The sequence below is a fragment of the Sturnira hondurensis genome, unplaced genomic scaffold (assembly GCF_014824575.4).
Source record: "Sturnira hondurensis isolate 20B ecotype Veracruz unplaced genomic scaffold, ASM1482457v3 Scaffold0015596, whole genome shotgun sequence".
In the NCBI taxonomy this organism is placed as follows: Eukaryota; Metazoa; Chordata; class Mammalia; order Chiroptera; family Phyllostomidae; genus Sturnira; species Sturnira hondurensis.
The window spans coordinates 17,497,928-17,642,106 of record NW_028088227.1 but is presented as its reverse complement, the minus strand read 5'-3'; the positions used below and the strand labels follow the sequence as shown (position 1 = coordinate 17,642,106).

Genomic DNA, 144,179 nt, shown 5'->3' with positions numbered 1-144,179 from the left:
GCAATACTGCAATAATGTTCAAAGACACTGAACATATAAATGGATTCAGGAAAGAGTTTAATCTTAGATTGTCTCCTTTTCTGGTACGTCCTCAACAGTCTGACCTCTGAAGACTGTTGCTCCCAAGGCTTAGTCCAAGGCTGAGCCCTTGGTCCTTTGCTCTTTTCTTCTGCACATACTTCTTTGATGACCTCATGGTTTTAAATATAATTTGTATGTTGACGACTGCCATGATTGTATTTCCACCCCGTATCTCTTTCCTGAACTCCACTTGGATACTCAATGAGAATCTTAAACCTAATATGTTCAAAACATCCTCTTGGTCCCTTTCCATTTTTCTTCCCCCAAAATCCTTCTGTTTATTGTTCTGTTTTCTCCCAACCAGCCTATCACTCCTTCAACTGAAGTAGATCCCAGGGACATTGCAGGGGTTTTTAATCCCTCACTACCGCTATTATCATCTGTTTATCATTGCCATCTGCATATTTCTATAGTTCTGTAACTGGGACTCCTCTTTCATACTATTTTTAGTTGCTTTTCTTTATATTTTACACTTTACATATGTTACCACATTTTTCTTGGCATAAAAACACCATGGCATGGACATGATGATACCAATTTTATAGATAAAGAACCTGAGGATCAGACAGGTTAATCTACTCTATAAGGTGTAGAATCAGACTTTATAATCCCCACATTTATACTCTTTTTATTAAACTGCAATATATGTTATATTCAGGATATTAAACATGTGTTAATTGAAGAAAAACATTAATCAGGCCAGTTGTTTTTCTGTCACCAAAGAGACTGTTGGGATGAATTCTTTATCTGGGGGCATTGATTTTGTTAAAAATGAACATGCATCTAGACTTGAATAAGCCTCTTGTTCCATGTGGGTTGGAAGCCAAGCAAGTCACTGTCCTTTGTGAGAAGAGCAACAGGGACATGGGCGAGGAGGCCAAGGAAAAGCACAGGGAAAGAGCGTGACTTGGCTCTACCTGTCTAAACCTGATCTGTGCCACGAACACTCATTCACATGAATTAACGGGTTTTTCAAAAGATAACATCGGTGCCAAAAACCAAAGCCAAAGAGTCATGCTATGTTGACTAACGTGATGGACACTACAGAACTAACGGTCAGTCAAGCCTGATACTTTTATCTCAGCGCACATAATACTTATTAATAGATTAGCATTTATTTAGGCAAGATATTTATGTTTTATTTCAGCCGGGAAAAGTAGTAGGACTGACAAGTCCTCTAATCTGTCGTTTTTAATTTAGGCCTATATTGGAATGTGTCTAAATAGATAAGTATCTTCTGTGTGCTTAAAGGTTTTTAGATCAGAATTACCTCCCAAGGCCATATCCCATCAAGATGGTGAAGATCTTTACACTGATCATGTACTGATTTTTCTACATAAATGTAATGGTATCCACCCACTAAAGTTGAAATTAGAAAGCACTCACTAAGCACTTATTACATGCGGAGTAAGTACTATGTTTCCCAGTTTGCAAATGAGAAAATTGAGACTCAAATGGGTTAAATAACTAGCTAAACTCATGCCATTACTAGTTAGTTGCAAACATTCACTCTGGGATCTACATCTGCTGCCCAGTGTTCTTTTCCCTTGTGATAATTAAAATAAAAATCTAGTGCAACAACAACAAAAAAGTCACCACCACCTTGTAGTTTGATGACAATTATTTTCATGGAAATATAATAACTGTACTTTTGTTAAATTCATTAATATTCAACTGACATCATATTATTATATAATACCATTTCTATGGGATCATGACTGTGACTTTATTCATAGAGAAAATATTATTCATATTAAGTAATAATTGAAGGTAATATGCTTAATTTATTCATCATCTATATTTCCCCACTTGGAACTTTTTAAGCCCTAAAAATGACTTTATTATTAATAAAAGTAGAGTATCATACCTACCATGCTTAAAGTTCAGTTTAAGACTTTGAGCCACCAAATAGTTTAATAATAAAGATTTGGAAGAATGGTATAAGACCAGCCAAGTCTCTCAAGAATATGTTAATAGCATAAGATATTTTCTCAAAACTAGTAGACACAAACATAATTGTTTATCTAATTTGTTTATTACACTTATGTAATAAGTGTGTAAATAAGTAATACATCATGACTTCACTGTATTATGTACTCAGATTCAAGATTTACTATGCTAAGATTGCAGTGATATTTCCTAGATATTTATAACCAATGAGAGAAACGCCTGTAATGTTTATCCCAGAAATTTACACACAGAATACAGTAACCTGCTGCTCATTACAGGTTAAGAGGCACGTACACGTGGAATCCAATGCCTTGGTGACAGTCAAGGCCATAATTTGACTGACACGACTGTGCTTCTGCCAGAGGCACAGGTGTCTATTTCAAAGCAGGCAAAATAAGAAGGTGAAAGCAAAACCCAGGAAAGAAGCCAAATGAAAAATTATTGATAATGCTTAGTGGGTAGCAAAAGCAATCACATACAAGTTCTACAGATATTTCAAATTATGATTGAAGTCAATAGGTATCTGACTAAATTGAATATAATTGTCTATATTATTCATCTTGGCTTTAATTTCTTAAAGTCTAGAACTTTAATTCCTAAACACAACAACACACACACACACATAATAATTAAATGAAAGTCTAGATTTAAGTCTAGAATCCGTACTCCCTATTTACACTCCAGTCCTTACAAATGAGCTTGTCTTCTACCTCAGGAGCTGAAACTGTTCGTGTCAAGGTCACCAGCGTTCTCCATGTTGCCAAATCCAGTGACCACTCCCTGTCCTCATCTTACATGTTTTATTAACAGCATTCAATACAGTTGACCCTACTCACTTTTCTCAAACACTTTTCTTCCCTTAACTTCCATGAAAACACGTGCTTCTGATTCTAGACCTGTTGCACGACAAAGCAATTTAAGAGTTTGGCACCAGATCACCTGGGTTCGACTTTCAGCTTGTACACTCACTGACTGTGATAATAAGCAAATTAGTTTTCATCCATCTATAACTCACATTCTTCACATGCAAAATGGTATGATAATGGTATCTATTTGATATGATTGTTATAGGATTAAATGATTTAATATTTATAAGACATTCAGAAAAGTGCCTAGAGTACAGTAAATGTTATTAAAATATTAGCTATTATCGTTAGCTCTTCCTTATTGTTCCTTCTTAGTTTCTTTGTTGACTCATGCAGCCTGTAAATATTAGCATTCCCTTGAGGCTGGGTCTCTAGAGACCTGTTTCTTCTAGGCCTATGGCTTCAATTTTCATGTGTTTGTTGATCACTCTCAAATATATCTCTCCTCTTGACTCCAACTCCTATATGCAATTGCTTAACTCAAAATAGTCTAATCTATAGACAAGTATAATAGCTTATATAGCAAGCAGTTCTAAGGTAAAGTGGTTGTAACAAGTTGAGTGATTTAGCACCTCAAAGATATTATTATATCCTTACAGTTCTTTCATTTTTTTACTTTTTCATCTTTAGTGCATCAGCTCATACTCCTGGTTATAAAATGGCCATCACATGTAGAACTAACAACATCCAATGAAGAGATTCTTAATCTTGGTTATAATGACATTTGGGCCTAGATAATTCTTTTCTGTGGGGACTATGCCATGCATTGCAGGATGTTTAGGAGTATCTCTGGCCTATATTCATTAAATACCATTAGTACCCAGACATTGCCAAATGTCTCCTGGAGTACAAAATTGCTTCTAGTTGCAAATTACTAGTCTAATCAAAAAAGACCTATCTCCTCTTGCAGGCCTCTTTTTATAAATAAGTAACTCCTTCTCAGAAAACTATCCCTCAGGTCTTTGTTTATCCCTCAGGATATTGTTTATATCTCTGTCTTGTGCCTTTTCTTAAATCAACCACTAGCCAGATAAATAGGTTTGCTATGATTAGTAAGTAGCATCTACTACATAGGAATAGACACTTGAACAGAATTGAATAGGCCTGCAAAGAAAAAGAGGGTATTCACATGAACAAGCAGTGTCTGGGTCTCACCCTGTTTGTTTCTGCAGTGAGACTAAAAATAATTGAACAACAGAAATATTTTTTAAAAAGTTAGACCATGCCCTTTTATCTCAACTTTCTGCATTACTTTATATTCTAGCCACATTGGTCTTCTTTCTATTTTCAAATACACATTCCCATTCCCATTTTAAGTCCTTCATATTTGTTAATTACTGTCTTGAAAATATCCTTTCTCAGAACTTTTCATCACTGATCTATCTTGTCATTTCAGTCCTAGATCAAGTGTCACCTCCTCAGTGACTCATACCTAAATTAGCATTCTTCTGTCCAGTCACTTTCTATTATAGTATTTAACTTATTTTCTACCTAGTACCAGCTTCTTTTTGAAATATACTTGTTTGTCAGTGACTTCCTTCCAGCAAAATGTAAACATCTAAAAGCAGGAACATTGTTCTTTCTTGTCTTTCATTGTATTCCCACCACCTACAACAGAACATTGGAATATTATAAGCATTGGCTAAATATCTATTGTATGAACGAGTGAGTCAATGAATGAATAACCTGAGAAATATGTTCTGGAACATATGAGTAGAATCACCTGAGAAGCCTGTCATGGCCCAGTAGTTTCCCACAGTTGAAGAGATTGAATTGGGAGTTCAAAGATACCAAATGGTTAGAGTTTGCAGGACAAAATATTGGAGAAGAGAGAGCTACATGGAGAGAGCCCTTGGGAGATCTGCAGAGAGTTTGCCTTTCTCCCAGCCCGTCTACACCACTTGAGCATGTGCACGTAAGGAAACTACCTGAGGCTTGGGGAGACACAGAATAAAGAAGCAGGTAGAGCAATCCTAGGAACATATACTACTCAGTCAGAGTAGTATATATTCAAAGAAAGTATAAAGCTTTATAATATATGTGACATTGGGTAGACTAATCTGAAAGGTATGGCCTCAGTAGTGCTTGATTGTAGAGGCAGCTCTAATCTGCCGAACAAAGTTTAAAGCCAAGCCTTGAAAAGACCAAATGATTTCTAAGTAACTTAACTGAATATCAGAATGGAGACTGTGAATAGTTACTGAAATACAAAAATACTCAACACTCAACAAAGTGAAATTCACTTCTGGCATCTACTCAAAATACTAAATATGCAAAAAAGCAGAAAAATGACCCATAAGATAAGAAGAACCAACAAATGCAAGCAGATTCAGAAATGTCACAGGTTGTAGAATCAGTAAATGAGGACACCAAAATTGATATTATTGCTATAATCCATATACCGAAGAAGGAAGAGGAAAACATGAGCATGTTAAGAAAGACATGGAAGATATTTTTTAAATTGAACTTTTAAAATGAATACTATAATATCTGAGGTGAAAAATACACTGAATGGGAATACAAGTAAATTAGAAAATGCATAAAGTTAATAATTTGAAGCGATACAAAAAAAGCCTGAAAATACTCTACAGCTTACTGAGCTCTGGAGCAACTTCCAACAGCCTCACATACATGTAAATTAGAGTGCCCAGCATGGGAGGGGGATGCAGAGAAAAAATGGTGAATAAACAATGCATGAGAGTTTTAAAATTTGATGATAAAAGCAATAAACTCACAGACACATGAATTGCAATGAAACCTAACTACGAGAAGCATGAAAAAAAACTATAGCAAAATATATCACAATCAGAATGCTTAATACTAGTGAAAAGGAAACATTGTATTTATAAAACAAAGATAAGACCGGCTCTGGCTGGGTAGCTCTGTCGGGTAGAGTGTCAGCCAAATATACCAAGGTTGTGGGTTTGATCTCCCATCAGGACACACGTACAAGAATCAACCAATGTATAGGTGAAGTTTACCAAGCTAGACCATATTCTAGGCCATAAAAAAAAATCTTAATTAATTTAAAAGATGTCAAATTTTACAAAGTATGCTCTCTAAACACCATGGGTGGGTGGCCAGGGGGCAGGGGAGAGCAGTGGGGAAAAACTGAGACAAATGTAATCGAACAATTACATAACTATATAAATAAATAATGAAAAAAGAAAATAATCTGTACATTTGAAACCTGTATAATCTTATTAATCATTGTGACTCCAATAAATTTAATTTAAAAAGAAAAAAAATTAGTAACAGAATGATATATGGAAAATCAGTAACATATATTATATTTACTAAGTAACACACCTCTAAATGAGAATGCTAAATACAAATAGCAAACAACATTCTTCTAAATAGCCCAAATATTTTCTGAAGAAGGAATAAAAAGTATTTTGAATTAAATGGAAATAACAAAATAGTGTATCACTTTGTGGGATGCAGCTGAAAATAATAATTAGAAGAACACCTTTAACTGGAACATAATCAACAAAAGAAAAAACAAACAAAATATAACCAGAGACATTGAAATTAAGAACAATCTGATAATAGCCGGGGGTGGGGGGGCAGTGGGGAAAAGAGTTTTCAGGAACTACTATAAAGGACACATGGACAAAACCAAGGGGTGGGGGTGGAAGCAAGGGAGGGAGGTAGTTTGGCTGGGATGGGGGGAGTAGTGGGGGGACATGCAGACAACTGTAATTGAACAACAATAAAATAATTTAAAAAATAATAATAACACTTAGAGCACCGAAAACCTCTGTTAGCAAATAAGGAATGTCTCATAGACATGACTTCAGCTTGTATCTTAAGAAACACAGCAAAGAAGAGCAAATGAAACTCTAAGTAAGCAAATTAGTTTTGCTCCCTTCCTTCTTTATGAAACTCTCTATTATCACATTATTATTACCAAGTTAATTTTACATAACTTTGAAAAATCTCTTTAATTTCAGAACCCAAACATCTTAATTTTTATAGTGAAAAAATGATATAGTATTCACCAATTTTAATTTCTACTATTTCTACTTGCTAAAGACCATGTTATAATTCCATTTTATAACAATATCACTTCAGTCTCATATAATTTTAGATTACTTATTTTTGTGAAATATTTTTAAAAGTTTGTATTTATTCATTTTTAGAGAGAGGGAAAGGGAGGGAAAGAAAGGGAGAGAAACATTAGTGTGTGGCTGCTTTTCACGTGCCCTCAACTAGGGACCTGGCTGGCAACCCAGGCATGCACCCTGCCTGGGAATTGAACCAGCCTTTGGTTCACAGGCTGGCACTCAATGCACTGAACCACACCTGCCAGGGCTTCTTGAAATATTTTTAACATGGTTTTTTAGGTTCCATTTTGAAATTCAGGAAAAAATGTAATTTAGAATTCTCTCTTTAAGCAGGTTATTTTCTGGGGAGATTTCAATAGAAGGCTAGTGTTACTCATTTCTGGTTGATTCTTAATAGTATATATTTGATTTTATTTAATTATTCTTCAAGAGCTTTGTTGAGTTTTAACTGACATATGGAAAAGCTGGACACATTTAAAGTATACAGTTTGGTACTGTATACCCATGAAACCATCATAAAAATCAGGATAATAAACATATCTATCATCTCCAACAGTTTCTTTGTACATTGTTATTCCTTCCCACTGTTCCTCCCTATCTTCTCAACCTCACACAACTGATCTGCTTTACATCACAATAAATTAGTTTGCATTTTATAGAATTTTAAATGAATGAAAGAACATAATAGATGCTCTTTATTGTCTGGCTTCTTTCACTCAGTATAATTATTATGAGACTTATCCATGTTGTATGTTTCAAAACTTTATGTTTTATTGTAGATAAGTATTCTATTGCATGGATATATCATAATTTAATTATCCATTTACATGTTGATGGATATTTGGGTAGTTTACAATTTGGGGGAAATATAATAAAACTGCTACAGAGATTTGTGTCTTACAAATTTTAAATGGCCATAAGCTTTCATTTTTCTTGGATAGATACCTAAGAGTGGGATGGTTGGGTTCTATGGAAGATGATTATTCAACTTTTAAAGAAACCGATAAACTTTCTAGCCAACTGTATCATTTTCCGTTTCTACTAGTAGTATATGAGGGTTTTAGTTGTTCTGCATACTCACCAAAACTTCCTATGATAACAGATAAGAAAACATGACCCACACATATGTTGCCTACAATAGATCCAACTCAGAACAAAATACCTACATAGACTGAAAGTGAAGAGTTGGAAAAAATATTCCAAGTGAACGGACAGAAAAAATCCAGGGTAGCAGAACTTATATGAGACAAGATAGACTTTAAAACAAAGGCCATTAAAAAGAAACACAGAAGGACACTTCATAACACTCAAGAGAAGAAGGAGACATAAAGATTATAAAGAGATATGCAAGCAACATAAGAGCCCCCAAAATATATTAGGAAACTCTTGGGAGACTTCAAGAAAGATATGGACAGCAACATACTTACACTAAGGGATTTTAACACCCCACTGTCAACAATGGATAGATCTTCCAAACAAAATATCATCAAGGATATTGCAGCATTATACAATGCCCTAGATCATATGGACTTAACTGATATATATAGGACCTTTCATCCCAAAGAAGCAAAGCATACATTCTTTTCAAATGTACGTGGAACAGTTTCAAAAATAGATCACATGATAGGACATAAAACACACCTCAACAAATTCAAGAAAATGGAAATCATAGCAAGCCTTTTCTTGGATCATAAGGGCCTGAGACTAGAAACCAACCGCAAGGAAAAAATTCAAAAACATTAAAATTCATGAAGATTGGATAGCATGCTATTAAACAATGAATGGGTTAATAATGAGATTTAAAAAAGAAATCAAAAAAGTTTCTGGCAACAAATTAAACACACAGCAAACCAAAGCCTCTGGGACACAGTGAAGGCAGTCCTGAGAGAGAAGTTCATAGTGATATAGGCCTACCTAAAAAAGATAGAAACATTTCAAATAAACAACCTTATCCTAGATCTACAAGAACTGGAGGAATAACAACAAACAAAGTACAGAATGAGTAGAAGGAAGGAAATAACCAAGGTCAGAATTAAATTACATGGAGAATAAAAGAACAATTCAGAGGATCAATAAATCCCAGAGCTGGTTCTTTGAAAATATAAACAAAATTGACAAGCCTTTAACCAGAGTCATCAAGAAAAGAAGAGAGAGGGCCCAAATAAGTAAAAGCAGAAATGAAAGAGAAAAGATTACAACTGATACCAACGAAATACAAAGGATTGTAAGAAATTACTACAAACAACTATATGACAAGAAATTTGAAAACCTAGGTGACATGGACAAATTTCTAAAAAATACAATCTCCCGAAAATGAATGAAGAAGAAACAGAAAGCCTGAACAGACTGATAACAGCTGGTGAAATTGAAGCAGTAATCAAAAAACTCTCAGCACACAAAATCCCTGGACAGGATGGCTCTGTGCACAGGAGAATTTTACAAAACATTTAAAGAGCTAACCCCTGTCCTTCTCAGACTATTCAAAAAAATCCAAGAAGGGGGAAGACTCCCAAACTCTTTCTATGGGCCAGCATCATCCTAATTCCAAAACCAGATAAAGACACAACAAAGAAAGAAATCTACAGCCCAATATCACTGGATGAACATAGATGCTAAAATCCTCAACAAAATATTGGCAAACCACATCCAGCAATACATTAAAAATATCATACACCATGATCAAGTGGGATTCATTCCAAGTATTCAAGGATGGTACAATATTCACAAATCAGTAACTATAATATATCACATGAACAAAAGGAAAGATAAAAATCACATGATCATATCAATAAATGGGGGAAAAGCATTTGATGAAGTACAAACCTATTTATGATAAAAACACTCAGCAAAGTGAGAGTGGAGGGAGCATACCTCAATATAATAAAGACCATATACATGAAACCTACAGCCAACATCATACTTAATGGGCAAAAACTAAAAGCTTTGCCAATAAGATCAGGGATAAGACAAGGATGTCCACTTTCACCACTTCTATTCAATACAGTATTGGAAGTTCCAGCTACAATGACCAGACAAGAAAAAGAAATAAAGCCCTGGCTGGTGTAGCTCAGTGGATTGAGCACGGGCCTGCGAACCAGAGGATCGTGGTTCGATTCCCAGTCAGGGCACATGCCTGGGTTGTAGTCCAGTTCCCTGCAGGCCAACTCCCAGAAGGGGATGCACAAAAGGCAACCATACATTGATGTTTCTCTCCCTCTCTCCTTCCCCTCTAAAGATAAATAAATAAATAAATGAATAAAATTTTAAGAAAAAGAAATAAAAGACACACAAATTGGAAAGGAGGAAGTAAAATTGTCATTGTTTCCAGATGACATGATTGTGTATGTAGAAAACCCTATAGATGCCACCAAAAAATGACTTGACCTAATAAGTGAATTTGACAAAACAGAGGGATATAAAGTCAATATTCAAAAATTGAAGGCATTTTTGTATACCAACAATGAAATATCAGAACAGAAATTAGGAAAAAATCTTGTTTGCTATAGCAACAACAAAAAAATAAAGTACCTAGAAATAAACCTAACCGAGGAGGTAAAATAACTGCACTCAGAAAACTATACAACACGGAAGAAACAAATTAAGGAAGACACAAATGAATGGAAGCATATATCATGTTCATGGATTGGAATAATTAACATCATCAAAATGTCTATATTATTCAAAACATTTATAGATTCAATGCAATCCCTGTTAAAATACCAATGACATATTTCACAGATATAGAACAAACATTTCAAAAATATACACAGAACCCCAAATAGCCACAGCAATTCTGAGAAAGAGGAACAAAGTAGAAGGGATCACAATACCTGATGTCAAACTATATTACAAGGCTACTGTAATCAAAACAGTCTGGTACTGGCATGAGACCAGATCGATGGAGTGGAACAGAGAACCCACAAATAAACCCATGTCTCTATGATCTATTAATATTTGACAAAGGGGGCAGGAGTATAAAATGGAATAAATATAGGCTCTTTGGCAAATGGTGCTGGGAGATCAGGACAACTACATGCAAAAAAATGAAATGACAGCTACATGCAAAAAAATGAAACTTGACCACCAACTTACGCCATATACAAAAATAAACTCTAGATGAATAAAAGATTTAAATCTAAGTCATGACACCATAAAAGTCCTAGAAGACAACATAGGCAGGAAAGTCTCAGATTATTTCTGAGAAAGTCTCAGCAATATTTTCACTAATATGAGCCCTAAAGCAAGGGACATAAAGGAAAGAATAAACAAATGGGACTTCATCAAAATAAGAAGTTTCTTCACAGATAAAGAAAACAGCAGGAAAATGAAAAGGAAACCAAATGTATGGGAAAATATATTTGCCAATGGTACCTCAGACAAGGGTTTGATCTTCAAAGTATATAGAACTCACACAACTCCACTCCAGGCAGACAAACAATTCAATTAAAAAATGGGCAAAGGACCTAGACAGTTCTCCAAGGAGGACATACACAGGGCCCAGAGGCATATGAAAGGACACTCAACATCACTAGCCATTGGAGAGATGCAAATTAAAACCACAATTAGATACCACTTCACACCGGTCAGAATGGCCATCATAAACAAAGCAACAAACAAGTGTGGGAGAGGTTGTAGAGAAAAGGGGACTCTGCGCACTGTTGGTGGGATTGCAGACTGGTGCAGCCACTATGGAAAACGTGATGGAATTTCCTAAAAAAACTAAAAATGGAACTGCCTTTTGAACCAGCAATTTCTCTGCTAGGATTATACCTTAAGAACCCTGAAACACCAATCCAAAAGATCGTATGCACCCCAATGTTCATAGCGGCACAATTTACAATAGCCAAGTGCTGGAAGCAACCTAAGTGCCCATCGGTAAATGAGTGTATCAAGAAACTATGGTATATTTACACAATGGAATACCACGCAGCAGAAAGAAAAAAGGAGTTTCTGCCCTTTGCAACAGCGTGGATGGAATTAGAAAGCATTATGCTTAATGAAATAAGCCAGGTAGTAAAAGACAAATACCATATGATCTCACCTATAAATGGAACCTAATCAACAAAACAAACAAGCAAGGAAAATATAACCAGAGATATTGAAATTAAGAATAGCCCTGGCTGGTGTAGCTCAGTGGACTGAGCGCGGGTCACCAGTTCAAACCAAAGGGTCACCAGTTCGATTCCCAGTCAGGGCGCATACCTGGGTTGTGGGCCAGGTTCCCAGTGGGGGCCATGGGAGAGGCAACCATACATTGAAATTAAGAATAAACTGACAGTGACCAGAGAGGAGGGGGGAGGGAGATAATGGGGGAAAGAAGGGAAAGGTCAAGTCAAGGAACATGTATAAAGGACACATCTGCAAAGCCAAAGGGGTATGGGATTGAGTGTGAGAGGTGGGGTGGGTGGGGCAGGGGAGAGTAGTGGGGGGGTGGGGAATAGGGACAACTGTAGTTAAACAACAATAAAAAACTTTCTATGAGCTATCTTTTTTACATTTGATAGGTAGGTAGGGGTATTTCCTTTCAATTTCAAGTGGCATTTTCTTTAAATTAATAGATCTTTATTTCATATATTGCAGCTCTAAATAAAATATTTCAGGAGGCAATTTAAAGCTACATTATAAAAGAAAAATGCAGAACTCCATTAGTTCAATTAAAGACTGGAAAATTATACCCATTTCTCATAGATGAGAAATGGGTATAATTGATCCATGAAAAATTAGTCATCCTGCCCGGTTATCTAATTCTCCAGATATTAGGGATTGTCTTGGAACTCTCTTGTTTCTCACATATTCTGACATGGAAATCAGGATAAAGGAAAATTACCCTTCTCAGACTCTGTTAACTACAGCTTTAGTGTATTGAAAAGATATGTGACGGGAAGCTTTTGAAAGCTGTCTGTGTGTGTGAGGTTCTCTACAGCCTTTCTACAGTTTGTGTATCAACATTTGTTCTTGATGTAGTTAAGATACTGTCTAGGAGTAAAAAAGACCAGAAAGGTGAGCGTAAGCTTCGTGAATTTTCCTTGAGCTTTATCGCATGAACCTAAATGATATCTTACCAGTGGGAATAAGGCCTTGGTATCCCAAAAAGGTAATACTCTTAAATCAAATCTTTCATTAACCTTTCAGCACTTCCAGTCTCTTCAAATTTTCCCCTATGAGAAATACTTTTATACAGTGGTAAGATATTAAATGTATGTTCAGATATTTACTTTGTATTGTTATTTATGACCAGTGAGATTGTAAATATCTAATAAGCCAACTCTATCATGAGTAATTTTTTATTTCTTATAGACATCAACCACTTTCATTTTTACTTACACTAATAATATATTATATAGTCAAATATATAATTTTTGCAGTTGGTCTATGCCAGACACTATGCTGAGCCCTTTCAATGCACTTTTCCCTTTTTAGAAATTTCACTTATTAGGGTGCCATTGTGCAATGAGATTGCACAGGTTTTGAGTGTATAATTCTATGATGCATCATCTGTATATGGCATTATGTGCCAATGGCTAGGATTGGTGCTTCTGATGCATTTTTAAATCTTTTCAAAAATTCTCTGAATAGATAATATCATTATTATTATCTGTATTTGTATTACTATCACCGAATTTACTACTACTCATATTAAAATGTTGAAAAAACATTTACCCTAAGTCACATTTATTAGTATACATTAACTAATTTGTGTATTTGATAATGCTTTTCAGTATTTTTTTATCTTAGCTTCCACAAATTTATTTTTACCTTCTATCTTGATAATCTCACCTTTAGGATAATATCCTCCTATTGTCCACTGAAAATAGAAGTTTTTCAGCTTCAGATATGTGTCTATTTCTCTATTGTTCATTTTTATTATTGTCTCTATATTCCATAATTCAAGTGTTTAAACCTCTTAATGTATTTGTTTCCCTGTATATAAAATAGACAACATTATATGGTCTGAGCCTCAATTTCCATGCTAAAATCTACGCCCAAATATACCAATCAGGTACCTTGAACTTTTTCCATTGTAATATGTAGGAACATTTTTCTTTTTCTTTCAAACTCTTGTTACTTGATACAGCACATCAGTTTTAAGTAGGTTTTCTGGGTCTTGAAGTATGTAGGCACAGTTTTGGGGGAGGGACTCTTTGAGTGACAGAATGCAAACTATGAATACAGACTAGTCAAATATTCAGTTTGGAAAGAGCAATTATAACAAATTATGAATTGTTAAAAGTTTACAAATATCACAAACACTACAAAAATCAAGAAAAACAACATTCCCAATGTACCGCTATAATACTTCTTGTCCTAGTTGTTTGGTCTGCCTACCATTTGAACATCTAATTATATGATAGATAATTTTAAAATATTTCCTGTAGAGAGAATAAAAGTGTAATTCAGACTTTCTCCTGGCATGGATAATAGAAATGTGTGGTTTTTTCATTATTGATAGTTGAGATACTAAAAGAAGTGAATTCATACACAAACGTGTTATTTGTGGTTTTGACAAAAGTTTATGCCACATTAATATAATTGTGATAAAATCTATTTTGCGAGATTTCATTGAAAAAAATGTGAATTTACAATACTCTGAACTGCATTACTGAATTCATGTTCACAGGGAATAACTTCTGTTTTGATTAAGTATTCATGAAAATTGAAAACTCAGCTTACAATTTTGCATATTAGATAGGAGGAAGCTTTGTATGAACAACTTCTACCAATTCAAACCTTGCTTCTCCCCTACTGCGCGATCTCCGGTCCTGGCGATGGGACACAGAGAATTGTCTCGGACATCAGGCTGTTTCCTTTGATATTTCCTCTGCCCCTGGCCTTTCTGTCACAGCACAGAGCGAGTTGTTACACAGGTAAAAGGAGTATTCCTTGGACTTATTGATACTAAAAAATGCCTGCAAACACATAACTGTACCTCACTAAACCAAAATTAACAGTATGTTCAATTTCACTTCCTGTCAGCCAGCTCCCAAAAAGGCTCCGGGCTCCTCTGCAGCACTGCCCTGCAGAGAGGTAAAGTGACTGAGGGAACTCCAGAGTGGAAAAGGGTAGTAGTCTTATCTACTGCGATAATGCTGTAAAACCGGGCGACACATATACACATGGCTAAGGTCACCCCCAGGGTCTTGGAAGGGGGCTGTGCAAGGGAAGGACCTGAAATTTACACTGACGTGGTTTGCTGTAAATCCACCCCGGTCCAAACTCGAGAAGCTTTGTAATAACAGTGGTCATTCACACATAAAACGATCCCATTCCCGAGTGTTAGTGCTCTTCTCTTCAGATTGTCACATACAACTTTTCTCTTATGCTCTCATTTGGTCAACTATATTGACTGAGCACCTACTGTACACTAGGTTCTGTGTTCAACCTCATAAATATGATGATGTACATGATATACGTGATGTTTCTTGTCACAGAGCTCAAAGTCAGAGGCAACACCCACCTTCAGCTACAACACCTCAGGTTTGCAATCAGCTGCCAGTCTTCCTAGGCCCTGTCCCACTGTGACCAATTCTTCAGGCCACATTCACCATGAGCCTGGGCTGGGATCACCACATCACAGCCCAGGTCACAGAACCTGTGTGGCTTCCCATCACACTGGACTTCAGCGTCAGATTCCTCATCCTCAGTTACAAGGGCCCTATTACACGCCCCCCTGAATGATTTGGTGAACTCATTTCACTGTGTTCCGTATCACATTACCCCTATTCAGCTTAAGAGAACTTCCTTCTGTTGTTTGCCCTTTCCGTCCAGTTAGCCCTCTCCTAGATCTTCATTACCCCTCCTGCACAGCTAGCTCACTCTCTGCAGAATCCTCGTACACAGAGTAACCACGTCACCTGAAGCTGCCCATCAGCTGCCCCAAGTCCTCCCTGGGTCAAGTGAGATCATTTTCTTCATCACTTACCACATCCTTTGGTGAAAAGAATTATAAATTCTGTAATAGAATTACTAATAATAAATTATAAATTCATAAAATAGAATTACTAACATTCATTTAGTCCTGAGCAGGGCATGATACTATAAATTTGATAATTATTTTTAAGGAAAAAAACACATGAGTTTGGATCTTTTAATGTTAGCTTGCAGTTAAATGATTCTTACTTTTCTAACCGGAACTTTGGAAGAAAAAGACAGAAAGGATGAAGTCTGATGATATTCATACACAACAACATATCTATTGTATGATTCAACACTAGAGCTCATTCAGGTGGAGTTCAGCTGGCCTTGTTAGGCTTGCTTCCCGAATTAATATTACCTTCCAATCCATGTAGATACGTGAGATGATCATCGGCCAGATGCAGAAGGATCCACAGACTGACTGCAAACAGGATGACTTATCTAGTGGCAAGATGAAACCTGACAACAGACCTGGAGACAGGCTCAAACTCCACCCAGGGTGAGAACCTGGTAAGAAGCACATTTCAACCATTAGGGGAAACGATGAACTTTAAAATGTATCAGCTGAGTTCAAAAGGCTCAGCCCGACCTTCATTGGAAGGGCAATTTCCGTCTTCAAGGATTTCTTAGGGTAGATATATTATCACCATTGCAGCCTTATTCATGACAGCAGGGACTCACGTGGTCTCGGCCATAACCAGTTATTCACAAATCAAATATTCCAAGTGTAAAAACAATCTCTGCGAATTGATGAAACATGTGGCCCTGACAATGTGAGGATAACAGGTATGCTTTCTCAGAGCTGGTCACATGAAAGGAGAAAGCAATGATGTGTGCAACTGTGTTTGCGTTCTGCATTTAATCACAGAAAAGGCAGCATTCAATGTTATTGTCCATCCATTGAAAGTAAGTCTGGAATAGCGCTTTTGAGAATCTCACACGCTCTCTGCACAGAGAACTCAGACCTTAACCATTCACCTCTGCCGAGTTTTAAAATGCAATTTCAGTTGGTAACGGTATTGAGTACTTTGAAATTTGTGAAGTTGAAATAGTTGAGACACATGTTTTGTGAGAGTCCCTTAGAAATAGTGGCAGCATGCCACCTCAGCAGGCACAATGCCTCTCTTAACAGATGGCTGGGAGAGAGGGCAGCCAAGACCATGGCTGAACAACAAATGTGCTGGCTGAGGGCAAAAGTCCAAGCGGCGAAAGTCGAAACTGTTTTCCACCCTAAGCTTGTAGGCTTGTGGCAAAGGGAGTGGGGAGTCAGTTGACTCTTAGACACTAAAGCAAAATGACCGCAGAGCTTCCATGACTGTAGGAAAAGAGACCAGCAGACCTGATATTCATTGACTCGGTGTCCTGAACGTGGCATTATGGGTGCTTATTGTCTTTGTGTCCTTACATGGAATTTCCTTTTGCCATCGGTTAGCCCTGTGCTTCGTCTTGTTTTCATTCATACAAACTAAAACGTGAGTGCCACATGCACCCAGGCAGGCTATTTGCCATCTCTGGCGGGATCGGGTAAAAAGTTATGCTGCTCAGGAAGAGGGTGATTATGGATAAGAGGAAGCTGTCTTTAATGTTCATCACCTTTCTTACTGTACGTGAAACCACATTGAGTACATGTGGGTATGAATAGTTCATAATCTTCTATCTGTATGTATTCAAGAGCAGCAAGGATGTAGCAAACACCGTAAGTATTTCTTGCATTTCTCAGGACCTCTGGAGTAAAAACCTTCAATTTATGTGAATTTGGAGGCTATGTTGTTGAATGATCATTTTTACATCAATGAGGGTTTTGTTGTCATCCCTTTCCCTCCACCGGACTCGGCAGTCCATGTGAATTTGTCTCGTATCTCATCCACAATGTGGCAGATCCCACGAGCTGGGGTCCACATCAGTAAGGCTTGTGGATGGAACTAAAATGTTAATAGAAGCACTATTTTATTGAAGTCCAGTGTAAATGGGTAAGGGGTGTGTGGGGTGTGTATGTGTATGTATGAGGATCGTTTCTACATACAAATGACTACAGACATGCATATATCAATATGAGAAAGTTAATTTTGTGGGACTTGGCTACATTAATTCCACAGAAAACTAGATTCACTCAGTACCCACCTGAGATAGTACCTAATTTTGACTAAGTACAAAGTAGTGGGGTAAATAACAGGCCCTTTATTTTTAGATTTCTGTTGAGGAACTTATAAATTTTTAGATGTGATTTTATTTTTTAAAACTATGGTATATTTGCGAGGAGTGAAGGGAAGAGGAAAGAAAATGTGCTTGGTGCCACAAAACCTGGGTATGTAAGCGGAACACTACCTTCTCCCACAGTAACCACCAAGTTAACACCCTCAGCTTCCTTTCCAAGATTTAGAGAACAATCGCTTTCAACCTAATCTTTATCAGACTGACTCCACTCTACACTGTGTAATTATTGGACCCCACTCATGTTAAAGTCAATATGGAAATAAAGGCATTTTTAAAATAGCATGCATTGTATTTTCATGAGTTTTAAATAAATGAAAATCTTTGAATAAAATAGGACTGGTTTACTGGCTCAAGAATTCTCCCATCTGCTGGATCTGAATGATACCAAAAATACTTATTAATTATTCTCAGACACTAATGCAGTTTTTTGAGATACATTCATGAGAATTCCTTCCAAATCTTCTTGCCAGATTGAATACTTTGAGCCTCCAGGACTGAAAACCAAGCATGCTAACAACTCATTTTATTTTTAAAATGTTATATAATTTACCAAATCCAGAAATGTTTGTTCTAACTTTCATTTAAAAATTAATGCCACTTACTATCATAACATTTTTGAGTTGTTCATCTGTAATTTAAAATAATGTAGTTTCAAATGACCTCTTGGTATTGTTGAAGATGTGGGATTATATTTAGAGTCTATATTAGCAGTATAAATTTTTAATTAATTTAATTTTCTTAGAAATTTAAAATAGAATTAAAGCTTACATAGCTCTGTAATCAAAACCCCAGTTTAATGAACGTAGAATATTCCATCTAAAATGCTAAAAATTGTCCATCAACCTAGCGCAGTGAAACGGAAACGACAGGTTTGAATTACATAATTATTGGGGCCGTGCTGCCCCCTACTGCTAGTACTAGAGAACTTGCTTTACAAGATCATTACTCTTATTACCTAGCCCAAAGCCTGTTAATGTAGGCTGACGTCCTCAGCCCTGGTTGCGCATTAGAATAACCTGGAAGCTTTTAAAACAATCCTCATTCCCAGCCCCTCATAAAGATTCTGGTTTATTCACATTTGGCCCAGCATTAGTCATTTTTATAACCTTTCTCAGACAGTCAAATATGTATCGTGTTCAGAAATGCAGTAAGGTACAGAAGTGAAGTATTCACAGTGAGTAAAAGTTGTACCTCTGTCCTCATAGCGTTTAGCATGCCAGTTTCGTGAGTCTCTGTCATTTGTTCTGCACTGCCATTTCCAGAGACACAGTTTATGGTCCCAAAATTTCCCTGGTTAGCCACTAGCCAGATCACCACAAAGGCACAGCAATTGTATGTACATACGACATGCAGTCAGAAGCACATATACAAATACAGTCGCAAATGCCGGCTGTTCCTCCTGCGTCCTCTGTGCCTCAGCTTCCTGCCAACTTCCAACCCTAACACGGCTTCATCGCTATGACTGAGAAGGCTCCTAACCTGATGGGAAGAAAGAGGAATGAAAGTGGGAGGGTGATACAAAAACTGAAAACAGGAGCGGGAGGATTTTCGTAAAAATTTGTGTAGGTTTGAAATTGTCCATAATAAATGTTTTTTAAAATTATCAAGGGCGGCAGGGTGCGTGTGTCTGGGTGTTTCCTATCTTTTTCATTGGCATGTAATTCCAAGATGAAAGGGACTTTTATCTGTTTGGGGACAATGCTTGGCACACAGTTGGTGCTCAATAGATGATTAATAGATGAACAAATAAATGAATGAATGAGTGATGAGTAGGCTTACATGTGAGACTAGGTGAGAGAATCTGATCATACACAAATGTTCAAGTAAGAACAGGTAAACCCACACTGAATAAAAGACAAGACCTATCCAACTGAAAGACCAAAACTATGTATCATGGTTAAAACATGATAAAATGAGAATAATGAAAAGGACAAATGCATAATTAATTTTGGAAAACATGTAAATTTTATCAAAACCCAACTACTCCAAGACTGGCCTTAGAAGCTATTCAAGAACACATCAATAGAAATAAAACTGTTTTTCTCTAAATAAGTGGTCACCTTTGGAGGGTTCTAGAGAACCAACTCATTTTGATAACTGGCAAAGAAAGAGAAATATTCAACCATTTATCTTGCCTTTCTTATCCAAGCTACATCATGGGGTAACAAAAATACTATTTTTATACTTTTATAGAACTAGTCTAGTTAATAAATAAATTTCTAGTTAGAAATTATAGAATTAGAATATCATAATTTTTCAACACACAGTGAATTAGCAGTTAGACATTTTGCATCAACAGCTGCTAACAGCACAAGAGGTGTGATAATCAGACATTCGATGCTCCTGGATGGAAGAACACATCACCATCCATAAGGCAGCCTTGCTAAAAATAATGATAAACCGAACCCTGGCAGGCTTCTAAGCCAGAATCCCAATATACAGGAATACAGAGAACAAAAGACATTCCCAAACTTCTCAAACTACACCATCAGCAAAATCCAGAAGGAAGGAAGTTTTATAAGACAACCTGGTTTCATCAAAAATAAAGTACAAGAGCCCTGGCCAATGTGGCTCAGTAGGTTGGAGCATCTTCTAGTAACTGAAGGGTTATGGCTGGATTCCAGGGCAGGACACATACCTAGGTTGTGGGTTCCATTCCCAGTCCAGGTGTGTAGGAATCCAGGTCCAGGCCCATAGAGGAGGCAGGTGATCAATTTTTCTCACATTGATGTTTCTCTCTCATGCTTTCCCTCTCCCTTCCTCTCTCCCTAGAAAAGCAAGGAAAAATGTTCCCCATGAAGGATAAAAATAAATTAAAAAGTAACTAACTAACTAACTAAATAAATAAATAAAAAGCAAGAAGGAAGTGAGTTGGAAGAGAAATCTATAGATTAAAATCTTATGAAGCAAGCACCATGCATGCACCCTATTTGAACTCACTTGAACCTGGAATGTGAACATTTGCTGGATATTAAGGATTTATCGCTCCTCTTTAGATATGATAGTAATATTATAGCTGTATTCAAAATAGCCCTAGTCTTTTAGAACAAATACTGACTGGAATATTTATGAATGAAATAATGTAAGTGAAAGTTACTTGAAAAGGATACAACAGATGCAAGTAAAGTGAGGCACCTTGGGTGATTCTCTGCTGATCATTGCTGAGGCTGCACGGTGATGATAGAGTGGGGAGTGCTATATCGTAAAAATTTGTATAGGTTTGAAATTGTCCATAATAAATGTTTTTAAAAATTATCTCAGGGGAAAAATAAGTGCTTCCTTGCTAAGATGGAAAAGATTGGGAGGGACATTCATTGCAAGCAAATTTAAAAATAGAGAATAAAGAAAGAACATAGAAAGAGAGGACTTTTTAAAATAGATGATGGTGTATCCATTGTAAGCTGTTTGTTCTTACTGTTTTTCTCTGCAAGTCCTTCTAAATAAGGCAATCTTGCCATTGAAGTGAGCGTGCCAGGACCACTTCCATTTGCAATGAGGGGGAAGGAAGCAGGTATTGTTCTTCATGTAGGAATTGGGGGGGGGACAGAGGGGAGGAAGCTGCATACATGTTGTTTCTATAGCACATGGAGGATATTTATTCATTCTTTCTAGAAACACATATATCATTGCTATTTAGAAGGTGGATTCTTTCCTTATATTTGTATTTTCTTGTGAAAACTAAATTAGGCTGTTTTGTTTTTTATCCAGTATCATAAACAGTCAGGAAAATGTAAGTTGACTTTGTTCTTCCCACCCTATCAAAATTATTTCCTTCTTCTGAACAGGTGCTTGGTTCATTGAGGATGGATTCAATGACTTGCAGCTTTTCAATCTGGTAATAGACTCTCAAAGATCCAGCAGGGGGAGCAGTGAGCATGGATTTGCAGACCTCAAAGCAGGTGAGGCTCCTTCAGTCAGGTGGATTGTATTTGGACACACTGTTCCTTTAACAGCCTGTTTCCTGCTTCCTCTCTCTTTTACAGACCCTGCAGCTTCCAATTAATAAATGATTATCCATAAGCAAATCCTGTTTTGTCCTTACCCCTCAGTCCTACAAAGATTCCTGTGGTAATGTGGAACCAGGCGACATGAACCCAAGGTTCTTTTTTTGTGACTTTAGTTCTCCTTCAGAACTAGAAACTCCTGTGAATTCTCTTCTCTTATTTAATTCTCCTGTACCCCTTCCATTTCCCTGTGTCCATTTTCTCAAAGTCTGGCCAATGGGGAGGTAGGAGCCACTGTACCCACTTTAGGTTGAGGACAGAGGCTGGGACAGGAAAACAGCCTTTGCTCTTTCCAACCGGGTTCCCTTAAGTCATCCCCCCACCCCTCCACCCCCCATCCCCCCCAGCACCCCCGCAGTGAAGATTGGAGGTATAGACTTCCCAGATGAGTGGGCCACTAGCTCCTTCACTTACATTCAGTCGGTAGGTGCAAAGCTATAGTGGGGTTTTCTGTGCTAAGCTGAGGGGCAGAGAGCTCCAGTGGACAGGCTGTGGCACTAGGTGGACAGGCTGTGGCACTAGGTGCCTTTTCCACTCGCTGACTTTGAAAAGGAACCGAGCCACAGAAAGAAAGGTTTAAAGGGACCATAGGAATAGCAGATCCATTCAGCCCCACTGGTAGCACTCTAAGAACAAATCAGCCCAGCGCTATCGAATCCTCATTCTCTAGAAAGCAAGGGAGACTGGCACCAGCCTGGCTTCCCTGGGTGAGAATGGGTTACCCCCTCCTGGACCTCAACTGCCTCCTCCATCAACCTTTCTTCCCACAGAACCCAGAGAGAATACTTGAGACAATATGTCCCATTAAGATTATTTGTTGTTTTTACTAAGAGCAATGTAAACTAGCCCTCACAGTCTTTCTCATATAAAGAACCTTCGATTGCATCAGAAAAATCCATGTCTAGTTCAGGGCTTCCTGGACCTGAGCGTATGCAGGAACCCCTTGGAGAGCTCATTGTTCTGCAGGACTAGAGGAGGCCCAGAAAAAAATAATAAATGAAGCAAGCACAAATCTCCTCTTCACGTCCCAACGACATTGTTTATTTAGACTCAGGGGAGAGGTGATGGGGTGAGACAAGGGACTAGAATGAGAGGAAAATAGAGGAAAGGCAGAGATTCTGAAAGGGTCCAACGTGTCTCCTCGAAATGTGGCCAGGGGACCAGCCCCATGGGCATCATCTGGGAGCCTGGGAGAAATGCAGAAGCGAAGTAGCGCGACTGGTTCTTTTCTCCCTCGGTGTGTACCAAGGTTCCTGATGCTGAGATGGCGATAAAGGTGATGATGGTAATGGTTATTATTAGTGGAACTTTAAAATGCACTCATTGCATGCCAGCAACTACACACATATTACCTGTAATGAGAACAGCATTGTTCTCATTTTACAGATAAACTGAAGCAGAAAGAAGGTAAGTAAATTGCCCGGAGGCAGATAGCTGCTAAGTGCCTCCAGAGAGGTCTACCAACTTCAAGCCTGGTGCCTCTTTGTCACTTCAAACTACAATAAGTGGCATCCTTTACCCTCTACTGACCCCCTACAAGGCTCTCTGGCTGCTTTTCTGCCCCACTCATTGCTTGCTCTTCGCACAGATTTTTTAAATTACATCTGCTTTGTCTGTAACATCTGGACATGACCTTGTGTAACACAGCTGGCTAAGACCATTCATTCATTCTTGGGGGCAGTTTCTCTGTACTTGGCTCAGCTGGGAGTGATCACTGTGTCTCCCTAAAAATTCACCAACTAGCTAATCTGTATTTTTTTTAGTTTAACAAGTTATTTTTCTCTTGATGCTTTTTAAAAAGATTTTATTTATTTATCTTTAGAGGGGAAGGGAAGGAGAGAAGGAGAGAAATATCAATGTATGGTTGCCTCTCATGAGTCCCCTGCTGGGAACTGGCCTGCAACCCAGGCATGTGCCCTGACTGGGAATTGAACAGCAATCGTGTGGTTCACAGGCCCGTGCTCAATCCACTGAGCTACACCAGCCAGGGCTTAATCTGTATTTTAGAGGAAACAAGTTTCTTCTCTAATATTTTATCTACTAAAGCATTTAATTTATCATTTTCATACTCTGATCAATTTCTTTTATTTGTATTTTTCTTAAAAAGAGAAATTCTCGTTTTGCAATATCAAATTTAAGACAGTTTTTCTGTAATTTATTTGCTGAGGAGGCATTTTGATTTTCTTATAAAAACACACAGATGAATTGCTTTACCAAAAACTTACCGATTCCTATGTGTTAGCTACAGTACTTTCCCTAGTCTTTCCCCCGGTGCCTATATACTTGTATCCAATGAATATTTTTCTAGTATATATTAAATACCAGATGTTACGCTGGGTCTAGCAATGTAGTTTTAGTAAATTATATGTGGTCCTTGCCTCTATGGAGGTTTCTTCAATTAGGTATCTTAGTTAACTGACTTCTATTCTTCTGGGCCTTTCTATATGGCAGTAGATTTCCAATCTAAGTGCAAAGCCTGAGGAATAAAAAACAGATGTAAGGTTTTGCATATATTATAGTATAGTAAAAAAAGTAGATTGGGAGTTTGGAGGCATGAACCACCTCTCACTTTTTCCTTTCTCCCTTTCTCCCACTCTCTCTCTCCTTCCCTCACTCTTGTTCTTCCTTCCTTCCTTCTTTATTTTCTTCCATCTCAATCCTCTGCCTTCCCCTTGCCTCTCCTCTCTTTCTCATTAAATATATGCCCAAAATTGTGGATACAGCATGAATCAGTCATAAGAGATCCTGTCTTTGTAGAGCTCTGAGTCCAGTGAGGCAAGCAGATTTCGGTCATTTTAGTTGTTTGGAGTTGGATGAAGGCCATATATGCATGTCATAAGCAGGCCTGACTAGGAAAAGTTATAATGTTTTTCACTGATATATTAAAAAGGCAGTTAACATATGACATGGTAAAGAGAATACAAAGGGAGGCCCCCAAATGGAATTTATTTATAAAACATTGAGTATTTATTCTTAACATGTTTACACTTCAGTCACCTTCAAATTACTCTCCATTTGATGCAATACACTAATTGAGACTTTTTCTTTACTGCTCAAAACAATTTTTGGACTTGTAGATTTTGATGCCTTTTAGTGCCTCTGCCGTTTTTTGTTTCACCTCTTCCATATCCACAAGATTTTTCTTTTTGAGAACTTTTTTCATCTTTAGAAACAAAGAAAAATATCGCTTGGGTGAGATAGGGTGACTAGGGAGGGGGGCATAGGGGTCATGCCATTTTTGGTCAAAAACTGCTAAACACTCAGTGTGGTGGGAGCATGTGTGCTCGTAAACTACCCATCATAAAATGGGCAAACACATTGAAAAAAGTCTTCCAAAAAAATTCACTGAAGCTGAACACAGCCTCTCACAGCAACACCGGCTGGTGCACTGACACAGAGGGGTTCCTAGGACACTCACCTGATGGGGGAAGCCTGTACTACAAGGGGCTGCCCTCCAGAAAATAATTCCTTTTTGGGGGAGTCCCCCTCTGTTTGTAATATAGAACTCCTCAGAATAGAGAAGACTCTCTGAAACTAGATAATATCTCCAAATTCAGAAATGTTTTAATCCTCCAATTCTCTAAGTAACCCCACTTTTCCCCTACCTTCCCTTCAAATAACTGACTTATAACCATCTATCCTAAAGAGTAGCAATCAAATAATTAAAACACTAGAGTGCTAAATCAACTTTATACATAAGAATGTTACTTACATATGTAGAGCCACAAGGCCAGATATAAACTTTATTAAACAAGATGAAATTTAAAATTATATGTGAACAAAACTAAAAGACAAACACTATTCATATTAACACTTAATTTAATGTAACAGATGGTTTTGTTTTGCTGAAACCAATGTCTACTTGAAACCTGAAATGCTGCTGACTGCTGGGGTGTGAGTTCTTGCAGAGGTGTGCCCTCCCCGCTCAGCACAATCTAAAGACTCAATTTTCCATCATTTTTGTCATTTGATCAACTGTGATACTGTCACTCATACAGCATGTGCGACCTCATCTGGCCTTCACCTGGCCTTCACCTGCTTTTTGGTCTCATTAAGACATAAGCCATGGAATCATATAATACATAAAGTCAGCCATGAGCACCAGAATTCAATGACAATTGGATTAGATAATGTTGGTTAAGAAGAGAACATCCAGCCCTGGCTGGCGTAGCTCAGTGGATTGAGCGTGGGCCTGCAAACCAGATGATCGCGGTTCGATTCCCAGTCAGGGCACATGCCTGGGTTGCAAGCCGGTTCCTTGCAGGCTAACTACCAGCAGGGGATGCACAAAAGGCAACCATACATTGATGTTTCTCTCCCTCTCTCCTTCCCCTCTAAAAATAAATAAATAAATAAAATCTTTAAAAAAAAAAAAAAGAAGAGAACATCCAGGCAATGGTCAAAATTATTCTTTATGATATTTTAAATATTGATAAAATTATGATATAAATGTTAATTATCTGTGATATGTAATTATCATACATATATGTAAAATGTTATGTGTATATAATTATATGTATGTATATATAACCATATGTGTAGCATACATATAATTAAATGTATGGTTTATCATTCATGTGCATAATTATAATTATGTATATGTAATTATATGTATGATTTTGCACGCATACATATAGATATTCATAATATTTCCATGATAATAGATGTTTATAAATATGCATAATACACTTATAGAATTATAACAGATTACATAATAATTGCATATTATTATATATGACATAATTATATATGTAAATTATATATTTGTAATTTATGCACATATATTTATATAAATGTACAATTTATATATGATTTACTATACATAAATAAAATTTTATAGGTAAGTGCACATTTATACGTATTTATATATAATTATGTGTATGTGGTATATACATATTTATATATAATTTTATATTTATGAATATATAAAATAGCTTACTGTTCTTGAAACAGTGTCTGAAATGCTTCACACCATGTCTAAAATAGCCAATTTGAAAAAAACAGCAGCAGAAACCACTGGAAGATTTTCGTCAGCCAGTGATTCAGAAAGCCAGTCCAAAGAGTGAGCGTAAACTTGTAAATTTTATATCTTTGAAGAAATTAGGGAAACAGGACTATAAAGATATATTTCAGTTTAAATGATTCATTGTTTGCTTTGGGGGAAAGGCCCTTTATTCTGAAATCACTTGCTCCCTACCTCCGTTGGTGCTGGCACACGCTTGTTGCTTTTGGATGGGAGTGCAGTTGTGTTAACAAGCATCATCACTGCTTTCAGGGGCTGAAGCCCACCCTCAGTGGTTCAGATACTTTTTACAATAGTCTCACCTTGTTGAGGCTAAATAACTTGGAAATCACCCAGGATGTGGCCCCAGGTGTAGCTTTGAATCCTGGCGCTGCACTGCCAAACCGAAATTACTTCTCCCTGGGTCTAAGTTTCCTACCCATATCGTGCAGACACCATTGCCTATCTCATCAGATGGCTGTCAGAGTCCATATGAGCACATCTATTAATGTCTCAGCCCAGAAGAGCAAGTAAAAGACAGGGGGCAGCCTCCTCCTCACTGCAGGTCAGCCTCTGCAGGAGAAACGTTCCTAGACAGAGTTTCAGTCTAGAATTCTTTTGCTTCAAACTTGAGACCAGGTTAACCAACTGGTGACAGAATAAACAAAAGCGTATTTTCACTTTCTTTCAGTTTTTCCCTCACAGGATCTCGGAGTGTTTGTGGGTCTCCTTTCTCGAGATGGCGCAGTTGTCATAATAAGACTGTGGGTTATTATTGCTCTGGGACCAAGGGTGAGCCGAGAAGCAGTGAGCACACCACTGTCTCTTCCCCTGAGAACACTACTCAGATAAAGAAGCCCTGTGGTCAGGACATCCATTGAACATCATCTCTGCTCTTAGATTCAAAGGAGGGGAAGCCAGTAGTTAAAACCAGAGCTCCAGATTTTGCAGATTAACTATGCGAAATCTCACACTTATCTCCCAATGACTAGCTGATCCTTCATCTGACCTAAGTATCCTTTGTTGTGTCTCACCCAGGCCTGTGCCCTCCACCTGATAATTTTTTCCACTTGTGCACCATAATTTTCTCCTCAACCCCTTTGCAATGAAACTACCATTCTCATGAATGCTGCCATAATTCTTCAATACATGGGGACATTATTCCTAACTAGGCTGAGCATCTGCTTGTCTTTTTCAGGGTTTCTGAGAGGAGATAAGCCCACTGATCTATTCTGATACACCCTTCCACTTTTTGGTTGTTCAGTTACTTTCATCAGCACCATCTCTGGTTTATGCTTCAAGGACAGTTCTGATTTCCTGCTCCCAGCTGAGCTCAGTGTGTGGTTTTGAATTCAGTCCTCTGAGCTGAAACCAGGTTTTCCTGTTGATACCATGGCTCTAGTTCTGTTGAATAGGTAGGTAGTGCGGGGCAGTGAACAGAACACCCAGTGGGCAGCCCTCAGCCCGAGGTTGTGGCACCAGTTCTGCCACTCCCCAACCCAGTGATCCAGACAAGGGGACTGCTCTGGGCCTCATGTCTTATCTCTCAAATGAGGAGAACCAGAACAGGCTAGACCAGAGGTTCATTTACTCTAGCATGCATAAAAATCACTCTAAAGATTGATAAAAATTACAAATTCTTCAGATGTTTTTTAATTAAACACACAGAAAAAAATGGGTAAAAATTGGTCATTACCTTGACAAATCCTAGATCTGTAAGTTGACTTATGTGACTGTACTGGGACCTCATCTTCTGACCCAAGTTCAAACCCTCTCATGCTCCGTATCTGAACACCTCATGGATCTCCCAACTTCCTTCCATCTAAGGACAATCTTCCCAGCTACCTTCTGATATGTGCTGTGCCCTTGCAATTCTGCTGATTTTCTTGCATAGTTGATGTAAGTCAAGGATTATACTAAGAAGGTCATGTGGTAATACCAATTCACAGGAGTGAATGGACACTCCACACTGCCTAACTTAGTGCTTGACAGAGTAAATTTTTAACGTATTTTTGTTAATCTCCAATTTAAAGAATTGAACTATGATAGAAGGGAGAGCATGTTTACAAAAGAAGGATACATTTTAATCAATGTTGATCTCTATTTGGGGTAATTTTATGTTTTTTAAATTGTATTTTATTGATTAGGCTATTACAGTTGTCCTGATTTTTCTCCCTTTGCCCCTCTCCATCCAGTACCCCCAACTCCCTTAGGCAGTCCCCCCAATCTTTCATGTCTGCAGGTCATGTGTATAAGTTCTTTGGCTACTCCATTTCCTATATTTACATCCCCAGGGCTATCCTATAATTACCTATTTGTACTTCTTAATCCCCTCAACTCTTCACCCATTCTCCCCCTCTCCCCTCCCATCTGTCAACCATCTGGTAATTAACTTCTTTCTCTTGTTGCTTTTAAGAGCCTCTTTATCTTTAACCTTTGGCATTTTAGTTATGAAGTGTCTTGGAGTGGACCTCTTTTCATCCATTATAATTGGGACTCTCTGAGCTTCCTGGACTTGTATGTCTATTTCCTACACCAAATTAAGGAAGGTTTCTTTCGTTATTTTTTTGAATAGATTTTCTATTTCTTTCTCTTCTCCTTCTGGTACTCCTATGATGCAAATGCTGGATTGCTTGAAGTTGTCCCAGAGGGGGTTTATACTATCATCATTTTTTTGTATTATTTTTTCTTTTTTTTTTTTTTTTTTTGTTTTTTTTTTTTGTTTTTTTATATATTTTATTGATTATACCATTACAGTTGTTCTATTCTCCCCTTCATTCCCCTCCACCCGCACACTCCCTCCCCCTCCATTCTCCCCCCTTAGTTTATAACCACGTGTCTCAAGTTCTTTAGATTCTATATTCCCCTACTATTCTTGCCCTCCNCATTTTAGTTATGAAGTGTCTTGGAGTGGACCTCTTTTCATCCATTATAATTGGGACTCTCTGAGCTTCCTGGACTTGTATGTCTATTTCCTACACCAAATTAAGGAAGGTTTCTTTCGTTATTTTTTTGAATAGATTTTCTATTTCTTTCTCTTCTCCTTCTGGTACTCCTATGATGCAAATGCTGGATTGCTTGAAGTTGTCCCAGAGGGGGTTTATACTATCATCATTTTTTTGTATTATTTTTTCTTTTTGTTGTTCTATATGGTTGTTTTGTGCTTCCTTATGTTCCATAACATTGATATTATTCTTGGCTTCATCCACTCTACTGTTACTTCACTGTGAGTTCTTTGTGTCAATTAGTGTATCCTTTGTTTCTGACTGGGTATTTTTTTATGGTGCTGAGGTCCTTACTAAATTCCTTGAGCATACTTATAACCAATGTTTTGAATTTTCCATCTGATAGATTGCTTATCTTCATTTTGCTTAGCTCTTTTTTCTGACCTGTTCTTTCATTTGGGCCATGTTTCTTTGTCTCCTTGTTTTGTAAGCCTCCCTGTGTTTGTTTCTATGTAGTAGGTAGAGCTGTTTTGACTCTGTGTTTTGGTAGTGTGGCCTAATGTAGTAGAACCTGTTGGGTCCAGTGGCACAGAATTCCCTATCACCTAAGCTAGGCACCAGAGGTGTGCCCTTCATATGGGCTGAGTACACCCTCCTCCTGTAGTGGAGCTTTGGTTGCTGCTGGAAGATCATTGTGAGGGACTTACCCAGGCCAGTCAGCTGCAAAGACTGGCTAAAACCACTGACCACCAACCTCCACCATCCATGGATGATTAGCTGTCCCGGCTCAGGGTGGTGGTGTTCAAGCGAGGTCTGTAGCTGTCCACTGGGTGTTCTGGCCCTGGGGTTTCATGGATGGTGCAGGCCAAGGTCAGCACCCACCTGTGTTTTGTCTGGGGTACCCTATCTGAGCTGTATATCAGTCTGAGATGGCTTCTACTTTCGCTGGGCTTGGAGAGTCCCAGGTGAAGCCAAGCTGTGAATGTAATATGGCTGCCACTGGGGTTCACTAAAGCCAGCTAGTAATTGTTTGATAGGATTTAGGAGCCAAGACCAGCCATTGTTATGGAAAGCAGCTTGGTGTGGGCCCAAAAGTTGGGTGGGACAGAGTCTCTGGAAATCTCCAATGCAACACAGGTCAAATGGTGTTTGCCAGGTGGACGGAGACTCAGATACGGCACCAGCTTGCTGGCTCTGTTTGGGAAGGGTTTCACAAAGAGACAATGGCCTCTGCATGCCTCAATGTCAGATACTTCCATTCCTCCCTGCATACCACTGGTGTCTTTCAAGCTGCTACCCTGGTGCTAGAGTTTAGAGGGAGTGAATATGTGTCTATGAGTCCTCTTTAAGAAGAACTGCTTGAGGCTCCAGTAGTTTCTTCAACTGACTCAATCCCTGCTGGTTTTTACAGCCAGAAGTTGTGGGAATGTATCTTCCTGGAATCCTGGGTTTCAGGGCCTAGTGTGGGGCTGGGAGTACTTGCTCCTGAAATATCCTTCCTGAATTTTTATTCATGTGGGTGTGGTCCCAGCCTGTTCCACACCTGTACCCCTCCCACCAGTCTGGATGGATGTGGTTTCTTTAATTTAATAATTGTCAGACTTCCAGTCAACTTGATTTTGTGGTTGCCAGACTTCCATTCAGCTCTATTTCTGTCATTCCTGAGTGATGGTTGTTCTACATTTTAGTTGTAATTTTGATGTGGTTGTGTGAAGAGGCAAGCCATGTCTGACTATGCTGCCATCTTGACTGAAAGTCCTGGGGTAATTTTGGATACTAAAACTAAATGACGAACTCCAGACACAAGTGAGTGGTATAATTTAGGACTGAGGATCCTTTCATGATCCTTACCAGGAATTAAAAAATCATAACACTTGAGTCTTCCCAGGCTACCTGGAGCATTTCATGCAGTTTTCAGTACAAATAGGCACTTCTTCTCCCTCACTTGTTAGTCACAGAAATGTTCACACAGTTTTATACACAAGTTTCCCTACTCTTGCAGCAAATCCAGACTTGTCTGGAATGCTATTCTACAAAATTCTCATCATAAACTTCCAGCTCAGAAGCCCATGGTGGCTCAATTGTCTTGTGATGAAGTCCAAACTTCACCATGTTGTACACAAGGCCTTTAACATCTAGCTGCTGCCTGTGTCTCTAGCCTTATGTCTTGCTCTGCACCCTCCCACACTTATTAACACCCCAGTGTTCCAGCCATAGGGAATGACTGGCACCGGTTTTATGATTCTCTGTTTTTTTCACTGCCTGGAATGTTCTTCTTACTTGTCTTGCCTAGAGATCTCCCAGTTAATCTAAAAGACTTCAATTAGATGTCTACTCTTTGGTAGGCAGAATAATGCCCATGCCCTGATCCCTGGAATCTGTAAATATGTTATTTGCTCAAAGTGCTATGTTCCTTAGTATAACAGGGAAATTATCCTGGTTTATCCAGGGGATCCCACTGTCATCACAAGGGCTCTTAAAAGAGAGAATTTTCTCTCTGATTGAAGGCAGAAGACAAACACAGTGAAAGAAAAAGTTGCAGTACATGCAAGTGTGAGCAAGACTAGGCCCACCATTATTGGAGTCAGGCTACATGGAAAGCTTCAGAAAAAAATGTGTGTAGTCTCCAGAAGCAAAGACCAGCCCCTAGTTGACAGCCAGCCAGAAAATGTGGACCTCAGTCCTACAGCTGTAAAAAATGAATTTGGCTAATAATCTGAATAAGCTTAAATGCAATATATTCCTAGATCCTCTAGAAAGGAACGCTGCCCTGCTGACACCTTGATTTTGGCCTGTTAGACTCTAAGCTTTGAACAGCGGAGCCCAGTAGGACTTTGGATCTACAGAACTGTGAGATAAGAAGCGATATTGTTTTAAGATACCAAATTTGCTGTATCTTTGTTATGGCAACAATAGAAAACTAATACACCCTCCTCCAGAAAGTCTTTTCCCAAACCTCCTATAGCCCAAGTTATGTCACAGGTCTTACCTAGATGTTGCTGCGGCTCCCACATGTCCCTCCTCAAAGACTTAGCCCACTATGCTGGGTTTTTCTGTTTACTTGGTTATCTCCTCTACTACTCCTGAACACAGGAGTCATATTTTATCACATTTATACCACCGCACACATGTAGGACTTGTACATATATGGTGCTCAGTAATTGTTTGTTAAATGTATAGAGTAAAGGTTCCATTCATTCAACAAATATTCATTGAGCATTTACTATGATCATTATTCTAAATGCTAGAGTTACAAATAAGAGTAAGCCCCTAATTCAGAGAGGGGTTGGAGGAAGTGAACAATAAATGCAAAAAACAATGAATGAATAATTCCTGTAATGATCATCTCTAATAAAAATGTAAAATGAAATAATGGGATAGAAGGGGAGAGGTTAGAGGATAGGAGGCAAGCTACCACCGCTAAAGTGGTCAGGGAAGGCCTTTCTGTGGGGGGCACTGAGCCGAGGCCTATATGATGAGGAGGCACCATGTGATGCTCTGAAGAAGGAGCATCCCAGGCAAATATGGTGACTTCGCAGAGTATGAGGGAAAAGTTTAGAGTATCTTCTTATCGAACGGGAAGTCTGTGCATTGCTGTTGTTTTTCAAATTTACAAAGTGGAGGTAATGTAAGTAAGGCATAAAAGCCTTCTAAACCAGAGGAGTGACATTGGGAATGGGAGGGAGGGGAAAGGTAAGAGATGATGCTATTAGTAGCTTTAAAACTGTGTCCTGCTTTGAGATCCAGTTTTTAAAAGTTTATACCTATCATTCATGACATAAATAACTCAGACATTACTTTCCTAATTTTCCAGAGATGGAAACTGAAGCACAAATTATCTAATGAAAACACTTTGAAAATGAATGTATTTACTGGATTGAGTTCATCAAATGGATGAGCGCCAGAGACTTAAACATCACCATGACACACACCATCAGTTTGCAGTAAGAATGGAAAGTAGATGTTTTTGAATCATTAAAACTAGTAATCCTTTCTGACTACATCAAACTTCTGTCCAAGACACACCTTTGAGACATAATATTGGGGCAGATGTCCAGCCATAGAGTTCTTTAGTATCTAATGTGTGACACAGAGGACCTACATAGGAAAAAGGTAGAGGACGTTTTTTTCTGGAGCTGAGAAAAACAATTTCAAGGAACATTACATACCTGTGGTAGGTAAAATCACAAAAGGATTTGTACAGAACAGTTTAGCATGGGTGAAAGTGACCCATGGAGGTCTCTTTTAAAACTCAAATGCATCACTGAGTTCATTCATTCCATAAACATTAAGGGACTGAGGCCTCAAATTTCAAGTGGCCAAGGTAAAAGCAGGGATCCTTCATAGAGGAGCTGAAAAATAAAATTCTGGTCCTTTAGGTCCTCTGAAGCACCTCTGCAAACATGGCAAATCTTAGGAAAGTTTTGTGGTACATGAAGAAAATGGCAAACTAGGAGGAGCTGAGACTCCAAAGACAGAAAGCCAAGTTCCGCTGCCGAGTGAGAAAGAAGGTTTTTGTAGCTTGTTGACCACACAGCCCCAGGAAGGCCACAACCGCCGCTCTCCCAAACTACCCTGCCTGTTTCCCTCTCTCCGTCACAGTGCATTTTCTACCCTGTGGCTCACCCCCTGTTCCCTGTGTCTAGCAACCTGGACACTGGATGGTCACATACACAAACCTGGGGTGGGTTGTCCGAAAACAGGAAAGTCAATTGTCCTTTCACTACAGAACTGTGTTTGCCCTTATTTGGACTCTGTAATTCTGATGAGACCTCAGAGTAAGCATTTCTTCACATGCTTTTGAGAGTAAAGAATAGCCAGTTTTAGGCTTAACATTCAGGGAAAATGGAGATTTTCGTTTTTGAGATCCTATTTTATTTAGCTCCCTGTCCGTGACAAATCTGATGTTGTACTTCAAAATAACCTATAGAAGTCACAGAGGAAGAAGTTAGTATTCTCTCACCTGAATAACATGATTATACACCCTGCAGCTGCCCCCACCTCCATTTGCTGTTTTAAGGACTTCCGATCGTACAGATGATAACACAGCCAGTTTGAGATGCTAAGTGGTGTTTAACCTGTGGCATTTTCTTATTGGCATTTGATTTCTGCCGTAAGTAGGTCTTTTCTCTCTTAATGAGAACTGATTGATGCTTACGTTCCACCTAATGCAGTAGTAAAAGATTTAATAGCAGCGGAACGCGATTGCTGCAGTATATTTTCAGGTACTAAAATTTGAGCAAAATGGAATAAGGGGCAGGTGGCGGTATCTACAAAGTGTGCTAATAGCTCCATCAACAGATGTTTAATGTACTTTGAGTTATTCTTCGCATCCTACTGTTGCTAATACATTTCCTCCCATACCTCCTCTCAACACAAAAATTTTGAGAGGAAAGGAAACATTAATAACACCAAAGTGTTTGATTTTAAAGGATATCTAAATCTTAATAGTGGTCATAGATGACCTACTTGATCACTGGATGGCTCATTGCAGGCTCCAATAATTTCGTTGCTATGATTAGTAAAAGTTGTTAGCCAAGAAAAGCCTTAAAAATACATAGGTTTTCTACTTTATTTATCCTCAGGTTAAACACTGCTTTACAGTTATTTTTCAATGGATCCAAGGTATAGAATTGCTATACAGTGATCTATGGCTTCGGGCGTGGGCGAGGCTGGCCCGCTGCCTCACTGTGTGTGAGGAGAATGTTGGTCAGCCAGGAAAACCCCTGCTTTCACTCTGGTTTTCAATTGTAGTTTGTCCAGCAAGTCAGACAACCAAGGTGAGTTAGAAAATTCTAGAGAGTCACAAGTCCACCTCAGGGCATGTCTTTTACTACACGGGCCAAGAAGGATGCAGTGGGGACTTTCACCCAGTTCGGCACCTTCGGCTGGGAGATCTGTCTGTGCAGCTGTGGAGCCTCAGGCTGCTGGGTGCAGACAACGGGGCCGAGGGGCGAGCTGCAGGGCAGAAGAGGCACTGTGGCAGAGGAGAGGAAGCAGCCAGGATGTTCGGGGAGCACGCTGATTGAGGCCTTCTAGGGCCTCCCTAGGGTGACAAGTGGATTCAGCAAGAGAGGGGCTGAGTACGTGTGGGCCGGCCGGTGAGAGGAGCCTCCCACCCTGCCAGCCACTGGAAAAGATCATTCTTGTCACAGCCCTTGTCCTGGTTTCCCCATTTCATCTCCTCCATCAAGAGCTGCCCCCTGGAGAAGAGGGAAGTCCTGACCCCTAGTTAGCCTTCCTCGTGAAGAAAGCTGCAGAAGAGAAAAAACTAAATAGAGAGGAAAGACAAAAACATTGAAACAAGGTAGTATTTGGGGAGATGACAATGATTTACATAAGCTGCAAATAATGATTATGAAGAAAATGATGTGAAAACAGCTACTCACAATATAAGAAGTAAAAATATTTTTAACACGTCATAAAAAGACTGTACTCAGAGGTTCCGTATTTTTTTAATATATTTTATTGATTATACCATTACAGTTGTTCTATTCCCCCCTTCATTCCCTTCCCCCCGCACACTCCCTCCCCCACCATTCTCCCCCCTTAGTTTATAACCACGTGTCTCAAGTTCTTTAGATTCTATATTTCCCCCACTATTCTTGCTCTCCCCCTATCTATTTTCTACCTACTCTCTATGCTATTTTCTGTACCTTCTCCCCCCTTCTCCTCCTCCCACTCCCCTGTTGCTAACCCTCCATGTGTTCTTCATTTCTATGGTTCCACTCCTGATCTAGCTGTCCTCTTGGTTTGCTTTTGTTTTAGGTGTGGTTGTTAATAACTGTGAGTTTGCTGTCCTTTCACTGTTCATATTTTTCATCTTCTTTTTCTTATATAAGTCCCTTTAGCATTTCATATAATAAGGGCTTGGTGATGATGAACTCCTTGAACTTGACCTTATCTGAGAAGCACTTTATCTGTCCTTCCATTCTAAATGAAAGTTTTGCTGGATAAAGCAATCTTGGCTGTAGGTCTTTGGATTTCATGACTTGGAATACTTCTTTCCAGCCCCTTCTTGCCTGTAAGGTCTCTTTTGAGAAATCCGCTGACAGTCTGATGGGTACTCCTTTGTAGGTGACTGTCCCCTTATCCCTTGCTGCTTCTAGGATTCTCTCCTTCATTTTAGTCTTGGCTAATGTAATTATGATGTGCCTTGGTGTGTTCCTTCTTGGGTCCAACTTCTTTGGCACTCTCTGAGCTTCCTGGATTTCCTGGAAGTCTATTTCCTTTGCCAGACTGGGGAAGTTCTCCTTTATTATTTGTTCAAATACATTTTCCACTCGTGGCTGTTTCTTTCCCCCTTCTGGTACCCCTATAATCCGGATGTTGGAACGTTTAAAGATGTCTTGGAGGTTCCTAAGCCTCTCTTCATTTGTTTGAATTCTCATTTCTTCATTCCTTTCTGGTGGGATGTTTCGTTCTTCCTTCTGGTTCATTCCATTGATTTGAGTCCCAGTTCCCTTTCCATCGCTATTGGTTTCCTGGACATCTCCCTTCATTTCAATTAGTTTAGCCTTCATATGTTCCTCTAATTTGTGACTATGTTCTTCTAATTTGTGACTATAATCTACCAGTTCTGTGAGCATCCTGATAAATAGTGTCCTGAATTGTGCTTCTGAGAGGCTGGCAATTTCTTGGTCACTTAGAGTTATTGGCTCTGGGACTTTGAGTTCTTCTTGCACCATCTTTTGGGCTGTTCGTGCCTATTCCGTAGCAGGATCGGAGCCCTAAGGTGTTCACTGGCGCAGGGCAATTAAGTCGCTGGGTTGTGATGCTGTATGTGGGGGCGGGGTCAAAGAGGGACTATGGCGTCCTGTCCGCCGCCTGCCGCCTCGGCCCTCACCAGTGCCGCAGCTGCTGCCATCACCGGGCCCACGTGTTTCGTCCCACTGCACACGAGTGTGCCACCGCCGTCAGCCCTCGCCCCCTGGGGCCTGCGTGGTCCGTCTCACTGTGCGCGAATGTGTGACCGCGGTCAGTCTGCCCCGCACCCCAACTGGGTCCGGGCTGCATGCGCACCTGGGTCGGGGGACTTGTCCTGCCCGACCCTGCTCGCTGCTGGCTCCGCCCCTCTTACAGTCCCATTGAACGGTTAGATGTAGTCGGATTTCCGTGTAATTCAATTTTCTGTCCTTTGGTTGTGTCTTTGTTTCTCCAAACCTTTGTTGTATTCAAACTTGTTTGTGGGAGAAGGCACAGTGTTTCCACCTATGCCTCCATCTTGGCGGAAGTCCCGTATTTTTTTCTTTTACTTACCTTTTCCTGGTTGTAATGTCCTTGGAAAATATAGAAAACTACAAAGAAACAAAAAGCACTCTAAATCTCTTACCATAGGAAAGATTACATCTGGTATACTTCCTTTCAGATACGTACATTTAAAAATAAAATTTAGATCATACTTTATAAAGTTTTATATCTTTCTTCTCCCCAAATATTAATTTTTGTGAATGTATCCCACAGAATCAAATAAACTTTAAAACCATTTTAAGTGGGCCTGTTGTATTTGATTGTCTGGATAAAATTCCCCCCTGTGGTTATAAACACTGCACTGTGCATCGTGCAGTACCGTGCAGTTAGAAGTAACAGACTCAGTGTTCACGTGGCAGTATGCATGGGCTTTAAGTCCATAATCCTGAGTGGGGGGAGAAGTAGAAAGTGTACAACATAAAGCCCTTTATAATGAACAAAAGCATGTGTGCAGCAAAGCAATTTATACCATACAAGAACATAGAAGTAAAAGGCTCAGTATAAACACTCACCTTAGGACATAGCTTTGACCATATTGACTAAAAGTGAACATACTTCATGCACTGTGACATACAGTTCCACACCAAGGTATAGGCCTGACAGAAATATAGAGATATGTTCATCAAAAAATAAACCAGAAGGTTGTTAGCAACCCTATTAGCAAGAACAAAACTAGGACCTACCCGAATGCGCAACAACAATAGAAGGAAAGTGAACAGGGGTAGTGTCACAGCAGTAAGAATGAACAGTCTTCAGCTGTGCACAAAAACATAGACAAATCTCAAAAATGCAATGTGGAACTACAGAAGCCAGACACATACAACATACAACTGCACATACAACTGCAAATGGTACGGTTCTGTTTCTTTAATGTACAAACTCAGCAAAAATCATCTCCTCTGCTGAAAACCAGGATAGTGGCTCCCCTGGGCTGCCAGTGGCTAGAATGAGACCCAAGAAGCCTGCCTGAGGGCTGGCAATGTCTGCCTCTTGATCCTGGGGCAATTGCAGACAAGTGAAATTGTCTGTATTTCTGATACTGCAATCAATGCAAAGGATTTTCTTAAAGCTGTGTATTAAATCCATTAGAATGGTTGCCCGTCGAAGAGGAAATAAAAGAGAGCAAATGAATGAATTTCAAATGTATAATTTTCAAGAACTTATCACTAACAAATAACAAAGGATGTCTTAATTTTATTATGAGTTTTAGAAGAGTAAAGTATTTCCTTTTGCTTCGGAGCACTTTACAAAACTTGTGGCAGAGAATAGCATTAGGTTAGTGACTAGATAATGTCCTGTTATCGTGAATTTGGGTAAATTTTAATACCTCTTCAAAGGTGAAATTAACGTGTAGTAATTATGATTCAGAGGTTACTTACTTTGCCTTAAAATGTAATGTTTTGATAATTGCACCTTTGTTCCATTTTTATTTTTAGAACATAGTATTCATTTCCCTTTTTCTTTTTCTGCATTTTAACCTCAACATCAACCTTTCCGAATGTTGTTGGAGGCAAGCAATCCCAGGCACATCCCGCTGGAATGAGGCATTTTTTCTTCCAGAGAAACCTGAACAGATTAGAAATGCTTCTGATTTTTAATTCCCTACCAAGTGTTACTAGAAGAGTTGTTTTAGGTTATCCCGGTGACATTTATTAAGATCAGAAGGTGCGGAGATAAGACCATCAGAAATGTTTATTTTACCTAACTATTTAAACCCTCCCACACCTGCTTAGCTCAGTGACCCTATCTTATAATTGCCTATATCAAATGGTTAGGGGATATGAAGGCAAAAATAGACCAGCAGAAGGAAAAAGCACTTGGTTTTCTTTCATGTCAGTTTTCATGGTTTTAATTGTATTTAATGGATAAAATGAAAAGAATTTCACTGAGTTATCTGTTGATGAGTGTATCGCTAGACATATAGGGAAGTTCTCACCAGGCACTCTAATTTTATTTTTTAGTATTATAACTTTAATTAAAATCAGGGTTTAATCCATGAATGATTTTTCGTATCCTCCCATTTCTGTTTTGGAAAAAAAGATGATGAGTTTTACAGAGAAAGTCAACTTGCCTTCTTATGTGACTAAAAAATAATTTTACAAATACATAGCAGTTGAATCATTTCTTAGTATATTGTTGCTTTTCCTTTCAGTTTTAAGCCAAAACTGACCATTAATGTTTGGAAACAAGATTTACAAACTGAAGTACAATTTTAGAATGCTGTTTGTTTTAAATGAACTACAAACTCATTCCTGTGGCAAACTCCTGCTTTGTGTGTCCTTAACTTCCCCTAACTGCTCATTTTTGCCAAAATTGAATACTAGCTCAAAACATCAGGTTCCAGTAGACCTCATCAGGCTTCTTTGTGCGTATGTATAAACATTGCGTGGTGAAATGAATACACACGTATATAACTCATCGTCCTCTGAGAACACTCAATGAATAGGAACCTAGAGTCAGGTGCCCTGTCGTTTACTAAAGCCCCATGGAAAACCCTACTGCAGTAGCTATGCAAAGTTCTGGTTAAACATTGTCCTAGCGTTTGCACTACTCCGTCTGTTGTTTTTACGCTCAAGACTCAGCCCAGGCTGGAGGCAGTATTGACTCTGTAATTAAACCATTTTACCCTCAGAATTTTGTAATCACTGCATTTAAAACCATCTGTCGTGCTGAGAGGGTAAACTCTTTTTCCTTTCAAGGTAAAGAAAAAATCTACAATGGCTTTTTTTTTTTCTTTTTTTACTTTCACAGTCCTGATTTTAGGGCCTTGATTTGTTAACAAATCAGTAGGAAAAAAGTAGTACATTCTCTGAGTGATGGAAAAGTAAGCCTGTCACAGAATTCAAAATAAATGCAAAAGAAAGTACTGCTCTTTTTCAAAGGTATATTGTTTCCTCTCGTACATGCAGAGCTATTACGAATTTATTAGAGGATGAATAGTGTGGTATTAAAGACAGGCTTTGGTTGTTTCAGAGCACAAGGAACTTTCCTTGTTAGCTGGCTACGATATTTTTTGAGTGTGTGTACTTGTAATGGGTGGTTTGGTGCTTATTACAGTCAAGAGGGCCCATGAACACAGCCGAATGTTCAGGCAAGGGGAAAGAGTTTTGAAATAAGTAGCTTATGAAATGTGCTAGCTGAGTGGTGATGTAGGATCTGCAGGCCTGCCTTGATGTTCCAGAAGGAAGAAGCAGAAAAGTGGCCTTTACCCATGGTGGACATGAGTGATGTCTGAACTGCCATAAATGACGCCTTTTGCATTTGGGAGATGTAGCGAAAAGAATGTGAAAGTAGGAAGTCATGGCCCTGTCACTTTTAAGCTTGTGGACTTGAAGTTGCTTGACCTCCCTAAATGGAGGTCCCCTCACCTATAATATAGTGAAGATAAAAGTACTTCTGTTGCAGGATCACTGTGGGGTTTTATGATATAATGTGTAAAGTACCTGCTACAGTGCCCAATATGTAGGAAGCATAAAAAAATTACATGTCTTCCCTGGCTGGTGTAGCTCAGTGGATTGAGCACGGGCTTGAGAACCAGATGATCGTGGTTCGATTCCCAGTCAGGGCACATGCCTGGGTTGCAGGCCAGTTCCCAGCAGGGGACTCACGAGAAGCAACCATACATTGATATTTCTCTCCTTCTCTCCTCCTTTTCTCTCCTTTCTCTCCTTTCCCCTCTAAAGATAAATAAATAAAATCTTTTAAAAAATTACATGTCTGTCTCAATTCATTGATCTACTTGAAACCAAATCCTTGAGGCATTTTGTTTTAAAGTTTTAGTGTAATTGACCAATAAAAATAACTGGATCTAAAGTTTAATAGTGCATTTCTAAAGCAATTTCATAGTTCTCTTTGGCTGACATCTCTTCCATATGTTCATTTTGGGAAAGAAACAAAACAGGAAAAGTAATTAACAACTATTGTAAAATGTATTTTTTAAAGATTTTATTTATTTATTTATAGGCAGAGGGGAAGGGAGGGAGAAAGAGAAACATCAATATTTCTCTTACATTCCCCCTACTGGGGACCCAGCCTGCAGCCCAGGCATGTGCCCTGACTGGGAATTGAACCAGAGACTCTGTGGTTCACAGGCCAATGCTCAATCCACTGGGCCTCATCAGCCAGGGCATTAAATTTATTATGAATTAAAAGCTCTCTGTAAATAATTTGGAGACTCTGGAGGCTCAATTCAGTGATTCCTCCTAAACAGCTTATGTCAAGTCAACAATAGCAGACTAGAACACGGGACAAGGGTGTAGTGAGGTTCAGGAGAAGGCAAGATGGGTGGAGGCAGGGCAGAGTGACACTCCTAGGCAGAGTTGTAGTATCTCAGAATTCAAGCTTCAACCTCATGGTGCCTAGCTTTTACCCTTAACTCTGCTGCTTACTAGATGTGTAACTTTAGGGAACCCACCTGACATCTTCAGTACACAGTTGACTCATCCGGAAAATGGAGTGAATGCTGATAGTACCTATCTCATAGGGCTGACTTAACTAAGATCTAATAGAATCAGATTTATCCTCTTAGTATGGTCCTGGAACAGAGAAGGCACTCTGTCGATTTTGTTTTTCTTACCAGAGCACCGTCACTATGTGACAACTGCCTGTTGAACATTGCGATTCAAAATAAGAGAGTTGCCACTGACCCCATGAAGGTTCTGAAGTAGTTAAGAGCATCCAGTTTCTCTTGTAAGGGAAACTCATCATCTGCCAAACTAAAGGATTGTTTTTCTATGATGATGTTACTATAACCATGTTAACAGGACTTATTACAAAAACCATGTTTATGCCAGATAATTAGTAGGTACAAGATTCTTTTTGCCCTAAAATAGAAGATAAAGAGTAATTTTCCATTAGCAGCACTCTGTGCTAGGACTTAAAAATTGCTTAAGGAGTATGCATTCAGTTGAGTTATACGTAACCGATCCTCAAAACCGTGGATGTTAGAGAGGGTTTACATGGCAGTTCTGATTAAGAGTTGTATGAAGAGACCAACAAAACTTTCATTAGATTTTGTCTTGTATGTGTTTAGAAAAATAAGATATGAATAATTTTATTTTTAATCTGTTGCGATAAGCATATAATAAGTATTTATAACAATAGTTTCAAAAAGTCTGGTACCAATAAAAAGTAAAGTCAATCCAAGGGCATGTTAGGATATTTAACTGTTCTAGAAAGTTAATTAATACAAATTGTATAAGAAATGTGAAAGCATATCTATAGCTTGAAAAGGACCTGAAGCTAACATGAGGAAAAGAATTTCAAAGAAATTGAACTATTTTGACAACTACCGGGATTTCTAACCACGTACACAATTCTGCAGAATGAAAAAAAATCCTATTTCCCATTTGATAATTGGTTCAAAAAAACTACACGCTCTAGGACTCTGAATATTTTAGGGAAATTTCTATTTTCCTGAAAACTTAATCAGGGTTATAGTTTCCATGGGATAGGATATTTTACTTGGTTGAGAACTAGGTGCTTTCATGAACCACCAAGCCTCCTATCACGGCCTAGCAAGGGGTCAGTGGGGCCTCCTGGAGCTGTGGGCAGACTCCTTCTCCTTAAGTGCGGGAGGTGGGAGAGGCAGGAGAAAACGCCTGAGGGTCCCCGTGGAAGGAAACTGTGGGACCAGTACAAACTACAGCTAAAACATCAACCTGATACTGCTTGGAAGTTACAAGTATGCCTTTAGATTTTTACGTGAACATATTAATAATATGTTATCATTGGCCTCTGTCCAATTCACATACTTTTCTTGTTCTTATCAGCATAGATAAAATGAGGTAAACCAGACGTGAGAGAAAGCACGGGAACCCATCAGCTGTGCATCAGACGCCCGATTGTTCTCCTGTGGCTCTGCCCTTCTGGCCAGTCAGCCAGTCACAAAGGGTCAGCTTTGATCTGAATCTGACTCTGTTTGGCAAAGCCAGTTGCAGATGCTCTTCATGGAGACAGCAGATTACAGACAATGCCATGCTGAAGAGAGGCTGTCTTGCCATGGATACGCTGAAAGCTATCTCTTCATCCTGGGATATGCTCGTTCCAAGGAGTCTCGGAAAGAGGCAACTGTGGAATGGAAGGCATGTATCTATCCCACTTACAATATCTCTTTGAGAGAAACCAAATTTAGCAGCAACAACTAAGTAACAAATTGCATATGCCATAAAGTCACATAGATTCAGCAGCAACAAGGACTGTGATGCACCCAGTCAGCTAAATAGGTGCCATTTTTTCCCAGAACACATCCATTTGCTGTTGAAAGGGAGCAGCAATGATAGAATCAGATGATTTAGTTAATTTGTAGGCATGTGATACAAATCTTAAACACCTGTTTGACTTCTGCTCTTCCGCATAACTTAGGAAAGACATCCTGATTTCATTTTGGCCAATAATGAAAGGCAAAATGCCATCTTCACAATTTAGTTCCAAGCAATCTTCTCTACAAGATATATGTGGCTCTAGGTTGCCAAAAAGTACATAGCTCCTTTCTTTGTACTTCAAAACTATACCAGCAGGATTGAGCAAATGACTTTGTCGATGCCAAAAGAAGAGACTGTGAGTTTCATCCTCATGTTAAGCTCTGTGCATTGCGCAGTGGTCAAGACTTCCCTGATTCAGCAGCCCTAGAAATGTCCGATAAAATAGCATGGCATTCCAATCACATTTCTGTTGTGTTATACTTGAAAATCATAGTCTTTAATCTTTTAAAGTTAATGAATAAAACTGAAACCCTTTCTCAGCTTCACTTCCCTTTCAAAATTGAAAGAAGATATACTCCCCTTTAAGACGCACAACCTCATGTTCAGAGTGATGCCACTCTAGGGCTGGCTTGGTGCTTCTCATCCCCTCTCATCAATCCAGTCACTCCTGTCGTTCAATTTGAAAGGTCCTCGCATTCTAAACTTACTTAGTTACCTCCACCAGACACGATCTCCAAAACACTTTTTCTTGTCTAGACTACCAACTATCATTTTAATTGCAAAGGTACAAATGGTATGCTAGATTTGGGTGTTCATCTCGCCTTGCAACAATATAATCAGGCAATGTAATACTTATTTCCCCTTGATTTGGAACTAATAAAATGAGATAATGTAAAAGAGTTTCCTTTAAAAAAAAGGTAAGTACTCAGGGTTTTTCTGTCAACAAATCCGGTTCATCAAGTTCAAACAGGACCTGCTCCGTAGCAGAATTCTCAAGAAAACACACATTAGCCCCTGGTCACTAGAAAACAGTCAACACTTTAATCACCACAACCTAAATCTTAATAATGTATACATTATAATAGAAAATGTATTTTTCTAGTTGCAATAGTAATCAATAAAATGTAATTATTATAGGAAATCATTAAATAGAAAGTCCTCTGTAATTTTCCCCACCCTGCAAAATCACTGTCAATAATCTAAGGCTTAATCCCTTCTCCAAGATTTGTTTTGTTTCTATGTATACAATAAAAATTGTTTTTAAGAAAAATGTTATGTCATGTATAATAATTTGTAATCTGCTTCCCCACCCTCTACCACATTGAGATGTTTCCATGCCTCAGAAGAACACTAGGTTTTAAAATTCATTTGGTGGAAATATTCATTTTGTAGTGCTTGCTTTTAGAAATATCTCACATAAATACAAATATGTGCCCAATATCATCAGCTAGGATGGAAAGCTCAGGGAAGATGGAGAAAACCAGTAATATCTCATCATCGTACAAATGGGCAGACTGCAGAGGTGGTTGTGTGGATCTGTGCACATCCGTATCCTCCTAATATGAAATCAGGAGGAGGAATTGTTCTCTGAATCTCCTTCCATACCCCTTCTTTTTACCCCTTACCCTATTCTTCTTCATTTCTAATCAGGCATTCAGATTTGTTTCTATGTTTTCACTGCACAACACTTATAATTTTAAAAGTTTGAATGTATTGCAATAAAGTATTGTTTTCATTACAAGAGTAAATTATTTATTGTGAACTATGTTCATCCCACTTAAATGTTCTTTTTTTAAAAAAATGAAGTATCTGAGTGCATGGAATGTGCCTGTATTCAGATGATATGAAAATTTATATAAAACTATCTATCTTGTCTTAAGACTTCTTTCTATCTCCCTCTCTTTTTCCTTTCTTCCTCTCCCTGTGGTAACCAGGGCATAAGGGCAGCTGGAACATGTGGCCCTTTATTTGATTAAGGGTAATGATCAACCAAGCCCAGAGGAAGGTAGGTCAGCGTTCCTAGTTCACCTGCAAAATGTAATCTTTTTTACGTGCTCTCCAATTGTGAGTCCATCTGTGCCACCATTAAGAAGGAAAAATCTACAGAAATAAAGGGGCTGAATTCAACAAGAAGTGAATATTTAAAGTTGATTTGAATATGCATAGGTAGGGGCTGCCACTCTCTGAATGGAAATGTGTCTCATTCACTCATTTTTGTGAGTCTGAAAGAGTCATAGATTGGTTATTTTTGTTGTTTGCTTGTTTGTTTTCATTTAAATTTTTTCTCTTGCCTCCTCATTTTTTGTATTTGTAGTTCTCTTGTTTCTTTTTTTAGTTATTAAGCAGAGGTTAGAATTCTGAGGATTATAACAACTAATGCCAAAATGTTGGCATTAGTATATCTGCAATATATGTATATCTGCAATATACGTATATTTACTAACTCATAGTTTCCAGATAAATGGCCTTCATTTGTGAAGAACTAACTATGAGGTTGGGGAGAGGGATTTATTCCAGGGCTCCCTTGGTATTTGTTGCACTAATATGTTTTTTTCCAGTACTTGAGGAAAATTTATACAGTATCTTGGAGTTTCTATGAATCCTAACTATCTTTGGTGTAAATCATTCAAATGATGGTAATACATCGGATTTCCTGAGTTTCTTATGCAACAATTTATCAAACACCACTGGGCTTCCACGTCATTCTGATGCTAAAGTATCTGTCTTTCCTATATCTGATTCTTTATACTGCTTCTGGGGTTTAGGGCTCAGATTATGATGATTAGTAGTGCTCTCTCTACAGACAAGCACCAAAACATAAAATGAGGTATGCCTTGCCAGTGGCTGCTGGCTTGGGAAACTGTATATTCCCACTTCTCAGGATAAGAGTACTGGTGCTTAACAATACTTATGGATTGATATATTGACTGATTACTCTAGAAAAGTCTTCCAGAGCTGCTAGTGGGAGGTAGTCAGTGTAGGCTGTTGGGTGAGGGCAGTGGGTAAAGAATTGTCATGCCAGCTAAGAACTTCAGAAAGGAAAGAGGAGAAGAGAGAAGCAGGAGGGAAGGAGAGAGGGTCACTGATAGAACATGAGATTATTAGGAATAAAAAGAAGAAAAAAAGAATCTAGGGAAGTCATATGTCATTCTGAGAGAGCTGTTTAATGTTGCTATTTTTACACTATGACTTTTAAATTGTATATACACTCATGAAAGTAAGAAGACAAAGCATTACATTTTCTTCTTGTAAAAACTACCACATAATGAGCAGCGCAGGACACCTCACCACATTTCCAGTTCTTACTCTGTCCTGCTGGTCGCACATGGGATGGAGGAGTAAGTCTTAGGGGTGGGCTGAGATCAGGAATAGAGTAAGGGATTTTTCACTAAGTAATTAAAAAGCTGAAAGTTTGATATCTGCCTCTAGACTAGACTGAATGTGCCTAAGGTTTGTTATTGTTTTTTTTTATTTAATTCTTATTCAAGTACAGTTTTCTGTTTTATATTCCCTGCCCTGCCCCCCCCAGTGCTCCCCACCTCCCTCCCATTTCCACCCCCCACCTTAATTATTGTCCATGTGTCCTTTATACTTATTCATGTGAGTCCCTCCCCTTTTCCCCTATGATTCTCTCCCCTCTCCTCTCTGGACCCTGTCAGCCTGTTCCGTATTTGAGTGTCATTGGTCATATTTTGCTTGCTTGTTTGTTTTGTTGTTTAGATTCCTGTTAAAGGTAAGATCATATGGTATTTGTCTTTCACCGCCTGGCTTATTTTGCTCAACATAATGCTCTCCAGTTCCATCCATGATGTTGCAAAAGGTAGGAGCTCCTTCTTCCTTTCTGCAGAATAGAATTCCATTGTGTAAATGTACCATATTTTTCCTTTTTTAAAAGATATTTATTTATTTTTAGAGAGGGGAAGGGAGGGAAGGAGAGAGAGAGAAACATCAATGTATGGTTGCCTCTCAAGTCCCTGCTACTGGAGACCTGGCCCACAACCCAGGCATGTGCTCTGACCAAGAATCAAACCAGTGATCCTTTAATTCACAGGCCAGCACTCAAATCCACAAGACACATCAACCAGGGCTGTTATTGTTATCAGAACTTCTTGCTTCACTTAAGCACGAGGAAAATAATATAACTGTGTATTCTCTGTACATATGTGTGTGATGCAGTAGTTTAAAACCTATCAGAATTCAATTCAGGGAGTCAGGGAATTCTGTGATATGTGCCCATTAACTCCAATTATGCAAAAAAATTACCATATTACAATGGCGTTGAAAACTGAGCTTGTCTCTTGGATGAGGAAAACTGAATCACTTGGTCATTTTGTTGCTGATGTACAAATTAAGGAAAAAGTATACAACCGAACAGGAATCTTTCCTCACCAGTCACCAGGTCCCTTTCATTTTTCTCTGCCAGAATTTTGCAGAAGAACTTGGACGAACAAGGCTTACAAATGGATGAGTCGTATTGCAGACCCTGACAAAGTATGTGAATAGATAACACATAGCATGTGAACAGAGAAAGCCATGGTAAGAAAGTGGGAAGGAAAACAGCAGCAGTGCATTCCCCTGATGCAGCCTAGGCCGGGTAAAATCACCTCGTCCGGTATGCTACCCCATTCATTTTCTCCCTCTCCCTCAAACCTGCAACACCTTCCTCTCTGCCCACTGTTTCTCTGCAGTCCATAAGCTGCTTAAATTTTTTCCAGCCAAAAAGAAGAAAAACAAACAGGTCTCTGTTAACCCTATAGCCCCATGTTTTCAAAAGCAAGGAGTTCACATAGGTTTTTAATAAAATGTTTTCTACTTATTGTCTTCTTTTCTCACTTCCCATTTACAATTCCATCTAAATACATGCAAGCTTCCTTTTGCTTAGAACACTCCACATTACCAAACCCAATGAGTGTTTTCCAAACCTTTTCTTCTGGTGAATCTATACCATGTTGGCCACTATTGACCACCATGTATTCTCACAAATCTCTCCTTCCTTTATGTCAAGTCACAGATTTTTCCATTTTCTGCTCCTACCTCTGACCATTAGTCTCCTTCATGAATGCCTCTCCGTATCTTCTCTTTAAACACAAAATTTTCTCAGGGATTTGTCTTTGGCCTTCCGCTTTGTGCAGTCTATGAACTCTGCCTGGGTGTTAACTTTGGCACCTTATCTTAGTGAGCATCAAGTGTGTATTTCCAGCATTTATGGTTCTCCTGAGTTTTAGACTAGAAATAGCCCAACCCGTGATACCCCACACTAATTTGCATAATATAGTTATGTTTCTTGTCTCTATCCATATATTCCAGACAGAAACACTATACTTCCTCCTATATCGCTTAATCAGTTATTTGTATCATCACATACCAAGTCTCTAGATCACCCCTTTTCTCTTCCAATGTTCTAACCATCGCCTCCATTCCACATATCCCAAAACTTAAGTCTTGTCTTTTCTTATTTTTAACCTACTGAATTTATTGAGTTGAGGCCATCACCACCTTTACCTGGAACATCATAATATCTTTCTTACTGTCTGTACAGATTATGGTACCTCAGGGAATTCCAGGCATAACATTCTTCTCTGAGTTACTTGTAGTCGAGCAGAAGCACAGACACAAAGTCATGTCTCAGAAGAAAACAGTCCCAGCGAGGCTTGGTCTCCTTAACGTAACTTAGCAAAGTTCTTGATGGTTGGATATTGTTGTTTGCACTGACCATGGGTGGAAATTGGATTTTATTTCTTCATATGGATAAATGGAAGATGAGTCTGAATCATTCCTTTACCTAAGGGAATGTGAGATGCAGCTAGCCTTGAAAGCAGAAGGCAAATGAGTTGCTAGGCTATTGAGAGGTGTGTTTGCATGGAGGAATAATTTCAAGAGAGGAAGCCACATGTTCATAACCTCATCAATATTAACTGAACTTCAAAGAATGAACTGTAACATTGACATTGATAGGGGATTTGATCTTCATTGTGTTATTTACTACACAGCTTCTAGAGCAATGGACCCAAGGGTGGTTATTCATTCTGGGTTTAATGGTGCTGTTTACATGCAATTTTAGTAAACATGTACTTATTGTGGAAATATATCAACCTAACAATCACCTCAGCTATCCCAGTGCTAATAGTTTAGTTCAGGAGACAGAAAAATAAGATGATAAGTCTTATTATCATCTTTGTTAGGTCTTGTATTTCCCCAATGTGGGGAAATGTGGAAATACAAGACCTAAAGAAAGCATATAGGAGGGACATTGACCTGGACTTTTGAGACTTCTTAAGGCATGCAACACCTATACTGGAAAGCTGAGTAAGAATCAGCCAAATACAGAAAAGACAGAATGAAAAGGAAGAGAGTTCACTGCATTTATTGAATTTCTGGGTACTAATTTTAAAAAACCTCAATCTTAGACTCAGTTAAGGCTCTATCTGTCTATATGTCATTGAGGTCTATAACACTCTTTTTCCTTATCACTTTCCTTATCACTGTCTTTCGGTATCACTTTGTCACACAGTAGAAAGGCTGAGAATTGAGCCAAAAATTCCAATCAAATAAGGTTTCCTTCAATGTTGTTTATGTAAAATGCTAATGTCCCGAAATATTTTAGAGCCTTATAGCTATTGATTTTATAAGCATTTCATCTCTATTGACCATTTATCATTCACATTCCTATTCTTTCTACTCTGACCATAAAATATAAAGGAAACCCCAGTACCTACAAAGTGATTACTTTTAACACCTAAAAAATCCCATCAAACTTCCAATTACATGCACACTTTCAAAGAGCATTTATATTATATTGATTAACACTAGGTCTAAGCAGGAAAAATAAAAAAGCCTTAAACCCATCTCCTCTGTTCTGAGATCACAGAGGAGCTAGAGAAGAGGTGTCACTTCTGTTTCAGGAGACTTCCTCTGGGAGTGATGGAGAAGCTGATTCATTTGGGGCTAATCTTGTAATTCTGGCAAGAGATGAGAGTGGAGTAAGTCATTGTATTTGAGGATGAAGAGGATGAGAAGGGAGCTCAGGAAGACAATAAAGGAAGAGAGTGGCTGGGAGAGGGGGCAGGAGGGAGTTTAGGATGACTTCCAGGTTGCTCACTCCCACAAGACTATCATGACGAGAGAAAACAGTGAGCACATGACCTGAGAACAGAGCTCATGGCTCCAGGTCTGTGTGTGCTGAGCTTCAGGTGCTTGCAGTACATCTTGGAAGGGATATTCAATACTCAATAATCAATAGTTGATCTTCAGATTAGTTGCCTGAGAATGCTTTAGGCTTGGGTAAAGGTTTTCTTCACAATAATAAGAATGAGAACAGAAAGCACCTCATAACCTTGCAGTTACAAAAAGGCATTTGAAATGTCCAACATGATAATTTCTGATTATAAGTTTAACCATTTATATTTTAAATATTAATTTAACTGTGAAAAGGGAATAAAATTAATAAAAATACTTTTCTAATATAACTTTTCATAGAAAAATCTCATTTTTATGGTTACTTATTATGGGTCTGTTAAAATAAAGACAATGAGACTGAAATGCATTGACAGTTACCTCCCTGAATTATTGATTAATAGAGGAATGATTTGTATCTTTGTATAAAAGCAGTAAAATATGTATAAATAAAATTATTTCTAAATATTTTTTGTGATCGTGTTTTTATATCTAACAATCAGACCATATCATTTCTTGTGAGTGTCACTTTCATGAAAACCATATTGGGGTAGTTAATGATTGACTACCTTTTGCTATTTTCCTTTACTTTTACATTATAAATTTGTATTTAATTATACCAGCCTAGGTTATCTTGTTAGAAAAGTGTAGCAATAGAGCTGTCTACATCACACATAAAGACACACAAGAACAGTTTGCATTGCTTTCAATAACACTACTGATTCTATGGGATTTAAATAGCAATGAAAATGAATAGCAGCCATCATTTACTGAGCCCGTGCACTTGTCAGAAACCATTGTGCTGAATATTTTATGAGCATTACCTTAACTAATCCTCACAAAAACGCTTTGTGGTATTATTAAGTCCACTTTGCAGATGAGAAGTCATTTAACTAGTCACGCAGTTAATGTGGTTCCACACAAAGACGTGTCTGACTTTGTAGTAAGCTTTTGAAAATGCTACCTATTTTTACTTTGAAACCATATTTTAAGTTAATCCTGTTTTCATATTTTACAAGAACAATCACTCCAATGCTATTATATAAAGGAAATTTTTTCTGTACTTGAACAAGAATTAAATTAAATTTAAAAAATAAAATAAAGGAAAGTTTTTGTTCTTGAGGCCATGCCTTTCCTAGGAGAACTCAAGATTAGCTCACATCATCCTGATACTTCTGTGTCCCTGCTTTACCCTGTCTGGTCTTGTGTTCTTAAATGCAGGAGCCCAGGAAAAATATGCAGGAGTTTCTCTAGGGCAAGCCACTTAATACTGAAGCATGTGTCAAAGACAAGCTGTTGTGTTTTTTTTTTATTTCCAAGACTCACTAGTCAACTCATGGCAATTGCTCTCAGCAGGATATAAGAGAACCACTGCTATGCCATGGGGTTGTCTTCCATTGAAAGATGGATGTGCTCTCGGAGGGTTTTCTCTGCTACTTTGCTGTCCAAGTGCCTCTAACACCCTAGGCAAATGAATGCTCAGCTTTCTGTGAAAAACATCTTATACCATCTTCAGGCATATTTCCTAGCTGAAGTTTCTTTGGGAAGCAGAGTTCAAGTGAATATTATGAATTGTAGAGAAATCTAGACAGTTCAAACCAATATACTTGTGGGGAAAGGCAAATAGTATAAATATATTACTTCCCAAATTCAAGAAATCTTGCCACTTTGTAATATAAAATATAGAAACAGTTTTATTTTCCATAGAGGTCATATGTAAAGCATTAATAAGCCAAAGTACGCAATAACAAATCTAGATAAACAAATGGCCCATGAAGCTTATATTTGCTTCAGTGTGTTTAAAGATGCTTGAAGGCTGTAAATCTCTGACCCTCATTCTGACTATTGATTGGTAAGAACACCACCCTTGTTTTTAACTAATAAAAACAATGGTTTCTCTTTACTTTAGAGCAGGTATCATATTGAGTAGTTAATTTTTCACCTTTGTAAATGTGCTTCTCTCCCAATTCTTGGAGACCCTAAGACATATATTTTAAGAAAAGAGGTGAAGTCACCACATTACACTGAGAAATCTTGGTTTTGACCTTCTCTTCACCTTTAGTTTCCTTCAGCTTTAGAGTTGAAATTAATCACATCAGAAACAGAGAATAAGTGTCACTTCAAAGCATTAACGTATTTTTCCTTTCCCTGTTATTTAAATGAATTTTTCAAGGGAGGAGGTCAAGAATTAAATTTCTGGGAAAAGAACTGAGAATTCTATTAAAACTGAAATTATTGGCTAAAATCATTATTTTAAAAAGGGATCCAAATTCAGATTCTCATTAAAGAAACCAACTTCCTAAAACTAATATGTTATATGTCAATTACAACTCAATAAAAATGAAACCATTGAGTTAAATTTGTTAGTTATGTGCTGTCATTGAACATATTAAAGGAGCTTACAGGCTATTTTAACAGTATATTCTAGAAAAACAATGCTGATGTCATCATGATGAAAATATTTCCACAAATGCAGGATTTATAAAAATCTCAGCTTGACATTCTACCAAATTTTTCCAACACTTTATAGATCTTCACAATCATACGAGTTTGTCATGTTTTATAAACAAACCACTATAATCATCATTAAAGTTAAAAGCTTCCAAAGTATCTTTCTAGACCCATTCTAGCTCTTCAAGTTCCACCACATCTTTTTATTCTTTGGCTCCAGTCATAGGTTCCTCACCTGTCTGAACCCTTGTCCTGCCTGTTTATTCCTCCCTTCCCCAACTCCCTTCCCCACCATCACCTATTTCCCACTTCTTTTTTTCTTTCTCAGTAGGTCACTTCTCCCAGGAAGTTTCCTGACCTGCTCTCCTGACTCCATCTGTCTCGTATGTATCTCCATGAGCTCGACTGTTGTTATATGATTTGTCTGAGCAGCCCTCACCTCTTTTCACAATTTCAATTAATCATTTCTTTACTGCTACCAATTATGTAAATGCTTAGTTTAATGTCTGCTCTGCCTCAAAAACCGTGAGCCCTATGAGAGGGGGGAGGTTGTCTTTTCTTATTTTAAAAAAGATTTTATCTATCCATGTTTAGAGAAAGGGGAAGGGAGGGGAAGAGAGAGAGAAACATCAATGTGTGGTTGCCTCCTGCAAACCCCCTACTGGGTACCTGGCCTGCAACCGAGGCATGTTCCCTGACTGGGAATCAAACCAGCGACCCTTTGGTTCACAGACTGCCATTCAAACCACTGAGCCACACCAGGAGGGCTGTTGCCTGTTCTTCGTATCACCAGTGTGAGCTGACAAATTTGTTAAAATATGAGATAAACAGAGTTGTCTGTTAGAATCTTCAACACATTAACTCCTTAACAAAATCTAACCAAACCTAAGAACGCTACCAAGACATTTCATTAAGAATACTCAATAAATAAAAATTAAGTCGAGATAAAATTTTAATAGGAAAAAGAATCTAGAAGCATATATTCATGTATTATATATACATGTATTATATATACATCTATATGATATATATATATATATATATTCAAAGCTTCCCATGCTATTGAATGAACAGAGAGACTTTTACTAGAACCTTCTAACATAAAAGTAAAATGGTCAAACTAATGAGTGATCAATTTTACCCTCATAAACATCTGTATGAATATGATTAAATTATAGATATTAAAAGAGAGATTTGGGGAAAATCAGAGCTCTCTCCAACTGGATTAGATTCTACAAAATAAACTAAATAAATATTTTGCTTGTTCTGTATTTTAAAAGTAGACTTTTTATAATGGAAAACATTTCTATCAAAAATTATGTAGCCAAGATCAATATTAATTAAGCACTAATGAGATTTTGATGTTAGAAAACTAATTGAAAAACATTTTACCAATCAGAACAGAAAAAAACCTCATTTGATAGTTAAATATCTCAAAATTAGTGAATAGATCATTTATTGGTGTCTGGTGTCTACTTACAACTACTGATCTTTTCTAGCCATTGCTAATGCTTATAATCAAGGGGTAACTGAAATTTATTTTCTTTTCATTTAATCAGTGTGCTTTTGTAACAGACAGGCTATGTTCTCTGCCATTTACAAACTCAAGGATTTAATTTAGATTTCAATAATTGAATGAGATAGTACAATAATCTTTTATATAAATTCATCATTTCTTATCTTTCCCAAAGCACAAAATGTCCTGTATGCCTTTAACCACTATTGTTTACCTTTCTGAAAGGTTTTCTATTTAAATTTCTGTAACTAACCTAGGATTGTAAATTTACCTTCACAATACAGTGTGAACAGTTTACTGCACCAGACCTTATAAGAGATCATAGCCATTATTTTGAGACTTGTAAGACTGATTTTACTCCTTGTCATATAGAAATCTGAGTGACTGAACTATTTCTTTCTAGGGAGTTGGAAAAAATTACTCTCATTTAACTTCCTGCTTTTTTGAAATGTTGGAACTCTGGATCTGGGTTTCAGAATTTGTTTATCACCAAGGGTTGGTTTCCTTCCTTCCCTCCCTCACTTCCTTTCTTTTTTCTTCATCCCTTCCTTTTTTCTTTCTTTCTCTCTTTCTCTTCCTTTTTTTTTTGGGGGGGGGGGTGGCGGCAACATACTACCTGGGCTTACTTTCAAGAATTGGCATATTCTTTGTCCTATTTTTTGTTAAGTGCATTTGTGTGAGCATTGATTTAGTGGTTCTCTAGTTTATTGTTTATCTGAAGAAGAGGAAAACATGTCATTGAGGACATGGTGATATAGTCAAAGCAGCTGTGCTCTGAGTGACTAAAGGAATACCTTATCCACTGAGCTTTCCAAAGACTAATTCAAGAAGGCAGAGAGAACTGTCCCTCACTGGTAAGGATGGCATAGCTACAAATCTCGTCTGGGAACCTGTTGTGTCAGGGTCCCATGAGAGGGGCCCACCCATTGCTGCCCACTGCACCACTCTCACAACTCTGCTTTTTTCTAGATCTCCTTCACTTTCTTTGACTTTACTCCTCCACCTTACTCCTTACTCCTCCACCTGCTTGAGGCTCTAGGTTATGTGTGTGTGTGTGTTTCACAGTAGTAGTTCCTGAAGAGATCATCTGATTGGGTTAGATACCATTTACTACAGAGTACCACTACTGGGCAAAGTTTTGAGACAATCATCTCTTAGAATACTTGTCCACCTCTATTTCTTCAATGTAAGTGTTATTAGCTTTTGAGCTGACACAATCCTTCATTGTGCACATCTGTCCCTCATATCACAAGTTATTCATATCCTTAGTCCTGACACTGCATGCCAGTGCACCTCCTCCTGTTAGAAGTTATTGCAATGGCAAATATCCCCCTTTTCATTTCTAAAATGAGCTGTGACATGCTGGACCTTGAGAGTTTCATGGACCCTTCTCTCTCAAAGAAGAAACAAAGATAAAGATTTTATATAATAATCATAAAATTTAGCTTAAATAACTTTTTATAAAAACATTCTATACTTGGGAACATATAATTGAGGAGAGCCCTAACTTTCTTAGTGCAATGCTGCCTAAAAAAGTAAAATAAACCAGATCTCTTTTTATTTGTGATTTCATGTTAATAATTTAGTTGAGTTATATTTTTTCTTCAAGTTGTTACTAAACAGGTTCTTGGTCTCTGAATTATATTAAATAAAATAATAAAAAATTTACATGACTCCACTTCAGAAAGACAAACAATCCAATTAAAAAATGGGACAAGAAGCTGAGCAGACACTTCTCCAAGGAGGACAGAGAGAGGGCCCACAGACATATGAAATGATGCTCAGCATCACTAGCCATCAGAAAGATGCAAATTAAAACCACATGAGGACCCTTTTTACACAGGTCAGAATGGGCATCATAAACAAATCAATAAACAACAAGTTTTGGAAAGAATGTGGAGAAAATGGAACACTAGTGCACTTTGGTCAGAATGCAGACTGATGCAGCCACTATGGAAAACAGTATGGAATTTCCTCAGAAAACTAAAGATGGAACTGCCTTTTGACCCAGCAAATCCACTGCTGGGACTATACCCTAAGAACCCTGAAACACAAATTGAGATAGTACAATTATCCTATGCACCTCAATGTCCATAGCAGCACACTTTATAATAGCCAAGTGCTGGAAACAACATAAGTGTCCACCAGTAAGTGAATGGATCAAAAAACTATGTTACATTTACACAATGGACTACTATGCAGCAGAAAGAAAGAAGGAGCTCCTACCCTTTGTGACAGCATGGATGGAACTGGAGCACATTATGCTAAGTGAAATAAGCCAGGCAGTGAAAGTCAAATACCATATAATCTAATCTTCAAATGGAACCTAATCCACAAAACAAACAAGCAAGCAAAATATAACCAGAAATATTGAAATTAAGAACAAACTGACAGTGACCTGAGGAGCAGGGGGAGGTAAATAATGAGGGAAAGAGAGAAGGGGTCAAGTCAAGGAACATTTCTAAACAACTCATGGACAAAACCACAGCGGGGGGTGGAATCAGGGGAGGGAGGTGGAATGGCTGGGGTGGAAGGGGAAGTGGTGGGGGTTAAGTGCAGACAACTATATTAAAAATAAAATAAATAAATAAAACTGTGATACATTTACACAATAGAGTACTACATAGCAGAAAGAATGAAGGAACTTCTACCCTCCTCGACAGCATGGATGGAACTAGAGAACATTATGCTAAGTGAAATAGTCCAGGCAGTGAAACACAAATACCATGTGATCTCGTGTATAAAAGGAATCTAATCAACAAAACAAACAAGCAAGCAAAATAACCAGAGACATGGAAATGAAATGAAGAACAAACTGATAGTGATCTGAGGGGTTGGGGGAGGTAGATAACCAGGGAAAGAGGGGAAGGGTCAAGTCAAGGAACAGTCCTTTTGTCTAAAGGACTTATAGACAAAAACAACAGGAGTGGGGAAGGTTTGAATGTGGGAGATGGGGTGTGGGTAGGGCAGGAGAGAGTAATGAAGGAAAAATGGGGACAATTGTAATTGAACAACAATTTTAAAAACTTTTTTTAAAAAAAGAATCCCCTGAATTAATTGCAACATTCATTTTTCATTGCTTTTTATCTGTAGCAAGCACTATAACTTTTGAAAGCTACTGCCCTAAGAATTGAGTTTTGAACCTAATGTTTTAATTTCTAACCTTAATTTTCTATTTCATATAAGCATTAGCTTGAAAAAGTTTATTTACTTTTAAAAACAGAAACATTAAAAAACTAGGCAAGATCCTTTAACTACATTGAGATGAACTTAACGAATACTAAGAAGAGTAGAAAATGCCCTTGAGCATCCAAGCTTTAGATTTATGAAGGAAACAATTCTTAAATAATGAGTGTGGCTGAAGGGAGAGGGGTATGAAATGTTCAAAGCTCCTTCTAAGTAAAATTAAAGCTGCTGTCACCTTTAATTCACACATGGGTGGCACTGCCTCTAGGGGCGTTTGGAAATATGGGAGAAAATTTTGGTCTTCACAAGGCCAGAGGCAGTGGGAGTGCTTTTCATGTTTGTGAGCCAGGGATACTAAATCTTGTGAGATGTGCAGAATAGTCTAATGGAACAAAGAACTGCTCTGCCTGAAAACCAATAGGGCCTGCACTGAGAAACACTGCTATACATCTAATAAAGACAAACCCAAGTCTTACTGCCTGGGGAAAAGGGCAAGTTAGTCTTCTAGACTGTCAAAATTTAGCCAATGCACATGAAACCCAGAGACACCACTCACTCGTCTGTTCAGCTTCTCCCTGCTCCAGATCATTTCCCCTCATCTACAAAGGGAATCTCAATGTAAGGCCAACTATTTTCACTGAAATCCTTTGCAAATAAGGTTAAGGAAAACTTTAGAGCTGCCGTTGACATATTCCTTTTTTATTCCTCATATGTAGTCAGTCACCAATCCTTAGGTATATTCTTTAAAATGATGCTTATGCTTCTTTCTCTCTCCCCTCCCCCATTCCCTCTGCTGCCACATCGTCTTTGCACTTACCTGCTGGAGTCTGCATGAGAGGAACAGCCTCCCAGCGGCCCATTCCGAGGCTGAGTCCTCTCCTATCCAGTCCACCTCCTCCCTCCAACTGCTGCTCCGTGTTCCCTAAACATCACTTTCCCACGTCGCTTTTCTACTCAAAAGTCTTCAGGGAGCTTCCACATCCTATCACATCACCCTGACATCATTACATCAAAACTTACTAAAACTTAGGAAGTGAAATACAAACAGTGCCCCTTTCATCTCTGTGTTTTAATTTTCACCTTTTTTATCTGTATTTTTTAATGTGCCTGACTCAAACTAGATGCTGAATATATATTTAATTACTATACAATGGAAATTCAGTTCTTAATTTTCAAGCCTTTCATCAAACATTTCTTAAAACTGTTGTTTTCTATTTCAATCCATGTCCTTATTCATTTTTTCTCCTTGTACTCTTACAATATTATCATAGCAAAGAATGGAACTCTTAGCTTGCTTTTTGTCATGATTTATTACTGTTGCAAATTTTCCAGCTTAATTAGTTTATAAACTACATAATATTGAGCGTGCTACTGAGCAAATGGCAGCAACACTCCAAGTCCACATTGATTGTTTATTGGTTGCTGAAAACAATCCTACAGCTTGTCTTTACCAAATTCCATCATAGTGTATAATGGGCATTCAGTGTTTATGGATCCTTTCATAATGTACCCAGGGCTAATAACCAAATCCTTTATGAAAGTAATTTGATGCCTGGCATAAGGCTGTAGGAGAAGCCTGTAAAGTTAATAAAATATAGCCACTATAGGCCGTGAGTTTTACAACAGATCTTTCAGCTAAGATACATGAAAAAGAAACATAGCTAGGTAGGTGGTATATCAAATTTTATTAATTTATATATAGTAAATCCTTCACTTCTGAATTTCTCTTTTCTTCCAGATGATCCCTGAACACTCCTACAATCTCACTTTATAAGCACAGTACTTGATTAAAGACTGCTTCCAAATGTGTTCAAGTCAAACAGTCTATGCATCACAATTTCTTTATACTTATGTGCATGTATTTGATATGTGAGTGTTTTTGAATTAGGATATTTTGACCAACCAGCCTGACTCTTTAATTTGATATCCAGAGATTTTCCCAGTATTTTTCAGAAACAGTCCCAGCCCTGAGAGCAAGCACACCTTGAAGAATATTTCCATACTTTATTCTGTTTATTTCTCATCCTTTTTAAATAGAGAGGGAAAGCATTTATAATGTCCTTTAAGTTACATAGAATTGGAATACTGCTATGTAACAGAAATCACCACACTAATGCACAGGAAGTGAAAGTCAAGCAACTTTGGTCTGGTCTACATTGAATTAAGTCTTGACCTTGTAAACATTTCCATAGGAGGTAGAACATATGCATTTGACTTTTTGTCAAATAAGGGATAGTAAACAATGAATCTGAGATCCTAATAAATTAAAGGTATTTTAAAGGTGTTAAATAAAATTTTCCTTTTTTTTAGAAATGAAAGATGAAACAACAGCACGCAGATTTTCAATAAATTAGGAAGTGAAATATTAAATCTTCATAGTTGAAATATTTGCTTCTTCAAAGCTCCACTGGTTCCACTTGATAATATTTGAAATTATGATTAATAATGAGATATTTAAAACAATTTGTGTGCAAGGTCAACTCTGAAAGTATCTCCAGTCCCTATGGGGGGTTGTCTGTAATTCTGTCCCTGTGACTTGAAAAACAATGTCCTGACACTGCATATTTTATTCTTTTTACTCTGATGGGAGTCTCAGTGAATAATATTTAGCAGTAGAATTTTTAAAGTTTAACCCGCACCCAACATTGTTGATTTAAGTGCCTCCAGCTGCTGTTCCCATGAACACAGTATTGATGGGTGGTAAAGAGGACACTATGTCTCTCCCGTTTGCTCTGTGGGCATCCAGGGCTTCTTGAGCTGGATACTGATTGGAGGTCCCATACATACACTGGGATGAGGAGGAAGGAATGGAGGTTTGCATGCTGGACGCTGTAAGGGAAAAGATAATCAGCAGTTGAAAATTGACATTCTCTTTTCTCTGCAAGTGCCACTCACTTTAGGCCTCTGTGTTTATTTTTGCATTTAGCACATGTATCTGTACTAAATTTGAGTGTGTATGGTTTCTCAAAGTCATCCTCTTCTTCCATCTTTCCCCTTGCTATTCTTCCAGAATTTATTTCTTCTATACGGTACACAGTGAAAACTCACATCAAACTTAAATCCACATAACTGTACTTCCAAAAGATACACCCAATATACCTCCTCTTTCCATCTGCACCTGCATAGTGGTTAGTTCCAACTGCCATCTTCTTCTTAGCTGGACCAACACAACAACCTCCTAATTAGTCATGTGACCTCACTTTTGCCCCACCCTCTCACCCTGCAGATAGAGCCAGGGTAATCTTGCTGAATCTTAATCAGATTGTCACTCTTCTCAAATGTTACAAAGGCTTCTCATTACTCAGAACAAAATCCAGGCTCCTTGCCTTGGTTCATAACACCCTGCATGAATTTATGCACCTTCTGATTCATTCTATTTTCTTCTGCATCCACCATGCTCAAAACACACTGGCCTTCTTTGGGCACAGTGAACTTTCCAATCATGTTCCATTTCAAAGGCTACGTAGTTGCTGTTTCTTCTGCCTAGAACTCCATCAGATCTTCATGTCATTTACCTCCTTTGCCCTCAGCTTTCAACTCCAATGTTTCCGCCTCAGTTTTCCTTTCCCAACTACCTTACTTAGAAGCAGTCCCTCCATTACTATCTGTCATTTTACTCTATTTAATTGACTTCAGAGAACCTGAAGTTATCCTTGCAATGCATTTGTTTGTATATTCATTGCTTTATCTCCCTTTACTGAGATGTAAACTTCTTACAGGCAGGAACTCCAACCTAATTGCTACCATATCCCAACACCTAGAATGAAGTTTGGAACAGAGTAGGTTCTTAAGAAATCACACTAATTGGCTCACTAACACTACATTTCTTGCATTTATGGGTGCTGTCTTCTCATTGTTGTTTTCCTTATTGTTCTAATTACCATCTTCTCTGTCACCAAAAACCAGGATACATAACTAAGGAGACATAAGGTAGGTGCTAACTCCCCTTGTGCAACTTACTCTCGAATTCCGTTCCCTCTTTTCACCTGGGGGCCCTGTATGTAATTTACTTGTAAACCAGGCCTGACACCTCAAGCTTAGAATCCATCTGACACCTAAGCTATGTTCTGTTAAAGCTTCCTCTATCTACAAGCAAACAGAACTAATAGTAACAATAGCAACATGGTACATTTTAGTCTCACAGTGAGGAAACTTCCTGAAGTGGAATTTTCTGCTTCATTAGAGTAACCTAGAAGCAATGACCATCTGCAGATAGCATGAGCTGAGCTGCCAGACTCTGCTCAGAGAGCATCTGTGATGCTCACAGGAAGGGCAGAAGTACTTCATATTGAATTATTAGAAAAGCACACTGAGCGGGGAGAGATAGAATTTAACTCATTCTTCCTTACGCTCTAGTTGGGTGTTAACTCCCTTTACTTATGCTGGTCTGAAATCAATTCCACTGGAAGGTTTCAACTGTCTCATATAAACATTAATATGCTGCCTTGATACTTACATGGACATATACTTGTTCTATGATACCTTATCAGTTATTTTAGCAACTAAATTTCTATGGATGCTTTTCTCCTTTTCAACTCTGATTTCTTGAGTTTCTACTATGTGCCTGGCACTTTGCTGGGTACCAGTGATGCATCTGGTTCAAGTTTCAGGGTTTTCTTAGGTACAGCAACCTGGGTAGAAGAAGAAGCTACAGGACTCCATGGCAAATGCACTGTTTTGCTCATTTTTACTTAAACTATACGTTATAAAACGCTAAAAATAGCACCACTTTCTACAGAGGGATCTAATCACATTTTACGTGCAATTGAGAATATGACTATCACAAGTCACCAATCTTTTCAACTTGGAATGGTTTTAGGGAACTGATGGAGGTCATGGGGTCCAGAGATGCCCATTGGCTCTGCCCCGGGTCCATCCATGAACAAGAGAATAAGAAACAGATATCATTCCTGTTCTCATAAAACCCACAGTCTTTCAAACTGCCTTTGACAGGTTACATTCATTTTTGTTTATATAATAGATGCCAGCTGTTCTTTTTGGAAAGAATAACAGATTTAGCAGTAGATTTTAGCAGTAGCAATATGCATTCTGAATAACAGTAAACTGTTACTTACAGATACAAAAATACAATGTTGGATCCAAAGTGATAAATCAACTGAAAGTCCATGAGTGGCCAGGCCACCTCAGTGGTCACCCTCCCAAGCAATACTGCATACCTGAGGTTAACCACTTTCTTAAATGTTTTTTAAGAACTACTAAAATAATTTACCTAGTACTGGAGTTCGACATGCAACTGAAGGTGGTGTGTCTGCATAAAATGAGCTGGTCTGCTTTCTACTACTGTCATCTAAAATGTTAAGTGGATCGTGGATGTCACTGTAGGGAGGCAGTGAGCGAACACTGCTGATGACAGAAACATGTTGGTTCACCATCGAGCCAAGTCGGTGAGACTCTGGGTAGTTTATATTGCTTCCATAGTATCCTGCAACAGAAAATGTCAAGAATGGACTGTTAACTTATTACAGAGACTATTTCAGGAAGGTAAAAAGGACAATGATGATAGGGTAGAGTCTAAAGATATCATACTGTAAATATTACATTCACATCTACATTTATTATATAGTTGGATTTCTGCTTATATTTGGAATAGTTCACTATGCTGGGTTTTGTTTTGTTTTTTTTGAAAAACATACATGAGTTACCCTATTATTAATTTTGAGATAGAAGACTACATCTCTCTAATTTAACTCCCTTTATCAAAATTACCAAGATCTTCTTTGAGTGAAAAAAAAGCACTATTAGCCTCTTACAAAGATTACCCTGCTTGTCGAATACCAATTTTATTTATAGATTCATGTTCCTGAAAGAAGAGCTGGCCTACACTCAGGAGACAAGTGCCAACACAGCCTACAGAGAGAGCTCAGTTGGGTGGCTGAAGAAGTCCACAGGTCTCTCTAACTCCTCAACTTCCAGTGTGTTATCAGCCTAACAGGGGCCATAGTTTTCATCCTAATTGTTAAGATCTACTGCTAAGTCTCTGGAAAAAATATTCACTAAAAATATTTTCAAGGGACAGAACATTCTTCTTTGGGGCTACTAAGGTTGGTCTCAACTATGGTTTGACATCTTATTTTTTTTATCACACGTGGCACATAAAAGGACAACTTTAATAAAGCCACAGAATTAGGGGTATGTTTGTAGGCAGCAGAAATGAGCCCCAAATTCCAACCTTCCGTGATCTTCAGAAAGTTTGCATGGAATGACATGCTACTCAGAAGGGGTGGAACTTCCTGTCTGATCTGTTTTATCACTCATGCAAAAGGCAGGAAAATATTTTTTAAAAATTTCATACCATTCGGTGAGTTAGGAGGCAATGTTGCTCCTTGGCAGCTGGCAGCCCCCGCATTGCTCAGGAAATTGAAGTTTCCTGTATTTAAAAACTGCATACTGTGTGCGTCTTGGCTGTGTGGGGATGGTCCATAGCTGGAAGGTGGCCGAGAGTTATATGGAGACCCAGCACAGCTGCCACTGAAGAAGTCTCTAGAAAGCTGCTGTTCACTCCAGGCCACACATCGACCATGCTCAGGGCGATGAGGATAGAGTCCTGATGCGGGGTGAGGTTGTGCCCTGAACACAGTCTGATAGTTAGAGTTGGTCCCATAAAAGTCGTGGCTGGCTTGAGGAAGAGTAGGGTAAATGGGCTCTGGGTATGTTGAGCAGTGTGGCGGGGCTGAAAGCACCTGACCCACACTTGGGGGTCTTCCTGCCATTGGACCCTGGTTAATGACACTTCCTCGACTCGCCATGGCTGGGGAAATGGGCGGTGTCATCAGATGACCCGCACTCTGGGAGAGCTCCATCTGACCTGGGGAAAAAATTACCATAGCAGTCACTGAGTGGTATATTAAAATACATGGGCCACTTCTTTAAAAATTAGTCAAGAGATTTATTATTGTACCTTTTCCTAACTTGATTCATTCCTATTCTCCAAAAACCACAAAACTGGGAAGACTAAAAACTTAGGTTTAAAAACATCATCACAACACATGTACATTCCATGGCAATGGAGACTTTTGGAGTTAGCGACTGAGAAAGGATGTCTAAGACAGCTTGCTGCTCCCACGGGTGTAGAGATGCTTCGAGCTCAAGCATGGGGAGGGCAGATGGGTCTGCTGTTCTGATTTCTCTGTAATTTACAAACAAGGTGAATGTGACCTGGTTTGTTTTTTAAGGTAAAAATGGGCAATGAAGTCAGAATGACCACAGTTTTAAAGCAGCCTGTTCAAAACATCATGCAAACACCACAGATGATCCATGAGTTATAGGTGCCACCAACTCCTAGACCTCCAACTTCCCAGTGGTGGAATTCAGCCCTTGAATTACTAGGCTCTTCCAGGCTTAAAATTCTGAGTGTCTGATGAAGTAATGTATGTAAAAGGGTTTCAAAAAAGACATAAAGCAGTAAGCAGACCAAAGAAATTACCTGGTAGCTAGGTCTAGCCACTAAACATTCAGACTGACCCAAAGGGGACCCCAGACCAAAGAGGAAAATTATAATGGTTGTGCAGAAATGTCTGAATCCACTTTTTAATGAAGGAGAAATAAGTCTCCACAAAACTCCAAAATAAATAGCAGCCCTTTTGGGTTTTATGCAAACCTAATCTAACTTTTTTCCCACCAAATGAAGATAACTAATTATTTGCACTTCTGGTATGACTAAGAGAGTGTGCCAAACTATGATACCTATGTCAAGAATGGTATAGCTAAAAGTTGGAAAAACGAGTGCTGAAAGTCATAAAAATTTTATAAACCGTTATTACAAGTCAGTTAAGGTAAGCCTCTTCTAATTTTTGAAGTGCCTGGTGGTCACCAATTTTAAGAAAACAAAGGAAGAGTTTCCTGCGATACGCACGGAAGCCTGAATGGTTTCCGTGGCTGCTGTTCAGCGTACCTGTGAGCGGCACGTTGTCTGCGTTTCCAGCAGGGAAAGGGTGCAGGGCAGAGGGTAAGCCTCCAGGTTGACTGGATGGCAGAGGAAGGTAGGGTGTTTCCACGCGGCTTTCATTCTTCACAGTGTCACTGGAAACAGCGCTCGCCTTATTACGGTTCGCCAGAAAGCACGAACTCGGAGAAGCAGTGAAGGCAGCTTTACTTGCATCTGGAAGGATTTTTTTAAATGGGAAAGTTAACATCATTTCCATATTCCTGGCGGAGAAGCCCAAGTAAAAGAAACTGAAAATATTTTAGGGTTGCATCAGAAATCTAGAAAGCCACGAGAAATGATTTCCACGGGAGACAGGCTGGCAGTTCTTTGTTCTTGGCTGCGGTGCTGCTTCTAGTCAAGTGTACACTTGTGCATAAAGGCGCATCTCGAGAAGCACTGACAATAATCCACTCTGGCACGAACAGTCTTCAAAACGCAAGTCATCCCACCCCAAGGAGATGTGTTCCCTTCTTCTCTAAACTACTAGAGAACTTATTTCCACACCATTTACAAGGTGGTTTACTACATGTGTTGTCTTAAATTACAGTTCATTTTTGGATTATAGTCACCTCTTTGATTTTACCTGAATTCTCAAAAGTTAAGAATATTTATTGTGTATCTCTCAGAGTTTCCAGATAAATACTTTGAATGCTCAATAGAGAAGAATAGTCCACAGAAAAGAAAAAAAATAGTGCTTTATTAGTGTTAGTTTACTATGTTAGCAGTGACATGTTTGGAGTACACTCTGAGACAGTTATAAACCCACTGAACGAATCCTTGAAATTACGTTTAAGCAAAGAAATATTCAAAATGAGACACACATTTTAAATTACCTGAATTTTTCATATACTTGTCCAATAGATTCTGTAACTCCTGTTCTTTGTCATTATTAAACTGGGTCTCCATGGCCAGGAGAATGTATTCATCCAGAAGCATTCGGATCAAATGGAAAGAACCTTGTTTGTGGGTGGGGAATGGGTCGAGGGCATTGTGAGATGAAATAAGGGAGAGAAAGAGAAGGAAAGAGAAAGAGGGAGAAGTCAAGTTATCTTGGTGACCATCTCGCAATACTTTACAAGGAGCGACTGAAATAAACAAATACTTGTTGGACTTTAAATGACCTTCTAAGACCAACATGCTTAACCTAGGTCTCTAATCTTTCTGTGCACCGCCTGCCCAATTCACTGTGTGTACTGTCCTGCCAGCTCTTTGGCAACTAATTACATCAAAGGAAAATACGGATGAAAGTGAGACATGCTTTATGCTTTAAGAGGGCACACACTGGAGTGTGATAAGCTTTGACCTGGGCAGAATAAGCTCTATTCTACTCTATTTCTGTTTACTTTGTACTAAATAATTAGACAATGGCCGACATGGTCTGGAAGAAGTATCAAGTAAGAAGATGTCTTTATAGCCTGAAACAAAATACCTCTTTGATTTGAAAAAAAAAAAGCAAAAGAGTAATTTTTATGTAGAAGTTGTTCTGGAAAACCTTAACTTTCTTTAACTGTTCAGTAGGTTTTCAACAAAAGTATTTTTTTATTAAAAGAAAAAGTCAGGCTTCAATGTTGTATATTTTAAGAAACTTTAACTGTAAGCAGGAGAATTCAAATAATAGACTCAATACTCTTTGTTCATCCCTCAATACAAGTTAATTGATTTTATTTTATTCCATTGAAAACTAAATCAAAACAATTTATTTAACTCTAATCTATTTTATACTGTGAAGATTTTTCAAAATGCAACTACTAAAGGCAGGAGTACTGTCCATGAGATAGCTTTCTAACAATAAACTAAAAATCCCAGAAAATCTTTTTAGGAAAAGAAGGTATTTAATTTTCAAAAAAGCTAACTTGACTCAATTTGATTCACAAGTCACATAGCAAGAAAGATGGTTCAGAACCCAAGAGCATGTCTTCCAAGCTGTTCTTTAATTCCTGATATACGGCTCTGTGGGTTCCCAAACAGATGCAAACATTTGCTGGATCTCAATGCATAGTGCCCTGGGAAAATAATGCATCATAATTGTTTATTTACTTGTTTAAGAAAACTTATCCAAGCACTGATGGAATGGAATAATAATAGCTATTAATTATTAAGTGTTTACTGAGTGCTAGTCTCCTCCTTCTATGATAAGCAGAGAGCCTGGGCAAAGCCTAAGCCACAGAGAGGTGTTAGGATTGAACTCTGCCTGTCAATTGACTCTGAAATCCAGGTTCGTAACTGCTAGTCTCTACTGCTCAATATCCAGACATATTTTGAGAAGTGACAATGTCACATGTTTAAAAATTGATGGGAAATGTGACTGGGGACGAACGATGTAATTCACTTCAGAAGAGTTTTATAAAGCACATAGGATACCAAAACTGGATGCATTGTTCAAGGTGAGATTATGCATTACTCGAGCACCAAAAAAGCTCCACTTCAGCAGAAAGTCTTGAGCCCTCTTCTTTAATGATTTTCCGTTTTGTTTGCTGGTCTGAAAAGTAAAGGAATAAGTCCAAAATGTAAAAATCCGTCATCTCATTACTACAGGCATCCTACACAAGAGCAGGAGGTAGGTCACCGGTCTGACAACCAGACACATGGCAGGACACGCCATTTGTGTCACGGAATAAAGTGGTCTGTCCGGGGCTTTGACTTTAGTCTGTCTTTGTGGTCATTTTTAAGGTTAATAAATCCCTATTCTGTATTATTGTGTTACCTAATGGAACTGAACAACAAAATGAAATAATTTACCAAATATTTTATCCCTTAATTTTATTTTGACAAAATAGAAGGTGAAGCACGAAGGAAGGGTTATATATTTCTGTGAATGATTAACTCTGACTTTTCTGGTCCTGAATGATAATTTGTTTTCCTTCCAGGAGGAAAAAAGTCCCCACACTATAACTAGTTTCCTTGATATGCAATGGCTAACACAGACTAGCGATGGATATATTTGTTCTTATTGTCTTGCTTCATGATGGATGACTTCAAGGTTAACTGAAAGAGCTGAAGAAACCCCACAGAAAACACAAAATACTGAGCTCTTTGAATTAAAAAAAATGTAAATACTTAAAACCATATTTTCTGCCAGCATTTATGGAAATGTGTTTTTCATAAAGGGCTAGAATCTCTCAGTTTCTAAGTTTATCTTTCACTACTGACGTTATTCAGCCGTAACTCTATTAACTGATAGGGAAGGTATACAGTAGTTCCCACTTATCCAGAGGGGATACATTCAAAGATTCACAGTGGATGCCTGAAACTGCAGTTAGTACCAAACCCTTTATATGCTATGTTTTTTCCTGTAAATATATAGTATGAGGAACTTTAATTTATAAATTAAACACAGTACAAGATTAACAATAATAAAATAGAACAATTATAAAAATAAACTGTAATAAGTTATGTGAATGTGGTCTTTCTCTCTCCTTCTCTTCCTCTCTCTCTCTCAAAAAATCTTAATTGTTTTGGATTCTCACTTTCACTCAAAGGAAGCACTTTACAGCTTCTCTTCGGCACATCTGAATTGCCAGCATCACTACTCTTGCACTGTGGGACCATTATTCAGTAAACTAAGGGTGACTTGAACAAGAGCTCTGTGATACAGACAGTCAATCTGCTAACCCAGTCCGCTACTGCATGACTACAGTCAGGGAGCGTGTGCAGTGTGGATTCGTGGGACAATGAAGAGTCGCATCCTGTCAGGATGAAGTGGGAGGTTGAGAGATTTCCTTGCACTACTCAGTGCAGAATTTAAAACTTGTGAATTGTTTATTTCTGAAAATTTCCATTAATATTTTTGGACCACTGTTGACCAGAACTGAAACCATGAAAAGTGAAACTGTGGATAAGGGAGGACTACTGTAATGTTTGCCTTGCAGTCCTTTGACAAGAAAGGATAAATACAATTGAATTGGTGCCCATGCTCTCAAATCTGGTATAGTCTTAATTTTGGTATTTGGGCTGCCTTACTTTTAGGGCTTCCAAACCCTTCAAAGCATTTTTATACACAGCCTGTCACCCCCCCCAGCAGTAAGAAATTACAACCAGATTAGCATTTATTATCAACAAAAGTGTAATGACTCTGTCATTGAAAAGTACCTTAATAACTCTCTGCTCTACCACAGTATCCAACCATTCGATAAAAGCCTCCACGGTGGCATTCTTCTTAAGGAGATCTTTCAGTTCTTGGAACACTGTGATAGAGTCATCTTCCATGTATAAAAGGGGAAAAAAGCAGAATATTGCAATTGACTTTGAACCCAAGAGAAAACCTAAAACTAGAAATCATTAATAATATTATACAATAAAAAGGAAAGATAGTAGATTGAGTTAGATGTGTTAAAGGAATTCATTTCATATTCTGAGAATAGTAAAAATATTCTTGGTACTATACTCTTCAAAATGTTGATCATAAGTGTATCTTGGTATATATTGAAATATAGGTTTTGCTGTTATGTAAGTATATTATACTAGAGAAGAGTCAGTTGTCAACATAGTTGGTCACTCACTTTGAATCCAAGACTTCACTAAATGCAATGACTTAGTTGAAAACTAAAGGATGAACTACGGTTATTGATTCCCTGTTTTACAAAATATTCTTTATCTTTAACAAAACTCGAATTTTGCACTGAAGAACTGAGCCATTTATGTAAATAATCTTGTATCATGTAAAATTTAAAGGGCCAATGTAAGATTATCATTTTATTAAAGAGTTCAAGGTTTACTGAGTCCCAAAGGATATTATAATTTTATGTTAAGAAACAGAAAGCAGGGCTGCCTTGGACCATCCCCAGACAGCAATTCATTATTGGTGCTGTAGCCTATACAGAGTTGCATTTTTTTGTCTCAGAGAGAAAGGAAGGGAGAAAGAGTGGGTTATTCTCCTTTGGGAACTGAGCCTGGTTGTCTAGTCACACCTATGGGCATGGTAAGCTCTCAGGGGGTCCAACCTGGTCACAGGTTTTCTGCTTTGAAAAAATGGTATTGTGCAGAGATACCATTTTGAGATGCATCATGTACCATATGACGTTGAGAGTGTTAAACACACGGAGATGCATATGCTGGTAATGTAGGACTGGAAGAAAAGTGTCAGGACTGAAGATCATTTTGATTATTTTTAGGTTATTTGTATCTTGGTAATATCTAGGCAATACGATTATGGATGACTTATTTTCCTCTCAATATTTTCTAAATTTTCCATGTTTTCTGCAATGAGTAAATACAGCTATTTTAATACTTTTTAAAAAATGTGAAATGTTTCTATAAACCAGGTTGCTCAAACAGATAGGGTCTTTGTAGTCTAAGGAGAGAACATTTGGTGATGTCTGACAACATTTGTGGGTTGTCACAACCGGAGGGAAATTGCTAAGGGCGTCTAGTGTGTAGATGGCAAGGATGCTGTTAAACATCCCAAAATGCACAGGACAGCTCCCCAACAAAGAGTTATCCAGTCTAGGATGTCTGGGAAACCCTGCTGGGACAAAGAGAGAAGACTCACGTTCAGTGTAGATGTCGGATTCTGTGTCTGTGCTGCTGGAAATGGTGAGAAGGGCCTGCGATCCAATGCTATTCAAGTCAACTTTCTCAATGTCTGATACCATAGAATTCACAACGTGCTGGTCAAAGAGAGCTGGTCTGGCAATCTGTACAGAAAACGTTTTTAAAAAACACTAAACTATGTCATTGATGGTCTATCTAAAAGAAAGTTTTAGCTTCTAGAATATTTCCTTCAAGGGAAAGTCATAAATGTTTTGTTTTATTTTTTTAAAGATTTTATTTATTTATTTTTAGAGAGAGGAAGAGAAATACTGTGTGAGAAACATCGACTAGGTAGGCAGCCTCTCACACATGCCCCAACCAGGAACCGAATCTGCCATTTAGGCATGTGCCCTGACTGGGAATCAAGCCAGCAACCTTCTGCTTTGTGGAATGACACTCAACTGAGTCACTACCGTCAGGGCAGTATTTTCTTATTTTAAAACTAACAGGCAATAACTGAGACTTGTGATCATCTCTGTTAAAGGTCTGAAAACTATTTCACACTTAGAAAATTAATTTTTAATTCAAAGTTATAAAACAAAAATTTTGTAATACTGTTTCTTATCTGGAATTATGCCAAGCTAGTCTTTTACAATTTAGCGAACTAGAAACCTTCTTTAAAACAAACGTTCATTTAAGAGGAGGGAAGGTATACTTCACAATATGCAAACGTGTAGTCAAATTTAAGGATGGGGTGGAGGGATGGGGCAAAAAAAGAAAAAAGAGAGAGAAAAACTCATAGACACAGAGAACAGTGTGGTAACTGCCAGAGGGAATGGGGAGTGGTAGGAAGTGGAGGAGGGTGTAGGGCAGATAAAGGGTGATGGACAGAAACTTGACTCTGTAGTGAACACACAATACAGTGCACAGATGATGTGTTGTGGGCTGTGCACCTGAAAGCTGTATAATTTTGCTAACCAGTGTCACACCAGTAAATGCAATAAAAAGATAAAAATAATATACCACAAAAGATAAATATCACTTTTTCTTCTGTGTTTAAGAGAGCCAAATTAGGAGGTACTTTTAAAATGTGTTGGTTTTGTGGGTTTCAAAATATTAAGTATCATATGGGCTCATCTGTCTCAAACTTAATTTTTATTATGTGGATTCATGTGACCAATAAAAGTTTTACATTTTACACTGCATTCAGAATCGCATTTTTACATTTACTCTGAAGTAAGTTTGAATCAATAGCAAAGTTGCAAAGTTAGTGCAGAGCACCACTATCCCTAGTGTCTACTCACTCTTGTTGAATCTACCACTGCAAAGGCCCAACTGTATTTCCATATCCTCTCCACCCAGTTTCTCCTATTATCATCTCACATAACCATTGTATATTAGCCAAATCAGAAAACTAACCTTGGTATGGTAGTATTAACTACGCTATAGAAATAACTCTAAGTTCATCAGTTTTTCCACTAATGTCCTTTCTCTGTTCTAGGTTCTCACAAGATACTTTATTGTTGTCTATTTAGTCTCTGGTGTCTGGAATTTCCTCAGTCTTTGCTATAAGAAGGTTCATTTTTGAGTTGGAGACTCAAATACACTTGGCTTACTAACGTACCTGAGCAAGATGTAAGAAAGACGTTTGTCGTTTCAGGGAAGACACAAATCTTCGCACAATAGGTATTTTCTTGTCAGTCAGAGCTTCTGGCAAGTTTTCCAAAGATGAGACAACCCACTGTTCCCAATTTTTAGCAAAATTTCGTATGTCTGCTAATAAGCTACAGAAAAGCCCACAATTTGTTAAATGCTGTTGTTCAAAATGCAGTAAATACACATAGTTCGATGGAAGTACACAATTACTGTAAATTCCAAGTACATGACTTCTGAAGCTAGCCTAAGTCTCTGATTAATCATCCTGCTCAACAGACTCAATCACTTCAAGCTCCAATTTCCTCATCTGTTAAATGGGAACAAGAACAGTATCCATGTTACAAGATTATAATGAGGATTATACGAAATAATTCATGGGAAGTGCTTAGGTTAAAGCCTGTCATACACAGTGTTCAATAAATAATTATTATCAATATTAACTGATTCAATCATTTTCTATAAAATATTTATGGGAAAATGTAAGTGTGCACTTGACTTTGCACAGATTCTTGAGAGTCCATCACATCAGAACAATAACATAATTTCAGGTATTTAATATTAATTTCTTGTAATATATTCTTATATTCCAAATATAACTGTGGGCTAAATTATCGAAAATGTGCTGATTAGAGGAACATGCTTTAAAATTGCAAATGTTACCAGGTCAGCTTTAGCTCAAGCGGTTACTTCATCATGTCAGTCACTAAAATTGCAAGTGTTGGTTGTGTTTATACTATGAGAAGACATCAAACTTTAAAAATCAGTTAATTATGTATGTTTTATAGCTCAGTGAAATATTTAAATATATTTGAGGTGGTATGTAAGTTGAGGACAGAGATGTGGCAGTGGGAAAAGAGTAGGCAGTTTGGAGTTAAATAGACTTTGATTAAAATATAGGCTCAGCTTCTCACTAATAAGCTGCCTGTAGATAAATACCTAAGCAAATAAATTACATAATATAAAACAATAAATAAGCTAACTTCTTTCTGCTCCTGGGTTTCTCATTTGCGAATTTAGGATCATAATAGCTATTTGGAATTGTGTTCAAAAAGCTCTAATGGATAAGGAATTGGTTCAGTAAAGTATAGTGTTTTTCAGATGCTATGCAACCATTTAAAAAGAAAATGTTGATCTGTATTGTTGATATGAAAAAATTTTCACAGCATACTGCCATAGTATGTATACTTTGGTTTCACTTTATTAAATATACATATTTATAGTAATTTCCAGAAAACAGTCAAAAGAGTCAGTGAGATAATAGCTAAGACATTAAGAATATAGATTATGAGTGATTTTTTAAAATGTGTGCATGCATGTTCTTCATTCTCCACAATGAATGTGAATTACTTGTAAACTTAAGAGAAGAATATACACATATTTCTTTTTAGGTTTATTGTGAGAACTAAGTGAAATAATTCATGCAAAGCCCCAAATCCCCTGTGATTAACACACATCAACTGTTACTATCATTAGTCACCTGCCGCATACCTGCCACTCAGTACACACAGCCATTCTACTGTGACATGTGCCTAATTCAGGGCACAAATTAGACATTTAAAGACTGCAAATTGGTATTTAAAAGAAACTAATCTTGGTAAATGAATTAATTTCTACTTAATTTTTCCCTTTAATATAGTGTATAATGTTAAACCCTATACTAGGAAACTATTATATTTTATTGACTGCACTTACCTTTCAGGCATTTCTTGCATAGTTGCAGGAATGAGCACATCTGTAAGAACCTTAACCACAGCAAAAGAGAGTTAACATTAATACTTACTTAGTATTTCTATAGAAGATACATTATTTGTAGATTACTTTTACTCCTAGCTTTCAAGAGAATAACGTTAACTCATTTCTGAAAGTTACACTTTTCCCCCTAAAATGAATGTATTTATGAATTGCGTGTGTTTGTGTGTGTAAAAGGCAGGGCGAGGGGAGATCTAAAAACGCTGCAGTTACTAGGGGAAGCATGTGACACCTACTGGGTACAGAGAGATAATTGTAAGAACAGAAAAATTACTGAAAAGAAAGGGCTAAACTGAGCCCTAACCATGGGTGAGATGAAAAGTAGCACAAAAAATTAGGTAGTGCTGACTGATTCCAGCTCAGGAAAAACCGTGATGTATAAAGGAGGCTGGAATCTGGTAAGACAGGAGCAGCGCAGACCCACTAGGCTGGCTAATCAACTTAGTGAGCCAGCCTGGAGAAGAGGACCAAGAAGTTTACATCAGAAGATATTTCAGAATGTGGGTAGACACTCAGCCTACAAAGGCCTATGTAGCCTATCAGCAAATACATTCATATTCCATGTGTATAAGACAGTAAAACAAGAGACAGCATTGTCCATGCTCTGTACGTTAGTTCCTGATGGATTGGTCTAGTAATTATGAACAGTTTCAGGGACTGAAAGCTGGGACCACTTTCTGAAGGGGGAGATGAAGATCCAGGAGAAGCTCATCTTGCACTGCTCCATTTACAGTACTCACCGTGCCTCCCTGAGTCCTCTGTGAAAAAGAGAAACTTAGTTCTTTTAGAGGTACTTAAACTCAGGGGTTTTATGTTGAACTCAAAGAAACAGACCACTTGAGGAGGGAGAAAGATGCTTAACGGATATTCTCAGAGGCACTGAATGACAGTCAAAGCAGCTTTATCTTGATGGCAGTGTTGTGTGTTAATGAGCTTCGGACCTTTTGTTAAGAGACATGCTTGGAATCACCTTTTCCCTCTTCCCAGTTACTCTCTCAAGTCTTAAATATTGCAGACAACTAGCTAGTGCAAACTCAATCTTTTCCCTCTAAATAATGATATTCTTATTTAGTCCCCTAAAATGAGACAATGCTCTCCTCTGTCCTTCTTTACCTTGAATTAAAAGTAGACAATATGCTGCATTCACTCCCCCATTCTCTTACCCTGTGATGAGGGAGAGCTGAACAGAGGGTGAAAATATGGGCTCTTGCACTCAGCCTCAAGCCCACCTGTCACTTCTTTATTTTTTATCTTTATTTTTACATACTGTTATTCAATTACAGTTGTCCTGCCTTTTTCTCCATTGCTCTCTGCTACCCCATCCCCGCCACACTATCTGTGCCCATGATTCCTCTATTCGTGTTCCTTCGCTTGTCTCTTCCCCTTCTTTCCCCCATTATTCCCCATTATCCCCTCTCCTATCTTCCATCTGGTCACTGTCAGTTTGTTCTTTATTTCCATGTCTCTGGCTCCATTTTGCTCACTTATTTGTTTTGTTGATTAGGTTCTACCTATAGGTGAGATCATGTGATATCTGTCTTTCACCTCCTGGCTTATTTCACTTAGCATAACGCTCTCCAGTTTCATCCATGTTGTCATGAAGGGTAGGAGCTCCTTTTTTTCTTTCTGCTGCATAGCATTTCATTGTGTAAATGTACCACAGTTTTTTTAGCCCCTCATTTACTGATGGGCACTTAGGCTGTTTCTAGCACTTGGCTACTGTAAATAACACTGCTATGAACATTGGGGTTCACCTGTCACTTCTTGGTCTGCAAAGTTGTTTCTGGACTGAGTCTCTGTAGCTTCTGCTTCATTTCTCTGCAATCAGCTTAGAAGAATTTCATCTCCTTAGTGCTTAACAAGGCTCTGGCTTGGGTTTCCTTGCTAACTCAGACTATTTTTTATTTTTTTATAATTTTTTAATTTGATTTTTATGTTTTACGTGGTTACAGTTTTGTTCTTACTTTTTCTCCCTTTCCTTACTTCCACCCACCCCCACCCTTTTCCCCCCAAGCCAATCCCCAAAGGAAAACTTCTCTTGTATCTTGTGACAATTTAATAGGTAAATTTAGGCACACTCACTTTAAAGTACCCAGATTTCAATATAGTTTTCTCCCTCGGCTTGAACACTATTGCTCCTCTAACTAGAGAGCAAACTGCCAGGGAACCAGCCTCTCCCCTTTTCTGCTAAATGTTTGGCTAGAAGGCCAACCAGCTCTTCTTGTCTTTGTTCCAGATGTCTTGGTGACCCTCCTGTAGGCATTTGGAGACTCATACTTGGTTTGAGAACAGAAATGGCATTATGCATTATAGCTAGAGATTTTCAAGTTACTAATTCTGTAAGAGTGCTTAATTCTGCTTTTCCCCAAGGCACTAATATTGTGAAAAAACACTGTGTTATTTAATTTTAAAACATGCTGAAGAGTTAATAAAAATTAACTAAGCGTTCATGTATTAATATGTCACATTTAGAATTATTCTTAACTATAAATAAAATTGATTTTGATTTACTTAATGCCAATTTACATTAAGATACATGCACCATTAAATACACATTATTAAACTGCTTGCATTCTCATTAGAAAAAATAATTAATGGTGTTTCACCAGCCAGAAATAATGAATTTAATAAAAATATATAGCAAAAATTTAGAGAGAATGCTCTTAAAAGAAATATATAGTTTATGTTTAAGACAGCCCAAAGAACTTACCTTATAAAGAATTGAGTCACAAACACAGAAAATGTCAATGATAACAGGGTTTTCAAGCAGGGGGAGAAGATGATCAGGCATCCCTTGCCAAAAGTGTAATAAGAAATGCTGGATCTAGTTGCAAAGCAAAGATTATGTACATTAAGATTTTTTTCAACTCATATAAAGAACAGGCCCAAAAAAGAGCATTTTGTCGTCACTCTTACCTCTTCAAAGTTTCCATTAATTGCATTGTCCAGGATGCACTGGCAGTGAGTTTTGTACATCATTATGAGGGTGTCAACCTATTTTAAGGAAGAAAAAGCTTAGTTAGCCACGGCACCCTTTCAACACTGCCCTCATTTGTTCACTCATTCATTTGTTCTTTCACTCAACACACATTTATTAAGGTCCTGCCATATACCAGGCATTGTGCTCCATGCTGAGGAACTAAAAATAAGGAAAAAATTCTTATTTCAAGGAGCTTACTGCCTTGTGAAGAGAGAAAGGCAAGCACTGTGTAATTAAAATTCAGTACCATAAAAAATGATAAAGGTGATTGTGCAGGGACATTCAGGCCAAAGCAACACTGTGATTTTCTGCTTACTAAGAAAATTACTTTTGATTGGAGAAGTAGTCAAAATTTATTCTTTCATACACAAATCATCAATTTTTTTTAAATCTTGCTATTAGTGGTTCATTTATTTTCTATTTACATAGTCTTTTTAAAAAAGATTTTATTTATTTATCTTAGAGGGTAGGGAAGGAGAGAGAGAGAGAGAAATATCAATGTATGGTTGCCTCTCATTCGTCCCCTGCAGGGAACCACGAACTGGCCTGCAACCCAGGCATGTGCCCTGACTGGGAATCAAACTGCGATCGTGTGGTTTTCAGGCCCACACTCAATCCACTGAGCTACACCAGCCAGGGCAATTTACATAGTCTTGAGACAATATTTTTATTGTACCATACTTGGCATTCTTTCAAACACAATTTGGCTCAATTTTCTAGGAATAGACATTACAGTATAGGAGGCAGGAGCAGAGGCAAGGCTCATCCCCAGTGGAGTAAGGGGGGATGTGATGGGGCAGGTAACTGCCTTGAGCGACAGTGTGATGAAGTAGAAATCGGGTCCCTCAGCTTCAGCTGGCACCCCTCATTGGAGTCAGCTTCTCACTGGGCAATCTCCATCCTTTCTGTCTGAAGAAAGCAAAGGCTTAGCTGCAGCCCCACCCTTCTTTCTAGAAACTGTCAGGTTATCTGGGAAACTTGGCCACTGGCTAAGAAGGTGAAAGGCAAGGCCCAAGGCCCTGAAGGGGCAAAGTGGGTGTTAGTCACTGGTGCTTATGATGGGGACCAGAGGGAATGAATTTAGAAACCAGGGGTTATATAGGTACTTTGATACTTGAATGAGAAATGATCCACAGACGGGTTTTTCAAGTTGACAGATAAGTAATTCCTTAGAGACTAGCAGAGAAACTGAAACTATTGAACATGTTTGCCACCTCTCCTCTTTATTTTGTTGCTCTCTCTGTGCCCAACCTCACCAGGTATATTTACAGAGTAAATATTTTTAGATGTTTGCATGTAAGCAATCCTCTCCACAAAGGTACTCAACCATGCTCTTCCCCAAACAACTGTGTTCCCCGAGGTGTCACGGATTTCTACAGGTTTCCCCACAAACTGCACGTTAACATTAACTTGTGGTATCTGAAATCTGAAGTCATAATGTCACACATTATATCTGTAAGGTAAAAAAATGATGTGATAACCTTGATAACTATGATGGGAGAGGAGAACAGCAGGAAATGGACATACTTCAGAAGACTTGCCTAGAATTAACATTTGAGAATAACCTTCAACACGTTGCCTATTCTTAACTGAGTGAGGATGTCTGTCATCAGAATGAAGCCCAGAAGTTACTGTGCATGTCTACTTATTGAAGATTTCTAATCTATATGTTATTTTTATATCTGGTTTCTACAGAAAGTCCATTTCTAATGTATTTAACTGGACATTTGTTTATCATATTCCTTCATTTTTGTACCTCAAAAATGACTTGATAAAATACTATGAAAGGTGTTTTCCTCAAATGCTAATGAAGAGTGAACTCTAGTTAATAAAAGAACGTGGAGATTATGCCCCTATTTGATCATGGACACTGCTATCAGTCAGCCAGTAGGACTGCAAAAATGACTTTAGAAGTTCTGAAATGGAAGGAAATTTAGATATACATTTTACTACATAAATGCTGACAGACCATATTAAGGAATATTTATAAACCATGAAAAACTCCTTCCTTAACTTTCAAAAAAATTGCAAATGCAAGACAAGCAAGAATTTTATAATTGAAAAGAAGCTCTGTAATCATCTAGTGTACATCCTTGCATTCAGCTAGGTTCCCCCTGCCCCAAGAGCTAGAAATAAATTCTTTCCCAGAGAAGTGCTTGATGACTATTTACAGAAATTAAATGATGTTAATAAAAAACATAAAGTTTGACTAAAAATACCATGTGTGATAGATACATTCTAGTATTTTCTTCCCCAATATTGAATTTTAAATAAAAATAGTTTTTAGTCTTGTAAGGTTTCTTTTACCAATTTCTGTGGTTATGTACTACCATGGAGATGGTAAATAATTAGTTGGAAAGTGTTTAATCTATGTTAGTAAACATTTCCTCCTATTAATCAATCGATTATGTTTGATTATGCAGATTTCTGACTGCTTCCTGCAAGTGGCATGAGATTCCAAGCAAAGTGAGATATGAAACCAACATATCAGAAAATCAATACAGAAGTAGCTTTAATTGATACCTTTTCTTTAGAAATGCATCCTTGGTACACAAGGTGTTGAGCACTGGGGAACTCTGGAAGAAGTGTTCCAGTCTTTGAGCTAAGCGAATATTTACGAGTGAAGCCACCCTAAAATTTAAGAAAATTAAAAGAAAGAAAGTCTTTATAAAACATATAGTTCTAATAAAATAGAAATCCATAACATTTTATTCTTTTTCATCCTGAAAACCATGAGAAATTAGAAGATTAGGTAACTGTTAAAATTGTGTAACTGAATAAACTAGATATTTCAGAATTATTGCTTCCAAACTTTAAATAGTTTCATAGTCAGGATAAATTTCCTATTACTTTGGATTTCCATTTTGATCTTTTTTATTTTCAAAATTTCAGAGCTTTTAGTTCACTTTGGTTAAGGGCATATATTTTGAAAGATCTACTTTTAGAGCCACTGAGATTATTTTTAACTATAAGAGAATCAAGGATTGCCAAATCCAGTGCCCTCATCTATGCTTTAAGCAAGAGAGATAAGTTAATTTATTTATTCAGTCTCAGAGATAAATAGCAGTTGAACTTTGATTAGAGCCTGAGTCCCTAATCCCCAAGCTAGTACTCTGGCCTTTCCCACCTCACCCTTTCCCCACACAAAGTCCAGGTATTTGTTCTTTCAAATCTCTTGAAGACAGCAAATCTCTATCAGGTTTTAGTTTTGTTAACCTTCAGTTTCAAGTATAAATAGGAAAAGACTAATTTGATTAAATCATTTTAAATAAGTGAATAAAAATATCTACTATATAAATATCATAAACTGATGTAAGAGCAGTCGATCCTAACTCAATCTGTTTAATCAGTCTTAATAATTTAAGATGTGCTTCAAAGGGTCTCAATGCTTTGGATTTGTCATTTATGAGTAGCGATTATCATTGATTATCAAAGAATGGTACTGTTAATAGAGAGTGGGAAAGAATAAGATGTAAAACAATAAAGATTTTAATTTCACAGAAAAAATGCTTAGCGAGATATAAAACAAATACATGATAAACACTATAATACACCTAAGTCCTAATTTTTAAAAAGATTTATACTTTTTATACCTTTTCTCTTGAGTAGAAAATCATGTTTATTCATTCTAAAATGTAATTTGTGAAATGGGAAAAGTGAGACTGAGAAATATAAACCAAAAAATGACAATACATAGTACTGTATTAAATTAAAGTTAGAGATTGAAGAGGGGAGAGAACTTCAGGGGAAGAGGGGAAGGATTCACAGAAACTAGTCTAAAGGACACATGGAGAACAACTAAGGGGGGTGGAAATGGGAGGGAGGTGGGGAGCACGGGGGGTGGGCTGGGAAGGGAGTGGGGGACAGAAAACTGTACTTGAACAATAATTAAATTTAAAGCAAAGTGAAGAAAAAATTAAAGTTAGAGATTGAGAATACTCTCATTTTAATAAACAATAAAATTAGTAATCAAAATTTTCACAAGGAAAATAAAAACAGGTGTAAAAGATTCATAGGTAAATTTTATCATCATTTAAAAAACAGATAATTTTAAACTTAAATAACTCCTCCAGAGAATAGAAAGAAGACACATTTCCCAATTCATTTGAGAACATATGCCAAAACTAGACAGGACAGAAAAAGAAGGAAAAATTTTAGAACAATATTGCTTATTATTATACTTGAAACAGTACCAAACAAAATGTTAGCATACCAAATTTAGCAATATATAACAATGGTCATATCCAAGTTGAATTTATTTTTTTTAAAGATTTATTTATTTATTTATTTATCTTTAGAGGGGAAGGAGAGAGGGAGAGAAACATCAATGTACGGTTGCCTTTCATGCGTCCCCTGCTGGGAGTTGGCCTGCAGGGAACTGGCCTGCAACCCAGGCATGTGCCCTGATGGGAATCGAACCGCAATCTTCTGGTTCGCAGGCCCGTGCTCAATCCACTGAGCTACACCAGCCAGGGCTCCAAGCTGAATTTAAATTTACTACATTAAAAGGAAAAGACCATATATTATATAATCATCTCCTTTCTTCTTTGTAAGCTACAAATAGAGAGGGGAATGCCCTTAATCATTCACTAAGGAATAGCTTTCAAAAATTACAACAGATATTATCCTCAATGGAAAAATACCAGAAACATTCTCTTAAAAATTATAAATAAGATAAAGTTATCCACTCTCACCTCTTTTAATCAACACTGCACCAGAGTAAATAGTTAATTGAACATTAAGACCAGAAAAAGTAATGAAAGATTAAGCATTGAAAAGAAACAAAACTAAAATTATTTGCCACTGATGTGGCTGATTATACTCAACAACTAAAACAAACAGCACAAAAATTGTTACAATTAAATAGTATTAGCAAATTTGCTCAATATGAGATCAATATAAGTCAATTCAATTGCTAAAATTAAGGAACAAATGTTAAGAAATTGTGATTAGGAAAATACTGTATAATGCTCTCCAGTTCCATCCACACTGTCATGATGGGTAAGAGTTTCTTCTTTTTTACAGCTGCATAGTATTCCATTGTGTAAAGTACTGCATCCACTAATTACTGCTTCTGATCATGGAGATGCAAACACAGAGGCAGCAAGTGAACTGCTTTCCACCCCATATAAAGTGACTTGTAGGAGATTTAAAGGGTCAGTGCCTTTTTCTTCCCTTTATTTTTTCTCCTCTTTTGAAAACCAGATATCAAAAGACTGAGATATATGAAAGCAACAGCATTTATGGGAGAAATTAAAAAACCACCAAGCATATCCAAGGAAAGGTGCAGGCTTAGAAAATACCTAAGAAGATCTAATAGACCTCAGGCTGATGTTGGTGTGGAAACAGCCTACACAATAAAAAATAAAATAAACAGCAGGAACAACTACAAAGGACACATGAACAAAACCAAGGAGGGGGTGGAATCAAGGTAGGGAAGTGGGAATGGCGGAGGTAAATGCAGACAACTATACTTTAACAACAATAAAATGATTAAAAGTAAACAAATAAAATAAAGAAGAAGCAAACCCTGGAGAGGAAGAAAAATCTGATTTCCAGAGTTACTGTATTATTAGAGTCAAATGTTTTTAACAAAAAAGTTACAAGGCACACAAATGAACAGGAAAGGATAGCCCATTCAAAGAAAAAAAACTAACCAAAGAAACTATCACCAACAAAAACCATATGGCAGACCAATTAGACAAAAACTTTAAAACACCTGTCTTAAAGTCAAGTCAGTGTTTAAAAAACAAGGGAAGGTGTGGATAAAGTTAAATGATGTATGAACAAATTAGAAATATCAATAAAGGGTTAGAAAACCTAAAGAAACCAAAAAGAAATTCAAGAACTGAAAAGTACAGTAACTCAAATGGAAAATTTATCAGAGGATTTAAAAGGCAGATTTGAGTAAGCAGAAGAAAGAATTAGTGAACTATAAGAAAGGACAATTGAAATTATCAAGTCTGAGGAACAAAAATTTTAAAAATGAAAAAAGGTAAACAGAATCCAAAGAATCTGTAAGATACAAGCAGATAAGCATACACATTGTAATAATCCCAGAAGGTGGAGCAGGATGGGGAAAGTATTTGAAGAAATAATGGCTGAAAACTTTCCAAGTTTGATGAAAGGTATGAATATAAACATGCAAGAGATCAACAAATTTTAAGTGAGATGGACTCAGAGATGCACACTGAGACACATTAAAATCAAACTTTCAATAGACAAAAAGAAAATCTTGAAAGCAGAAAAAGAGAAGGCACTCATTACATACAAGGGATCCCCAACAAGATTAGATTTTTTAGTAGAAACTTTGTAGGCTGAAATATTCCAAGTACTAAGAGAAAATAACTGTCAACCAAAAAACCTGTATTTGACAACACTATTTTTCAAAAGTAAGGGGAAAATTAAGGCATTTGCATACACACACATACAAGACATTCACAGATAAACAATAGCTGAACAAGTTTTTAGCTACTTGACCTATCCTGCAAAAATGCTAAAGGGTTTAAAATGCCTTCTGCATGTTAAAATAAAAGAACAGTAAACTGTAATCTGAAATCATATGAAGAAATAAAATCTCAGTAAAGGTAAATACCTGTGCAATTATAAAAGCTACCAATATAATAAGAGTTGTTACTCCACGTTCTGTTTTTATATGATTTAAGAGACTAATATATTTTTAAAAAACAAATATTAGTATAAAAACTAGCATTACTGTAACTTTGGTTTGTAACTCCCCATTCTGTTTTCCACATAATTTAAGAGACTAATACATTGTTTTTAAAAAACAACTATTAGTGTATATTTTAAACAAACAGTTTATAAAGTAATTTTGTAATATTAATAACTAAGGGGTGAAGACAGAGCTGTAATGGAGCAGAATTTTGTATCTTATTGTAGTTAAGCTTGTATAGATTCAAATTAGTGTTATATCTTTAAGATATTAAAAGTAATCCCATGGTAACCAAAAGGAGCAGAGTTGTAGAATATACACCAGAGTAAATGACAAAAAAATTAAAATATTTCACTAAAAATAATCAACTAAACACACACCAAAAAAGAGTAATGATAAAGCATATAGAAAACAAACAGCAAAGTGGCAGAAGAAAGTCCTCCTTTTAAATAATTACTTTAAATATGCATGAATTAATTCTTCCAATTAAAAAAAGCAGAATGTAAAAAAACCACAATTTATTTATGTGCTGTCTATAATAAACTCACTTTAGATATAAATACAGAAATAGGTTAAAAGGGAAAAGGTGGAGAAAGATATTTCATTCAAATAGTAACCAAAAATGAAAAAAGAATGGCTACAGTAATATCAGATCAAGTAGACCTTAAATTATAAAATATTATGAGGCAAAAAAGGACATTATATCTTAATAAAAGGTTCAGTACACCAAGAAGATGTAACAATTAAAACATTTACACACCTGATGACAGCCCATCAAAATATATGAAGCAAAAGTTAACAGAATTAAAGGAAGAAATAACTGTACAATAACAGTTAAAGATGTCAATACTAGAGACTAACCTGACATGATAAAAGTACTTAACAAACTATAAGAATGAAAGGAAACTACACCCCAAGAAGACCATATATGATATAACTATTGCTAAGTTATATTTCATGGTGAAAGACTGAAAGATTTTTCTGCTAAGATCCAAAACAAGGCAAGAATGCCCATTCTTGCCACTTCTGTTCAGCATAGAGAAAGTTGTAGCCAGAGCAATTAAGCAAGAAAAGGAAATAAAAGGCATCCATATTGTGAAGAAAGAAGTAAAATTATCTCTGTTCATAAAAACATGTTTTTTTACACAGAAAACCCTGAAGATGCCACAAATGCAACTGGTAGAATAAACAAATTCAGTAAAGTTGCAGGATACAAAACCAACCCCCCCCCCAAAATCAGTTCTATTTCTTTAGACTAACAATGAACAATTCAAAAGGCAAATGAAAAAAGCAATTCCATTTACAATTACATGAAGAAGAATAAAATACTTAGGAATAACCTTAGCCAATGAGGTAAAAGACTTATGAACTGAAAACTGTAAAATACTGAAAAACAAAACTAAAGGAGACACAAAAAACTGGAACAATATCCTATGTTCATGAATTAAAAGATTTAATAATGTCAGGATGTGAATACTAACTAAAGTGCCCCACAGATTTAATGCAATCTTTATCAATACCCCAATGACATCTTATAAAGATAGAAAATTATTCTATAATTCATATGGAAACTCAAGGGACCCCCAATAGCCAAAACAATATATAAAGAGAAGAACAACGCTGAAGGCACCACACTTTCTGATTTTAAAACCTACTACAAAACCACAGTGGTAATGGCATAAAGACAAACAAATAGATCAATGGAACAGAATAGAGAGTCCAGAAATAAACCTTGACATATGTTGTTAAATGAATTTCACCAAGGGCATCAAGAACATTCAATGGGAAAAGGATATTACTTTCAACAAATGGTGCTGGGAAACTGGATATTCACATGTAAAAGACTGAAGATAGACCTTTACCTAGCACCACAGACAAAAATTAAGAAAATTGATCAAAGACATGATTATAAGACCTAAAAGTACAAAACTCTTAGAAGAAAACATAGGGCAAAACTTTCATAACATTTGATTTGACAATGGTGTCTTAGATATGATGCCAAAGGAAGAGGCAACAAAAGATATATAGACAAACTGACTTTATAAACATTTAAAATGTTTCTGCATCAAAGAATACTATCAACAGAATGAAAAGACAGTCTATGGAATAGGAGAAGATATTTAGAAATCACATTTGATAAGGGATTAATAAACAGAATATATAGAGAATACCTAAAACTCAACAATAAAAACAAACAAACCTATCCAAAAATGGGCAAAGGACTTGAATAGACATTTTTCCAAAGAAGATATATTCATAGTCAAAAACACATGAAAAGATATTCAACATTACTAATACTTAGATAAATGCTAATCAAAACCACAACAGGATATCACTTCACACTTATTAAGACAGATTTAAAAACACAGAACTAACAAGTGTTAGTGAGGATGTGGAGAAATTGGAACTCTTGTAGACTGTTGATGGAAATATAAAATGGTATAGCTGGTGTGTTAAATAGCATGCAAGTTCTTCAAAAATTAAAAATAGTATTAGTATTTGATGAAATATACCACAAAGTATACACTCAAAAAAAGTAAAAGCAGGGCCTCAAAGATATATTTGTATACCCATGTTCATAGGAACATAATTCATAATAGCTAAACCACTTTGAAAGCAAACCAGATGTTCACTGACAGATGAATGAAAAAGTAAAATGTGGGATGTGTGTATATATATGTATACACAGACATATATATATAATCCCATATTTTATACACACACACACAATGAAATATTACTCAGCTTTAAAAAAGAAGAAAAGTCTAATGTATGCTGCAACATGGATGAACCTTGAACCTCAAGAGTATTATGCTAAATAAAATAAACCCATCACAAACACAAAAACACTGTATGATTCTACTTATATGAAGTACGTAGAGTAGTCACAAGGACAGAGACAGAAAATAGAATCATGGTTTTCAGGGGCTGGGAAAAAAAGAAGATGGGGAGTTAATGTTTAATGACTACAAAGTTTCCGTTTTGCTAGATTAAGAGTTAATGGGTAATAGCGATGGCAGTACAACAGTATGAATGCACTCAGTACCCCTTAAGTGTATATGTAAAAATGATTAAGATAGTAAATTTTTTGTTGTGTGTATTTTTGCACAGTAAGAAAATAGGAAAAGATTATAGAGAAAATAAGAACTTAAGTGTTAAGAGCAACTTTATACTTTTAGAAGACTATATAAGAAAATATATTTATGATCTGGAATAAACACAGAATTCAACACACAAATACACACACAAAAAAACACTAGCCATGAAATGTTTCACTTACTTTCCTCAAAACACTGTATGGAATGCTGAGTCATGCCACCAACAGGTAGAAGCTATTTACAAGACATAACCTATAGCATATTGATACCCAGGATATTTAAAAAATTTCCTAAGAATCAAATTTTTAAAATAGAAAAATTATGTGATCTGAACAAATATTTCACAGGAGAGAATCAGCCAGTAAAAACCCAAAAAGGACTTCAAACTCATGTTTTGTGTAGTTATCAAAATCAATTTTCAAATGAAAACCATAGATAATATTTTACACTGATCGAACTGGCAAAAACTAAAATGTCACTGGATGCCAAGTGTTTCTGAGAATGTGGAGCCCAAGGAATGTCCCACGGCTGAAGAGACGTAAGTTGATACAGCCGTTTTAGAAAGCAACTTGACTTTAACCGGTAAAATTAAACATAGCACATCCTAAGACCCAGAATTCCACTCTTGCATCTGTGCACTTGAAAAACATTCACAACAATATTGCTTTTCTACCCAAAAATGAAATCAACAATGAAAGAAATGAACGCATTGTTATACAGCATTTTTATACACTGTAACACTATACAGAAGTATAAATAATAGTACCAGAATTACACGTGTTAACACTGATGAATCACAAAACCTAATGTTGAATGAAAGCAGAAAGTCACAGAAAAAAATGAATCCATTTTTATGTATGGTAAATAATAAACAATATATTGGTGACAATAATAAATTGGGCAATAAGAAACAATACATAAAATTTATTATCTTGATAATTTTAAGTATGCAGTTCACTGGAATTAAGTACATTCATATTGTTATGCAATCACCACCACAGGTTTAGGAATTTATTCAGAAGTGATAAACTTTAAGGAAAAACAAAGGAGTGATTAAGACCAAATTCTGGACAGCAGAAACTTCTGCTCCTCAAGGACAAGGAAGAGACTGAAAGGGGGGAAAAGGGGGACTTCTCTCTTTTCAGCTATGGTGTCGCTCATCAGTTTTTATCTCATGGTTATTTGTAAACTGTGTGTGTGTTATAAATAATACATTTCCCGATAAAAAATGTAGTGTTAAGGAAACACATATGAAGGAACAAAATATGTTTTATTTTAATGCTTATTCAAAGCCCTCATGATGATAAACGATACCCCTGTGTAACAGAAGTTAACGCATGTGTGGAACATCGACAAGAGGCAAGAGTGCTCACGAAAAAGTGTTTAAATTTTAATTTGTCTGAATATATTAACAATTGTGCACAAAGCTGCTATAAATCAAATAATAATATCTTCCAGAACATGTAACAGAAAAAAGGAAGGATTGATACAGTGGGGGAAAAAGTAAAATAGAATCATTCTGATCCCAATAGTATATCTCCTATTTTAACTGTACTAGGAGGTACTAGATCATAGGCCAGCTACAGAGGTCTGGTGGGGGGAAGTGCTTGTTTGGGTGGGGTTGGCAACAGATGACTTCAGTACTCTTGAGTAAACTATTAAAAATCTTATTTCCAAAGGAAAATAAGAAGGAACCTATGGAAAAGAAACAATATGATGAGAAGGCAAGAGGGTCTGATTTATGGGGAAAGATTAAAGGAGTCCAGCTGCACAGTTTGGCTAAGTGATGACTACAAGAGAGCCTGATAACGCTCTACAAATATTTGAAGAGCATACACCAAGAAAGGGAGGGCCTGTTGTTTATCTTGGTGCAAAGTTGTTGAACTGGCTATGAATGGTTGATGTGAAGAGAAGGCAAGTCACATGGTCAGGGAAACTCCCTGGTTGAAACGTCCAAAATCAAGGGACTTTTTTCTTGAGAAATAGTGGCAAAGCAGTACTTTAGCTAGTTAAAACAAAATGAAATTTGAACCATGGCATTTCTGAATTAAAAAACTGAAACTATCAGAATTCATACTACTGACTGTTAACTACTATTACCGTCCATTTTCCTTTTATGTTTTGCTTTAGTTGTTGATTTTGTTTGCTTTTATATTATAAACTATTTAAAACTTTTAAAAAGTATAGATAAACAGTAATAAATGCCCATGAACTCACCATCTTAAGACATTAGACATTTGAAATATTAAAGCAGCTCTGTAATTCTCCCTAACTTCTTCCCCTTCCTTCCCCACAAGAAATAACTAATATTCTGGATTTGGTTATTATCATTCCTACTCAGTCCTCTAAACATTTACTTCATATGTGAATATTTTTAAGCAGTAAGTACTATTGCTTTAAAAATGGTACCATAAAGTATGTATCATTCTAAATTCAGTGAGCTTTTTTCACTAAACTTTAGGTTTTTGACACTACTCTAATGTGATTCTTACAGCTGCCGCTCACTCATTTCCAAGTAAGGCCGGCATTCTCTTGTACAAATATAGGTAAAAAACATTTTCCTATTATATCACAATGGACATTTCTTTTCCAACATTCTGAGATTATAAACAATACTCTTAGGAACATCTTCGTACATGCCTCCTTGTGCACAGTGTGAAGGGTTCTCTAGGCATGCATTTATAAGGTGTGCACACCTTCAATATTACTAGTTCTTGTCTCTCCTACTGTTAATAAGAGTTCCTTTTCTCCACATTCTCGAAAACATATTTTTAGACTTTTTAATTGTTATTATTCCAATAATAGTTAAATAATTACTACTGGTTTTAATTTGCATTTCTCTTATATAAAGTGTAGAGTGAGCACTTTTTATATGTTTATTGCTGGAAATGGAATTCAAAATATTTACTGACCATATGTTATGGAACCCGGCCAGTCAGAATGGGCGCCATGAACAACACTATATATTACTTATTCTTTTTCATCCTGTGTTAATTGCCTCTTCATATGCTTTGCTATATTTATATTGAATTGTCTTTATATTTTGGGGTTGAATACTTTACATATTCCAAAACAGTACTGTTCTATGGAAATTTCTGTGGTGAGAACAATGTTCTGTATCTGCATGGTCTAATACAATAATCATTAGCTACATATGACTGTTGAATGCTTGAAATGTAGCCGATGTGACAGAGAAACTGAGTACTTTACATACTTAATAGCCACATGTGCATAGGGGCTACCATACTACACATCATATTCATAGATAGTAACCCTGTCACATGTGATATCTAAATATTGTTTTATTTTACATATTTGAAGCCATATATATGTGTATTTGCTCTCATGCCCTGTTTTTCTTCCTAAATATTTCTTTTCTGTCAGTAAAGAAGCCTGTTAATGAATGATACAGTGTTTTATCCCCAAAAGTTCTAAAAGTTATATAACCATTTCCTTATTATTAGACATTTAGGTTGCATACAGTTTTTCACTGTAGCCAATAACAATTTTGCCCATAATATTTTGTCCACATTTTTAATTATTGCTTTATGTGAGATTCATGCAAAAGTAAAATTAGTGGCAGAAAGTGTATAAACACTTTAAAAATGATACATCTTGCAACTATTTTTGAGAAACTTGGTTCTGTCTAACCAGCAGGATATGAGAGAGCTCATCTCACCATATCTTCACCAGCATCATAACAATTCCTTAATACTTGATAATTTTATCATTGAAAATGTTACTTAACTTTTTATCTGTTGTAATCCATTTCTCACACATTTATTGGTCCTATGTGTAGTGTCTATTCACATCTTTTACTATTCAGTGTGGTCTTCATATTTTTCTTATAAACTGATAGATTTTCTTCACGTAGTAGAGATATTAACCCATCATTATCTTAACAGAAAATATTTTCCCCAGTATTTCTTCTTTCTTCAAACTTTGTATATGGTACTTTTGACACAAAGAAGTTTTTGATTTGTTTTCTTTTTTCCTTTGAAATCTCTTAATTTTTTTTCATACTTAGAAAGTCATTCCTCACCCAGAAATGAAGTAGATACATATGTTTCCTTCTAATTATTCTTTGTATACACAGTAATTTATATGAAATTCATAAAGGATGAGATATAGAAAATTTTTCCCAAATTGCTCATTTTTATAACATTATGCCCTGACAAATTTTATTTATCTATTTTGTACTCCATCTTTCTCCAGAAAAAAACTTAAGGCAATTCATTGAAAACTATCTTCTTCCTTCCTCACTTGGAATGTCTCCTTGATCATATGCTCTATTCTCATATCTACTGGGGTCTTTTTCAGGTATCTCATCTCTGCCGTAAATTTGTTGTAGCTCTAGTTGACTCAACATCATAGTGTCATAATATTGTAACAGACAAATACCTACCAGACAAATCTTTTACTTTCTATTTTTCTGGATCAAGTCTATAGCTATTTTCATCATTTCAAAAAAATAATTACCCCCGAAAAAATTACCCAATGACATTTTTATTAGAGTATTAAATGTTTAAATGAATATAGGAAGAATTGGCACCTTTATAATAACTAGCATTCCTATTCAGACATACCACATGTCTTTTCCTTTCAAATTTTCTTTTATAGCTGCATTTTTAAACAGGTAGTATGCATCTTTTACTATGATGGGTCCTAAATATTTTGCATTTCTGCTGCTTCCTACAATTTAAGTTTTATAAGGTCCTACCTTATAAACATCCTACAGTGCACAGGACATCTCCCACAACTGAATTATCTGGCGCAAAGGTAAATAATACCAAGGCTGAGAAACCCTAACCTACGCTGTTCCATCTGTCTGAACCATTCTTCCTTTCTCGTCCCTTACTGCTCTCCTCCTCCACATTCCCACTTATTATCAGTTCTCTCCTTTAAGTTGTGGGGAAAAGGGGACCCTAGTTCACTGTTGGTGGGATTGCAGACTGGTACAACCACTATGGAAAACAGTATGGAATTTTCTAAGAAAACTAAAAATGAATGTGCCTTTTGACCCAGCAATTCCACTGTTGGGGATATATCCTAAGAACTCTGAAGCACCAATCCAAAAGAACCTATGCACCCCGATGTTCATAGCAGCACAATTTACTACAGCCAAGAGTTGCAAGCAACCTAGATGCCCATCGGTAAATGACTGGATCAAAAAGCTATGGTACATTTACACAATGGAATTCTATGCTGCAGAAAGGAAGAAGGAACTACTACCCTTTGCAACATCATGGATGGAACTGGAAAGCATTATGCTGAGTGAAATAAGCCAGGCGGTGAAAGACAAATACCATATGATATCACCATTAACAGGGATCTAAACAAAACAAACAAGCAAGCAAAATATGACCAATGACACTCAATTACGGAACAGGCTGACAGGGTCCAGAGGGGAGAGGGGAGAGAATCATAGGGGAAAAGGGGATGGACTCACATGAACAAGTATAAAGGACACATGGACAATAACTAAGGGTGGGGGGTGGAAATGGGAGGGAGGTGGGGAGCATGGGGTGGGGGGTAGGAAGGGTTGGGAATATAAGACAGAAAGCTGTACTTGAACAAGAATTAAATAAAAAATTATTAAAATAAATAAATAAATAATTTTTACTCTTTACTGTACTTTTTCCATTACAGTTCTCTCCTTAAATATCACTTCCTATAGTAAATGTCATTAACCACTTAAACTAGGTTAACTGTTATAACACCCTTCATAATCACTTATAATTACTTAAGATATATTTTTCTGCTACACTGTAAAGGGTCAAGTCTATCTACTCACTATTTTGTTCCCTAGTTCCTGTAACTCCATATATCCCTCGATTAATATCTTGACCATGAGTTTTAAAAAATAAAACTTTAGTCAGAGTTTTTTAAAAAGTAAATACACCCCTTAACCTCAGTTTCCTTAGCTATAAACTATACATGTTAAGACTCATTTTCTGTATTTCATAGTTACTAATGTTCCAAGGACCAGAAATGTGCAGGCCTTACACTGAAGGTCTCGGGTCCTGAGCAAACTATGATGGTTGGTCACTCTGACCACAATATACTTTTTATTTCAACCTTGTTAAACAAATATTCTATTATCATTTTTAGAAGTACCTGGAGTAGTCCTGGGCCTTCAGAAAGTCCTTAATTGTGCTAATTTCTATAGTCATCATAGTAATAGACATTCTATTACTATGTCAGATATCTTTAGAAAAACAGGCTATAAGCCCTGGCTGGCATAGCTCAGTGGATTGAGCACGGGCCTGCGAACCAGACGATCGCGGTTCGATTCCCAGTCAGGGCACATGCCTGGGTTGCAGGCCGGTTCCTTGCAGGCTAACTACCAGCAGGGGATGCACAAAAGGCAACCATACATTGATGTTTCTCTCCCTCTCTCCTTCCCCTCTAAAGATAAATAAATAAATAAAATCTTTAAAAAAAAAAAAAGAAAAACAGGCTATATGGCCTAACCGAAATCATTGATTTTAACTTTAAGGACAAAACCTACACCTGAATTTGTAGCGCACTCTTCTCGAGAAACACTTGAGACACACTTTCCTTTCTTGTGCAGGGAGGCTTGCCATGCTCGTGCCGTACCAGCTGATGCCCCCAGCTCCACCGCAGCGGCAGAACAAACACCTGAGAGAAGTTACTTAAATCCCCTGTTGACAAACTTCAGTTCAGCTTAAGTATATTTCTAAGTCAATATTTTTGCACTTTCATAATTGTTTATCTAATAAAGAGCTATTACTTCATTGATGAAAAGAGCAAGCTAGAGGATTTTATTAGGTAGTTAGTCATTAACTGCATTAAAAACACTAGTGGAAAGAAATTGGTCATTTCAGAGGATTGGGGCTTTATATCATTTCTTAAGATAATATGCTTGCATCATTTCACCAAACTAATGGAGTTACAATTTACCTCAGGTCCAGATTTACCACACAACACATTGTCATGTGCCCTCAGTTCGGTGGCACCTCTTTTTAATGATTAGTTAACTTGAGGATAATGAAGCCCTTATCATGTGCCTAATTAGCCATGCAGTCCCTAATGGTAGTCTCATTTAGATAAAGTCTCTTTGCTGATCTGAGATTTGATTGGGGGCTAGGGAAGCGGAGTCCAGGGGTATAATGTGCCCTTTCTTCCAGTTCCCACCTCCACCACCCACACCTGTCCTTGTTGTAGAAGAGATCGGCAAAGCGACTAATACACACACAGTGGCTAAAACAAAGCAACATTAAAACCAACCACAAGATAACATTTGGGCTTCTTGATAACTATTAAAGGTTTTGTCCAAACGGGTATATCCCACATAGAAATTCTTTCCTTGTCCTCAGCGTTAGGCATGCTGTTTATATTTAAATGGAAATTTCTTGGATCAGTATGGTCTTTTTTTTTGCAATCACTTAAATATCTGATATCAAGTAAGGATAATTCAAAAATTACCCTCTCCTAAGTTAATTGGAAGTTGTTCAGTAGGTCTGTGTAAAGAACCATTAGCTGCCCCAAATATAACTTAGTTCAGTCTGAAGTCCTCAATCATTCTAGGAGTTCCTAATAAATAACATTTATTTCCATATTTTACAACAAAGGTGATTAATACTTACTGTTTAGTTTATAATATGTATTATAGCCCATGCAAAATAGAAGAAATGAAAGTAATTCTTACCTCATTCTTCAGCTTGCTTCCAGAAAACCTTAAAAGTAAATACACTTTCCATTAGTTAAAAATATATACATATATACACTTATAGCTCTCAAGGAAATACAAACAACCTACAAAATAGTAATTTTATACCATGATTAGTGAAATAAACCTGGAGAGGTTTACTTCATGTTCAAAGGGATCCAAGTATCTCTCTCAACTTACTAAAAAAATAAATCTATTAAGGAAAAGTAAAATTAAGAAAGCTTAGGGAAGTCTGGTAAGATTTGAAGCCAGCAAAAATACTTGGTCGTACATATCTGTGTCTGTGTTCCGGGCTACATTTGCACTTTACAACGGGCAGTGGCTAGTGAGCTTCCATTACGTTCTTTGCAATACGTGAGTTCACCGCACTGTGGCTCAGGTGACTAAATTTATTTTCCTCCCACAGGACACTTTACTTTTAAAAAACAATTCATTCTTTGGTAACTAAGAGCAATTCTTGATAAGTCATCAAGGCAATCTCAGGTGTCAATTTAATTATTCAGAGCTCTAGAATTTAAACAATAACAATTGCATATATCATAGGTTTCACAGAATGTCACTTAACTTGTGAATAACCTCCCCTGACAGCTAATGGCAGATTAGAGCAATGTGTTCTCTGTATTCATTTGTGGTTTTCCCTTCACGGAGACTCAGAAAGGTCAGTAGCTTTATCTTACTAAGGTAAGCTGGCAGTAAAGGCATCTGTGATTAGAGATGATTTTACAACTATAAACTTTCCATCTGTATAAGGTACTGGTCAGTACACAGATACTTAAAATGGGTTGTCTGTAGGAAAAGAAAAATGCATTGACAATTCCTGCCTTTACTTTTACTAAATTCAGCCTGAAAACAGATTCAGCCTTATGAGTAAATATTAATTTAAAAACAATTTGGCTTCCCTGGTTTTTCCTTTTCATCTTTCTGAAACATGTGTTTCACTTATAATTTGTCATTAATAATTGAAAATTATATACACAGCAATCTAGACTATATCACCGTAAAGGTCCACACAAAGTTGAAATTAGGGTCTGATGCTTAAAATAAAACATTTTAAAAGCAAAATCAGTGAGTCCTTCTATCCAGTAGATATCACACATACTTGAAGAAATACAAAGAACGTGTTTGGAAGAGAGCCGAACCGTACCTTGTCAGGCCCTTTCCAGAGTAGACGGAGTGGTAATATGCACTGCTTTCCTTGATGCCAATCCCGTAATAATGATACCTAGAGCAAAGACAGGGGCCAGCTCTGTGTTACTGCAGGGATTCTGAGGGGGCAGATACTAAAGCATAACTGAAGTAAACCACGGGCAAGAACTGCAATCCGTTGATCCCTTTCCTTTCCTGATTTTTTCCAAATAGCATCTTAAATGAGCTAAATCCCTCTTTGAGGGTAACTAATCCTATTGTTTTAAATATATATTAAACATATATTGCTATATTAAAAATATATTAAATAAATATATTCTGGCTCTTGACTTGATAAAGATAGAAGAAACAGCTACTGCCAAACTCCTTTAAACTGCTAAAATGTTAGGTTTCAAAGCAAAAAAGAAAAAGTAATTGGACTACCAGCCAAGATGGAGGTGTAGGTGGAAACACTGTACCTCCTTGCACAACCAAATTTAAAGACAACAAAGTTTTAGTACCAAAACACAGAAAATTGAACTGCACGGAAGTCCGGTAACAACAAACCCTTCAGCCAGACCAGTAAGAGGGGCAAAGTCAGCAGCTGGCGGAGCGGGGTCGTGCAGGAAAGATCAGTTGGACTGACCCAGGAGCACAAGTGGCGGCTGGCGGATCCCAGGCATGGGGTAGCAGCGGGGTGGACCCAGTGAGGGCACAAGGCAGCTGTCTGACTGCAGTCACACATTCGAGTGCAGATAAACCAGGCAAAAAAAAAAAAAAAATGAGCAGTAAGACAGACTGCTTGAACCAGGGCCCTAGCACTGGGAATTAAAGCATAAAAGCACCAATTAAAAAAACTATCGGGGGTTGAGGTGAGGGGAGAGGCTCCCAGGCTCACAGAGAGTTAACTGGAGAGACCCACAGGGTTCTGGAGGGTGCACGGGCCCACACACCCGGGAACCAGCACCAGAAGGGCCCAATTTGCTTGTAGGAAGCAGCAGAGGAAACAAAATCCAAGAGAGATCATGGAACTAGTGCCATTGCCCCTCTCTGACCCCTCCCCCACATATAGCATCACAACCCAGCAACTGGGTTGCCTCGCCCTGGTGAACATCTAAGGCTCCACCCCTCACTACATAACAGGTGCAACCTGACCAAAAAATTGTGGCTCAAAGAGAAGAACAAATCAAAGCCCCAGACCCAATACTTTTAAGCGACCAAGAGATGGCCAACCTATCAGATGCACAGTTCAAAATACTGGTGATCAGGATGTGCACAAAACTGGTTTATTTTAGTTGCAAATTACAGGAACAAATGAAGGCTAAACTAATTGAAATGAAGGGAAATGCACAGGAAACCAATAGTGATGGAAAGGAAACTGGGACTGAAATCAATGGAGTGGACCTGAAGGAAGAACAAAACATCCAACCAGAAAAGAATGAAGAAACAAGAATTCAAAAAAATGAGAGGCTCAGGAACTTCCAGGACATCTTTAAACACTCTAACATCTGAATTATAGGGGTACCAGAAGGGGAAAAGAAACAGCCACGAGTGGAAAACTTATTTGAACAAATAATAAAGGAGAACTTCCCCAATGTGGCAAAGGAAATAGACTTCCAAGAAATCCAGGAAGCTCAGAGAGTCCCAAAGAAGTTGGACCCAAGAAGGAACACACCAAGGCACATCATAATTACATTAGCCAAGATGAAAATGAAGGAGAGAATCCTAGAAGCAGCAAGAGATAAGGGGACAGTCACCCACAAAGGATTTTCCATCAGACTGTCAGCGGATTTCTCAAAAGAGATCTTACATGCAAGAAGGGGCTGGAAAGAAGTATTCCAAGTCATGAAATCCAAAGACCTACAACCAAGATTGCTCTATCCAGCAAAGCTTTCATTTAGAATGGAAGGGCAGATAAAGTGCTTCTCAGATAAGGTCAAATTCAAGGAGTTCATCATCACCAAGCCCTTATTACATGAAATGTTAAAGGGACTTATCTAAGAAAAAGAAGATAAAAATATGAACAGTGAAAGGACAGCAAACTCAGAGTTATTAATGACACCTAAAACAAAAGCCAACTAAGAGGACAGCTAGATCAGGAGTGGAACAATGGAAATGGAGATCACATGGAGGGTTAGCAACAGGGGAGTCGGAGGAGGAGAAGGGGGGAGAAGGTACAGAGAATAAGTAGCATGGACAGTAGGTAGAAAATAGGGGGAAAGGCAAGAATAGTGGGGGAAATATAGAATCTAAAGAACTTGTGACACGTGGACATAAACTAAAGGGGGTGGAATGGTGGGGGAGGAGGTGTACAGGGTAGAGGGGAATGAAGGGGGGAAGTGGGACAACTGTAATGGCATAATCAATAAACTATATTTTAAAAATGTAATTGTAGGCATTTAACTATAGTCACTTAAACTTGTAAATGTAGGCACTGGCTCTAAGTATACAGATTGAATATACTCACAAATGGCTCCATTCAATTTGAATTTAGTCAATTAAATAAGAAAATGGCAGGGTTCCTTTGTATTGTATCTATCAGATAGAGAAAACAGCATGACATTACATGTGAAGAAGACATGGATATCATGCATAGGAATATGTGTGAAGCATGTGACCCTTTAAAAACCTTTTCCTCATGTGGAATGAGAGGCCCAATTTGTTGTCATTTTCACTTCAAACTTTTGTGCAACAGTGGAAGGGGGTGGGAGCAACCTATGTCCTGAATCAATGGAAATATTAATCATAGAATGTATATAAATAATTTGTCATAAATGTGCCTGTGAATCCTGAGCCACAGGTAAGTATAGGATTTCATCTGGTCTTATGTTGTAGCATTTTCTCCCAAACTGCAGACTGCTAACATATTACACACCCAGGCACAGAACTACAAAGGTTATGTAGTGGGTATTTAGTGAGGGTGGCCAAGCCTGCCAATTTCTGATTTCACTCCCCTCTCTCCCCATGCGGCACCATTGCCTCTTCGTTTGGTCACCTACCATTTCGATTTGCATTCATCTAAGATCAGAGGAGGGATAAACTAAAAGAGAATAAAGGGATTACAATGCAAGCATATCTAAAATGTCATTTCTTAGCATCACCATCTGAGTTGAAAATGGACAGAAGGATCTAAGTTCCAAGGCCCCTTTCCTGACCTCAACAATAAAGAAGATACTTGGCTGGGCATACCTGCCTCTAAATGTTTTCAAAGCCCAGGCAGGATGGGAGTACAACGGAGGCCTGAATATCATGTATCCAAATATTTAAAATATGTAAGTCAAGGTAACAAATTACATGTCACTGTTCTCCTATCTTGACTATCTAACTGCATAGTGTTTTGGTGTGTGGTTTGAACTTCAAATTCTCAGACCCCAGGAGTTCCGTGTGGGAACACGGTGGTGGGGAAGGACCACCCTCAACCCCATTCTCATCTCAGCCCCTTCCTGCTCCATTGTTCACTGTGAGGGTCCCCTGGTGAACACTGCAGCCTCCACAGCCAGGATCCATCCACACAGGCACCCTCCAAACAACTGCCTCCTGCCCATTCCTCTGCTTTGTGTATACTGGGGAATCCAAACACTCTTCTGAGAGAGAATGAGAAAAAGCCCCGCATAGGCCCAGGAGGCAGACTGGAGGCCGATTGAACAGGGACTACTCCGGCCCCAGGGACCTGGAATGTGCCTTAGAAGAGGGAAGTACTCTTTGGGTGGACACATTCACTCAGGCTATGGACTCCTTCTGCCCTGCAGAGAGGAACAGCTGCAGGAGAGCCACAGCAGGGCCTGGAGGTGTGAGGCCCAGGGACAGGTGCTCTCCCACTAGGTCCTGAGGGCAGTGCTGTGGCAGAGAGTTGCCTCCAGTGACCCTGGGACATTTGAGATAGACAGGAGTTTCTAAATATGAAAAAATTACATATATTGTAATAAATGTTTTAGAAAGAGCTATTATATCTGAGAAGCAGTAACAGAGAGTGATCAAGGTAAATGAAGGCATTTTTATGATGCTGACAGGCTAGAAACAAGTTTTCAGGTCCTCAATTTTGGTAGAAGGACAGCCGAAGCCTGTTATCCTGAACAGAAGAGGCTCACAGCTGCTCAGTTTTTGCAGAACAGAAAATGGTCCTCAGGTAGGTGAGGAAGAACAACCTCTAGGGAATATTGGAGCACAGGAGAAAGGGAGAAAACATGAAACTTATGGAAATGCCAACGTACTGCACCAATTTGTCTCTAATTAGAAATGAAAAGAAGAGCCCTGGCTGGTGTAGCTCAGTGGATTGAACGCGGGCCTGCGAACCAGATGATCGCGGTTCGATTCCCAGTCAGGGCACATGCCTGGGTTGCAGGCCAGTTCCCAGCAGGGGCCAGTTCCCAGCAGGGCATGCACGAGAAGCAACCATACATTGATGTTTCTCTTCCTCTCTCCTTCCCTTCTCCTCTAAAGATAAATAAATAAAAATATTTAAAAAAAGAAAAGAAATGAAAAGAAGGAAACTCGTCTTTAAGACTTCACCAAAGGCAGCCATATTAATAGGAACAGATAAAGGAAATATCCCCAAACCATGAATAACTGAGCAGATTTAGATGCTTCTGCCAAGTATATTAGAATTAGTTAATTAACCAAGAGCCTGAAATACATATTAATATTTCCTTTATTAGATTTTAGAGCTCAGATAGCAAAAAATGTCTTTATGTTAGAAGAAATAAAGCAAGAAATGCTTGAGAACAGAGAATTCTATTACAATAAAAATACAGAATGTAGTCATTTTATATTCTTACGCAAAGTGTGCTATTTGTTATAAGATACTATAGTTTAAATAACTACATTTCAGCCACTTGCTTTAAAACTTGATAATCTTTTATTAGAACTATCTTCTTTCTTGTCTACCTTTTTCCAACATGTAAAATATATTATACCATTAACAAGTGGCTTGCCATGCAGACTGGAATAAAATACATCGCCTTGACACATGGCAGACAAAATCATAAGTCAAGGAATGGTCATGGGTTTAACAACGTTAAAAGCCATGCTGTGTCCTGACCACTGTGTAGTTGTCAATAGAGAGATGGAAACACCAGCATGAGAAATCAGGTCAGGAACACGAATGCTCTGACGTCCACCTTAGCCCACGGCTTCCTGAACCAGAGCACCAGCCAGTCCCAGGACAGCGACCACACAGGCCAAGCCTGAGACACAGGTTTCTTCCACTTTTTAAAATCACCTGATGATCACTTTTTGTAAAAAAAATTGCAATATCCTTTAGGACCCCATAAAAACTGACTAACAGATTTATAATTTTTTTCTTACATATGATTTTTAAGAAAAGGATACTTTTCTTACAGAATTCATTTGTTCTTTATCTTAATAAAATGACTTTATTATTTTATCTCTTCCCTTCCAATCATTAGGGCAAAATATTTTTAAAAAGAGATGTACTTGATGCCTCCACCTACATTCAGAGTCAAGATTTTATTTCTACCCAAATAAAAATGTCCTTTTCAAGTAGTGTATTTTATTCGTAGGTCAAATGTAAATGACTCTGTAACCACACGCACACTGACAGAGGAGGAAGGAATTTGGTCAGCTACATTTCAGTCTACAAAGGAAAAGCATGTGCTTTTCTCATTAGCAGTAGCTCATGATTTAGCTCTCTCGGTACAGTTGAGCACGTTCCATTAATGCAGTCTCATAAAGGAGCCAGCCTATAGGGGACCAGTGAAAGAGTGAGCTCTCCCTTTCTTTAGACATGTATTCAGTGCTTACTGTGTGCCAGGTGCTGAGGATTCAAAGAGAAGGGGAGGGAGGTCTCTGCCCTGGAAGACTGGACAGTCTTGTGGAGAGAAGAGCATACACTAAACTGCAACAACACATTAGTGGGTGCCAAAAGGGAAGCAGGTGTTAGGAGGTAACAGAAATGGATACTGCTTACTGAGCATTTGTTATATGCAAAGAACTTCATCTGGAATTTCTACAGCAGCCAGCAAGTAAAGCGTTTTCTCCATTTAAGGGCAGGGGTTCAAAAAGGTTGTGATTTGCTTTACAAAGATTGGGTGAGAAGGCTATGGGTTTTGAAGACAAAATTCAAACCCGTAACTCCATAGAGCAGTCTTCATTTCAATATACCATGCTGTCTCCATACTCGAGATGCAAAAGGTAGATAGATGTGTAAGTGGATGGATGGGTGGGTGGATATAGCTATAGAAATATTAGCATCCCAATTTTACCTATAATTAGAAATTCTTAAGCAAAATATAGTTTGAATATGTTTGTACACACCCCTTCATCTAGTTTAGCAAGAATCATCTTAAGCAACGATAACTAAGAAATCATGAATAACTACACCACTGGATGTTTCATATTAAAATTCCACATGTAAACAAGGAATCCCTATAATAGGAAACCAATAAATACTTGTTGAATAAATTAACATCATAAAAAAGTTAAAAATAATGATGTGTTATAAAGAAAACCTTATGAATGGAAATTTGTCAATAAAAGGCATGCATATGGTATATACTTAAAATGGCACAATTTTAAGTCTGGTAGAGATTAAAGAGAATCTCTTATCTAAAAGTATATAAGTAAATCTACTAACTCCTTTAATCCTACAACTAAGACCCCATAAACTTATTTATTTTATCAGAATTATTTGTTCTCCATAAACAACTTGTGCTTTGCTACCTTGGTGCCTTTACTTTGCTGAGCTCTCTCTCCACTAACAATATGCTCCCTTCCTGGGTCATTTCCTACCCATGCCTCCAGGCATAGAATTAACGCTGCAAGCTTTGCCTGGTCTCTCAGGTAAAACTAAGTTCTCCATCCTTTGGATTCTTCTCTGGGTCGTTTATCCCGTAGAGCTTTATCCTCCATATCATTGGTATCTGTACACATGGCTTATGTCACCTACTAAACTGTAAGATTTGGAGAAAGAAAATTGCACCTTTCCCTTCATTGTGTTCCCCCTTAGACATTACAGTAAAGAAAAATCCTCATTTATTGGATGAGTCAATGTATCCTGCTAAAAATTTAGAAACTGATAAAAAGCAAATTCTCTTAAAGCCAATCATTTTCAAAAACCTCCTCCTAGCACTGTGTATTTTCAGGTTATCTGTAAAATACTGGAGTGAAACAAACTTTGAATACCTACCAATGTCGGTAGGTATACAATGCAACATTGGAATCAGTGTATTTAGGTAGAAAGAACATTAGGAATATAAATCTTTGTTTTGCGGTGGCCACTGTAATGTTTTAGCACATTCATATACAGTGTTTTCTAGAGTGATAATATAATTTTTCTAGTTTAATCTTCCTTGTAGTCTGACTAGGTACATGGCATGATCTGAGTAATGATTCGGTGTCTTTGAAAATAGAGAAGATAACAAACTATCGCTCTCTATCCTCCTAACAGCTAAAACACATACCTCATAAAATGGTAGGGCCATTTCATGCCACATACACATGAAGTTTTCATCTCATTTCCAAATTTTATAGCACTATTTTGTTGTTAATATAGTTCCCTAAGCTAAACTTGCTAGTAAATATTTACCAGAAATATTCTAGCATTACAAGAACATAAGCTGATGCATGTTAAGTAAAAAAGTGAAGTTTTCACTGTGGGACAATGAATTGTTTCAATTTCTCTATCACTACCTGATGCCTGTCCTGTGGGTTACTCTGAGTAAACATGGTACAGTTCTTTCTCCCTAAATGGTTTTTTATCTATTTTTATCAAAGAATATAGTCAATAAATGATTTAAAATCCTGGGTATGATTAGCTAGTTTCTCTGAGAAAATGTTTTCATAATGCAAGCAGTCTTTGTGAACTAATAAAATTGTATTTATTAGCATCAACTGTCCACAGCCTTATATTAAGTAACAGATATCATTTACATTTTAAGAATAAAGAAATACTTATTCATTCATTTTTGTGTCCACATTTTAAAGTCAACACATTATAAAATATAAGCGATTTTCACAGGACAAATGCAATTACTGCTGCTTTTTTTTTACTACTGAAATATTTACGTTGTATCTAATACTTTTCTCTATTTGCTGATCTGTGTGTACACCTACATTTCTTCTTTTCCATTTCAGTGGTTATACAGGACTCCTGAAACAGATGTTCCCACTGAGCTAGTAGCCCTGATGTTAGTTTACACTACACAAATGATAACTGATAAGGAAATGATGGGATTAAGCTGTTCAGGGACTTGCAATAACTTAACTATGATAAGAGCAGCTGCCATATCAGTTTTATTAACCCACTAAATCACCCCTAATAAATAAGATAATAGCTGTTGTCCATCATGTCTGAAAACCAAGATCCCACTGATCAAAGTCTACAAGAAATTAAAGTGTAACTTCAAATCAAACAGACCACCACGTGCATGAAATCTAGTCAACTGTGTCCTCCCTGACTCTGAGTTACTCTGAGCACGGGTGGGACACAGGCTCCTTTTGCTCATCATCACATCCCCAGGGCCTACTCATCTTCAGGATACTCAGCAAAGTGCTTATTAAATAAATACAGATCAATAGTGGAAGTTTTTAGACACCATGTACTCTATCTTATTCTCTACATCTTAAAAACTCTTCAGCACCATGTTTTATACATCAATATAAATGTGAATAGATTAATAATTCTTGATATAATACATTTATAACATCAAATAAACAACATTTACTTTTCATTACTCTTTTGTACCTACAGAATGCTGTGTTATTGTTATTTATTCAAAATCTAAATTTAAAAACATCACACAGAAAAATAATCAGGTGTAGATTTTTGGCAATAGCTATAAGTTTTTTTAAAAAAGCAAAGTCAGTTTTTATCTTGGTGTTGCAATTGGGAAGAATCCACCATTGGGAAGATTAATTTTCTTGGATGAGAGAGTAATAATGGTTCAGGGTGAAGGGCGGGATGGGGAGCTGAGATGCTAATGTTGCTGCAACTACACTGGCTTTGTCCCAAAAGCACACTCAGGTCAGATAGTCTAGGATGAGGCTTTCTGACCTGGAGTGTTAAATCTTTAGAGACCTCTTTCCATAACCTTTGGCAGCAATGGTTTCCCATGGGGAACATCTGACTTGCCACTGAACACAAATCAGTCAATTTTTAAACATTTCTGATTTTTGACAAGAGGCCCTACCTAGCAATTCTGCCCATTTGTTTTTGTGGTTGTTTTCAGTGTAGCTGTCTTTACAAAATAGTTTCTCCTTTCCTTTGGATTGAATACATTCTTGGCTCTGGCTCTTTTGGACTGACCATTTAATATCCACTTATGTCAGAACTTAGAGAAACAGAACCTGAAAATAAACACAGAATTCACTCCTATTTTTTTAGAATCTACTAATCATCTCTTTGTCACCACAGATCAGTGCTTTACACACTGTAGAATTCCACACACTAACCAGTACAATCTAGAAAGTGACATTGTTTCATGGACATTAACAGCACCTAAGGATAGTTTTAGAAATAGGGATTCATCTGGTTCTCCCTATACAGAAGAATACTTTGAATTTTTTATGTTAATCATGATCTAAAATAAATTCTGTCTCAGAAACCCAAATGAAATTATTGGACCTAGTCTAGAATATTCCATAAGAATTTGGCAAAAATTAAGAACTTATATTTTAAGTGACCATCATTAACATGTTTTATTATGTAATCCACAAAAGTTAAAATAAATTAATACCCAAGTTATTTTTATTTTGGAAATAGTTTAATAAAAGTTCAGCGATAATACATTTAGGGTATTGTACTAAATACTATGACAATAAAATAAGTTTTATGAAATTACTAGTAAAATGGGGAGAAATTATAAATTCCTATTTTTCCAAAATATGCTTACTTCTTCATTTATATTTCTGGTTAATCATTTGTTCATATTTCTACAAACACAAAATACCTTTAGTAAAATGTAAATTTTTAGAATATTAAACATCCATTAGAAATGAGTGTGAAGATAATACACCAACATGTAGAAAAGTCTAGGACAGAAATTAGCAAAATTATGTTTGTACAACAAATTTGTTCTAATATAAAATATAAATATATCCCAATAAGTATAAAATAATTTAAAATGCCTTATGACTGAGGCTTGAGAAAATGTTGTTAGCTTGCTGAAAAAAATGGATTAATAAATTTTTAAAACTTAGATCAGAAAAAAATAATAAAAGTTATACTTTAAAAAACCGAAGTTTAATTAAACAATTTTTGTGTTGATATGACTGATATCAGAAAGAAGTAGGTTTTACTAGTTGACAAAGCAAAAACTTTAGAGCCAAATAAACATTTATTTAGATGCCAATATTGTTATTTTATAGTATCTGTGTGGGCTTGGGCAAGTCAATAATCTTTAAACTGCAGTTTTCTCATTTGTAAAACACAGGAATTCCAATTGCATCGTTATAAGGATTATGGGGAATGTGTGTGTGTGTCTTAATAAATAATAACTTTAACTGCACTGCTGATACTTGGATCCACTGAGTGATTAATTTCATATTATTAAAAATAGTAAAGTTGAAACTATATTCATTTCTCCATTCATTCCTATACTTTATTTCCTTTACTATTCACAACATAACTGTGAGACAGATGTTTTACTGATGAAAAGCTGAACAATTCATCTAGAGTCACACACAGCTCTGTGTGGAAGTAGGGAATTAAAGCCAGATTTGTCCAACTTTAAACTTTATGCTCCTAACTACTAGGCAAGGCTGCCTTTTTAGATATACTATCTCTCAGGATAAAAATCTAAGGGTATTTCTTAGGAATGTATAAAAACAGGAGAACTACGTAGCTAAGAATAATTACATCAAAACATTACCAGTTACAAAGTACACAAACTTTACATTTTCCCATATCTCTCAACATCCTAGTTTACATATGGAAAATTTCTTATTCCTAATGATATCTAAATACCAAACATATGATAGGCAAATTATAAAAAGCAAAATGGCATATCAGGAAGGTAGAAGAAAATTCAAATTGTCATTGCTTTGCTTTTGGGCATGTCTGCTCCTAAATACCAAACAAGTTTCCTGAAGTCGTGCCATGTTGTTACATGAACCTAAAGGTTGGAGCCTCACTGTGTCACAAAGCACGGGGTTAATGATTCATCCCTAATCTTAAAGTCTCCTTCTGGGATTAATTGACTTTCTCTGCAGCCTGCCTGCCCGATCTTTTGTAAATCCTATGAAGAGGATTACTCAGCATTGCTTTGCCTCTTCTTCTGTTATCTATCTACTTAAATACGGACTGATCTTTTCACCACATACAATTCAGTAGAAATCAAATTCAGTAAAAATTAGCCAAATAGACGGACTCAACTTTAGAAAAAAAGCCAACTTGATTAGAAGGAAAAATCCAATATTATCTTTCAATGTGGCATTTTGTTTCTCCTTCTGAGGTAAATAATACTGTCAATATCAATTAGAATCAATTAGATAAATACTAATTGATGACCTATAATGTATCCGACAACAGGTAAAATATGAATGCAAATGAGACAGAGTCTCTGTTCTCAAAACGCTATCTGTTGAGTGGAAGAAATAAGTTAATTTCACATTAACATAGGTACCAACAGATTGCTATGAGAGAACAAAGAAAGAATCTAAAATAAATCAAGAAGCTAAGAAAAGATTCTGAAGAAGAGATGGTTCATGGGATATTCTTTTAAAGTATGATATTTCAGCATACCCAGAGGGAAAATGTCCCGTTCAATGGAGGAAAACAGCATAAACGAAGGAGTGACAGTTGAGGGTGAAGAGATGGGTAATAGGACAATAATTTGGGGAGAGCAGAGGTTTCGTGCTGAGAAATAATGAAGTAGATTATAAGATAGGAAAATGGGTTGAGACTAAATCTTAATAGACCTGGAATGTCAAAGTGGGAAAAATTTGTCTTTCATAGCAGAAATTATGAGCTGGTGAAATTTTCTGAGCATGAGAGAGGCATGATTGAATCTGAACTTTAGGTCAATTTGGAAAAAAGTGTATTGAATGGACTGGAAAGACTGAGTCAAGGCCAGGTTGTGAAAGTGAGAATGAAGACAGAGAGGCTGCAGAGAATTCCACAGAGAAGGACCTGTTTTTCGGCAAATGACTAACAAGACCGAGCTAGGCAATAGTCTCCACTAGTCACATGTGGACACCGACCGCTTGAAATGAGACTAGTCTGAGTCGAGATGTGTGCTGCAAATGTAAAATACACCTTGGATCTCAAAAACTTTTCTTTTAGAAAAGAACATGAAACATCTCATTAATAATATTTATTTTAATTACACGGTAATAAAGTGTTCTGGATATGTTGGATTAAGTGAAACACAAAAATCCATTTTATCTGTTCTTTTTTTTACTTTTTTAACGTGGCCACTAGCATGTTTTCAACTATGTGGCTGCATTTTACGTCACCGGACAGCGCTCAACCAGATTTGAGGGCAGAAGGAGACACTGAGCAAACTGAAAAATGAGGAAGGGAAGGGAAGAAGACCCGGCAGGGCTGGCTGGGGAAGCCACCGAGGAAGCTTTATCTATGTGTTTATTTGAAGAGGACATTTTCAACAGGTTCAAACGCTAGACAGGTGCCAAGGAAGATGAGTAACAGTGAAAATGAGCCACTGGGATTTTGTCCAGTGGCTAGTGAAGCAATGACTAGAACAGAGGCGTGTGATTCGCACCAGGGGAAGGGAGCAGATGGCTATCCTTTCAAGAAAGAGCGAAGGAAAAATAACGGTAATTAGAAAGAGTAGCAGAGAGGTGTGAGGTCATCTTATTTCTTTATCAACATAAAAGAGATCTGGGTGCGTTGGTAAGCAGAAGGAAAGGAAAAACTAAAAACTGAAAAGAGTAAATAATTGATGGACAAAACCCTATAAGTTGTAAAAAGATGGCCACAAATGAAAAAAATAGCTAAAGTCACCAAAAGAAGGAATATATGACACCTCATCTATGTTTATATTTACACTAATAGATGACCAAAGAGGTCATTTTGGGCATGTTATTTTTCTTCAAGGAGTTAGAGAACATTCTAAAAATTATTATCTGAGAACCAGAGAAAACCAGAGGAAGAACCTGAACCATGCTCCAACCGCTGGCTTTGGCCTTGCTCTTCAGAAGTGTGAATTCCATTTGGTCACTTATTTAGATACTTACATCTGCCCTTCATGACACTGGTACCTTCAGGAGTGGCTCTAAGGTTATGAAAATGATTTATTTGAATTATTTCATCAGAAAAATATTGTGATTTCTCTGAAAATTTTGCTTTTTTAAATATTATCTGAAAGTCCACTCAGTTTTCTTTGTAGTCCTTACATTTGGTAAAAGTCTGCTTCATCAAGAAGAAAATACCTGGTTCTATTCACCGATAAAGACAACATTTATTTGACATTGTGTCAATCTTCATGCACAAGGTATCATACTGGTCTGATACGTGCTTATCGACATGTCTTACTTTGAATGGCCTCTTGTTCCAAGTCGCCGAGTTGTTAAGAGGGGAAATTTCTGGCGAATTGTCTAAAAAGAAAATCAATTACTTTAGTTTTTAGGAAGTGTATCGTTCCACTTCAGATCACCCATACCTAATTAATTCTAGAAAAATAAATGTTGACCTTCAAGTAAAAATTGTCTCAACACCCAAGGCACTTATTACTTTATCAACTTAGTGGAAAGATTTGAGCTTCTCTACAATAATTCTACCCAGAGGTTCATCCACAATTAAATATCTATTGCCAACCCTGGAGGGACACAAGAAAGTTTTTCTGCTTTAGAGGATCTCCACAGCAGTGTTTTAAAATGTTTCTTTTCTATGTCTCTTTCTCTAAACTGGCAAAGTAAAAATTAACATCTGATTAAAGAACATAAATCTCTTCTACATAAAGCGGGGGTTTTAATCTGGATTATAGGAGAATCATACTGATCTTCGAAAGGCTCCAGGCCAAACTGTGTACAGTGTTCATATCTTGAAAATTGGTTTTGTAGTTTCTATCAGATTCTCGGGATGTTTCATGACCCTCCTAACAGATAAGAATTACTGCCATAAGGTGGATTCATAAAATAGTAATGCTAAAATGGACATTAAAAGTTATCTTATCCAACCTCCTTATTTTATAGGATGGGTGAGCAGAGTTCTGAAGAGATGAAATATGCTTAAGAAGGTGTCACACAAAGTAGTCACAGTCTCGGCTGGAGCCTGACTCACTGGGTGACCATGTTCCCTACTCTCATAAACAGGTTTTTTAAAGTAACTTAATAAACCATTTCATTTAAAAAACTGAGCGGCCGAACCACAGTATTCATTATTTTCTGGGCAATGAGTCCCTCTACAGGTTAGAACTTAGATTTCAGTTTATATAAGACACAATGTTTGAGACTTAATTAGGCTTCCTACAGTTTTTCCCGGACGTCTTAGGTTCTTAGGCCATCAAGCATAAGAATCTCAAAGAACAAGACTTTCACAAGATACTGATGGTGTTTCCTGATTTTCAAAATGATATCAATGTATATAAATACAGTGATGTCAGTTCTGTCGATTCCCACCCTAGTCGTACAATTTGGGTAGAAAGAAATGTATAAAAATGAGAGAAATTTAATCAATCCTGTAACATCTTGGAGTCAGAGTGAAGTAGAGATTAGATCTATACTTACATAATAGAATAAAAGTCTGTTAAAAACTCTCATACTCGCCCTGGCTGGTATAGCTCAGTGGATTGAGCACGGGCCTGCGACTCAGATTCTCAGTCAGGGCACATGCCTGGGTTGCAGGCCAGTTCCCTGCAGGCCAACTCCCAGCAGGGGACGCACGAAAGGCAACCATACATTGATGTTTCTCTCCCTCTCTCCTCCCCTTCCCCTCTAAAGATAAATAAATAAAATCTTAAAAAAAGAAAAACTCTCATACTCGGACTCACTAAACAATAAACATAATAATAAATTGCATTACCAAGATACGTGTCACTTCCACTTAATTTTGCTTCTCGTTACAGCCCAGACCACACGCTTTAATATACCCCTCTTTGAAAGGAAATGCCATTGCTCAAATGTAGTTGCCTTCAAGGTCACAGTAAACCTTCAGGGAGGCAGGGTTCTAATATTTAGAACGTAGTTATTCAAGGTAAAACATACAGTAGATAAAATCAAAGTAAAATATGCAACAGTTCCAGATACAGCTCTTAAGAGACTTTATTTATGCTTGAGAAACAAATTTGTTAATATTCTATGTGAAAACTTGTTCAGATGAATTTGTTCCCATGCCCTCTGTCTCACATGACTTTAATTGTAAGATAGTAGAGCCAATACGTGACACTTACCTTTCCAAAGGTGGCCGCACAGGCTGGCTCCAGTTTCTCTTTTCTGCAAAAATCTAAATAGTGTGCATACAGGATGCACCGTGGTAAACAAACTCCTTCACACACAATGTAATTCTCTTCAAGCCTAAGAAAACAGCAAAAAGTCGAATCTAACATTCTGCTTATTTCTCCTTTCCATTCCCTTTTCACATTTATTTAATGACCATTTTTGAATAGACACTTTATACAAATGAGTTCATGAGTAGACATATTCTGGATATTATTCAAAATAAGATCATAGATTAATGTCAGAAGTGCAAGAACCCCCATGAACACCTGTTAATGCAGTTAAAATAATATGGCTAATGAAACCACTCCTGTTTGGTCCATGGCCTAAAGAAGAGGTCTTATTTCTATGTATTGTAACTCCTCACTATTCTTGGGGTTTGTTCTGTAGGACACAAACAGTAATAGTGAAATTGAAAATGATGGGTTTTTTAAAAAAGAACATTTTCAATGCTAAAGGGCTGCCAGGCTTCAGGATGACAAATGTCTATAATCACTTACTGTTATGCACAAACTAATTCTGAACCTGAATAGTTAGGGAAAGGTGGTGATGCATGTATTTGGAAAATAACTGAGTGTAAACTCACTTCACTTAACTCCAAAGTAGTACTGATCTATTTTTATCCTACACCTTACCCTCTAGCAGTACTATAATTACCTAAAATACCCTGCACATTTGAAACACCATGTAATTCTCTATAGATACCTCTAAATATGATACAAATTAAGCTATATATTATAAAAACAATCACACAAACTTTGAAAATTTAGAGATAATTCTATTGCTTGGATGTTTATAATTACAATTGAACACATTTTACGTAAGTGTAATGATATATATTTAAAGGTTACAAATCTCTGAATAGCAATCAAGAAGTCAGAACTTGTAGATTCTATTTCCAGTTTTTCTAACAATTCAGGAGGTGATTTTGGCTAAGTTTACTAAATTTATGCACAGTAAATTCAGAATTACTACTATATAAGAACAATGCAATACAAAGTATGCATTTAGATTAAAATTAAGTGGAACTCTTTAACATCTCTAATTTAATATATTCCCAATGTACATGAGATAAAAAGCAAAGACATCTTCTCTCAGCAGGTAAAGCATCAGACATTTATTCTGCTATGAAGAAGGAAAAAAAGAAGCAAAACCAAGTGATATTTGCATACATAAAACCAAACACCTAGTTGACAGTGAAAATTGGAGTTACTCAATCAGACTTTTCACTTTAACTTTCTGTTCTAATTTTTACCATCCTCAATATCATCTATAACCTTAATGAAAAATTATTAAAATATAAATAACTCCCTTAGGTTTTTTAAAAAAAATATATCACTTTTGAGGGGAGAAGGTGCAGAATATTTAAATGAAAATCACTGAGAAACACTCAAGTATTTAAAAATTATATGTTGATGACATGCATATAATGCCCACTTTTCACGGGCTGTTTTGATGTTGCAGGCATTGCTTTTGTCTTTAAAACCGAGCAATCCTAGGCATAAGTACAATATTAATTTGGAGTATAACTTCTTTCTTTAATTATAAGGCATTCATATTTATAAAATAAACAGAGTGTGTTTTTATTCACTCAATTTGAACTAAAAAAAGAAAGTGATCATTTGAAAAACCTTCATAATATAACTGAGATCAAAACACTTTTGCCCTAGTATCCTAATGAAATAGTTGTACCCTAAATATTCCAGATCATTAGCTCAATTATTTACTGCTCTGGTTGATATATTCTTAACCAGTAAGTTGTGACATCAACTTCATAGTTAAACCATAACTTTAGAAGATCACTGGTTTATATTTGAAGGGTTCATATTTCAAATATTTGAAAGAGTATATAATTATAAAAACACTATATAAAACTGTAATTTAATGTTATAATAAACAAAAATTTACTAATTTTTATGATTTTTGTATTTTCCTAAGGTTTAGATAATACTTTATATATAAACAGATTATGCAATTTATCAGTGGATAGAGCTTTTTACTTACTAGCTTATTGTTTGCAATTTGGGAGAAAATATATACTCTCATTTCTTCACACTTTGAGGGGAAGTTTAATATGATGTTTTACTTTAGATCCCTCTTCCCTTTAGATCAGTATTGCAAAATGTTCTCTATAGAATCTATTGATAAATTGTTGGTGTTAAAAATTTTTCCACAAAATCCAATTTTGATATTTTAGTATAATAAATCGTATATGACATGTGCTATAAAAACAATTGAACATCTATTTAAGTTACTAGTGATATCTTAACTGATGTTTCTATTTCAAATACATTTCACCTTATGGCCAATGCACTGTTTTTAAATTTGCCCTTTTATAGATAAAAGCAATGTTAAGATCCTCATTCCTCCAAATTATTTTTAAGAACCACATTTTATAAACACAAAACTACCAAATAACAAATATACAGGAGCAAACTGATTTCATGTTAAGCAAATAAATCATAAAACCACCCATTATTGCTTGCATTTGAATGAATTATAGTTTTAGTCAATAATGAAGAACATGATGTGGTTTTATTTGTATTGTAGTTCATTTTTCATCAGCACCAAAATATGTCTTTACGCCAAATAATTCAGTGGAAAAAACTGGAGTAAATTTCTAACTAGTCTTTTAAACTCCCCCCTCCCAAAAAAAAGCTTAAAAAGAAAGAAGCAAAATGAGAAAAGCAAAGATTCTGAAGATCCTGACTTTTAAAACTCAACAAGTGCTGAAGTGTACGCCTATGGGCAGGAAGGGGGGTCTTACCACTGCAGGGTCAGCTGGGTCTGCTTCTTCTTGTCCTTCATAATCTGCGTGATGGTTTTCTTCTGGCACAGGTGTGGGTCTGCTGCTTTGGTTTTGCTGTCGCGACTGTCCGAATCTTCTTCCTCAGAGGAAAAGCTTCCATTGCTTAAATGCATTTCTGATTGCAATTTGAAAAGATGATACAGAAAATCAGAATATAAAAACCAATTGAGTAGCCTCTTAATGTACCTTTGCGACAAACGGGGTGGTCTATAGGGGTTTGGGAGGACACCTATGAGAAGTCCCTTGATTTCTAGTTAACAAATATTTCCCAGGGGGAAATACAAAGATCCGAACAGAACATTCTACATATTTACATGTTTGAGGTGTGTTTATCACTTTTTTTACTGGATGCCTTTTTTAGACTATATCAGTCCCGGTTCCAATCAGTTCCCCGGAGGAGCAGAGCACTCACCTGATTTAACTCCCATCGGCAGCTCTGAGTCGTCTTCTTTCTCTCTGCTGCCCAGCGCGCCTCTGGGCTGCGCTTCAGCCGCCAGGTACACCCTTTCCTGGGGGTAAACGAGCAACCCTTTGCCCAGGAGCTGCACACAACACTCGTCCTGGACCTCGGAGGAAACTTGGGGCGAAGGCTGAGCCTGCGGAAAGGCGTTTTCCAGCTCCGGGACCTTGGCCATCCTCCTGGCCACGGGGGACCTGGGCACCTCCGCTCCCCGGCTCCCGGTGGAGCCTGGAGCTTGGGGCGGGGCGGGGCGGGGCGGGGCCGGGGACCTGGGCTGCAGGGGCGGGGGCCTCAGGCTCGGGATCCCCGCGGCTGCGGCTGCGTGGAGAAGGAAAGCCTTGCACAGGTACAGCTCAGATCGCTCAGGGAACCAGGTGGGCCGAGGTGGGACTGTCTTACTCCACCTGTCTGTGGTCCTGACTGATGCACAATTCGAAACTGGCATCCTCACCTGCGCGCGTCTACCCGGAGCAATGAAATCCCATTCTCCACATCTCCTTCCCCCTCTTTCCTCCCTTTCTCTCAGCCTGCGCTGAGCCCGAGGACGCTTTTCATACCAGAAACTCCCTGAAAGACCAGAAAAGGATCCAGTGTCTTCTCGAGGGGGAAGAGCAGATGTCCGCTCTCTACTCTCAGGAAACTCCAACGACGCACAGCCTGGCAGCCTGGAGAGTGAGCCCGGGCCAGGAAAAGGAGAATCCCAGAGCACCGTTCAGTTCTGTACAACCTGGGCCGGCTTATTTACTCCCGGGGCAATCCGAGGGGTTGGTGAAGGCTCTCCTCCGTGACCTGGGGACAGATACCATCGCATCACATGTGTCCCGACTGCCCGCCTCGCGGGTGCACAAGCACTCAGAATCCCAGGCTTCACTTTCCCAGAGATTCTAGTCTTGAGCTTGGAGGAAAAGGTGCATTCGCTCCTACTGACAGTAGTTTGTGATTTGAACATATCCCTGCGGATTCCTCATCTTTTATACCTCTGGGTAGTGCAATGGACATTTGTTGAAATGAGAATGAAATCGCAATATTTCATTTTCGATCCAAAACGGCAAGAGTCACACATGTTGAAAATGATAATGTGTGCTCCCTTTCAGACAGAGAAATTAGTAAAGAGTTGGGGTGACTGTTGTCTGACACATAATTTTTCATTTCATCATCTGTTCTTTTGACAACTAAATGCCTAGCACTGTCCAAAAAGATCAAGGACCTTGTTTTAGTTTATATTGCCTTACCACAAGCCACAGCCTGTCATGCTGTCTTGGAATATTAGCAAGAGAAAACACCCCTGAACTTGAATTTAATATTGCTACATTAAATCAAAATTTAACATGGAAGAAAACAAAATGAGACCCAAGGTGGTAGATGGCTGAAGGGTGACTTATGGGGAGAAGTAATACAGCCTAAGAGCATTACCTGGCCTATGCAGCCAGCATTATGGATGTATTTACATATCTCCCATTTTTTAGCACCACTTGTTGAGAAGGCATTTCTTCTCTCTCTAAGGCCTTCTCCTTACCTACCTCCAGCAGCTGGGCTCAGCTGAGCCTGACTGAGCCTGGAGCCAGCCACCCAGCCAGGCACCCAAAGGTCTGAAACTACACTCCCCTCAGGGACAACCCTGCATATGGATCTCTACCCAAGCTCCCAAAAGCCTCAGAAATTTCTCAGGCAGTGGGGCTTAGATCTATAATACTAAAGTTTAGAATTTTTCCACTTTACAAAGACACTCTCAGACTCATTCTATAAAGGGAGTTCCAATGATTAACTGTGTGTACACAAAAGGCCTGCCCTCTTAGATCACATAATCAAAAGAGCAACATTAGAAAAATACTGGGATTTATCTTTCAATACTTAAAAATCTGGTATCCAGGTTGATTGTGTGTGTGTGCGTGTGTGTGTGTGTGTGTGAGTCATACTGACGGAAAGTGAGTATCTGGCAATTATCAAGTTGAAGTGATCAATGAAAACACAAACCAAGATCATTTAAGGCCCTCGGTGAACTTTTTGCCTTAATTTTAAGTAAACCGTTAGCCTAACAAAATAATGTGTAAGCTCTTTGTGCTTCTACTTGGAAACAGAAATTAAATAGGCCAGTAACAAGTGAAGAGATTGAATCGGTGCTCAGAAACATCCAATATAAAAAAGCCCAGGACCAGAGACGTTGTTGATGAATTACACCAGATGCTTCAAAAAGAATCAGTGCCAGTCCTTCCTAAACTTATGAGAAGCTGTGAAGGCAGTGCTCAAAATGGGGAGTAGGGATCTGTTGTCACCCCCAATTGCCCTTTGTGACCAATATAATTGATATGAATTCAAGAGACCAAAGTTTTAGAGACATGTGGTGATAAACAAGTTATAAGATCCTAGGCAGGGAAAAAGCAAAGAAGTAAAGTAATAATAATAAAAGGAGATAACCTCTTAAAATAGTGGTTCATAACACTTTGTTTTTTATATTTCCTTTAAGAAATTTACTTATATCATAGACTCTCCCCCCCCAGGGAGAAATAGCCTATAAATACACTTACATATATACATACAAAATTTTGCATGCAATTTGACTGATCCTAAGAATATCTGAAAAAAATCATTGTTTTAGGAAAAAAGCACAGTGGTATCTGAAAAAGGAGATTCTTGAAGTTCCCATAGAAAAGGGGAAAAGAAAAAGGATTGGAAGTCAGATGCACTCATTCTCATTGTGACTGGCCACTTAACCTTTTTCCTCTCTCTAAATTGGAAAATTTAGAACCTGTCTGTAGCAGACTGTGGCTGTTCTGCCCAGGTCCCTTTGGACCCCTCTCACATTTTCTGACACCATTTTCCCAGCTTCTGCCTCCCTTTTTTTCCCCAGGAACCAGCTTCACCAGCTCTACCTGAGAGCACCTGAGACTCTTTGGAGAGAAGTGCCTTGGTTACCAGACCACCATTGTCCACAGACAGAGAAAGTCCAAGTGACTCAGTGTTTATATACTTCCTTGGTAACCTCTAGCCCATGACTAATGAGTAGGGAAAATAAAAGCAAAGTTCGCGGATCTCATGGTGGAGACACTGGGGTTGCAATTTACACTCCAGAGGCCATCTATGAGATCCAGCTGAAGCATCCTCTCCTGAACAATTCTTGAAATCCCATCTTTGTTTGGCTTCTTCCTTTTCTCTGTCCTGCCGTCCTTATTACCTTACCTGCTTCTCCTAAAAACAAACACTTCTTTTAAAAATCACCTTTGGAAATGGCTACTTGACTCAAGTTGTACTGAAATTAGACATCACAATATAGGGTTTATTAAGAATTAAATGAAATAAAGAAAAACCTAATAAAGTACCCCGGAACAGTAAGCTCTCAGTAAAAGCTATCTAATGTTTTTACTCTATAGATCATTTTTAGTGCTCATAGACAAGGAAAGGAATGTTCTCTTCTCACTGCAGAAAGATGCTGAGGAATATTTTTCTCCTTGCCTAGACTATTTCTGGGCTTAGTATGACCTGGAGTGATCATATTCTGTGAAATTTTCTTCTTTGAAAGCTCCTATTTCATCTAATTTTTCCTGTTTGCCAACAAAACTTTTTAAATGTAGAAAGTGCTTTTTATTCTGCCTCCAGGTAATACATTTCACGCTGTTGCTGCTGACAAAGAGGACAGTCCTGAGAGACATTCTAAATTAAACTACAGTGACCAAAAAGACACAGGACAGTTAGCCCATTGATAGCTATGGGCCAGATCAACAAAGACTGCTCATATTCATGTACATGTATATCTGCTGGAACTTCTGGGTTAACTTCCAGATAGCCATTTCCTCAATCACCCAAAAGAGAGAATAGCCAGGTGCCTGCGAACCCCAGGAGTCTCAGCATGTTTACTCACAAACTTGCCAGATTACTGGCCCCCAATCCAAAGGAACCGCTCTTCTTCCCTGTGGGCTCTGCACCGATCCTGGAGTTGACCCTGCTTCACTTTTGCTGCCCCTTTGCCTGTAGCTCCTGTAAATTCTTTCGGACAACTTGGCTTACATGTTTCTTCCCCTCCCCCTGCCCTCCTGCAGGGGGTATAAAAATGCTTGCAAACTCTGGGGCCACTGACATACAGGTTTTTCCACCAAGCAATACTGCAGTTGGTTTAGACTTCATGCTCCAAGACTGGTCTTTTTAGCTAGCATGTTTGGCTCAACAAAACTTTTATTTAAAAAAGACTTCAGCCATGAGGGCAGTTAAATTTTTCTTGAACACTGCTTGAAATAAAAGCACAGTCAGTTATGAACCTAAAAACAGAATCCCAAAGTAAATAAAGTGAACATTGATTTTTCCCAAGAGGCCAAGACCATTCAGTAGGAAAAGGATAGCCTTTTCAACTAATGTTGCTGAAAGAATCAAATATCTACATTCAAGAGAAACCTCTTCCACAAGAATGTGAAACTTTCCTTCATAATATACATAAAAATTACCTCAAAATGGATCAAAGATTAAATATAAGAGCTAAACTTCTACGACTCTCAGAAGGAAACTGGGGTGTAAATTTTCTCATGACCTTGGTTTAGGCAAATATCTCTTCTTAAATATAATGCCAAAAGCACAAGCGACAAGTAAAAAATAGATGAGATGTACTGAACTCCATTAAAAGGTATGCAAGCAAGGACACTATCACCAGAATAGAAAGACAACACACAGGGAATAACAGAATATTCAAACATCAGCTATCTGATGTGTCTATTGATTAGAATATATAAAGAATTCTTATAATTCAAGACTAAAATGATAACAGACAAATTTTAAAATGGACACAAGATTTGAACAGGTATTTCTCCAAAGAAAATAAACAAATGACCAATAAGCACATGGAAAGATGTTCAGTATCATTTGGATTAGGGAAATGCAAATCAAAACCACAATGAGATAGCACTTCATTTCCACTAGGATTTACAATTTGAAAAAAGAAACAGAAAATAAATGTTGGTGACAATGTGGAGAAATTAGAAGCCTCACAAACTGCTGGTGGGGATGTAAAATAGTGCAGTGAATTTTAAGAGAATTTGTATTGCTCTGCAGTGGTAGCAGCTCCTCCGAAAGCTAAATGTAGAACTGTCATATGACACAGTAATTCTATTCTTAAGTATGTACCCAAGAGAACTGAAAACATATGTTTACATAAAAACTTGTACACAGATGCTTATGGTGGCAGTATGCATAACAGTCACGGTAAACACAATTCCCATCCACTGCTGAATAAATACAGTGTGGCATAGCCATTAAAAAAGAATATTATTCAGCCATAAAAATAATGAAGTACTGATATATGCTACAATATGAGTGAACCTGGAATGCATTATGCTAAGTGAATGAAGCCAAATATAAACCTCATATGATTCCATTTATAAGAAATGTCCAGAATAAGCAAGTTTATAAAGACCAAAAGCAGATTAATGTAATGACTGCAAGAGGCTAGAGGTAGTGGAGGGGGACTGTTTATTAAACACAGGATTTCTTCTTGGGGTAATAAAAGTGTTCTGGAATTAGTGGTGATGGTTGCTCAATATTGTGAATATTCTAAAAAATCACTGAATTATACATGTAGAAATAGTGAAAATGGTGGCTTTTATCTGAATAAAGACAAACATTTTAAGTAAGCAGAAATAAAAAATGCACAGCATAACTACCTAAGATAGGCAAGGCTAAGAGCTACTGTCCAACACACGGCAAGCCTGTTCCCAAGCCTGTACTAGGCCTATCAAGAAAAGCTGCAAACTGCCCTGGCTGGTGTGGCTCAGTGGGTGAGTGCCAGCCTGCAAATCCAAGTGCTGCCAGTTTAATTCCCAGTCAGGACGCATGGCCGGGTTGTGGACCAGGTCCCCAGTCGGGGGGTGCGAGAGGCAACCACACATTGATGTTTCTCTCCCTCTCTTTCTCCCTCCCTCCCTTCCCCTCTCTAAAAAATAAATAAATAAAATATTTTTAAAAAAGTTGTAAACAGTAACATTAGACACAAAATGGCCATTCACAAAATGACTCAAGAAAAAGATGGAGACAAGTTAACAGAAGATTTTCTTAAAAGATACACTAAAATGATCCCTGAGAGGAATCAGTCCCTGAGAGGAAATGTCTTTCTTAGGGCATGAAGGGATAATATACGGGATAAAACAGAACTGTATGCATGTTCTCTGTGACTTCTATGGACATTTGCCTGAATTCCCACCTGGGGGTGAATGGAGTGATGGGGACAAGGTCACTGGGGAATGTTCGTGGGTTTTGTGGTATATGTGGCAGTGTCTCTGGGGTTGGGGAGTTTAAGAATGAGAAAGCAAATACAACAGGGTAAACAAAGAATGGAATGATCAAGATTAATGGGGGCTCTAACTGGATCTACTTTGCCATTGTTCCTTCCCTCCCAGGCCCTCAATAATCACATGAGACTTCAGGAATGCACCACACAGATATGATTATGATATACCACACAGAATTCATTTGTTAAATATCACCCCTCCCCTGCCCTCTGCCTCCAGCATACTCCCTAGTACAGTCAGGGAAGACCTAACTATTAGAAAGAATCCCTAACACTTTTTCAGGATAGAATTCTGTCTAATCCAAAAATGGTCCTTCTCTTAAGGGTTTTGGGAAACTAGACAATGCAATTTTATTAGTATTGGCAAGGTTTGCTTGCATCAAATTCAGCTCCGGGAGCTGCATGGTTGAATGCAGGAGGGGTTCCTCCAATTGCTCCTATTTATTCCATTGTAGCAGCTTGGCCAGGGCGTTTGGTAGTTTGCTGGGGTGGGGGGTGGGGGGGCGCGTCAATCCCAAGATTGCATCTGGCATCAGAGTGGCAGGTCCTGGAGCCTGGAGGATCTGGGGTACCAGCAGGCACAGGAGCAGGGTCCATGGCACCTGTTATTTACACCCATAGCACCTCCCATAGCCATCTGGCCCATTCGTATCTCCTGCTCTCACGCATCAGGGAAGGTTCCCTTGAATCCCTCCTGCTGCGGCCACATCATTTCTTCCTGCTGTCACTGCATCTCATCCTCACCACCTGTGCTCCTCTTCCTGCTTGAACTCCAGCTGCTTTCGTTTTTGCACTTCTTGGTTGTGCAGCTCTTCCATCTTTTAGAGTTCTTCTTGACGCCTCATCACATGACGCCTCGGGATGAGAAGCCTCCATCTCCAACTCCAGTCTCTCGCGAGCTTCCGTACTGTTGCGGTCCACTTGGTCCTGCTGCTGTTTCTCCATCTCAGAGAGTACCTTTCAGCGCACTCATATTCAAAGGACCCAGGTTGTGCAAACCTAGGTGGCTGCTTCTACTCCTTGTGAAAATTGCTGGATCTTTATAATGAGCTTCTCTGGAAAGTCCCTCTTCCTCATCTAACAGTCCATGGACCCCACAGTCACAAGCCCAGGAAATGTAGTTAGCAGAAAAGAGCCTTCACTGCCTCTGTCCAGAGCTTCCCAAGCATTTGGCTTCCCTGAGAATTCAGCAATGCCTTTTCCTAAGGGCCCTCCTCGATCATCCACAATTATAGGCCCTCTCAAGCTGGTGGAATGCAGAAAAGGCTTCCTCCAGCAGTTCATTGGACACATACTGAGGAAGGTTTCAAGTGTAGGGCATGCACTACAGCAGGCAAACCACACAGGCAGCTGCTTTCCACAGAGTGGCATTTCGTCCAGTTCCACTTTAGCAATAGCCGCTAGGGTTCTGGTTTCCAAGCAAATAAAGCCAAAGCCCTTATCCTTATGAATGAAGACTTCGCCTGTCTTCCCTTACTTCTCAGTTTCCTTATTTCCTCTTCAGTGAAGTCAGGAGGAAGATTGCCCACAAAGAGCCCACTATGTTGGGTGAAGGTCTTCTCTCGTGGTCTCTAAAAATCCTTCAGGTAAACAGTGAAGTCTTCATTTTGGCTGCTGGCTTGCTGCCCTTTTGCAGGTATTGGTGGTGATGGCATGGCTGCTGCTGCCGCTGCCTCTGCCGGTGGTCACAATGTTGGTGATGCTTCTTTGGAGCATGGTGTTGCTTCTCCAAGTTCAAAGTTCTGTTGCTCTGCATTTTAAACCCCTCTACTGCCTGTTCTCTCCTCAGAGTATTGGCGATGCTACACAGCCTCTACTGTCCCAAGAAAAGAGGTAAGACGCTCTTTTAAAAGTACTTTACAAAGGTTGGACACACCTCATAGGCTTATTCTTAAAATAGGAGCTATTAGTTTTACTATTGTCTTGTAAATTTCAACAAATTGTGTCTCCATTCCACTCTGTTTTTTAGTCTTCTAGTCTAATTTCTTCATCCTTCAATTTTGGTTGTGCCATGTTAATTTTTTTCTTTCCTTTTTCCCCTTCTTATTGCATGTAGGATGACAGAGAAGTAATGGAAACAGAGAACAAAGAGGAGAAAGAAAAGGAAGGAAAAGGGAAGAAAAAAGGAAAGGAAAGGAAATGGCAGAAAATGGCTGAGAAGACCGAGACAGTTGATGAGAGAGAGAGAGAGAGAGAGAGAGAGAGAGGAAGAAAATCCAGTTGGTAGAATTTAGGAGACTGAGTGGATGGCTCTAGTTTCCATGTGGGCAGAAAACCCATTTTCCATAACTGTAAATCAATGTAAAAGGTAAATTCAAGTGGAGAAAATCCAGGAAAAGGATCTGCTAGCAAGCCATAGCCACATTTCACCTGTACGGTGATCAGGGCCAGGAAAAGAAGTATGTAGTTGGAAATGGGGTGAATGGCAGGTACTAATGTTACTTGAAGAATCAGCAAAAACCAACTGATGCAGCAACTGACTGGTGGTAGCCTTACCTCTCACAAAAGGTTCGTTGACCTTTTAGAGACATCGAAGTAGCAGTAGCAAGTAAGAAAAGCAGTTTTTTGAAGAGTGAGTACATAGCAGTATTTTTTTGAATGGGGTTTTTGTGTGTGTTTTTAGATGAAGAAAAATAGAACTCAAAGGTGAGGGAGATTTTGGATTTAACTTATTTCAAAGGGTTCATATAAAGATCAAGTACAGTAATATACACAAAAATGCCAAATGAAAAATAGTTCTTCCTTTATAAGTCCATTTATATGTAAGCTATATGTTCTTATTTTCTACTTGACTTTTTAAGGAATTCACATGAGTGGGCTTACACATGCAAAGATATGCACATACATCCCATTTGGGGGAGAAACTTGGGTGCCCCGGTCCGCTCTAAAGCAGCTCCTGAGAGTTTCTCCCTACAGGTGGTGTGTGTTTTCCCAGGTATCTCTCTCTCTCCAGTCCCAAGTCCAGAGAATTCTGCAGCTGACTCTTTGAAATGAAGTGTCCACACAGAGACGCACACTAGGGGCATAAACAGCATAAGATATTCCAAGTCTGAACCCTTACTCCTCCAGATAAATTAAGCATGTTTAAGAGCTTCTCTCTGCTTCATTTTTGAACTTTTTACTTACAGTATTATACATATACCACCTATTTTGTATTGGCCTTGGGCTGAGGTGCCTATTATTTGGGTAAACAAATTCTGTAACAAAAAATGCTACTTTATAGCATTTAATTTCAAAGTATAATGTGTAGTCTGTAAGATAAAGACAAAAAACTGCTTCATTTTCCTATCAGTGATCATTTGGAAGAAGTGGGTAAAAACAGAATGCTTTTTAGTCTTAATATTTCTATCATAATGAGGCAATAATTAAAATAAGCAAACATGTTGTAAACATAAATTTTAGTCATATTTTATCTACTATCACAAATAATATAGAATAAATTAAATTATTTTAAATTGGAGGCAACATGTGTGATTTATCATAAAGTTGTTCTCATCTTTTTGGAATAAATAGCTGCTCCAGACTACTTTTTATTCTCAGTGCAGCACTGTATACAATCATACAGTTGTGAAATACACTTCGAATGGTTCCTTTACTTAGAATTCCTGTTCCTTGAATATTGAAGATTGTAGCTTTTTTTTCTTAACATTCCATTTTTTTATACTTTATAAAATTGACTGGTGAACATGTTAATTGTAATCACTTTATTGTATATAATAATTTGACTAACAAATCACTAGAAATTTTGATGAATACATTGTTTTTTAAATATAATGTTGAAGCCAATAACTTTTTGTAGAACTCATATAATTTTCCCAAGCTCGACAAGATTAGTTTTGCTTAAATCGCTAGTTTTATAACTTGTCACTGAGTGTAATGGGTAACTATGCCTCCTAACTCCAGGCTGTGGGTCCAGGACCATGTGTACAATGCATTTATTCCTCATCTCTCACTCTGTTTGATAGCTTTGAGCTCAATGTGTCATCTCTACTGAACAACTTGTCAATTGGAGGAGCTAAGTAAATGCTACTCTTTCCACAACATACTGCTTTTGGGTGCCAGTTGAGGGCCGATAACTATAGAAGAGTGTAATAAGTGAGTAAACATTAGATCAAGAGAAGAGGTCGTTGGTTATATCTAATGCAAGGATTAAATGGACCTTCTTAAAGTTGTACTATCTATAACAGAATTACCTGAAATACACGTGAAAAATGCAGAGACCCACCTCAGATCCAAGGACTCAGTTAAAATGAATGTTGTCAATCACATGTCATGTTTTATAAATTTATCACATCAAGACAAAGAGAGCTTGCAGAATACGTGAACAGAGATATGTCCTAGCCATAGTCTAAAGCCTCAGAGATAGAATAAGTGCACTTTCAGCTGTATTATAATTTAGCCGTGGCTCAATCAGAAAGGCAGTGTGGAGGAGACAGTTAAAGACAGGAGGAGGTGGGAGCATGAAGGGCAGGTTGAAAAATAAGAATGTGATCATGGTTTCTTAGTAGTCTCAGCAGTGCTTCCAGCTTTGGTTTTTTGTACCATGGCACACGTAGGTCATGAATAATAACACTATATCCAGCACACTGCCTAGGCACATGAGTCTGCTCAGTGGAAAAGGTAAACAGACCAGAGACTCTGAAGACCCCAAAGGAGACTGGGTTTCAGGACCATCCCCTAAGGAGACCCTGTTGGGAATATGTTCCCAGGAATATTCATCACTCTGGCACATTCAGCACTATACACTCTTAGCAATGTCTGGACCCTGGGTTTGTCTCCTGCACTTGGAAGAACAAGAAGGCTAACTAATACCAGTAAGTTGCTACGTCATTCTCCAGCTCCTGTAAAGAAGGGTATGGGATAGTTTTTCCATCTCCATTTCCACAGTCAGTGCATACTAATTAAGTGAATATGTCATTATATGTAGAATATTTTTCTTAATTACTATATGTTATTTACATTTACATGAAATAAATAATTTAATAATTGTTGCTGTAGAAAGCATGTATAATTTACATATCTTGTTTTCAGTTAGCCATTTATAATGATATGAAGTGAAATATCAAGAGAATTTTTATCACACTGCAGAAAATTTTAAAATATAATATAAACATAAAGCAAGAAAATGCAAAATATATAGAAAAATGATAGAACCCATTTTTATCCTTAGACCAAAATTGTTTGTTGATCATGTTGCACATTGAAAAAAATTGTGAATTTCAGGTTAAAAAATAAATACAGGTAGAGAGGAGGACTCAATGAGGGATGCAGAAGTCAAAAAGTGGCTTTGATATTATTAAGTTTTATAAAACCCAAAAATAGTTAAAGACATCAAATGATTATTTCAAATAAAAATGTTTTTGATCATTTTTTTCTAAATTCTGTGGTACTAAAAATGTGAGTTTCCATATATCTAAAACTATGGTGAATCTTAGCAATATATATTTCAACATTAACTGGGTGTATCAAAAGAAGTCAGAATTATCACTTTGGAAATAATATATCAACTTAAACAGCATATAGTACTAAAAGTAAACTACAGTAACATTTACACTAACACGGAAAGCAAATAATTACATATGATTACACATTTTTGGTTGATTGATTTGTAGTTTTTGTTTGCTCACAACTCCAGAAACTGAACTCATTGGCAAGCAGGACAACATAAAATCAGATGTAAAACCAAAGTGCATATTGAGCTTATTCACAAACTTACAGTAAATGTGAACTAATTTCCAATTTTATGAACTGAACAAATAGCCAATTCATCCTTACAGCATAGCTATTATAACTACTAATTCATAACTTAAATCACATCAAAAAGGTAGTTGATTATCTGTTTCTAACTATGAGTTAATTTTGAAAGAAGACATGACAGACATAAATGTTAATTGGTCTCTCCAGAGATAGTAGGCCAATTATCAAGGTCATCATATGACTTGCTGGTAGACCATATAAGGAAAATGAAACTAATGGAAAATTTTCTTATGACAAGGTTCCATTAAATAATATATGGATTGCCAGCTGCCTCCTGCATTCACTTAGTGTTATAAATAAGAGGATTGAGAAAGACCATTTAGAAAAAGGAAATTGCAATAGTTGAGACAGGATATGATTAAGGTAAAACGAAAAGCTTTAGTAAAGTCGGGGTCATGGTAAGGATGAGTTCTGTTCTGACCTTGTTCCGGTGTGTTAATAATCACAAGCCCACAGGAAAAAAAGTAATTCCAGACAGCCAACAATTGGTACATGTTAGACTTCCAATTATCTCATAATCCACTTGGATAAGACTGAATCCAAATTTTTAAGCAGGAAAAGTAGGTACTCATGAAAATCTCTGTAAATACAAATGCATGTCATCAATAATGAAATTCTGAGTTTAACTCAACAGTTAATACTGTACAGTGATTTTTTTCAAATTGATGACCTTCCAATATTTTATTAACATTTGTTGTACCAAGAAACAGGAGGATATGATGTCTTCACTGCTTCATTCAGTAGGCATGAAGTGCCCTTTGTACCTTGGAAATCCTGCAGGAAATGAAGTTCCCTCCCATTCAGGGATACACTGTAATTCTTGCAGTGAGACAGCACACCCGAGCTTGCTGAGGAAGCCTAGACTCACCCAGCGAACTGATGGCTGCACAACAGATTGATGACAGCCAAAGAGATAGGAACTCACCCTCCCCCGTGTGCAGTCATGACACCCGGCAGGGAAATAAGAGATGTTGATGAGAATGTAAGGATAAGAGTTTTAAAAAAACAAAAATAAAAAACTAAGTGTTTGATATATCTGAAAGCAAGTTCAAGACCCAGAGGGAATGATCAAGTTGAAAGGAGTAAGATTCAGCATGACTGGAAAAAACAAATGATGGAATATTATTAGCACATGGAAACCTATGAGTTAGAGTGAGATGCAAGTTCCTTGGGAATGAAAGAATAAATATAAAGCATTTATCAATAGCTATATCATGAATAGTATGTAACACTTTGCTCAAGATGCATTATAGGAATTAATGGATTTATTCGGTTTTACTAACAACACATCATACCCCACACTCATTATGTAATTGGAACTATATTGAGTATTTTAAATGTTATGTCATTTATCCTCAGTGATTCTATGAGGTAGGTGTGAGCATGACTTTTTTAAACATGAAGAAAGAGACTCAAAAACTGTAAATGATGTTCCTAAGGTCTTATGGTTAATGAAGGAGGAGCCAGGATTAAACCCTGCCCTATGTGATTTGAATGTTTATAGTCTTAACCAGGGGTGCCACGCCTGTTAGACCTCCCACCAGAGCAGGAGCCAGGTCAGTCTAATCCTCAGTCCTACCAGCCCACATCCCCATGTCCCCTTTTATAAGAAATATTTTATAATATTCCCTTCACTACACCAAATCTAAATTTGCAAACAACTACTCACATATATTTAATCAGTGTAATGCACTGGCTCTAATGTAAAGAGTAAACTAAAGGAAGATAATTAATACTAAATAGTATGCATTGGAATAGATACATACTTAGGCATGACTAAATATTTTAACATGAAATACAATATTAAAACACCTCGTTAAGGTAACTGATGTTTGCATCTAAACATAGACTCACCATGAATAAAGTTAGACATGCAAAATAATATTGGTGTGAAGATTTTTTGGTTTTGAGAGGTATTGCTATTGATATATGATTTTCTGAAATGGTCAACAACTGTTGTTAAAGTTCTATACAAAGTGGTTATATTAGCATAAAACAAAGTAGATTCGGAGCAAGGAATATTATCAGAGATAAAGAGAGGCATTTAATACTGATAAAAAGATCCATAGTTTAAGACCTTACTATGTATGCATCTAATAACAAAGCTTCAAAGTTCATGAAGCAAAAACTGAGAGAACTGAAGGAAGAAACAGAAGGCCCACAATCACAGTTAATAATTTTGACATTCATCTTTTAATAATTGGTAGAACTGGTACATAAAAAATCAGTTAAGATCTCAACAAAACTATCAGAGAACTTGATTTAACTAATACCTCCAAAGGACTATACCCAACTAGATACACATTCTTTCCAAGTGCATATGGAACATTTGTCAAATGTACCAAGCTATTAATAAATATCAGCATACTTGAAAGGATTGAAATCCCAAAGAACATTTGTCTGAATGGAGCTAAATTAGAAATTAATAAAAGCAATATATCTACAGAATCTCCACATATTTGAAAATTAAATAATACACGTGGATCAAAGGGAATAATAATAAAAACACTCAGAATTTAATTTTGATACAAATTTGTAAGATTCAACTAATGCAATACTTGAAGGGAAATTTGTAGCTTTAAATGACTCCACTAATAAAGAAAAAAAGGCTTTAAAATTAGTGATCCAAATTTCCATCTTAAGAATTTAGCAAAAGAAGAGCAATTAAAACCAAGTAAGTAGAACAAAATATCACAATGAAGATGTGAAAAAATCATCTCAGTAATAACAAACAGTTAAAATATTCAGAAGCTAATCTTTTGAAAAGTTAGTGAAATTTATAAACCCCTAACAAGAATAAGAACAACTACAAAAAAAAAGAGTGAGATGAAACACACAAAAAATATCGAGTGCAAAACAGGAGATACCACTATAAATCCTAGATATAGCAGGATAATAAGGCAATATTTATGAATAACTTATGGCCAGTAAATAAAGAAAACCTAGATGAAATGGACAAATATCTTCCAAAACACAACTCATCAACACTAATTCAACAAGAAATAAAAATCATGATATTATTATTCCTTTTGTATTCAAATCAAAATAAAAAACTTTTCTGTAATGAAAACTTCAGGTATGAATGGTTTCATTAGTGATTCCTATCAAAGATTTCAAAAAGAAATAATAGCACTGAAATTTTCAGAAAAATAGAGGATAGAATACACTACTTTCCAATTCATTTCACAAGGTCAGCAAAACCTTACTACCAAAAGCTGACAAAGACATTACAAAGAAAGAAATTACAAACTACCACTCATAAGCATAGAAACAAGAATTCTCAACAAAACTGAATTCAACAATGTATTTAAATGATAATACATTACGATATAGGGGTTTTATCCCAGGAATGCAAGGATACTTTGATACTCTAAAATCAACCAATACAATTCACTATATTAGCAGAATAAGAACACACAAACATCTTAATAGACAAAGAAAAGTTATTTGAGGGAGTTTCACACCCACTCATGTAAAAGCACTCAGCAACCTAGAAAAAGATAGAAACTTGACTGGGCTCAAAAAAGAAAACTACTTAGAATAAAAATGAATAAAAATAGTAAGGACAATGCTTTGTCTATTGTCTCACAAAAAAATGCATTGATAAAATTGCTTTCAACTGGGATCTGCAAGCAGTCACAAAGATGACAACGATAATGACGATTGATGATGATAATGATAGTGATTATATTCTATTTAGGAAATTGTTGTTCTAAAAATTCAAACCTTTACCCAGACACTTCTGGCTAAAATGAATATAGCAGGGAAGAAAGCTTCACATTCAGAGAATTCAGGTAAGCTAAAGTTTAACGTATTTTTCTCTCTAAAATTAAATAAAATTACTACTCAGACCCCCATATCTGCTCAGCAGAACATACCTAAATCTTACTAATTCAAGGTAAATATATTCATTTAACTAATCAACAAGTATTTCCCGAGTACTTAATATGTACCAAACATTTGGGATCCATCAGTGAGCGAAACAAAGATATCTTCCCTTGAGGAATGTATATTCTAGTCAAGATGATAAACAATTTAGTGAAATTATAAATAAATAAATTATATAACAGTTTAAAAGAGCATATTTATGTCCCCCCAAAGTCAAAATAGTATAGCGTAAGTGAGATCAAGAGAACTGAGAGGCTGGGAGCACCTGCAGTGGGATCACTGACAGTGTTAAATGAGGTCGTCAGCATAGATCTCACCGGGAAGGCTGTTGGGAAGGTGATGTTTGAACAAATACTTCAGGGAGTTGAGGGAGTTAGCCAGGAGGCTGTGTGGAAGAAGAGCATTCCAGGCAGAGGAAGCTGCTAGAATCATTCACAGGAACATGCGTGCTGAGTTTTTTCCAGGAGGGCCAGTGTGGCAGAGGTGAGTGAAGGAGAAGAGCAGTGGGGAATGGAGTTAGAGAACTCATAGAGACCAGTTTAGGAAAGGCCTTGAAGGTCACTGTAAGAACTTTCTTGTGTTACAGGCTTTGGGCAGAGGAGGAATATGACATGATCTAGTGCACACTTCAAATCATCCTCAGCCTGCTGTGTTGACAATGGGCTGCAGGGAAAGGTTCTGGCTATCTACTGCTGGCTATCAACTTCCCCCAGCACGGAGGGTTCTAAAACAATCACTATTTTATTGTATTTCTAGATTCCATGAGTTAAAATTTCAGGCAAGACTCGGCTGTGCAATTTTTCTGTTCCATGAGGCATCCACTGAGCTCACCTAGTGCTGTTTTACTGGTGGGACAACTGCATCTGTACCTGACGGTTTCAGTCACACCTCTAACATCTTGGAAGAGCTTAGGCTAAAACCGTCAACAAGGCCTCTCCTCTGTGGAGGTCTCAGGGTGGTTGGAGTCTTACATGAAACTTCAGGCCTCCCAGTGTTCCAGGCATCAGGGAACGAAAGCTGCCTGTTTCCTAAAATATGAGTTAGCACAGTTTCACGTCTATGAAATTGTATAGGCCAAAGTAGCTACAGAGTCAGCCAAAGCTGGAGGAGGAGAAGGGCTAGAGACTCTTATCTCTCAATGGGAGGAATGTCAAAGATTTACGACAAGCTCTCAATTCCATTCTCTGAGCACATATCACTTATATTTCTCCTACTTTTAAAATACAATCCCTCCCTCCCCCAATCCCTAGATTATGACGCCAGGCTCAGGCTAAGGTTCAGGATCCCACTGTCTACATCACACCCTTTCCCAGTCTCCTGCTTCCCCCACCCTGAGAGAGCTTTATCTAATCTGATGGGGAATCTGATTTGATATCGTCACCAGGTACTTTTTCAAATCAACTTTATAGGGTGAATACTTGATACTATGTTGCCTTCTGAGGTTCCTCTTTCCACCTTTTTCTCTTACAAACTACACCCTATCAACTGAAAGACTTGGTTTTAATTATTGTCTCTGCTTTAAATTTTTTAAATATTTTTCTAAAGTCTATTCAGAAACTTAGTTCCTTTCTTGGTTTTTAATCACCACGACAAAATCAATGTCACAGTGCAGAATGGATTGGCTTAGGGAAACCCGGAGGCAGAGGCCCTGTAGGAGGCTGTTCCCATCTTCTAGACACCAAAGGATGTGGACTCAAGGTCTTGCTTTGGATAGAGTCAATGGTTTGTTCTCTAGCCCAGAGATAACGTTTAAAATCACTTCTTCTTTATACTATATTCACTCTATTGAAAGCACAGGTTATTATTCTGTGATTTACCACATCATAAAGCTCTCAAAAATAACTCTCACACCTAGCAAGTCTCAGCACACATTAATCATTACCATTGTTAGTACTATAACTTGAAAACTAGGCATTTTCTCTTCTTTCACTAATTGAATGATATTATTGAGAGTTACCAGCAGGTGGGGATGTTGAACAATATTTTTCTAGATGGTCACAAGCCCTGCCTCTCTTGACTTAAAAAATAAATAAAAAAGCAGCCCATTAATGCAAAATGTTTTTCAAAAATTACAAATAACTTTTTAAAGCCTTCAAAATAACTCCAGAAATGACTGGATTCAGCCTCTCATGTGAACTCTGGAGGTCCTGGAGAAAGTCTCTCCCCCTACACAGGGTCAACACATCAGCCCCCAGCCCCTGGGCTGCTTAGTAGATTCTAAATCAATGTCTCACCTCATTTTTGGCCTCGGTGCTTTAAGAGTAGATTACAAACTATAACTGATGAATAGTGCTTCTGTCTGACCCACATGCTGAAAATACCAGTGTAGAGCCTAACTCTACATATTCTTCTTTTATTAACAAGGGCTTTTGAGCATCTACTGGTTCCAGGTGCTAAGTCAGGTCCTTTCCATGCTTGATATTATTTAACCCTCATGGCAGTCTTAGAAGATCAGTGTTATTAGTTCAATTTATAGATAAGGGAACTGAGAGGTAAAGTTACTAGGCTAGGCTCATTCAACTACTAAGTGGCGCGGAATCAGAAATATAATTCAGAACTGGTTAATTTTATGTTTTAGTTCTCATTTACCTGACCAGATATCAAAATTCATTTACTGATTTTTTTAAAAAGGTTTATTTATTAATTTGAGAGAGAGAAAGATCAATTTACCAATCCACATATCTATGCATTCATTGGTTGCTTCTTATATGTGCCCTGACCAGAGACTGAACGCACAGCTTGGCGTATAGGAAAGATGGTCTAGCCAACTGAGCTACCTGATCAGGGCCTACTTACTGACTTTTTTAAAAGAGGGAATAAAAGTGGAGAGGGAGCTGAGAAGACTAGACATAGAGTGGTAAAAGGTATTTTCAATTCTTATGTCTAGCAGAATTCATAAAGAACTCCTTCAATCAATACGAAAAGAGTCAATCTCCATTTTTAAAGGAACAAAACACTTATCTAATTCTATTTAGATAAACAATCCTTTTATCAAAGAACAACTATTAACATCTTCAAGAAGTTTGGGAAGCAGTTTTTCTCTTTTAATGGCTTACTTAAAATTAGCAGATGTTCCTGGCACTCAAACTAGCAAGTCACCAGACACCTTGCTTTTTCGAGCTAGCTGTCATTCCCTGAACCGCACCTCATCAGTGTTGTGTTTTTCTTGTATCCCCTGGAATTTTTTTCTGAAGTCAACTTTTTTGCTTACTTCATAATCACAAGAAAATACTTTTATCATCTCTTGTTTACTAAAGCAAATTATAGAGATTTTTAAACCAATTGCAAAAGTGAAATGTAAAAATACACTAACAGATTAGTATCAGAGTTCAAAAGTGGAAACTGTCCACTGTGGTTCTTTTCCTGTTTTCTCTTTAACTGTCTTTGAAAAGAAATGAGGAGAAACCCTTTGATCTTTTGCATTTTCCAAGATGGATGCATTTTGTTATTGTTAGGTAAACACAAAGACACAACCATAAAGTTAAAATTAAATGTTGCAGCCGCACCTCATTAAAAGTAATATTTATTACACATACTTAGGAAGAACAAAGACAGTTTGCGTTTCATCTTTTATTCCATTTTATCTGGTATTCTAGAATAAATATAATACTATTAAAATATTGAGAAACAGTACATAGTTTTCTTTAACTTTTTTAAAAGATTTTTTTTATTTATCTTTCAGAGAGAAGGGAAGGGAAGGAGAAACAGAGGGAGAGAAACATCAATGTGTGGTCCCTCACATGCCCTGCAGTGGAGACTTGACCTGCAACCCAGGTATGTGCCCTGACTGGGAATTTAACCAGAAACCCTTTAGTATTCAGGCCTGTGCTCAATCCACTGAGCTACACCAGCCAGGGCAGTTTTCTTGAACTTTTATTTACTTCAAAATTATTGGCTCCATAGCCAAGTAATCTGACTTCCTGAATCTGCTTCAGCATCCTTAGTATATCTATAAATGAAAACGGAGAAATGGGGGAAAACAGGAATTTTAGAGTTGGCAATTTTCTTAATTATTTCAGTGAATTCTGTTTGGCTCTACTCTTCAAATATGTAGACAGGCTTTATCACGTCTCACTCTCTTCACTCCCACCAGACTCATCAGAGCCAGCATCAATTTGCTTGGGTTATTGCAACAGCTACCTATGACCTCTGATCTAATCTCAACACGAATAAAGGGTGATCCTTTAAAAAGATAAATCAGAACACGGCACTCTACTAACACAACCCTTGCAATAACTTTCTATTTCAGAGTAAAAACCAAAGTCCTTACACTGACTTGCCAAGGCCCTCATGACTTGGTCTCCTGTTGTTTCTCTAGTTCCTCTCCTACTACTCTCCCCCTTTACTCAAATGCACTGGTGTCCTTGCTGTTCTGGGGTGCTCTCCCCTCAGGCCTTTGCACTTGCGTCTACCTGGATCCCATGTCCCTTCTACATCCACCCAGCTCTGTCCCCAACCTTTTAAGTCTTTGCTCAAATGTCATCTTCTTAGTAAGGCCTTAACTGACCAACTGGCGGTAACAAAAGTTCACCTCTTCTCTGAAATTTTCTATGGCCCTTCACTGCTTTGTTATTCTTTAAACCTTCTTAATGCCTTCTAATTTTAAAACATGTATTTTGTAGAATTGTCTGCCTCCCCTATTAGAATATAGAGTTCTAAGGGGGGTTTTCTTTCCTGTCTTGTTCACTTCTGTTCCCAGCACCTTATTAATAGAACAGTGGCAGACACACAGTAGACACTCAATGAGTACTGAATATGAGTATACTCTAGGCACGGTTTACTATATACCTCTTTCCCAAGAAATAAAAGCATTTATTGGCAAGTGAAAAATAACTTTGACCCATTGTCAGATAATTATCTGAGGTTAATTTAGATAAAGCAAGCCTCAGAATAGAATTGCAAGTATAAATGATGCAAGTTCTCTCTTCAGTTCCCCAAAGCATGGAATTGCTACATAATCAGTGTACCTTTAATAGTAACTTAAGAAATTTGATAGTAGTCTCTCTCAGAACCAATATATTTATGACTAAACCTCATTTGCTTCCAACTCTCATTTTCTACTTTACGGATTTAAAGAGTTAAACACATTCATTTGTACAGTATTGGAGGACAAACTAATGGATTCAAAGAGCTAAACGAAACTATTGGTCAACTGACTGTAAGCAACTCGATTTTACACCTTAGTCATAAGTAGAATTGTTATCTTCCTAACATAGTTATCTGTAATACTGTCTCCTTCAATCATGAGAGGTTTCTACCTGTTTGTTTTCAGTAGCTCCAGTGTCCCTCTCTACAAGTAAACTTTGGGGAAAAAAAAAAACCCTTTTGATGACGCTTGCCAACCGAAGCAGCCAGATCTGCAATAATTCACTAACCTGGTCTGACCAAATTTGTCTGCCTTTGTTTAAGGGGTTAAACTTGTTGATTGGAATCTCCAGGGAGAAGACCCAAATGTGTTTCTTACACAATGTCCTCTTTCCTACTCCAAATTGCCAGTCTTTTCTTTTTGCCTAAATTCATATGAAACCTATGTATTCAAGTATTCCTATTCCTGAGCAATCTTGCAGTCTTTTCCCTGATAAGCTGTTCATATGACATAGCTTCTTAGTTTGTTATCTAGTTACTTATCATTTATTTTGGCCTGTTTCTTGCTATTGGATTGAAACTAAGAGCTGCATGTGCAGCACATATAAAGGGTTATTTATCCTTAAAACACAAACACGTGACACTCACATGAACTATGAACCTGATGAAGTATGTTGAAAACAAATAAGTCAGTAGTGAACAGTTTGTTGGGTCTACAATCAGCCAGGTGCTTACGATAGCACCTCATTAGGAGTGAAGAGCAGAGAATGAATCAATAGGGAAGCAGGTGTCACTGATTTCCCAAACACATTTTCTTTCTGGAGGAAAGCAGTGGGAACTTGGAGTTTCTGCTTTTGGTTTGTGAGTGGTGTTCACCAGGAGGCTCTTCCCAGTGCTGCAGGCTCTTAAAGCTACATCCTTAGAGAAATTGCTCAGCATAACTTTTGTCATTAATTTTTAAAATAAGAATTGAATCTGAGCAATATGGTCACATGAGGGTCTTATTTTACTTAATACCTATTATATACTTTCGCTGAACAACTATTTTAATGTCTTATTTTTCAGTGTATTTACCAAAGCTCATCTTTGGACTTGCAATTACAGAAGACCTTGCAGGTTATCTGAGCAAAATAACCTTAATTACAAAACATAAAAACATAAATTTACCCAAATGTACACATGCACTGGCATATGCAAATGAATATTAAAATTAAAATGGAAATATAAAACATTTGAAGAGTCTTCAAATTCATGTATGTTTATTAAACTTTCCGGACAACTAAAGTTAACTAGTTGGGTTCCTAAGAGGAAATCCTGCCACTGGTGACAGTGGTGAGACGTAAGGATACATTTGACACGGTGTGAAGGGCTATAACTTCTCCACTCTTCACATGGCACAACCCCACATGCCAATGGAAACTAAGGCTGGTTTGGATGATGAGAAATACCATAACAATCACTGTGCTCCTTTATTTTCTGAAGTTCCTTAAACATATCTGATACCTATCCAACAAACTGGATATACTCGATTTGGAACTGCTTGCCTATCGTATGTTCCTTAATAATACAATATTTGAATAAGATTGATTTTAAAATGTAAAATTCATAATTTTGCCCTTTTTCTTAATGGTGTCTAAGCTACTGAAGTTAATCTATCTCTTATAAATTCTAAATTAGATCCATAAGATTATGTTAGATCAGATTCCTAAGCTTTCAAAAACAGATAGCCTAACACTAGTTCCAAATTTATCAAAACAAAGCCCACAGACTGCAGAAGAGTCAATGATGTATCACAAGCCTTTCTTGTTCAAAGCAAAACACTGTGCCAGACAAGTTTCATCTCATTTCATCACTACAAAAGCTACTTATTTCTAGCACATATAAACAGGACATGATAAATACCTAAACTCAACTGAATTTCATTTTTTGAAATAGAGCTTTTCCAAGAAAATCAAAGTAGGATTCTATCTTTATGAACAGTTTATAAACTACATTAAAACTTTCGTGCCTTGAAGAGGATACCCCTTGAAGTGCAAAACTGTCCCTGTGTTTCTAATTCTGCCAGTTTTCGCCCAGCGTTCCTGCTGTCACACATGTCTAACAAAGGGGTGTTAGAAAGGTTGATGTGTTCTTACTGGTGAAGAAATGTTTTGACTATCATCAAGTATCTGAATACTGAGTGTTTCTGGCCCTGGACACTGAACTATACCTTACATGGTTTACAGGTGAAATAGGAACGTGTTGTGGGCACTCCGTGAGCTTAACGATCCCTAAGAACTTGCATGAAGTGAGCAAATGAGATAGAAACATGGCATTATTGATTGTACTGATTACGTGCTGTGTGATTATTCTTGCTACTTCCCAGCCTTGTCGGAGCCCTGATGACTTTGTGGCTGCCACTTCTCCGGGACACGTCATGATTGGAGGTTTGTTCGCCATTCATGATAAAATGCTGTCCTCAGAGGACTATCCCAGACGACCAGACATCCGGAAGTGTGTTGGGTGAGTAAAGCCTTAAAAAAACACAGTTAAATTTCCAAATATATAAATGTATACTTGTACCGACATCTAATTTGTTTTCATAAACTGTACTTGCACAAGAATTAATTTAAAAAAATTTAAACTCTCATGTTTTTAAGTTGACGTAGTCTTGCTCTGCTTTCCTAAAAGAGAGATACAACAGTGGCATATGCATAACTAACTTCCAAGTGCAGAAGCAATGAATGTTTTGTTAATATATTTATATGTATTTTACCCCCCAAAATAATCCCTGAAGTCACTTGAGAAAACCAATAAGAAGACGTAGACTATCCGCAACACACATACTAACATGTTTGTGTTTCTATCACTCACACCATGCACCTTGTTTTAAACATGAATCTGTTATTTAATTATTTGTTTAAAAATACACTACATTTAAATATTTTCTCTACACTATTATTTTTGTTAACACTCTATTTCCTTCTTGAGAAAAATCTAATTATTTTATGGTAAATTAAGGCTCTACTTTAGCTCAAAGTGCTCCTTCCTCAAGAAACACTTTACATGCATGGTGAAAGCTGGACGACAGAAAAGACGTCAAGCACCAGGTCATATGGGGAAGGAAAGCTGGGTAGAGAAAACTACAAATGAATTTTCTTTAAAGAGAGCAGGACAGTTGAATTCAAATTTTAATTTCAGGGTAAACCAAATTGCTTAAACTCTTGGAGTTCCAAGTTCCAACGTTCTCATCATCTGTAAAATAAGGGACCAGAGAACCTCTAAGGGTGCAGGTGGCAGCCTCGGTAGCTGTGGCAGTGTGGCCCTGATGCTTCTTTTACCTCTGACATCCCGATCTCTTTCTTGATGCTTTTGTGTGTGAATTTTACCTCCTCTTTCCCCCTTTTTTTCTATCAAAAAGTACTTAATGTTTTATACCAACTATACTTAATTTTTTAAAGTATTTACCAAGCCCTCTTTACCTAAGAATGCTTTCAGATAAAATATGATCCTATATCACACTGAAGTTCTTTCCTGGAATTCTACTCAAAAGTTGAGCATGTTGAACCACTGTCATCATGATTATTGATTATCAAGAATAGCAGGAAACAGCACTGGCCAGTGTAGCTCAATAATTAATAAAGATTTTCAGAGCACTAAACTGGTACTCAAAGAGTGACTACAGATTTAAAACCCACAATTGTAGGCCAGTAATTAAGAATGGAAAACACTAAAGAATGATTTGATCTAATAAGCAAATTTATTCCAGAAAATAAATTACTAACTGGAACATGCTTTCACCTTATTGTTACTTCTTGAGATAAATATTCATTCAACGTTCAGCAACTATTTATTAAATGCCTGTGTCAACAAGGCCCAATTCCAGGCACTGGGGCTATTGAGGTGAATACACCAAAGAGTTTCTGTTGCTCGTGGAACTAACATGTGGGGTACTCTGAACATATTATGCATTTTAATAGGCAGACAATGCCTTGCTTTAACCTTCCTTCTTTGTGTCTTTAAATTAAAACAATGCAAATTTGCGAAACTTCAAATTTAGGTAATCCACAATGACAAATAATATTATTCAAATGGTTTTATTTAATTTATCATAACTCAATGAAGTAGAAGAAAACTGTAAAATAATAGCAAAACCCTGAACAATAGTATCTCCCTTTATTCATTTAAAAACATGAATCAGCCTTTACTATGTTTTAGGCTACAGTCGTAAACTTTTGTATATGGTAGTGGATGAAATAAATGTAACAGTAAATCAGTAATCAAACAACTCAGCGCTCTGGAATAGTTGCAAATCCAGAAGCCAATCAGAAAAGCCCCTTGAAATAGTCAATAGCTATGTCTTGGAACTAAAACAGTCTACTCTATCTAGGAGAAGGTTCCTGGGACTTTATTCAGAGCCCGTTTGGTAAGTTATCTCTAAGAGACACTAATCTGGTTTCCAACTACAACAGATTAGAATCATAAAATGAAAAGACAGCCTCTGAACCTAAAAAGCAGGTGCTTGGACAGCAATAAAATGCTGACATTTAACTTCAAAAAGAAAAAAATCAAGCACATCTTCATACTGCAGAATATTAAACTGAGTGTTCAAAAAGTATCCCAAAATTCATTAAAACAAGGTTAAATCCTGATCCACAGAATCCACTTGAGAAACTATGGGTTTTATATACTTCTTAGAAAGGTTTCCATCAAAAAAAAAATTTAAATTGCCCTGGCTGGTGTAGCTCAGTGGATTGAGCGAGGGCCTGTGAACCAGAGGATCTCGGTTCGATTCCCAGTCGGGGCACATGCCTGGGTTGCAGGCCAGTTCCCAGCAGGGGACTCACGAGAGGCAACCATACATTGATATTCTCTCCTTCTCTCCTTCTCTTCCTCTCTAGAGATAAATAAATAAAATGTTTTTTTTAATTTTGAATAAATAAGTTTAGACCCTTTAAGTGATTAGCTTCACTGATCCAGAAATTGTCTATTTTAAGGCAGAGATGTGGATAAAATGAGATATCACCATGTCTGAAGAAAAGTTATATTCTGATTTCAAGAAATACTTGTTTCTCAACAGGTTTGAAATATCAGTTTTTCTCCAAATGCTTGCCATGATACACAGCATCGAGATGATCAATAATTCAACATTATTACCTGGAGTCAAACTGGGGTACGAAATCTATGACACTTGCGCGGAAGTCACGGTGGCAATGGCAGCTGCTCTGAGGTTTCTTTCCAAGTTCAACTGCTCGAGAGAAATTGTGGAGCTTAAGTGTGACTATTCTAGTTACATACCAAGGGTGAAGGCTGTCATAGGGGCTGGCTACTCAGAAATAAGCATGGCTGTCTCCAGGATATTGAATTTACAGCTCATGCCACAGGTAGGTTTTGTTCTACCTCCCTACGCTGGGTTTGTGAAAGGTCAGGGTAACCTGGTAAACTAGTTAGAAACTTGCTTTTACTTTCCTTTCTCTTAATTAAAAAAACATGTTCTCTATACAGATCAGATAGTGGACAAAGCAGTAAGAGGGAAGTCATTTCCCAATCTGTCATGTCTGGTGTCTGACAGTTTTTAGCATAATTTGGACCAGACACAAACCTCTGAAGACCTCAACTGCCTTGTTTCTGAAATAACATCCGTCAAGTGCGATGAAGAAAACAGGAGGGAAAGTGAGAAGTAAGGGGAATGGAGGTCAAAGAAGAATTCTTGAGGAGATGATATTTAGCTTAAAACTTGAATGAGAAACAGCAGCCCAGGGCAGATGAAAGAGGGAAGGACAGCATCTGGACTGAAAAAAAAAAAAGCAGCAAGTACACAGCTGGCATGTCCAAAGAATAACAAAAAGGTCTATGTGGCTAGATTAGCTGAGCAGAAATGAGCAGGGTAAGAGGTGCATTTGTTGAGAAAGAGGCAAAGGCCGGTCACGTAGCATCTTGAAAGCTGTGGTGTGATTTGCATTTGTTCTGAGTCTGATGAGAAGGCATTGAACAGAGACTGTGGAACTACATATCTCTGTAATACAAGCCAATAACCAGGGAGTAAACAAAAGTGTCTCTAAACAAACAAAATAGATTTTACAGAGCACTGCAACAAGTTTCTGCATATTACTCAGAGTCAAGCAAATCCCCTTGACTTTAGTTTTGAGCTACTTACCTTCCTGTCAGGTCACTGTGCAACTTAATAGGTCATTGTTTTCTAAGCTCAAGGAAGGTTAGAAGCCAAATGTTAGAAAATAAAAGGGCTTAGAGTCAGACAATCAGGAAATGACCAGTCTGGTAGAAGTGAAACTGTATAAGCATGCAAAAGAGTTCAAAATATATAACTTTCTGGAGCTAGTGTTAATAAGTGTCTGTACCCATGAAAGACTCAGGAGTTCCATTGTGCTATGGTCTAATGAAGTTGATAACAAAAAGTTTAAATCCAAAATGATAAAACAAAAGAATTATTCACCCAAATATCTCAAAGATAAGGCTTCGGCTCAAAATTTTTAGACTATGTATGTTAGGTGATAAGTAAGCTAAGTAGATTCTTTTGACAATAACTGTTTAATGTAAAAATATAATTTCCATGACATACCACATAAAAAAGGGGGACCCTTCATGGGTAAAACTGATTTTCCAGAGGCCCAGCTCTCACAGCACAGGTGGGTATAGCGATGCTAGGTACTGAGGGGAGCTAAGGTTTAGTGAAGGTCTACCACGGCTAATGTCCATTTAAATGCTCTCCTATAATCTTCACGAGACTCCTAGGTAAGGAATGTTAACTTCACTGAATTTACTTAAGTACACAGTCTGACTCCAAAGCCTATTGTTTTTCCATCTTACCACATGGCTGATCTAAATAGTGAAAATAACCATAATTATTATTATTAGCATTCACCAAGCAAGTGACACAGAGCAATTGTAGCATAGAAGGTTATAATTCTCACTAGACTAAATCAGTGTCTGCATTATACAATATCCCCAGACAATTCGACTGCACATCAGTTTGAAATGCTCTCATTGACACAGCCCTCCTGATGGATCCTGCACAAACCCCCCAGTCCCATTGCCCCTACTTTCTCCAAAAGACTCCACCTGTAAATCAGGCAAACCTTTGCACACATCAGGGAGGTCTCCCCAGGTGCTGATGTTTATTTGACTAGATCAAAGCTCCAAAAACTACAGCCTGCAGTCTGAATGTGGCTCACAATCTCTTAAGATGTTGAACTAAAAATGATTATTATGTATACTTTAAATATTGTAACAAAAAAGGAGATTGTATGTGAGTCCACATGTGACCAACAAAATGGAAACTATTTTGTATCTGGTCCATTAGAGAAAAAGTTGGCTGAGCTCTGAACTGGATGAGTATTTGGCTGAGTGATTCATTT

The 144,179-nt window shown here is 37.4% G+C and overlaps 2 protein-coding genes, 1 long non-coding RNA gene and 1 pseudogene across 3 annotated transcripts in view; 2 read left to right on the top strand and 2 right to left on the bottom strand.

The window, feature by feature from the left end:
- Positions 1–40,936: 40,936 nt before the first annotated feature.
- Positions 40,937–44,958, top strand: LOC119000313 (uncharacterized). Its single transcript, XR_005069290.1, has 2 exons — positions 40,937–40,991; positions 44,064–44,958. It is a non-coding gene; the product is annotated as an uncharacterized LOC119000313 (long non-coding RNA).
- Positions 44,959–61,408: 16,450 nt separating this feature from the next.
- Positions 61,409–116,004, bottom strand: RFX6 (regulatory factor X6). The gene is made up of 19 exons (XM_037065297.1): positions 115,782–116,004; positions 115,328–115,484; positions 112,515–112,638; positions 110,660–110,721; positions 97,229–97,306; positions 96,064–96,091; positions 81,144–81,251; positions 78,557–78,634; positions 78,351–78,464; positions 75,584–75,633; positions 73,860–74,019; positions 72,255–72,399; positions 70,856–70,965; positions 69,128–69,245; positions 67,600–67,722; positions 66,734–66,940; positions 65,135–65,647; positions 64,052–64,264; positions 61,409–61,650 (listed from the first exon to the last, which is right to left on the bottom strand). Exons 1-19 carry the CDS (start codon positions 116,002–116,004, stop codon positions 61,475–61,477), a joined length of 2,787 nt encoding a protein of 928 aa, XP_036921192.1. The 3' UTR covers positions 61,409–61,474.
- Positions 116,005–122,448: 6,444 nt separating this feature from the next.
- LOC119000311 (non-POU domain-containing octamer-binding protein-like) lies at positions 122,449–123,919 on the bottom strand (annotated as a pseudogene).
- Positions 123,920–139,055: 15,136 nt separating this feature from the next.
- GPRC6A (G protein-coupled receptor class C group 6 member A) overlaps positions 139,056–144,179 on the top strand; it is a 20,098-nt gene continuing 14,974 nt past the window's right edge. Inside the window, exons 1-2 of the mRNA XM_037065109.1 lie at positions 139,056–139,326; positions 141,884–142,187. Of these exons, the coding sequence (XP_036921004.1) occupies positions 139,133–139,326; positions 141,884–142,187 (498 nt within the window). The 5' untranslated portion in view covers positions 139,056–139,132. The remainder of the gene's footprint in view (positions 139,327–141,883; positions 142,188–144,179) is intronic.

Bases quoted from the DNA above. Each gene is read 5' to 3' on its own strand.
- RFX6 (XM_037065297.1), bottom strand. From the start codon at position 116,004: ATGGCCAAGGTCCCGGAGCTGGAAAACGCCTTTCCGCAGGCTCAGCCT. The intron at 110,722-112,514 runs GTAAGTGTCACG...TTTTCTTTTTAG, and splicing joins GTGCGGCCACCTTTGGAAAG to ACAATTCGCCAGAAATTTCC. The intron at 70,966-72,254 runs GTGAGTCTTCTC...TATACATGGAAG, and splicing joins ATCCGACATCTACACTGAAC to ATGACTCTATCACAGTGTTC.